The 144,179-nt window shown below is 40.9% G+C and overlaps 1 protein-coding gene and 1 pseudogene across 8 annotated transcripts; one reads left to right on the forward strand and one right to left on the reverse strand.

Moving 5' to 3' along the window:
* Positions 1–1,380: 1,380 nt before the first annotated feature.
* On the forward strand, positions 1,381–110,674 carry LOC105499377 (chondroitin sulfate proteoglycan 4-like). Of its 8 annotated transcripts, XR_011625026.1 has the most exons (6): positions 1,381–12,263; positions 20,486–20,659; positions 21,640–21,707; positions 24,346–31,204; positions 60,336–60,486; positions 60,817–62,090. XR_011625026.1 is itself a non-coding variant. In XM_071098927.1 (4 exons), the coding sequence occupies exons 2-4, from the start codon at positions 11,850–11,852 to the stop codon at positions 60,847–60,849; spliced, it is 621 nt and encodes a 206-aa protein (XP_070955028.1). In that variant the 5' UTR covers positions 1,381–10,402; positions 11,771–11,849; the 3' UTR covers positions 60,850–62,090. The 8 variants fall into 8 exon arrangements, 6 of the variants coding, with proteins under 6 accessions (XP_070955028.1, XP_070955026.1, XP_011770226.2 ...); XR_011625027.1 differs by lacking the exons at positions 60,336–60,486; positions 60,817–62,090 and adding an exon at positions 110,587–110,674 and having other exon boundaries at positions 24,346–24,465; XM_071098927.1 differs by lacking the exons at positions 21,640–21,707; positions 24,346–31,204; positions 60,336–60,486 and having other exon boundaries at positions 1,381–10,402; positions 11,771–12,263.
* LOC105499378 (zinc finger protein 561-like) lies at positions 18,488–19,972 on the reverse strand (annotated as a pseudogene).
* Positions 110,675–144,179: the final 33,505 nt, after the last annotated feature.

The raw sequence follows: 144,179 nt of genomic DNA on the forward strand, positions 1-144,179 counted from the left end.
AACAGGTTTATTTTGCCACCAGTACATTAGCACACTAACAAGTATAGGACTTAATATTCCAAAGGAATATACCCATGCTAGTGGGAGTCATTTACATTTAAATGTATATACCTATGTATCCATACCTCAGTCAAGATACAGAACATTTCCATCACCCTAGAAAGTTCTTTCCTTGCCTTTTTTTTTTCTCAATTTTTTTTTTTTGTTGTTGTTGTTGTTCTGAGACAGGGTCTCACTCTGTCACCCAGGCTGGAGTGCAGTGGCGTGATCTTGGCTCACTGCTGCACCCTCGACCTCCTGGCCTCAAGTGATCTTCCAGTGCTCAAGTGATCATCCCAGTTCTCCCCGTAAGGAGCTGGGACTATAGGCACGTGCCACCATGGCTGGCTAATTTTTTGTATTTTTTTTGTACAGACTGGATTTTACCATGCACAGGCTGGTCTCAAACTCCTGAGCTCAAGCGATCTGCCTGCCTCGGCATCCCAAAGTACTGGGATTACAGGCCTGAGCCACCGTGCCCAGCTCCTCCTTGCCTTTTCCAGTTAATCTTCTTCCCTCTAGAACAGCAACTACTGTCCTGATTATCTATTCCCATATAATCATATTAATTTTAATTTTTTAAATTATGAATTTCATCACTACCATGCTGGTCATAACACTGCTATAAATCAATAGAAGCTGTTAATGTATTTTCATTGTTCAAATTTCATCTACTTCTCTGGATCCCAGATTAATTGATTTTTTTAAAGGTTACATCTGCTTGTTAATCTGCAGGTCTAGCTCATAGCCTCTTTGACAAATAGAAGGTATACTAACACGAATGTCACACATGATTAGGTAATATAAGTAACCTCGTCTTTCAGAATACTATTGAATGATATTAAGCTACTTAAAAATTAATTCCTAGAATCCCAACCCTTATATTTCCATGGCGAGTAACATGCATTATCTCAGGGGAGAGTGGCATTTTCAGTTCACAGATGAGAAAATGATTCAACAACTAACTGACTTATACAAAATTCCCCTTACCATAATCAGTGGTGCCAGTACTAGATTTTTATTATTTTGCTCATTCCACTATCCTAAGCTGCATGTACGCAAGGAAAGAGGCAACTTGTATTCCAGAAATTCAAATTCCTTATCTCTTCTCTGAAAATTCATAGGTTACCCATTCTTTCCATCGTCAGCATAGTGTTGAGCACTGTGAAACCCTGTGATATTGCAGTGTCCAGAGCCTTCTTGCTTCTCACTCCAGCTAAACAAGAAAACACCAAATTGTCAGATTTGGATGGCTTTACTTCATTGTACTTCTCTTTGAAGTCTCTTGGGTTCATCTGTACTTCTCTTTGAAGTCTCTTGGGTTCATCTCTTGGGTTCACCTACCTCATCCAATGGTATATTGATAGACCTCGGGATTTTTCCATAGTCCAGAATTTCCCATGTCTCTCTAACATCAATTAATGTAATATTTTTAGAATTCAATAGGTTTTTAAAGTTCCTTATAAGTGATGTCTTTATAAATAGCAGTATAAAAATTGTGGTAATTTCCATTTATTAACCTCAGACCGCAGAGTGCAGCCTCCAGAGTCCAGAGGACAGCCCTGTGCATGGTCCCAAGCAGCAGCCAGGACACCACCATGCCCTGCTAATTTTTTATATTTTTGGTAGAGATGGGGTTTCACCATGTTGGCCAGGCTGGTCTTGAACTCCTGACCTCAGGTGATCTGCCTGCCTTGGCCTCCCAAAGTGCTGGTATTACAGGCATGAGCCATCACGTCCTGCTGAGATTCTTAAGGATAAATTTGTAACGCAAAGTGTGGTGTTTGTTTCCAAGTGAAGTCACTAATCTCAGATGACACAACATAAGTAAGAGTTGCTTTATTAATGCAAGACCTCCTCTTAAGACCTCATCTTAGGACTTTGTGTAATGCAAATAATTTATCACAGAAGTTTTTTTTTAATTTTAATTTTGAAAATAAGTTATAATTATGATATCTGCAGAATATATTTGGAAGAATAGCAGTACATAAAGAGGCACAATTATAAAATTAGTGAAAATACAATATGAAAAGGTAATTCTAATTTTCCGTAAAAGGAGATCTAAAATCTTTTTTGAAATACTTTCTAATCAGTTTCCATCCTACGCTAGTTTTGAACTCGCATAGCTATGAGACTGATTGATCTTTCTAAAACCCCAAACTGATCTGTCTCTCTTCAACTGAAAATAATTTAATGCTTGCCTATTGTTTTCAGAATAAGGTTCAACCTCCTTAACATGTTCATAAGGCCCTCCCTGTCCATGGGGATCCAGTTGGTGAGTCATTCACTTGCTCCCCAGAAGTTCATTGAGAATTTCTTGTCACACATGCATCAACAAAACAATACAGAATGAAACCAAAGCTTCTCCTCCCAGGTTCCCTGTCTCCACTTAGTAAGTGGATACTAAGCCCAAAACCTAGAAATCAATCTGAATTGTCCCTTTGTCCTCTCCCTTCTCCCTACCCTGACAGTCCTATCTAAATATTTCTTGAACCCACCCTTTCTCCTCCCTTTCCCTAGACCCAGCTACTTGCTGAGAGTCTGCGTTTCAGCCAATCATCTCCTAAACTGCAATCTGATCATGCATTTCCCTATTTGTTCCCTATCTAGCCCTCTTTGCAGATGTAGTCTGACTTTTTTAACTTGCTTTCCAAGACCATCATTTATTTAGTGAGTACTGTTTGCCAGGCACTTGTTCTAGGCACTGAGAATTAGGCAGTGATCAAGACTAACAAAAGCTTCTGGCCTCAGAATCTTACATTTTATTTGGGGTGGTGTGGTCTTGGGGCTGGATAATAACCAAGAAAGCAAATACAGAAGGTAATTAGAGATTACGATAAGGGCCTTGAAAGGAGTAGCCAGTCACTGACCTGTTTGCATTTGCATGTATGTGTGTGAGGGCACTTTAAACAGAGTGGCCAGAGAAGGCCTTTCAGAAGGACAAGGTGGGGTTTGTTCTCTGACGTTTGCCCCGTGACCCCTCACGTCTCTCAACCTCCACCCTGGCTGTCCTCGCCTCACATTGCCCTCAGCCAGACTGGACCTTCAGGTGCTTGTGTTCACCTCTCTCCCTTCTCTCCTGTCTTCCTGTCTGCTCCATCACTCAGGTCTTTCCAAAAGCCATTGCCTGAAATCCCCTGACTCCACACCTCCCTTGATTAGGCCCCTGTGCTTTTGTTGTGTGTTTCTCAATTAATAAGCAACTGTAATAACTTGATTAGCAGTCTCTCATGCTCACCATTGAATCCTCAGTACTAAATAAGATGCTTGGTATCACTTGTGGACAGAATAACCCATGCATAGGATCAGCCACTTCAATCTGCCCCTTTCCAAGTGAAGTCACTAATCTCACTTTATGGATTAGGGATAGAGGGAGACACTTTATAGTTGGATTGCTCCCTCCCTCATATCGCAGGTGACCCCGGAGGTACTTCTGATGGACCAACTTTCTAATATCACTTGGGTGCACACTCTTCTTCCCAAGTGGCTTTCTTCTCTGGTAGGCTACAGGCCTCTTTGTTTTATTGATTCTGCATCTTCAACTCCTGGCAATACCTGGCACATAGTAGGCACTCTATAAATAGTAAGCCAAACAACAAAAGCACAAAACCAAAATAAAACAAAAAACCAGAGAGATGTAGTTTGGAAGAAGGAATGGGAATCACTTCTAAGGAGGATATAATGAATAAAATAATCATCCTCCTGGGAGAAATTGCAGAGCAAACTACATGTTTTATATATTTTACCAGTGGAAGACTCTGGCTCCCTCTCAGCCATTTCATCATTTCTTTAAGCACGCAAAACCAGGAGGTTATCTGATTATTGCTCAACTTTGTTTCGCTAATGCTGAAATCACACTTTTTCTTCGCTGAAGGTAGGGATCACGTTTCTTTTTCCAGGGGCCAATTTCACTCATGTTTCTATTTGCTCTTTATTATTATTTTGAGACACTTATTAGGGGCTGCAAAAGATAGGATCTACTTAGAGGTATGTGAGGACATGAACTGGCTTCAGGCTGTCAAACCAGGTTTTAACCTAGTTCCTTGCTTTTCTCCAGAGGCAATGGAAATTTCTGGCCACCAGCTGGGACTAGGATTGATTTAGTGCCAGGGAGGTGAAACGTGGGAAAATATATGGATATTGTTTATTAATGTTACTTAGTCATTCTCAGCGGTAGCTTTTATAATTTAGAAAATATTTCCTGGTTTTGAAAACTTAACAATACAGCCTCTGAGTCTGTCAGAAATTGAGGTGGGGGCATTCAGTAATGGGGAGGCCTGGAGGATAAACTCAGCTAGCCAGTGGGTATGTAACTGCCATCTGTCAACTTTAATGACCTAGCTCTACATTCTAGTTCTATTACGTTTAATTATTAATGCATATTTTAATGAGAGAAAAGGGTGCTTATGCATATTTGGGAGAGTCTGTAGGGATCATATTCATCTCTGTATTAACTTCCTGTCTTCATAAAAACACTGGATTGATAGTGGGGAAAGCTTGGTTTGTGTCCTAGCTCTGTTTCTAACCAACTGATGACTTTATGCAAGTCCCTAAGCTTTTCTAAGTCTGAGTTTACTCAACTATAGAGTAAGGGGTCTACTAGGTCAGTATAGTTTGGTTCAATAAATGCTTGTTTACTGCTTGCCTGTTTTAGGTCAGTTTCCTTAGTGAGAAAGCCTGAGTGAGGGATTGTGGTGCTAGTGAATCACTGAATGATTTTTTCCCAGTAGAGAATGTAAGGAAGTGAGGGAAGCAGGATAAGGCAGGAGAAGATGCCAAGCGAAGATGTGGTTTCAGCTGATGTAATCTCAGCCTGATCCCAGAAGGGAATCTGGAATATGAATGGCAATGCAGAGTTCTACATATTTTATAGCTCAGTTCCAATCAATCTTTGGCTGTGGATTGCTCTCCAGGGTAGGGGATGTGATTTCACTGGAGTTTTTGGATAAGGCAGTTCAGCAACTGAAGGATGGGTGCACCAGCCTGTTAAAAGGGATCGAAATGGGACACCGACAGAAACTATGACACTACCTGTGTGCCAGGCACTGTGCTAGGTACTGAAGAGATGAGATATAAAAGGTATGGTCCCTGATCTTAGAAAACTTACAGAATAGTGCAGGAGATAGATGCATAAATAAGAAATTTCAATGCAACTTGATAGGTTCTAGGATAAAGACATGCACAGAGGAGCAAAGCGGGGAGTAGATATTGCAGGCTAGATTCCCCAAAAATTTGCTTGGAGCTTGACTACTCTGATGATTAATTCCTGGGTCTGAGTCTCAGCTTATTTGCCCTCCTGCTGTAGGAGATGAGAAGGACTTTGCTAAAAGGAAGGTCTTCTGGCTTTCATACTTAGTTTGTAATTGTCAACTAATCTTTCCCAGCTTTTCCTTATCTTTTCCAAAGCTTCATTCAAGCTTGGCAATAGGCACCCAATTCCATTGTCTTCACACTTACTCTGTATTTGCCTTGTTTTTAATACCTCAGTATTTCAGAGCCAGGCCTAATGTATTCCTTTCTGCTCTTACACCAAGACAGCTCACCACCAGTGAAGTCTGCAGTCATTGCCAGGGCTCTCTGTGGTTCACCTACCACCAGTGACAGCGTCGTAATTACCATTTGAGTAGTGGTGGTCCAGCTCCAAATCTTATCTTAGCATCTGCTTTTTCAGACCACTTCCAGTACCAGTTGTCACAAGCTGGCCTTCTGGGGAGGCAGAATCTGAAATGGAACTTAGTAAGCAGGAGGTTTATTAGAGAAAGCTTGTAGGATCAACTCCTGTGGAAGGGAAAGCAGCATTCTGGGGTAGATGGAGGAGTTGAATTGCAATTTCATCTCAGTTTAAGCCTCAGCTACCTCTCTTGAGAGTTGTGAAGAGGGAATGACTGTTCAGAGCTTTCCAGAGTTGGGGTGAGAGAACACTGAGCTTTTTATAACCCATGTCAGATCTCTGGGTCACCCCAGGAAGCAGATATGGCCTTGGGAAAGGCAACTTTCTTCACCAGGATCAGTCCCTGAAAAGAGATAATAATATAAAGTGGAATAGTCATTGCCTAATACATTTACTAACACACTTCTTTTGTTATTTTCCCCTTAGCATCTTTTTATGGTGAAAGCTATGTGGAGTTCAACATCATAGAACTTTCCTCTGAGCTATCTCTTCAATTAAAATTTCATACCAGCAAACCACAGGGTTTACTTTTTCTTGCGGCTCGGACAAATGACTATTGTATAATATAACTTAAATCAGGAACCTTACGGGTATGATTTTAAATCTTTAAAATACATATAAGCATAGAATTACTGGAAAGAAAAGCAGTGAGAGAGAAAGAGAACAAAATAGCTACATATATTGATTGCTGTTATTTCACTAGAATAAAATGATGGGCCATTTGTATAGGTTGGGATCTTCTCCAGTTTTACTAGCATGTCTTAAATATTTCAACTTTAAAATTTTCTGAGTTTAGTATGTAATCTATAAGCATGGGAAGAGTTTTCATGCCCAAATTTCTCTCTTCTTTTTCTTTTGTGAAAGGCCCCATTTTCTCAATAAAACAGTATGAAATGAAAAGTGAGATGGGATTGATTAATTATGATTCTTTCTTTTTCAGGTGAGAGTAAATTTGGGTACAAGTGAACAAATGCTCCTTTCTGAGCAGAGATTTCATATGGATGACTTTATTTGGCATCTCGTGGAACTGCGCTATGTTAAGCATAATATTTCCTTTGTTATTGACAAACATACGAGACAACTGGCCAAATGGCAGCTGGTGGGATGCGTAATTTGAGTTTTCAACATGGAATCTATGTAGGAGGCCACAGGGCACTCGATGTACCTTATCTGGATGGAAAGCTCCCCAATTTTCGAGGATGTATGAAAGATGTGGTATTTAACCAGAGGGAGATCCTTACATCCCTTAGATCTTACCCTGGTTTTAAGAAGGTTTATGAGGTGTCACTAGGATGCAATGATGAGTTTTTTTGCAGGGGAGGATGAAGCCATCAATTTCTTTAGCTCCAGATTCTCTGTTACTTTTCCAGAATGGAGAGTGCAAAGACAAGGGCTATTGGAATTTACTTTGCAAACTGTAACTCAGCAAGCCTTGCTTTCATTTCAGTTGGGTAAGGAAGGAGATTTTCTTGCTTTGGAAATAGATGAACGTCTATTGAAGCCTTATGTAGAAAGGCTTAAAGTAAAACTCAGCTTTCTTCTTTTAGTTTTGTCAGTGACAACAAGAGGCATGTTATTCAATTCAAATTCACAGGGGAGTATCTGGACCTAACAGTAGATGAAAAAAAGGTAAGGAAGTCACTGCCTTTGCAAAGCAAACCATTTGTATCTGAAGGAGCCCTTTTTGTGGGAGGTCTTGATAACCAAATGTGGGAAGAAGTAAAGAGGTTAGAACTCGCCTCTGTGCCTGGGAAATTTGCTCGAGGAACCTCTTTCAAAGGGTGCTTAAGAAGCTTGGAAGCCGATTCAGAAAAGAAAGCATTAAGGGATGCCCTTGTTTTCAAAGGTATTTCTGCTGGTGTAAAACTGAGAGTGTTGACAACACAAATCCTTCCATAACAGCGATAGAAAATCTGCTTCAGTCAGAAGTTTTCCTTTCCACTGTCGTCCGTGAGGTCATCAAGCCTTTTCTTCAAGATGAGAGCAGCGATTTCTTGGTTTTGAGTAACTTGGGGGTCCAAGAAGGTGGACCTTACTGGAACAAAGGCACATGAAGCTGGATGTGAAATTTAAGGATTTGAGTATCCATCATTCTCAAATACTATTTAAAATACAGGAAAGGCCTATACATGGGTTCCTTCCATTAGATGTGCCACCTGAGCAAGAAATGGAGATGGCTTTTTACCATGTTAGACTTATGGCAAGGAAAAGTTTGGTATGTCCACAAAGGTTCAGAAGAACCTATAGGTTATTTTACATTTTTGGTTTCTTCCAATAGCAAGAAAGAAATGCCATTATATCTGCAAGAACGTGTTCCACATATGTTTAACATTATTGTCATTCCAGTCAACGATCCCCTGTACCTTAAGGTACCAGAAGGAAACTTGCTTCTTCTATTTGAGAACTCTAAGAAACAACTGACCCTAAGTATGACAGACATGTCAGACTCTGACACAGATTCTTTGAGTCTTAGTATTTCAGTTCTTGGCAACTTCAATTCAGATGCTGGGTTTTTAGAAAACACATATGTTTAACATTATTGTCATTCCAGTCAACGATCCCCTGTACCTTAAGGTACCAGAAGGAAACTTGCTTCTTCTATTTGAGAACTCTAAGAAACAACTGACCCTAAGTATGACAGACATGTCAGACTCTGACACAGATTCTTTGAGTCTTAGTATTTCAGTTCTTGGCAACTTCAATTCAGATGCTGGGTTTTTAGAAAATGCAAATGATCCCGGGAAAGCCATTAATCATTTTACACATGAAGATTTAAGAGATGGCAACATTTTCTATGTGCACAGGGGTCATCAAAACTCTCAGATTGTTCTGAGAGCAAGTGATGAAGAGCTGGTTAGTAATAGAGCAGTGTTGCGAACCATGGCTGTTCCTTGGGACTTTGCAGTGGCCAATAGAATTGGTGTGGTCATAGAACAGGGTGGCACTCCTCTGATTACACGGAGTAACTTGTCAGTGGAGGTTAATGGTGAATGGCATGAGATGGAGACCTGCTCTGACATCACTCAGTATGGCCAGATCCAGTGGCGAGAGTCAAGTGGGAAATTGAGACAAGTTAGTTCCTTTTCTCAGCGTTCTGTTGATCAGAGTCAGGTCCGGTACTGTAGTACATTCAAAGAATTGCAGCTAGAAAATGTTACGTATCACTTTAAATTTAAAGTTAACATAGAAGGAAAAGTTGGTGAAAAGCTGATATTTCCAGTTACAGCACAATGGCTAAAGTTTATCCTTCTGAAAAATGTTCCTCTAGAGATCAGTCAACTAAACAAGCACATACTGAATTCGGATCATTTGCAGGCTGCAAGAGAGGGTGTGGAAGTAGCTGAGAGGGAACTACTTTTTAAGTTACTGATCCCATCTAAGAAAGGAAAATTGCTACTTGGCAATAACGTTCTAAAAACAAACTCAATCTTCAGCCAAAAAAATATTACAGACTTTAAGATAAGTTGCGAACCTCAGGAAAAGCCAAGGGAAGACTCACAGGATACTTTTAGGTTTTTGGTTGTTGCAAAATAGATAGAATCAAAAGATTATACTTTCAGAATCAGCTTTAAAGCAGATAAGACATACATTATTTTAACAGATTATTTTTAAAAGAAGGAGAAGGGAAATTAATTTAAAAATCAGAACTGTTTGTTCAAATTTTGGGCAATCAGATCTTCCAATATAAAATCTCCAAAGGCCCTCAACATGCGAAGCTGAAACTGCTTAGCTTGTCTGATTCTCTGGAAATAAATAACAATATCACTATGTTCACAAATCAAGACAAAGTGAGTGAACAGCTGATGTATGTTCAAGATGACTCTGAAACTGAAGGTGATGAGTAGTTCTTTGTTGTGGCCTCCACCAAAGGACCAGGGGAACAGTCAGGGATCTTGACTCAGAGCATTCATCTACGGAAATAAAAGTCACCGTTTCTATTTGGTTAAAGAATGATGAGAAACTAGTATGCATGAGAGATAAAGTCTTTCATGTTGTGCGGAATGACCAGCACTTATTGACCCTGGCAGATCTCTGTTGCCATGACCCTGACTTAGATTTTGATGATGGGCAGTTGCTGTACACCCGGCGGGGCATCCCAAATGGGGATTTGGTGTGAGCCAGCGACCCCACTCATAAACTCTACCAGTTCAGGCAAGAGGACCTGTGGGAAGGGCACGTGCTTTTCGGGCATCAGGGTGCAGACTCGGCCCGCTTTGTGCTGTTTGTGACAGATGGTGTCCACTACACATCGTCTGTTCCTGAGGTCAGTGTGTCAGACCCTTATGTCCAGATAGCCAACAACACGGGGCTGTTCATACAGAGAAGAAAAGATGGCAGCCTCACAGCGGCCAACCTAAGTATCACCACAAACCAAGATGTCAGAACAGACCACAAGATTGAATTCTACATTGTGCAGGCCCCAAAGCACGGCAGGATCCTGGTCAATCATTCTGTTTCCCACTCACTTTCTCAGGATGACTTGATGACATGTGATTGATAGGTACGATGGTAGTGGCAACTTTGATGTATTCAACCTGACAGTGAAAGTTAAAGCCACATGCTTAGAGGTGGGAGTGGGAGTCTGTGTTCAAGTGTGTGGAAGGTCACCCACATCACACACAGGTTCTGCACATCAAGACTCTTGTAGTTGAAGAAAGAAAAGCAGTAAAACTGAATACCGGAAGGCTCCAGGTAGGTAATTATCCTATCCATAACACCAAGAATTCTCATTCTCACAGGCGCTAATAATCTGTTTGCTTCTGAAGGCTATTTTTGTGATGATTTCTCCCCTGGTATTAAGAGTGAATTTTTAAAAATATAGATGCCGTTGAGAAGAAAACTTGGAAGATTTCATGATTTTGATGCTATCAATTTTCCTACAGTTGGAAATGGAATGTAAGCAATGCTCAGGTTTATTTTAAAGCTGGGCTCACGTGTGCATACGTGTGCATGTATACGTTTAGTACAGTAAAAACTTGGACTAAGGAAGAGAGGTATATATTATGGTAAATTAAGAGATCTTTTATTCATTATTCATAGCAACACTGCCAATACTTCATTTGATTTGAGTTATATTTATGATGTGCTGAAGCACAGTATAAAAACTTGGAGTAATTTAACAAATGTAAGAAACATTCCCAAGTTAGCTGAAAACACTATATTATATAGTTTTTTAGTTCTGAATGTGGCTTTGTTTAGTATCCTGAAAATGATGGTTAAAACTAGCCTAGACCAGTGGAATGTCAGAGGTGAGACCAAAAGTCACCTGGTTTCCCGGGGCTCCTACTGGAAACTTCCAGCAGGCACAGCCGTGCTGATCAGAGTTAGGAAGGGGTGTACTTCTTTTGGGTAATGCTGTATAGGATGTGGGATGTGTAAGCTGTGATTTATAACAACTGGCCACAAATGCAGGCTATTCTGAATCTACCCTCAGGACTGCAAACAAGTTTACTTTTTTGCTAGATGCAGCCAATAAAATTAATTAAAAATGAATTCAAATCAGAATGGGTTAAACAGTGAGTTTTGAATAAGAGTTTGAATAGTGAGTTTCGAATAAGAACTAGCTTTTTTGTTCTTTTTCAAAAGCTTATACTTAAGTTTCACCACAAGGGGGCATATGCAGCCCAATGACTACACATCAGTTATAATCAGATTTGAGATGGAGTTTGCTGAATTAAAAAAAAAGTATTGAAAATGCTGAGCGAGTTAAAATGGGGGATGAAAACTTTCCTCTCAAGGTCTTACAAGTTTACTGACCCAACTGCTGCTTCTTCTACCTTCTTTCACCTCAACCTTCGAGTCCTGGGGTTTTTGCTGCTGTGAATGACACTTGGTTGATACATTAGTAGCTGCTCAAGTGTTGCTGACCATTACTTTTTTTGTGACCAGGGCTGATATTAAAAATATTGGCATGGGCACCAAAATAGACTCAGGTTTAAACTGTGTATCAACCCTAAGTACAACTTAAGCCAATTGTGGACGTTAATATAAGACAATGTGGTTATCAACAGTCTTGACTTTTACATTTATTAGTATTTGTGTGTGTGTGTGTGTGTCTAGATATTGTGTGTGTGAACTCAAGGCTGGGCATGAAGATAATATTCCTTCAGAGGCAGTGTTCACAGTCGAAACTCCACCAATGCGTCGATACCTCCAAAAATTTATACCAGAAGAAGGCAGCTTGGGTGCAGATGAAAAGTCCCCTTTGACTTTTACACAACCGGATGTGGAGGATGGCAATATCCTTTATGTGCAGACAACCCCCAACCAAGAACAGGACTGTTTTTCCCTGAATGTGATGAATGGTTTCCAAGTTGTGAGCAGAGTCGAAATCTTGGTCGATATCACGCCTAAGTGGATTCTTCTGCAGGTGCAGAATTTCACAGTTCAAGAAGGTGGCTCCAGAGCACTTCTAGAAGACTACCTCAAAATTCCAAGCAAATATTTTGAGGGACTTGACTGTGAATTTGTTCTGCTTGAACCACCAAAATACAGTGATGTCAAAAGTTCTAATTTTCCAAGAGGAAAGCTAATGAACTTTATCGGGAAACAGGTAATAACTCTCAGTTTATGTAATTGGGAATGTTGGGTAGGAGAAAAAATGGCTATTTATTATTTAGATTCATGGGAATGATGGGACCTTGCAGGGTGTCTAGTCGACCTCCCAACAGATGCTAGAAGCCCTTCCACAGTATCCCTATAGAGAGGTCATTCAGCCAGTGCTTAAACAACTTCAGTGATGGGGAACTTACTATTTGCTGAGATGAGCCCTTCCAATGTAAACACGCTCCAATTTTTAGATAGTTATTTAGGCTGAGCTGAAATATGCCATTTAAAAACTTTTTCTCCTAGGTCCTGGCTCTAGTGCCCCAGATTTATTCTGTACCAGAGGTACGTCTGGTACAGAATAAAACATTCACCTCCTAGATTCATTCATAGTATGATTCTCTTAGAATGATACTATTCTGGTACAGAGTAAATCATACACATCCTTTCATGAAAGCTTTTTAAGTATTTGAAAGAAAAGGTTATCAGATTTCCTTGAATTTTATCTTTTTGAGGTTAAACATCCCTAGCTTTCTAGCTTTTGCTTCTATGCCATGGGTTTCCTGCACTATCCTGGTTGCCCAGTTCTAGATGAGTGCCACGTTGTCACTGTCCCTCTCAGCAATGTCGGGGTAATGCCCAGGTATTTAACACAAGTATGCTTTAATCATTGGTGGATTTTTTTATTCATTCATTTTCTCACTCAACCAACAGATGCTTACATGGTACATTTTCCATATCACACCCTATAATGAACATAAGCTCTGGATAGTTAAAATGGTCCAGTCCCTGCAATCAGGGATCTGGGCACAATTGCCAACTTGGCATCCAATCAGCATAAAATAACCAAGGACAACTGCAGGCTGCTGTCATGTTTCTTTGCTTTGGGTTAGAATGGTCTTATTGTCAGACTGTACTTTCTTATCATGAATAAAAGAATGATTTCCATTACTTTCTTTTTAAATGCTGAAAAGTAACTTGCAGGTCCCCATCATTTCCTTTATAAGACCCTAGGAATATACACTCTCCAAGTTGGAAAACATTAACAACCACCTACCATTTTAGAGTGTCTTTGTCTAGTCAGCTAAGAACACATGTTTGATGCTTCATTTTGCTTCTAAGAATTTCAACGCATCCATTGATTTGAATCAATTTACTAAACATCCTGTTCGAGTTACTGTGTGCAGTTACCATGGTCAGTGAAACGTATTCCTCACCCTCAAGAAATACTGCTGAGCAATCAAGGGCACCAGGTTTAATATAAGGTGCACTTTTCTTGCCTCTCACATTGCATTTTCACAGTGGTGCGGTGGGAATAAAGATGCTAACTGAAGCGCATAGGGGAACCTTCACAGAGGAAATACTGTTTCAGCTAGACTTTGAGGAGAGAGTGAAAGAGCAGGGAGATAACAGAGGAGGAAACAAAGAAAAGCAGGGCAAGCAAAGGGAACAGCATGGCCAACGGCATTCTAGGTGGGTGGGGAGTTGTCCAGGAGGTGGAGGAGTGGCAGAGTGCACTTGGAGCTAGTCTGTGGAGGAGTCCTCCCCTTTGACCACAGGAGATGTAACCTGAATTACACGTCAAGGAGGCCAGACTTGGGGAGCCCTGGGGAGAAGCAGAGAATACTGAGGGTTGGAAAAGACCTTAGACATCAGTGCTTCTCAGTGGGGGTCCTAGGGAGGGTGACACTTTAGTGACCTCATGCAGGTGGGGTCCCAGGGAAGGTGATGCTTTAGTGACCTTGTGCAGGTGTCTTTCAGTCATGGCTTCTCCCTCAAAGGCTGGACAAACCCATCTAAGACCATTTCAAACCTGCTCTGCTGTGAGTTGAATGGAATACTTCTCTAAAAGTAGTTTGTAAATTGTAGTCCTATCTTCTGAGCACTAAATTTTGGTCCAATCCTGGTCAATTCAATGATTAATTGTGCTTCGTAAGAGGCATGTATTTAAGAATGACTGGTTGAAATGTATGTGTCGAGATGCAGGTGTTCCCTATGCATCTGCTGTGACAACATGCTGTTTATGTTATCATGTAGCCTTGTTCACAGAGAAGAGTCAAAGTCACGGGCCCCTGCTTTTGAGGTGACCCCTTCACATTGTCTCTCCCTAGATGACTCCTGTTTTGAGACACAGTCATTTCACTTACAGTGACTCTAACCTCTAAAAACTAGTGGCTGCAGCTTTTAGTGACTGGGAGAGGGAGATTCCCTGGCCATTCTTGCCCTTCATTCATTCAGCAAATAGTTTTTGAATATCTGTTTTGTGTCAGGGATGCCAGTTCTAGGTACTGGGGATAAATTGGTGAACTAACCAGGTGATAATCCCAGCCCACAGGGAGCATTTTTCCTGATGAGGGAAAGAGAGAGGCAGGAAGAAACAATACATAAAATAAATACATGAAATAAATGGTATGTTGAATGATTTATGCTATGGAGAAAAATAAAGCAGGAAAGGGAGCCAGGAAGTGCTGGCACCTTTACTGAAGTGTGTGTGTGTATTGACATTCAGTTTCTAATAGAGTGGTGAAGGAAGGCACCGTTGAGAAAGCAGCGTCTGAGCAGACCCCGGAGGAGGTGATGGATAGGTAAGCTAAGTGTATATGCGAAAAACATTCAGGCAGAACAAGAGCCAGAGCAACAGCTTTGCGTGAGGAGCACACCTGGTGTGTCCAGGGAGCAGCAAGTCACCCAGTGTGGCTGGCGCTGCAGGCATTGTGGGGAGCACAGCAGATGAGCCAGCAGATCAGGTGTGGGAGGGCCCGAGGCTTCACCTTTGACCCGGAGTAAGGAGTGAGAGGAGAGCACTGGGGGATGAGAAGATGTGAGCAGAGGAGCATCAAGTATGTCCCCGAACAGAGTTGGTGACAGGGGACCAAATACTTTTAAATCTGTCAAGATTTTCCATTAGTTTGTTTTATCCTTTAATTTCAGGCCAGCGGATATTGTTCTGGTTTTAGAAGTCTAGGGAAAGACAAATCCCCAACATACCCTCTCTTTGCCTTCAGATTAATATTATTAAATGGCATGTCATTTTGGGAAGTGCCACTCCATTAAGGAAATGATGTATTTTTCCAGGAGAAATACTCTGAACATGACTGGTATTCAAAGGTTACATTCCTATAGTGCATTAAAACTTCTCCTACCTTCTGCTCAGAGCCATCTTCCATGTTTGTTTTCGAATAGCTTAAGACAGCATGTTCCAGGAGCACACTCACAGGCCATGATCTGGAATTCCTCTGCCCACAGAACTCCAAAGAAATTCTCATAGCACCTGTGTATGAGTGGACACAACTTTCTCTTGAGACACTTCATGAACTTTTCAACTCGTGTCCGAAACACCTCTGAAAGATCAAAAGACTTTGCTCAGAGGAAGTACGCCACAGGAATGGGCGAAGTTGAACTGTTAAAAATTTTGGCTGTATTTTATCAAAATAAACACAATCCCACATACTTTTTCAGAAGTTCTGCTACTCTTGGGGTTTGGAAGTTCTCTGCTGTATGTTTGGGTCACAGACTCACTGCAGCTAAGTTCCCTTTTAGTTTTATAATCCTCTTGGTCTCTGATTTTGATTCTGTGCTCTTCAATATTTCCATCCGAGTTTTAAAGACATGAAAGGCATTTTGATCAAAGTTGTGGTTATGACAAATCCAAGAGGAATAACTAATTCTCTGGAGGATGATTTCAGAGCAAACATTAAAAGGATGAAATCTGACCAGTCTGGGCAATGTGGTGAAACCTCCTCTTTACCAAAAATACAAAAAATTCCCTGGGCATGGTAGTGCGTGCCTGTCTTCCCAACTGCTTGGGAGGCTGAGGTGAGAGGAGCGCTTGAGCCCAGGAGGTGAAGGTTGCAGTGACCTGAGATCATGCCACTGCACTCCAGCCTGGGTGACAGAGTAAGACCCCATCTCAAAAAAAAAAAAAAAAAAAAAAAAATAACAGAAGTAAAAGTAAATGTTTGCATTTGGATTATTATAGAGAGGGAAATCTGTGTTGTTAGAGTAACTTGATTTCGGTGTAATTCATGACAGTCTGTCCACAGCGGGTGTATGTTAGCTAGTTATGCATAGCATCCTTTATTAGTTACACAAAAACCTATTGTATTCTGAAGGAGAAGGAGCAGGATTATAGGAGTATAACCTCAGAAGGAAGTATAACCTCACATACAAAGAACAGTTAAAGGAGCAATGCATATTTAGTTTAGAAAAGAGAAATTTGGGCAAACTTAATAGTTGCTCTGGTCCATATGTCTCTAAAGGAGAAATCCAACCAATGGATGAATAGAAGTTTCAGAGCTGAAATTTAACAGTTTGAATTGTCAAACAAAGCAATTAGCAACCTCAAAAATTAGTTACTCACAACACACTTTCATGTTAGAAGTAGCACTTTTACCTCACATCTTCTGATGATCAGTCCAGCATTCTCTGTGCTACACCACATTGCTCAATCGCTTTGTTCCTCCTTAATCTTTTTCTTTTTTTGAGGATGCACAGGAAACGTTCAATAAATTCAAGAGGAATTCAGCCTCACAAATTATGAAATATTGAGAAATCATTCATCATGTAAAAACTGGCTATAAAAAGAAATCTTTCCTTTGGAGATAGCCTCTTCAAAAAATAAAAAAAATAAAAACCTACAGCCAAGCCAATAAAATGGAGCACATATCTCAGCAGAATTGCAGACAGTTATGCTGGTATTACTACTTTTAGTTGGTGTTGTGCTGGACCTTGAAATCAGTCCAGTAAAGCAAGAAAAAATATATATAGAGAGACAAAACCTAACAACTAAAGTGGAAAAATAAGAGCCATTATTTACAGATTATGTGATTGCCTATGTTAAAAGGGAAAAGAATAATATTAAGTACTTTGGACTGAACAATAACTCCCAAAATTCGTATGTTGAAGTTCCAAATCCCAGTGTGACTGTATGTAAAAATAGGATCTTTAGGAAGTATCATGAATTTATGTTGAGAGATGGCAGGGAGGAGACAGAGAGAGGAGAGAGGAAAGAGGAGAGAGAGAGGAGAGAGAGAAAGAGAGAGAGACAGACTGACCAACCTATTTGTTGGTCTCCATCATGTAAAGACATGAGGAAGTGGGCATTTACATACCGGGAAGAGAGCTCTCACCGGAAGCTGACCATGCTGGCACTCTGATCTCAGACTTCCAGCCTCCAGAAATATGAGCATATAAATTTCTGTTTTTAACCTCATTTATTTAAAATTAAATGAATTTGTAAGCCATTTGGTCTGTGGTATTTTGTTATGGTGGCCTGAGCTCATTAAGGCAGATTTTGGTACTGAGAAGTGAGGTATTGTAATTAAAAACAAAGAAACAAAAAGCTAAAAATGTGAAGCAGCTTTGAAACTGACAAATGAGTAGAGGCTGGAAAAATTCTGATGTGCAAGCTAGAAATAAGTTTGTTAAGGGTGATTCTGGTGAGGTGTCATTGGGGAATGAGGAACATGCTATTGGGAAATGAAGAAAAGACAACCCTTGATATGAAGTGGTGAAGAACTTGGCAGAACAGTATTCTAGCATTTTGTGGAAGGTAGAGCTTGACAGAGATAAAATTAGGTATGTATCACTAAGACCTGTAATTAAAGTGTTAAAGTACACAGGAAATTTCATTCTTCCTGACTGCTTACAGGAAAATGCAAAAGAGGAGACTTGAATTGCAGAAGAAATTGTTGAGGAAAACGGAATCAGAGCTTGGAGATTTGGAAAATTCTCAGCCTCTCCATACTGCAAAAATTAGAAGACTTGTGCTGAAGAGAATCCTGAAAGTGTGGCTGAACAATGATCTGATAAAGAGATCATGAATGAGATTCATAGACTATATCAGCCATCTTAACAGAAATGAGGAGAGAGACTGGATTATACTAGAAGACACACTGCCACTGAGACTGTGCCACCTAAAATAGACATACAAGGCAGAACAAGCAAGGCCGTCACAGTTCTTAGATTTTACAAGAAGGGGACACAGAAATAATCGGCTGTGAAAGTTTACTGGCAGTTATGGATGGTTTCATTCCTGCCATGCTCTGCAGGATCCGAGGGAACAGAAAAGACCTTTGGAGGAGCATCTTTTAACAATCCACCTCTGGGGCTTACATCATCTTGGCTCCTGGTAAATTTTGACATGAATGTGCCACACTGGCAGCTACTAACCAACAGGGGCTGGGACCAGTCTGCGTGATTTATGTCATACAGAACTTGTTAATGCTATGATCTTAGGAATCTAATCACCAAGGTGAGGCAGCCTGCAGTACTGACCTTACCATCCATGACCCTTCTTCACAGATGCCCAGACTCAGGCAACCATGAAGGAGTTGTATTCAGAACCTGTAGGTTTAATTTCAGACCCTCAGGATGGCATCTAAGGCCAATCCATGAGCCGTTAAACCTCAAGGCATTTAGGACAAATCTGATAATCTTTGGTGTTATTGCCAGTAATTAAAGATGGCAACCGATGGGCTAAATGATAACACTCATACCCTTACATTCATAGGGTTTCTCTGCAGTGTGAATTCTTTCATGTCTACTTAGGTGTAAGGAAACAGCAAATGCTTTCCCACATTCTTTACATACGAAGGATTTCTTTCCATTATGAGTTCACAGGTGAACATTAAGGCGTAAGGAATACAGAAATGCTTTGCCACATATCTTGCATACAAAGGGCTTTTCTCCACTATGGATTTTAAAATGTTTACTGTGACGGGAAGAAGTAATGAAGGTCTTCCCACATTCAACACATTCATAAGGCTTCTCTCCTGTGTGAATTCTTGTATGTTGAATAAGGCTTGTGGGCATAGTGAAGGCTTTCCCACATTCCTTATACTGATAGGACTTCTTTCTACTGTGACTTCATATGTGTGTAGAAAGGCCCGAGTACCGAGCGAAGGCTTGGCCACATTCCTTACATTCATAGGGTTTTATTCCAGTGTGGGTTCTTACAGGTTCAATAAAGTTGATTTGATCTAGTGAAGGCTTTCCCACAGTATGTACACTTGTTGGTTTTATTCCAGTGTGAATTTGAATGTGATTATTAAGGCATGAGGAATTTCTAAAGGATCTTCCACATTCTTTACGTTCAAAGGACTTCTTTCCTTTATGAGTTTTCACATGTGTATAAAGTTGAGAAAAATTAGTGAAGGATTTCCCACATTTCTTAGTCTTTTTGGATTTCTTTCCTGTATGAACTGTTACACACTGCTTTAGGTGTGAGGAAGCTGTGATGGCTCTCCCACATCCTGAAATTCACAGTTTCTCACCAGTGTGGATTTCCGTGTGATTATCAAGGCTCACAAAATACTTAAAGCCTTTTCCACATTCCTTGCATTTGTAGGATTGTCTTGCATTGAGAATTTCAAGATGTACAGTAAAGCCTGCAGTTAGAGCAAAGATTTTTCCACACGTATTTAATTTGGAAAGTTCCTGTCCAATAGAAGCTTCCTTGTGCACACTGAGGACATCTTTTCCATAACAATTACCCTGAGAAGTGTTCCCTTCATTCTGAGCTCTCACGTGTGTCTTAAGGCAAAACTGTTCACTGAAGACCTCTCCACAATTCTTACAGTCACAGAGTTTCCATCCACTGTAGGCTCTTGTCATTCATATCCCATTGAATATTTGATTCTTCAAAAAACCCTGCTGAAGTGATGACCATTTGGTTCTAGGATGTATTTCCCCTTCTGACAACCATTTGCCAGATAGTCCACCACCATCCTTTCTACCTTTGTCTTTTCTTCAAAAGGGCAGATTGGTTCCCCAGAAAAAAACCCATGGGACAAATCAGTGGCTGCCATCCTCTGAAGCTGATGGTGCAATGTGCCTCAGTGCTCCCTTCCTTGATGCCAAGATCGCCTCTGGGCAGCCTATGAATCTAGGTGGATAGAGGCAATCTCCATTCCTCTTTGTACAGGGTTATTTGCGGTCCACAGCTGGGGTGGACTCCACCATGATAAAGGCAAAACCACACTGACCAAGTGGAGCCAGTGCTGGAAAAGCTGTTCCTCCTTAATCTTATTTCTAGGATGCAGTATCATTTCAGAAAAACTATACCATCCATCACAGTTTGCACTCTGATTATCAGACTGAAACTTCACAGGATGAGGATGTGCTTTTGTGTTTTAGAGAGACTTTAAAAATTGGGATTTCTTTTATTGCCATTTGTTCGTATTTTTAAGTCACATTTCAGCAAACTGGTGATTTTGTGGTTTGTTACAGGTGGAAAATGAATTGATTTACTATGTTCATGATGACAGCGAGAAGCTTCATGACAATTCACCATCTTTGCAAATAGCTCAGAGCTTGGAAAACAGTCTTCCCCAAACTCTTTTTGTGACTGTTGAATCTGTAAATGATGACGCTCCGGTGGTAACAGCCAATAACATCCTTCAGGTAAGTGCTACCTGCTTTTGACTTATCGTAAGAACCTGAGGGCTACCAATTTGATTTTCATTTATATTATTTCTAATGATAAATAGTAAGACCTATGACTGTGTATATAGTTGACAAGTTCCCACTGGTTTTAAATAAATATTACTTATTACTTGGGTGTTCTGCTGGGTACTGTTGGGAGATGAGAAGGAATCACAATGAGTTACCTTCATATTCTGTTTCATAAGCAGCACCACCCTGAGGCATGGCTGTTTCAAGGCAGGTGAGGGAGGTGCATGCATGTGGGCAGCCTCTGCCAGGCTGGCAGCATCGTGGTTAAGAGAACGGCTCTGTAGTGGATGGATAGATCTGGGGATGAGCCCTGGCTCCCCAGTATTAGCTACGTGACCTTGGGCAAGTTACTTAGTCTGCTAATTTGCTCTCATATGAGTGGGGGGAAATGGAGGCAGAGCTGTGCAGATTAAATGATAAAATGATGTGAAGCTCTCATGCAGTGCTTGATGCATGGTTAAGGCTAAATGATAACTCTTATTACTAAAAAAAACGCTCCAAGGCCATAGCAGTTTTTGGGTAAAATAAGGCCACTACTGAGTCATGGGACAGTATTTTTCTGGTTCTGGGAGCCTCAGTCTCCCTTTGCTGTCAGATGATCCCCCAGGGCTACTTCCCAAGTGCTCACAGTAAGTACCTCTTGGTTGTGCAGAGTGTCTGCCATTTTACACCTCTCCTGAGCAGGAGCCCTGAGGTGATAGCTGCTGCTGTGGCTTTTGTTGCCCACACAGAGAGGATGATGTGCTGGAAGCCTCCTGACACCAGTGGCTCCATTCCCTGCCACAGCAGCACTACCTGCTACACCAGCACCACCAGCATTGAAGCTGGCAAACCCTTCCATGCCAATTTACACTCAAGTATCCAAAAACTTCCATTTAATAGATTTTCGTGGTTTTCATGTACGCTTTCTTTCTGTCTCTTCTTCTAAGAACCTGTGCATGAATCCATAAGACTGGCTTGAAGAAAAACTGTAACTAATACAATAAGTGCTCAAAAAGTAAGTATTTGCTGTAATTATGTGCCAGGTACTTCTCTAAGGGCTTAAGCCAGCTGAGATATGTGCTACCATTTGTCTTGTTGGACAGATGAGGGAACTGCATGACCGCTGAACAACAGGCTGAGGATGGAAGGACAGCATGGAAGCCTGATGGCTCCTACATGCCTTTGTCCATGATCTCCAGCAGTGCCTAACGCAGAGTAAACAGGAAATATTTGTTGAAGGAATGAATGAATGGAGATATAAACCATTAATTCCCCCAGCACTGGTCCATGTTTTCTAGACCAGGTTTTTATCTTGACTCTCTTCCTTTAGTGTGACTGTGTTTCTGGGAGAAGCCTTAGCCTCTCACACAAATGAGCCCATAGTGGGCTCATTCATCAAGTATGTCAAGACATGGGAATCTGAATGTGTTCAACTTGAAATTTGGTTGAGATGAATGTTTCCACATACATATTTGGCAATTTCAGCCTTGTTTATACTGCTTATGAGGGTCAATAGTTAATAATATATTATTTAGAGGGTCAGAGGAAGTTGTATGGTCAGAGGTGCAGAAAAGGTGGATGTAAGAAAGATTCTATGGTTCTGTCTGGCAATGGTGCCTCCCTTTGGGTGATGGAGAGCTTGAATATGTGATGGGGTTTTTTGTTATCACATTGACTGGAAGATGCTACTGTATTTAATGCCTGAGGGCCAAGGATGTATACTATTTTCAATGTATGGGCTAATCCTACAAAATGAAGAAATGACCCACCCGAAGCGTTGATAGTGTCCTGTTGAGAAACAGTCCAGGAAGAACTTGGGAATTATAGTACACAGGCCCCATCAGGCGTGCTGCCTGCTTGTTTGCATGGTCTACAAGCTGAGAATGGTTTTTATAGATGAACATTTGCAATCAATTTAATTATAGGAAACATTAACTTTGAAGCTCATGTAAGCAAAATGTTTTCCCTGAAAAAAGAATTCCATTCTTCTCAGTAGTAGGTGTCTATTACAAAAACAAATTACATTCAATTATTATTATTATTATTTTGAGATGGGGTCTTACTCTGTCAGACAGGCTGGAGTGCAGTGGCATGATCCCAGCTAACTGTAACCTCCACCTTTCAGACTCAAATGATCCTCCCACTTCAGCCTCCTGAGTAGCTGGGACCACAGGCACATGCCACCATGCCTAGCTAATTGTTTTTTATTATTTTTGATAGAGGTGGCCCAGTCTGGTCTCAACTCCTGAGTGCAAGTGATCCTCCTGCCCCAGCCTCCCAAAGTGCTGGAATTACAACTGTGAGCCGCCACACTTGGCTCAATTATTATTATTATTATTTGAATTTTATTGGTAAAAAATTTGTGAAAAAACTTTTTTCTTGTTATGTAAGTACCCATAAAATATCCTCTGTTTTGTCTCATGGCCTCAAAAGCCTAAACTTAGTTCTGGTTTTTCTTTTTTTTTTTTTTTTTTTTTTTTTTTTTGAGACGGAGTCTTGCTCTGTAGCCCGGGCTGGAGTGCAGTGACCGGATCTCAGCTCACTGCAAGCTCCGCCTCCCGGGTTTAGGCCATTCTCCTGCCTCAGCCTCCGGAGTAGCTGGGACTACAGGCGCCCGCCACCTCGCCCGGCTAGTTTTTTGTATTTTTAGTAGAGACGGGGTTTCATAGTTCTGGTTTTTCATAGAAAATATTTGCCAGCCCACATATATACCATGGAATACTATGCATTCATTAAAAAAAATTAGTTAATGTCCTTTGCAGGGACATGGATGAAGCAGGAAGCCATTATTCTCGGAAAACTGACACAGGAACAGAAAACCAAACACTGCATGTTCTCACTCATAAGTGGGAGTTGAACAGTGAGAACACACGGACACAGGGAGGGGAACATCACACAGCAAGGCCTGTCGGGAGGTGGGAGCAAGGGGAAGGAGATCATTAGGACACATATCTAATGCCTGAGGGGCTTAAAACCTAGTCGACAGGTTGATGGGTGCAGCAAACCACCATGGCACTTGTATACCTATGTAACAAACCTGCATGCTCTGCACATGTATCCCAGAACTTAAAGTAAAAAAAAAAAAAAAAAAGAAAATATTTGCCAACCCTTGCTATAGACCAGCACTATCTGGTAGAACTTTGTGTGGTGATAAAATGTGGTATCTGTGCTTCCAATACAGTAGCCACCAGTCACATGCAGTTGGAAAGTAGTTGAAATAAGACTAGTATGATTAAGGAATGAAATTTTAAATTTTATATAATTTAAGTAGTTTACATTAAATTTAAATAGTCTCATCTACCTAGTGGCTACTGTATTGAACAGTAGTATTCTAAACAGTAAGGGATGGGGCAGATTCTGGTAGGCAGAGGCAAGAATGTGTTCAAAACTACATTTACAGGGCAGGGAGAAAACTAACCCACTAGAATCAAAGATCCATGTTTCACAGCATAGGCTGGAAATGAGGGCCTTGGATTCTAGGAAATGATTTGGACGATTTTGTAGCCATGGGAGAACATGCAGATATATTCTATCTGTGTGGAGTGGCTGAGGGAACATAGAGCTTCCAAAGCCACTTTACCCTCATAATGTTTTAAAAAAGAAAAGCATGATACTGTTTTCATCATTTGAGCAATTTTCTCCCTTTCCTTCAGACAGCCTTTCATCCTTTTCAGTGTGATCCCAGATTGACTTTTAAAGTACATCTGCATTTATCCTTCCTCCCTCTGTTTCTGAAGTTCATTACCATCATGGCTAAAGAATAAGAAACCAATGTAAGTCTCTGACTGGCCATGTGGCTGGATTTAGTTTTGACAGTGTTGTCTAATAGCCACTGATGTATCAGGTTGGTGCCAAAGTAATTGCAGTTTTTGTCACTGAAAATAACGGCAAAAACCACAATCACTTTGGCACCAACATAATAGATCAACTGATCTAAAATAAACACATCTATGTATTGTATATTCTATAGTATATACACTATTTTCATATGTATTTATAAATGTGTAATGCATATGCATATACCAATATGATATAATATTTTTTATGTATAATCTCTCAGTTAAAAAGAAGACCAAATGTTATCCCTAACCTTGTTTTACAGGTGAGTAAACTAGAACCCAGGGAGTAGTGTGCAGCCTAAGGTGCTGTAACTGGTTGGTTGTAGGGGTCTCCTGACTTCTAGTCTGAGAATTCTGTGACCCTGCTTTCTTTACTGTGCTTTTCTGGGGGGGGGGGGCTATTGTGGAGGATTTAAAAAATGGACCATTTTAACTAACAAAATAATGGTTAGGGCTAGTATTATTCTAACCCAATAGATCTCAAAGGTTATTTTCTAAGTGGCAAGGATGATCTAGACCACCAAGCTACAGATTGGCACAGCAGATGCACCATCTCTGGGTGGTGGTGATACAAACAGGAAAACAGTCTTTGGTGAGAGTGGTGACCACATAGGTAACAGGGAGAGACAGAATGACAGCAGGGAGAATAGCGAAGAAATACGAAGCAGTAAACCATTGACCTTAATTTATAAAGCACCCTAGGGCCAATTAAATGATTGTGCAGGCATAGCCAGGAACCCCCCAGAGGCTATGTAACTAGTGCACTTTACAGGGTTAAAAATTGTAAGGGTTTTTATTTGTTCAAAACAATTGGATCTAGAAATAGGCTTTTTAGTGCTTTTAGTTATCTTAGAGCTTGATTGATTATTCAGTCTTTATATTTTAAGTGAAAAATTAATAGTGTTTTTACCTTAAGAACTTGTCACATTATCGTTTGACTCCACAGTATGGCTCAGGTAATCTGGGATGGTCTGTTCCAGTTGGTCACAATTTAGGCTGCCCCACTGTTTTCAGCCACATCTCCCCACCCCACAGATTCATGTTGTAGTAATGCCTCCTGAACTCTCTCTGCAAAGTGATCTGGGAAATAGGTTGGCAGCTACAACGAGGAATTTTAGGTGTCCATTGTTATTAAATACAGTTATAGAAGTTTACATTTATTGTGTGCTTCCCAAGTACCAGGCCTCTTCCGTAACTGGTGTCATTTTCACAGCCCTCTAAGGAAACGTCTGTGATTCATAACCTTACTTATACTGCAGGAACACTGAGGCACCGAGAGGTAAAAAGGAGGCGTGGACTTGATGCTAAGTCTGTCTGAACCTGACATTTTGCCCCCACATTCTGACACTTTTCCCTGCTCCTCTCGACTGACTCAAGCTCTTTCAATGCATCCAGTTGTCAGGGGGTGTCTTTATTAGCAAGAAAAAGAAAAGTACCACAGCTGCTGTGCCTCTTGCTTCTACTGAAGTGGCTTTTATGGGATAGAGCTGTAGCAGTTGTTATCAGCATGTATGGGTTTACCCGGGAACCTCAGTAGAGGCTTTGGGCATTTGGCTACATGGTACAGAATTGCAGGATGAGAGAGACGCAAGAGAGGGAATAGGGAGGTTGAGATGTAGAAAGTTACTGGAGAAGTGCTGGAGTTGACCAATGAAGGAGAAAACCGAAGGATAACTAGTAAACTCTTAGGCCTCTTTAGGAATTGAAGCTCCATTTTGGGCTTGGCTTTCAGTTCCTAAGTCTCATATGATGCACCATCAGCTTAATATCAACTTTACGATAGTAAATATACCTGTCAAATTAGGATGTTCAGAAACGTTAAAACGTGAGAGGGAAAATATGTACCCTAGACTTTGTCTCTGTCCTTCCTTGGAATTAGGGAGAAACAGTCTCCATCAGACACTGCTGGGTTGCTTCAAGGGTCTGCCCAGACCACCTCTCTCCAACCTTGATATAAGGGTGTGTTCTCTCACGGAAAAAAGAAAGACTAACTGTGGCCGAGGACTGTTTCCTTTATTCTTACCTTATTCCCTGGATAGTCTGGATCCAGTTCAGGAAGTGCACGACTTCCCAGTTTTTGAAGGATGTGTCATTCAATGCTGGCTCTTTCTGAGTTTATTCGTTTATTTATCAGTATAGAAAGTTGTTCCTTACCTTGAAGGTTTTGGATTAAAATTGGGAGAATGGAGTTTAAGGCTTGTAAACTGCTCATATGAACTTCAGCAAAATATCTCTGGGCATTACTTTCCTTAATAGCAAAACCCCGGGGATGGGGTATTGTTTTACTTGGTGATCTCTCAATCCCTCCCAGTTCTAATGCCCTATGAGTCTATGGTTGTAAAGCTTGTTGATATTCTCTGGTTGAAGCTGGACTTAGACAGATGGAGAAGCAGTAGAGCTGCCATTTTACATTGGATAGACTCACTTTAGTCTAGACTAGGTGGAGGTTTTACATTTCAGATGAACCATTTCCCTTCTCTTTAACAAGCGTACAAATAGTTTTGGTTTTCAAGTCAGTGTGTCTAACGTCTCAAGGTGACTAGGTACTACTGTGGGACATACTAACTAGCCATGTAAAGATGTAGAAGAAGTTTTGGGAGGACTTTCTTGATTTTTTCTTAAATGAAAGAAATCCAAGAATTTGTTTCTCGAATTCTAAGCAATGATCATGGCGTGCTAAATGAAAGTCTTCCCAAACCAAGGTGTTTTAGCTTATTTGCCAAATAATTTTTTGTTTGTTTAAATTATGACTATTGTGAATAATGACTTTTGGGATTTTATTGATTTTTAGTCATGTGGTACACAATTTAGTTAGACGGCTTCCCTTTAAGTGTGGGTGTGTTACCTCCTCTGGGAAGGTAGCCTAGTTAGACTACGGCTCCCCAAGCTTCTAGATGTGATGCTCTCAAAAGAGACCTTCTCTAACCACCCCAGAAGAAATAGCATCATGCCATCCTTTATCCCCGGACTCTTATTTATTATTATTTTTTTAGTGCCAACCACTCTCTGGTATTAAACAAATAAGCAAATCTGTTTTGTGTCTCCTCCCATAAATGTAAGCTCCATTTGGAAGGGGCTTTATCTGTCTTTTCCCTGTGGTGCCCTCAGTGCGTGGCATGGTATCTGGCACATTATGGAGGCTCAACAAATACTGAGTGCCTAATGCCTTCATGGAGCTTATGTTCAGTAGGGAAGACAATACAATTATTTTATAAATGGAATAAGATCTGCTCTACTCTGCAGTAAAGCACTTGAGGAGATAGAGAATGACTGCAATTAAAGAATACTGAGACTACAGAGATGGTAGTCCGGGAAGGTCTGTTCAAGGCGTGGAGGCTTGTGTGTGGGTGGCTTCGAAGATCTCCCCCACTGATTTGCAAGGACTCATAGGATTTAGCATACTCATGGCTAAGATTTATTACCATGAATAATGTGAAGCAAAATCAGCAAAGGGACCCAGCACATGAGGTGAAGTCCAGAGGAAACTGGGTCAAGCTCTAAGAGTCCTTATCCAGGAAAGTCACCTAGGATGCACTTAATCCCTCCAGCAACGAGTTGTCATGACACATGCAAAGTGTTGATACAGGGGAAGCTCATGAGATACTGGGTGCCCAGGATTTTTATTGGGAGCTGGTTAGGTAGACACGCTCTGCTTAGTATGTACCCAAATCCCTGACCCCTAGAAGGAAACAGGTGTCCAGCATAAACCACATGATTTATACAAGCAGTTTAGACACAGCGAGCCTCCCTTATAATTTAGGGAAAGTTTTATATCAGCATGGGAAACTTTTTAATAGCCAAGTTCCCAGACACCAGTGCAGTGCCAACCTTGTGAGCAGGGCTTTCTCAGGACAGGCAGCCTTCAGCCTGTGAGTGAACTCTTTTCTGAGTAAAGATGGGAAGCTGGGGGAGGGTGATTAGACTGGGAAGTGAGGAGTCATAGGAATATTAGAGGGAAGAGCACTTGAGGCAGAAGAATGATCAAGGGCAAAGACAGTGAGTCTGGAGCGTGTTTGATGACATGCAAAGCTCATGTGACTGGAGCAGATGGAGGGAGGAGGAGAGTGAATAGATACCTCTCCATGGTGAGAGTTGATTTCTGGGCATAAGGACCCCCCAACGCCAGACAGTTTTATTCCACAGGCCTTTCAGAGATAATGACAGAGAAGGAGGCCAGCACTTATTGAGTCCCTGCTAGGAGTCAGGATCATTTCTAAAAGTATCACATAAGTGGTTAAATGATTTCTCATGTAATTCTCTCAACGACTCTTGAAATAAAACGAAGACTGCAACAGACTTGGGGCACAGAAAGGTTAAGTCACTTGACCAAAGTCATATGGTTAGAAGAGTGGGTGGGTCTTGTGGCCAGGTTGTCTTTGTCCAGAGCCCCCACTCTGCTATCTACAATGGGAATGCTCTGTAACAGCATTTTAAAACTGCAGGTTGCAACCTGTGGAGTGGGCTGTGAAATTAATTGAGTCAGAACCAATTTTTTAAAAAATTAAATAGAATGGGTAGTATCAGAATGTGTTGTGTATAATGAGGGTAAATATTGTTTTTGTGAAAATTTCACTTGATATATATAGAGTTTTAAACACACACACATACGAATATACATATGTATACTAAGTTGCTTTGTAAAATGTATTCTTTAGCTTTGGTATTAATGAAAAAACATTGTAAGCCACTGACCTAGCAAAGCTAGATTCTTTTATAGATATGAATCACATTTTTTTCATCACTCCTCCTGTTTCTGGGCTAATCTGTCCTTTTATGGGATTGAGTCAAGTCCCAGAAGTTCATCTACTGGAACTACTATCCACCAGGACACTCGAAACTGTACTATAGGGTAATGCTAGAGTTGACACAGCCTATAACAACCCCCAAGTCCCACTTTATCAGGATACGTCACCGCATGTAAGAGGGCTCTGTGTTCTAGGTGGGAGTCAGATTGTTTCCCTCAGCTTTGAAGTCTCCTTGTGACTTCTCAAGGTCCCAGCCCTGCCTGCAGGTTAACCCTGCCTGCCCTTGACCCTGACCCTCTGCCTTGTTCATTTCAGCAGGAAAGGAGATTGGGATGGAAGTACCAGCGACACTGTCTGCAAATCTGGCAGATCCACTTTATATACTGCTGTTGTGGTCCAAAGTTATGAAGGAAGAAAAATAATACATTATGAAATTTTAAATATTCCAAGAAAAAGGGATGTAGATGAGGGTATACAATCACAGTGTTGCTTTCTTTGTGTCTATAGTATAATGTGAATGAAATTGCTGTCAGGATTTTAGAATGATGAAGTCTTGTGCACTGAAATTTTATGATATAATCACAATGGCTATTACCAATGTCAACATAATTTAAACTTGATGAATAAGAGCCAAGAGGCATCCAGGAATTGGCCTCGCTGATTTTGATAGCCTGTGTAGGCAATTGATGACATTTAAGACATCCTTTTAATTTCTGCCCCTCATTTTTTTATTGGAGTGTGGTTTCTCTTTTATCCACTAGAATGTATAATAACAATGGCAAATGAGCATAGAAACTTTCCTGAAAGACTGTGTGTATTGATCAATTGCAGACTGTTCTCATAAGTTGATAACCTTTAACATTATTAAATAATTTTCACACATCAGGTGTGTTTACTTTTTTTGTGAAAGCTAATAGATAAAGCATATGCATTTTATCAAAATAGTAGAGCCACGAGGATGCAGTTTTCAATAACATAGTTTCTCCAAAGTTATGGTTACGAGTTACTTCTTTCCAGGCAAAGTTTTAAACTTAGGAGATTATTTCAGACAGTGACATTTCTTATTTCTATATTTCAGAGCATATCAAACAGTAATAATAACAACCATTTACATGGTCCATTACATGATCCTAACAATAGTTATTACTTACATCATACTTACAATGCCTGGCATTGTTCTATGCACTTTACATTTACCCAGTGAATCTTCAACAACTCTCTGAGACATGATTTTTATTTTAAAGGTGAGAAATTTGTAGGCTTTGACACTTCTCCAAGGTCCAAAGCAGAAGGGCTGCTGGTGGCAGCAAGTGGCAGAGCTAGAACGCGAGTTGGAGCTGGAACCACAGTGTTCTCCCACTTCTTCCTTCATAGTTAGCGAAGAAGCTCAAGGACCTGGTTAAGTACAGAAAGAAAGTATTGCTCTTATTCTAATTTTAAGGTGGAATTAAAGATCAAGAGGTTATTTGCCCAAAATAACAAAATTAGTGGCGGAGTCTGGGGCAAAGGCAGTTATGCAAATGCAAATGTGATCAAGTCTTCAGATTCAATGCTGTTTCTCACTTTTCAAATAGCATGTTCTCAAGACATTCGGATTATCCTGCATGATGACTCACTCTCCCTACTTGTCATCTGGGCCTGGAGGAGGTGGCAAGAAACTCTGTCTGCAGCCTAAGTGGGAGAAGGAGGTGGGAGCGTGGGGGCAGAGTTGCTGATAACATCTCAGACTCTGGGGGGAGTTCATAGCCAGCAATCTGAATGTTAACCTCTGTGTCCCACCATTTCAGACACACTTCTTTCTCCGGACGAAGTAAAACATTTCCTTAAGCCACGGGGCTTTCGGCTGGTCTCCAAGGTCATTCGATGGTACAAGAAATCATTTGTGTCCCAACAAACTGGAACTGGGAATTGGAGTTAGACCATCTTGGGTGAATCCTTTGCATTTTACTCTGAAATATATTCTACTGAGTATTTTTGTATTCAAATATGATCAGTGAATTTTGTGCATACCTGATAAAACATGTTTTGTCCACAAGGGGGCTTCATTTTCCTATTTTTCAAGTTTCTCTTTCAGTAATACTATACATTTTGTTTTGTTGATTTTATACTGAAAATAGAACCATTTGCTTGCTTTTGAGAAATACTTGTCATCACTAAAGGAGCTTTGAGAGCTGGGCAGAGTAGAAGAATTAGGGCAGCAAAGTTTGAAATGCCAACTGAAGCTCTTGGGGGACCAACAGTGGGAGAGTGAATTCATGAGCATTTCACATCCCTCGTATGAAACTCAAAAAAGTCTGGGTTTTTTTTTTTTTTTTTTTGAGACGAAGTCTTGCTCTGTCACCCAGGCTGAAGTGCAGTGGCACGATCTCGGCTCACTGCAGCCTCTGCCTCCAAATGTCTGGGCTTTTAAATATTAAGTTTACAACTAGGATTAAATGGGATCATAATTCGGTTTCTAAATGCCACTAACCTCCTCTTAAAGCTAAAGGTCAATTTAAAAATTATTATTCCAGGGTTGTGTTATTTTCTGATATTTATGCTTTGAACCATTCTTTTTTGGGCTTTGGATCACTTTAAAATCTGAATTCAAGTTGGGGGTCCTTGTTTTCCTTCTCCTCGTCTGCCTGAAGTTTCCGTTACCAAGCACTGGGCACTAAATCAGGCCTTACCTGAAGCAATGGGGTCGTTAATTGAACTAAATTTGGTTTGAGTGGAAATGAGACCTGAGGTTACTAGATCTTGTTTTGAGTGGCAGGTTTTCCATTTGTTTTGGAAGATGGTATATTTCAGAGGTGAGCGGGAGGGAAAGCAGTGTTCCATAGCAGAGTAGCTACAGTGGAAAACCTGCTTCGCCCAGCCTTGGTGTGCATGGCCTTGGAAAAAATGATAGTCTCTACAAGTCACGAGAAGAGAAATGGCAGCACATTTCCAAGTCAGCTGGAGCTCTAGAAGAAATGAGGATGAGATATGCGGATGGATTAAAAAATGTAAAAAGTGAAAAACCAGAATGAGTGGGCTGGGAATTTTGTTAAACGGTCCAACTTGTACATTTTATTATAGCCTTTCTGTGGGCTTAAATGAAGGCCAAAACCTTCTTATTTGAATGTTGTATTGATTTGCATTTCTGGTAGCTATTTAAAAGTTGATGTCCTGGCCGGGCGCGGTGGCTCAAGCCTGTAATCCCAGCACTTTGGGAGGCCGAGACGGGTGGATCACGAGGTCAGGAGATCGAGACCATCCTGGCTAACACGGTGAAACCCCATCTCTACTAAAAAATACAAAAAACTAGCCGGGCGAGGTGGCGGGCGCCTGTAGTCCCAGCTACTCAGGAGGCTGAGGCAGGAGAATGGCATAAACCCGGGAGGTGGAGCTTGCAGTGAGCTGAGATCCGGCCACTGTACCCCAGCCTGGGCGACAGAGCAAGACTCCGTCTCAAAAAAAAAAAAAAAAAAAAAAGTTGATGTCCTTAGAACTTAGTGCTGCAAAATCTTCAGTGGGCATATTCAAATGTCAAGATATAGGCATGTCCATCAACAACACAATTATTAAACAGATACACTATTCACCCCAAATTATGGAGGAATGCTGGGAGATTAAACAAAATCTGCAGTACCTGTTATAGAATAGCCTCAATAACGGCAATAATCACACCCTAAGTGACTTTTTGGAAACAGTAAAAAATCACATCTGTCCTCAAAGCCAAATCTGATGAAGAAGATGGGCCACATAAAGCTAATATTTATTGAATGCTTACTATGTGCCCGGCAAAACAGTTCTAAGCACTTTTCATATATTAAGTCACTCAGTCTATGTAACAGAGCTATAATTTCTAGTTTACTGATGAGGAAATTAAGGCAGAGAGAGGTTAAGAAATGTACCCAAGGTTATATAGCTAGTAAGCAACAAAGCAGTGACCCAAACCTAGGTAGTCTAACTGGACAGAAACTAAACCAAATATTCTTGAACAACCTGAAAATAATTTTAAAAGAATTTCAAGCAGTGATATTGTTATTGGAAAATGTTATTTTTCGACATAACTACTTTGAGGAGTTAAACATTGGTTTGGCGGTGTAAGTTGGTGTGTGTGTGTGTATGCGTGTGCACATGTGTACATATGTGGAGTATGTGGGTATTTATGCACAATTACTTTATGGTCTCAGCTGTTAACTTTTAAGAAATTAAACGATAATTCACAAAATAGTTTTTTTCCTGTGTTATTAGTAGTTGGTGTATTAGAAGGAACCAGAATGGATTGTCTTCCAGCCCCATTATGCCTGATATGAAAACATAGGAATCTTATATATTTTCTGAATTTCCTGTCTCAAATTCTGTTTAGTTATTAGATGATAGGTGGGCTTGGAGTAAGTTATTTCACCAACTGCTCATTCTACTGAGGGAAATGGTTCTCTTTAACTGGAGAGGTCATCTATTAAGTCATTTAGGACTGAATTTTTTTTCTTTTTAATTATATTTTAAGTTCTAGGGTACATGTGCACAACGTGCAGGTTTGTACATGTGCCATGTTGGTGTGCTGCACCCATTAACTCGTCATTTACATTAGGTATATCTCCTAATGCTATCCCTCCCCTCACCCCCTCCCCACAATGGGACCCGGTGTGTGATGCTCCCCTTCCTGTGTCCAAGTGATCTCATTGTTCAATTCCCACCTATGAGTGAGAACATGCGGTATTTGGTTTTCTGTTCTTGCGATAGTTTGCTGAGAATGATGGTTTCCAGCTGCATCCATGACCCTACAAAGGACACGAACTCATCCTTTTATATGGCTGTATAGTATTCCATGGTGTATATGTGCCACATTTTCTTAATCCAGTCTGTCACTGATGGACATTGGATTGATTCCAAGTCTTTGCTATTGTGAATAGTGCCGCAATAAACATACGTGTGCGTGTGTCTTTATAGCAGCATGACTTATAATCCTTTGGGTATATCCTCAGTAATGGGATGGCTGGGTCAAATGATATTTCTAGTTCTAGATCCTTGAGGAATGGCCACACTGTTTTCCACAATGGTTGAACTAGTTTACAGTCCCACCAACGGTGTAAAAGTGTTCCTATTTCTCCACATCCTCTCCAGCACCTGTTGTTCCCTGACTTTTTAATGATGGCCACTCTAACTGGTGTGAGATGGTATCTCGTTGTGGTTTTGATTTGCATTTCTCTGATGGCCAGTGATGACGAGCATTTTTTCATGTGTCTGTTGGCGGTATGCGTGTCTTCTTTTGAGAAATGTCTGTTCATATCCTTTGCCCACTTTTTGATGGGGTTGTTTGTTTTTTTCTTGTAAATTTGTTTGAGTTCTTTGTAGGTTCTGGATATTAGCCCTTTGTCAGGTGAGTAGATTGCAAAAATTTTCTCCCATTCTGTAGGTTGCCTGTTCACTCTGATGGTAGGTTCTTTTGCTGTGCAGAAGCTCTTTAGTTTAATTAGATCCTGTTTGTCAATTTTGGCTTTTGTTGCCGTTGCTTTTGGTGTTTTAGACATGAAGTCCTTGCCTATGCCTATGTTAGGACTGAATTTTTAAACAAGTTAGCAAAAAGCTTAGAAGATGATAAGGTTCTAGCCAGAGAAAAAGAATGACACATATGCTTGGGTATGTGCACATGATGTTTCTGTGGGTAAGAAAAATATATATAAATACAAATACAGATAGAAATGTGAAAATTGAATTAGTGATAAAACTACTTGTCTTTAGTGTTAGTGAAGTATCCTGTGACTACATGATTAGAGAAACTCAAAACAGCTGAATTCCATCAAATGTGATTTGGTGTCCATATAAACATTTTAAACCCATGTTCAAAACTGAACTACTAATCTTACTCCCCAAATCTACTCTACATTCAGCTTTCCTGATCTCAACTGTCCTCTTTTCTGAGGCCCAAGCCATAGAGTCATTGTCACCACCTTTCCTTCTTTCACACCTCACCGCATTGAAATAGTCTGCTGGTTTTGTCTTCAACAGACACCCAGAATTTGGCCACTTCATACCACCTCTGCAACTTCTGGGGCCGCTCTCTTCTGTCATCATCCTTCTCTGGGATGATTGCAGTCACCTCCTAACTGGTCTCTCTGTCCCTCCCACAGTCTGTTCCTGACACAGAAGCTAAAGGATTCTGTGAAAACATGAGTCTGACCAGGTCACTCCTCACCTAAAACTCTATAATGATCCATAATTGCACTCAAGGAAAAGCCAGAGTTTTTACAGTAGTGTTCAAGACCCCAAACCATATGACGACTTCATTATGTTTCAACTCATCTCCTTTTACTCTTCATCTTGCTTATTCTGCTCCTTCCAACTGACTGATTTCCTAGTCCTCCAACAGGTGAGCCCTGCCTTTGGGCTGTTTCCTCTGCCTGGATGGTCCTCCCTTAGATATTTACGTATTCACAGGCTCCCTCTTCACCTCCTTCCAGTCTTTCCTCAAACTGAACCTCATACTTAACATTTGCCCACTCCTGAGGCCTCCCCTTATCTTGCTTTATGTTTTCTTTTTTCATAGTGATATGACTTTTTTTGACACCTTATTTAATTCATTTCTTTATTATGCCATTGCTTCTTCTCTGTGTTCCTTTGTCCCTTCCTGCTGGAATGGAGGCGTTTGAGAACAGGACTCTTTTTTTGGTTACTGATGTACTGCCAACACCCAGAACATTGTCTGGAAGATGGTAAATGCTCGATAAATGCTTGATGAATCATTGAATTAAGATGTTTAGGCAATGTGAATAGATTTTAAATGTAATTGGAAAACAGGGACTATTACTCAGATACAATTGCAGATGTGTGCTATCAGCACAGCAAACATTGCAAGGTCATAAGAACCAGATATCTGTCTTCTTGTAAGACAGGTAGGACAAATAGAATAAAAAAATATGCAATGTGGTTTTTATTTCCCCTCAACTATTTAAAAGCTAGTGAAATAATTTGTGTCTTACAGCAATGAATGGAAATCCTTAAATAAATCCTATGAAGTAGGTTCTGAATTATCTGAGACCCCATATAGAGTATCCAGCATGTGTCATACACACAAAAGGTGCTTAGTCATCATCAATTTTTGGTGTTTTTCTACATTATACAAATGTACATGCACTTTACATAATGAAATTGGATTAATTATGAATATTATTTCTTTATTGAAACCTCATAAACCTCATAAATTAACTAAACAGTACTTCATGCTTTGTATTTCATCTGGCATTTAATTATACATCTGTTTCAAATGAAGAAAGTTCATGCTTTAAAAACTCTGGTGAATTGCTTTGGATTTTACATCTTTGTGCAAGAGGACAGGATGTAATTGTTATCCAGTTTACTAATGTGATGTGATTGACATTGGTCCTCAAAAGATCTGTGATTCACTTCTTTTTAAGGTGTGGATGAATTCTGTTCACTGAGATGACCGGTGGTGACCTCTGTGCAGAAGATGGGGACTCCTCTCCACAGGACCTGGCCTACTGGGTCACTCCACCCAGCAATGGGCATTAGGCTCTTAAGTCCTTTCCCAGCCAAAGCATTCAGAACTTCACCCAGGCACCAATCAATGAGGGCCAGCTAGTTTTTGTACATGCCGGTATGTTACAGAGAAAAACAATGTGAAACTAAAATGCACTTTAATCAGTGGTTAATGTGATGATCATATGACTGAAAACCACAGGCCATCTAGAAACTCTCCAGGCACTAGACTTTTTAAAAAAGTGACAAGTTTTAATAAGGCTAATAATAGCAAACATTAGCATTCCTATAACTCTCATTTGATTTACTCAAATTTTCATGTAAGGTCTGTGCTCAAATATAAGCTTCTCTGAGAGTCTTTTCCTGAACACCACTAAAATAGAATCCCTTCTCTGCCACGTTCCATCCCTTTCCCAGAATACCTGACCTTATAGTATAGATTGAATTGGATATTTGTTTGTTATCTGTCTTTCCCTATAGATTATAAGGGCAAAAACTTTGTTTTGTTCATTGTTGTATCCTTAGCACCTAGCAGTGCTTAATAAAACATGGTAGGTGCTTAATAAACATTTGTTGAAAGAATGAAATAATATTGAACACCTATTACGTATCCAGTTATAAGTTCCAGATGTTAGGAATACATTAGTAAACACCACAAAGAGAAATTTGTTCAATGAATGAATATATGAATGAATGAATGAATATAACTTTAATTCTAAGAGATCCTGACTTTGAAAGGCCTTTTCTTCTTCCTCCTGTTCATCAGTAAATCAGTAGGCCAAATGACTGCTGTAAATCTGCTGAAGGTGACCCAGCCACTCTGCAAGGGTGGCTTGGCTTTGTTTTCAGGCTGCCCTTGTCAGAGGAGAAGCAGGCCATTCCCAGTCTGCAGCACGAATGGGAGGGAGCATGAGCTAGGAGGGTTGGACGAGAAAGTTAAAAAGCCCTGTTTTCAGTTATTTCAAATTATCTTCTTTGAAAATATAGCAAAGAAAATAAAGGTAAAATATCCTCTAAATCCAAATGGAGTAATTTCCTGACTACCTTCACAGTTAATGCAAAGGCTCCCCAAAGAATCGGAAAAGAATTTACTATGCGAATGCTCTCACATAGTGGTTCTAAACCTGTAGCCTGGACTTGTGGAGGTTAGTTTCATTGCAGCAAGGTCCTAAGTCTACCTACATATGTACCAAAGCTTAGTTTCTAGACTAAATGGTATTTTCCACATACAAGTTTCTATTTTTCAAATGTGTGAAGATGTGCTGGTTAAATAAAATACAGTTCCTCTGAAGAGGCACTGAATCGATAGGATGTTTGTGCCACTTATGTATTGTTAGTATTATATAAGTATTGTTAGGTGAGGGCCTAGAAAGTTTTTCATTTTTATGAAAGGATTATAATATTTTCAAAATGGAGACGACTGCTCTAGAGAATTGCACAAAAGAAGTTTTGGTTTTCTAAAACTGTGAAATCCACAGTAGAAAGGAATTATTGACTAACTACCACCTGTCAGGCACCACAAGAGATGCAGTTCTGCAATCCATGTCTTTTCATCACATGAAGTCCTCTGGGCCATAGGGAGGAATGACTCCATTTTCGAGATAAAGAAACTGAGGTGGGTGGATCATGAGGTCAGAAGATCGAGACCATCCTGGCCAACATGGTAAAACCCCATATCTACTAAAATAAAAAAATAAAAATAAATAAATAAAAAATTAACCGTGCATGGTGGTGGTTGCCTGTAGTCCCAGCTACTTGGGAGGCTGAGGCAGGGGAATCACTTGAACGCGGGAGGCAAAGGTTGCAGTGAGCCGAGATCATGCCACTGCACTCCAGCCTAGTGACAGAGCAAGACTCTGTGTCCAAAAAAAAAAAAAAAAAAAAAAAGAAACAAGCTCAGAAAGATTAAGTTTGTCACAGCTTAAAGCTGGGCTTTCTCCACTAGCTGCCACCCACTGAAGGGTAGAGTAGGTAGAAGAACTGAAGTTACTATTTTCAATGAAGGATTAAAACAAAAATTAGCTTGCTGGATTGATTTATTTGTACACTACCAGGTCAATATTTACTTTTGGTGAGTGGAGAAAATAATTTCTCCTAGAAAAGTAGGAAAGAGAGTTAAAGGCAAGCTAAACGTGAGAGCCAATCCATTACATTTTCTAAATGGATATGGAGGCAACTAATAACCCTCAAAGTGGCTGCAGCCCAGCTGCAGATGAGGCTGTTGCTGAAACCAGCTGGTTCTCCCCTGGTGCATCTGTCCGTCATCAGCCCCAAACAAAGACCTGGGCTTAAGTAGTCTCTCTTAGCATTTTATATTTGCAAAGTGTTCCACCAGTAATTGAATTCATTATTCCACAACCTAAGTAGGTTGATAAAACCAATATGTGGGAGGCTAAGTGATTTATATAAGGTCACCCTTCTGGAAGGTCTATCAGGAAAAATCTGAGATTGTACAGTGGAAAATGCACAGGTCAACCTTGCTTTTTGTGTTTCCCTCCTTATATTTATTTGGTCATAGTCTGTCAGAGCACACCCGATACAAAATTCTATATTCGCTTTGATATCATTCTTTTGATTCCATCTCTATTTTGTTTCTGGATTAATGAAGAGTTCAAAGTGCCTAATGGCAGAAAATGTTCTTTCCTTAATTGCATGTTTCATTAAAAACTTTTGAAGTGCTATTTCTAGAAAAACAAGCAAATGAAAAAGAACATTTGGTTGTAGACCCCTGTTATGAATCAGACAGACTCAGACTTCTCTCTCTCTCTTTTTTTAAATGGTGACTTTTGAGTATACTGGGAATTTTTTTAAGTCTGTAACCTTGTGTGTGTGTGTGTGTGTGTGTGTGTGTGTGGAATCAGAACTCTCAGGGTTTGCTTAGATAACAAGGACTTGAGAGCGTGTTATGCCATTGACCTACCTTTTATTAAATCATGTTTCTAGGGAGTACTTGTACAGAATTGCAGAGTCTGACGATGTCTCCTTTGTTCCCTGCCACGTGGTCCCTGAGGGTAACAAAGATACATTTCTACCCATTCCATGATGCAACGACCTGTGGGCCTCCAAATGTACTGCTGGGTGGACATTTTCAAGGGATGATGGGGATATGAACATTAGGCTGTCTGCATAGGAATCTTGCCCGGTGCTTTGTGAGTCCCAGCATTCCTGGGAACTGGATTGATAAGGGATCCATCTCAATTTTAGCTTTGCACATAAGTTAATTTATAACTTTACTGATATCACTAATCCGTTGATAGGAGTGTGGGAGTAGAATTCTCTTCTTGTAGAAATTTCACAAGAGCAGGGCTGGGTCTTTCCCTTTTTTCTTTCCCTTCTTAGCAGAATATAGCCCGCTTGAGATAGTGAAATAATTAGAAGTGCAGGTAATTATTTTGTGTTTTTATAGTGTTTTATATTGTTTATCTATTGCACTGGGTTGCTATAAGGATTTAAATGAGAGTATATATAAAAGCAAATTTTGGTCCTCCCCATTTGGCAGATAAAAAACATGGAGTTAGCAAGATGGGGTGGTGTCTGTAGTCACAGGTACTTGGGAGGCTGAGGCAGGAGGATCACTTGAGCCCAGGAGTTTGAGGCTGCAGTGAGCCATGATGGTGTCACTGCATTCCAGCCTGGATGGCAGCGCAAGACCTTGTCTCTAAAAAAAAAATCAAATAAAAACCATGGAGGCTTGGGAAGACTCAAGGTCATGTAACTAATAGGGATCCTAAGGCTCATGACTAAGTGAAAATTCCGACTCTAAATCCTGTTCTTGCATGGGGCCACTCCTCTGCTGTATGTCTGGGCCAGTGTCCCAGGGCTGTCTCTGCTGGAGAATGTTGGTTTCCTAAGAATGGGGCCATCACGGTAGCTGTTTATTTTATCTCCTTCTCGATATTACTGAAGAATTTTGACATGCACAACCAGGAAAATATGTATAGCAATTTAATAAGCAGCAACGATTACGTAGAAATGTTGTGTTTTGCTCTCCTTCGTTAGGGAAATATTGCAAGCTGGCATTAGTCAACAATTTTTGTTTTGACTCACATTTATCCCCTACTAGTCAAACTTCCTCTACCAGCTTGTCCGAGTTTGGCTATTTCCCTTTTGCTTCCTTCTTGCACCCAGCCTTAAAAAGTGGGCCTAGCTTGAGACTCATAGAATTTGCATGGTAAGCCAAAATAATTATAGTACTTAGTATGGTGAATGTTTTAAGGTTAACCATGACTTCTATGCCCTGACAAATTTGAAAATTATCTTTCAAGTTGGTTATTTTAAAGTAGAAAGGATTATAGTTCTAAATGAACATTTTTTTAATGAACTAAGAAAAAAAATTAGCCAAAGTATATTTTCATTTTGTTATATTTTATACGTATATAAATTGAAACACATTCTATTTATTTCTGTAAACTTTACTCCCCAGAAAGGAGTTTTATAACCAGCTTTTCACCTTGAATGCTGCCATTGATTTCGTTTGTTTATCTTTGGTGGTGGTGTGTTGGAATATACTGTGGCTTTAGGACCTGGTTTTTCTGCTTATCCAAATTGCACTTGGCTTTTTTTCCAAAAAGTACTGGGGAGGGATTGACCTCGAGAGTTTTGTTTAGAATGGTCTAGAATATAGGCTTACATAGACCCAGAATTAAGCAGCCCTTCAGCCAAGGGTTTTCCTGGAAAAGTCTGTGACTTCAGTCTCTGGTCATGAGATAGAAGGAGCTACATCTCACCACCAGCTGTCTGTCCTCCATGGTAAGAACTAAAGGAGAAAAGAAAGGAGAGGGACTCACAGTGTGTTACTAAAGGGTTTAGAGCAGGGATTTGTAAACCTTTTAGTCAGTGGCTCTTGAAACACTGAATTGAATATTGTAAGATTTAGTGGGAGGTAACCAAGAACTATGAGAAAAGATTGTCAATCCTCAAGGAAGTAATTAAAGGCCTATTAATTGGTGAAATGAGAGCTCTACACTCAAGAGTACACTAACCATGTAAAACATATAGTAAGTGTCCAGTGAGTGGTACAGAATGGGTGAGCTGCAGGAATTTGGAGGAGGGAAATGTCCCATAGACTGCAAGGGTCAAAGGGAGCTTGTTGGCCAAGACAAGCCTCGAGCTGCCCCTTTAGAATGAGCAGCATTTTGGTGGGTGGCGTCGAGGAGGGGAGGGCACACCAGGGATGACAGCAAGACCACGAAGTGAAGACTCAGGGAAGGAAGGATGGGTTTGGAATGTGGGGAGGAGAATATGTCAGATTTCTTGAATGGTCAATCGCATTATTTCCTGACTCGGATGTCATTTCCTCCATTGAGTTCTAAGTAGAAGAGTATAGATGAGATAGCGTCAACTTAAAAATAAATACTAACTTCTGAGTCAGCGAGACTTACACTTGACCCTCAAGGAATTTGCTTAACTATGCTAAGCCTTATCATCCCTTCATAGTGATGAGGAAACAAATGCATAGTTCTTAGGGTTATGATATCTAAAAGAGAGGGTAGGGCTGTGTCTGTGCTGTGTCTTGGTATAGCTGTGCTCCTCACTGTAGGGTCTTTCATATATTAGGTACCTGATAGTGTTTACTGAAGAAATATCTAAGGCTTCCAAGCCTAGTGCCCATGAAAATCTGGCTATGTTTTTTCATGAAACAAACATGCTGGGATACAAGGATTTTGAGAAATCCTGTGTTTTTAAGGAGGATAAAACAGATTTCTTTACTCCATGACTTCTCAGAGACTTCAGAATGTAGATTTGCTTTTTCAAATCTCCATGAAGGGCATAGGGAGTGAAGTCTTGCCAGACAGATGTGGTTTCAGAGCCTCTTATGACCATACCCTTTATTGGGCAGTTATTCTATGGATATAGATTTAGGTAGGGCCTTAGAGAAATCATTTCCAAATTAAATGCCTGGAGCTCATTGATGAAAATATGAACTGCTTGGATGAAATATGGTGGGCAGGAGGGAAATGATGCTTGCCTTTCAGAGAGTTGGGCTGGGTCATCAGAGAGGCTTGTCAGGCAATTGCAGGGGTGAGCTAGTCTTGCTTACTGAATATGTTGAGTGACTGCTGAGTAGGAATTAAACCTAGATACCCTTCTGGCTTACATAGCTGGAGAACAGGATGAAGATTGATGTGCTACAGCTGAGAGAAAAGCACTCTTGGCCTGGGACAGCTCTGGTGGCTCCTCTACTCCAAAAGGCTGAGATAAATGAAATAATATATATTTTAAAAAGGAGTCCTACTTGCCAAAGGCAACCCTGGACATGATGGAACAAGTGAATTATGAATTAGAGCCCTTTATAAGAAAGAAGGCACAGTGAGGAAAGGTTTCTAAGAAAAACTGAAGATGGACAAGTTGGATGTGGGGGTGGCCAGAGACTACACACATTAGAGACATAATCCGTCTGAGAGGAAGGGGCATCCTACTTTGACAGGTGACAAAGGAAGGTCCCCGGTATGGCTTCATGTAGCATAGACTGAGGCCACAGAAACACTGCTCTTAGTCTCCCTGGGGTGACCTCTGATTCTAGCCTCCCAGCTCCAGAAGCCAGAAGATGGCAATGACTGCAAAAAATGTCAACAGCAAGAAGTGAAAGGAATGCAGGTGGCAGTTACCAGCATCATATGAGCATGTTGTGTAATAAACAAACTTGTGCCAAGGCAGTCCTGAACTTGGCGCGGAACTGTGTTCCTGTGGCTGACTTGCCCAGGCACTCACCCCCAAGGAGCCCCAGGACCTAGTGTCCACCCCAAAGTTCTCAGACATTTTAAATGGAGCCTCCAAATTGAAGGCTTAGGACAATCCTTGCAAGTTTGGAAATCTTGCAGATACAATGCTGGTGTCTCCTTGGACTTAGCTAGTGCCTAGTGTAGTTTGAGTACTACGGTTCGTGGCCCTTGCTCTCTAAGACTACAATGTCTGAGCAAAGAAAGCAAAACATGATGTCATTCAGGAAGCTTAATAATTGTTAGATAGTTAACTCAACTTCATAAACAATTTAGGAAGTGCCTTTTCAGAGGGCTACCCTGCGAAGGCCTAATGCTAAAACCTTTAGCAAAGGCTCAAACAAACGAGATGAGAGAAGATTCTGGGCTGGAAGAACCACGTGAGTCAATTTCAGACCTGCCATCCTGAAAGGTTGGAGATGTTCCCCAAATCATTGCAAAGTAAAGGGATATATACTCCAACTTTGTGCTCCTCTAAATGTGGTCCACGGGCCTTCCAGTCTGTAAACCGATAAGAATTGAAAGCAACAGGAAGTGTTTAGAAATTTGTATAGCAATTTGATGTTGCTATGACATTTTTATTGTATTTTATAAAATTATTTGTCCATGGTGAATTAGGTAACACTGATCCTTCACCACAGAGCATTTGAACGTTCCCGAGCCTCTCTGGCTCTAACTTGAGTGTCCCCAAGTCTCTCTGGCCTTTGGTTACTAATGAGGTCACATTAGCACACAAACCCATGTGTCACTGGTTCTTTCCCCCATGGCATTCAATGGGCCCTTCACTCCCCACAATGTCCATGCATTTGTCAGGGTCCCCAGGAGATGTCTCACATTTGTTCAAGAGCCACCCTCTGCCCCTAGGTATCAGCAGATGGGCACTCCATTGAGCAACTGCAGCCGCCATCAGGCCAGGACACCTCTACCCACCCTCCAAGGGGAGAGTGCTATCTCCTGTGTTCTCAGCACCTCGCAGTTTGCTTTCCCTTTCATGTACTGGGAGCTGAGCCTGGGGCCACACATGCTGGCATTGCCTTCTTTCTCTAGGGATCAGACACTAAGGCCTGGGCTGGAGGTAAGAAGCCTGTTTCATCTGGGGCCCTAGTAGCAAATTATGTCCACAGATAGATGCCTCAGGGATCACTAGCATCTTATAGCCCAGTTTCAAGTTACAGCTAGCCAGTGCCCCCTATTATAACCAAGTTATAACCAAGTGTTTTCCAGAGAGTTTTCAGGGATCTGTACAGATTATTTTGTTAACTGGCAGCTTTTCTGTGCTTTATACTTACTTATATACATGTTTTAGTCTTCACTTAGCTTCCGTGAAGCCCCTTTCATCTCATGACCTGAAAGCTGTGACCAATGATATGGACAGTGCAGGAAACAGAACTTTAACTTTTCCAGTTTTAAGTTCCCCTAGACTCAGGAATTTGGTGAGACTGAACTCTGACAGCAGCACAGAGGAAGTTTCCGTTTTTACCCAATATCTGGTGAGTCCTGAGGTCTGTGCTGCTGAGCAGGGCTGAGCGTCTCTGCAAGGCGGGCCTCTCATTTGTCTGCATCCTGTTAAACCAAGCAGGTGTGACCCTTTGCCCAGGCAATTACTCATTTCAGCTGTGCAGGTTTTAAAACTGGACAATCTGTAGGGAGCATATGAGACATAATTGTTAGAAAACACTGAGAAAATTTAAACTGTGTATTTAATAAATAAAAAGGGATCCCCTTATCGCTGAAGACTGAGTTAAAATCCAAAGCATAGTTGCAGGAATAAGTCCTGCAGGATATATGTGTTTTCATTTCTATTTAATATGTAATATTATATACGTTATTTAATATAAGTGTGTCTCTATAAATATGTGTTTGTATAATCTGCATTTGAAGCCATTTGTTTTAAACTTCACTGGTGCTTACCACTACCACCACACATACTTTCTTATTTAACTGGCTAAGCCTTCAAACTTTTTTTTTTTTTTTTTTTTTTTTTTTTTTTTTTTTTTGCATTCTAGCCAGGAATCTGACTGACCAGACATGTTTACTTATATGTGATTTTATTTTCTAAAAGTCTATGCTTCCAAATAGTCTTCTTGAATACAACTATTTCACTTGTTTGCCATTCAACTTTCTTTTTCCATTCTGAAACAGTATTTACATGCATCTGAGAACTGATTTGGCTATAGCTTTACACAACTAAGGGATAAAAAAAAAATCCAAAGTTAAGCTTAGAGGAAATAGCAAGTGTAAACCATATGTCTGCCATTAACCTTCGAGCCATTTCTCTCCAGTATGATGTGGCAAAATTGAATTTGGCTTTCGCTTTGCAATTGCCTTTGTCTGGGAATCAGTTTAAGAGAACTGGTCATGATGCTAGTTAAAGCTCTGAATGTGATGCTGAAAAGGGAAGTATGAATTCTCTAGCTCACAGATGCACCCAGAAGAGGAAAAAAAGGATTAGAATTAAAACTCCATTGTGTGGGGGAGCTGAAATGTGCCCAAGGACATCAAAACATGTCCAGAGTCAGTTTGCGTTTAGAATACTTACAAGAATGATAGCAGTCATATAAGGACGCTTTGGCTGTAGCCCTAGTTTTTTTTTTTTTTTTTTTTTAATTGAATACAATCATTGCAAGCATTATTTTCAACTGCTTTTGCAAATATATGGTATTTTAGATCAATATTATCCAAACAGTCGACACAGTAGCCAGGATCCTCTAGGTGATGCTGCAGTGACAAACAAATCTCAGCAGCTTACAATAACAAAAATATATTTCTCACTTACGTTGTCCATTCGTGTGGGCTGGCTATGGGTCTGCTCTATATGTCATCCTTATTCCAGCATCTGGGTTGAAGAAGCAGCCCTTCTCATGGGCATTGCTGTCCTTGCAGCAGGCGGGAGAAAGTGATGGTGGAACCAGAGCAGGCGATGTGTTGTATTAAGGTTCAGGGCCACACAGGGGTGTCTAGGATGAAAGGCCCTTGACTGCTGGTCCATATGGAGATGGGAGAAGGCTTCTGTCTAGAAGCACAACCTGGGAAGTCCCATGAGTGAGGGGTGGAGAGAGAGTTTTGCTCTCCTTCCCGAATAGACTGGGTGTCCAGCTTTTCTCACCACACACCCTTTCCTCTCCCACGTGTGCACCTGTGACACCAGTAGCCTGGTCCAGTGCTTTCACTCAGAGGACAGATGAGAGATTGTTTTATCATGTACAACACATTAGAATGTTTATCAGGCTTTTTATGCAAGGCACACACTCCTGGCTATGACAATTTCTTTCTCCTGAAAGGAACATCTAAGATAAATTTACAGTCTATAGAAATTCAGCACAGCAACCCACACTTTCTGCACCCTTGGTGTGTGATGGGCAGACAGAACTTATAATTTAGGAATCAGGCACCCTGTTGCTGCTCTTTGATCTACGACTGACTGCTTACTGACTGAGCACAAGTTCCTTGGCCTCTAAAGTCTGAAGATCTGGATTAGCTCTGTGACTTAGGGCAAATTACCTGTGCTTTAAACCTTAGTTTCCTCATCTGTAAAATGGGAAAAATAATAGCAATAATAATTGACAGCATTTTGAACATTCATCATGTACCAAGCACTGTTCTAAGCCTTCTATTATATTACTGTTATCTCCACTTACAGATTTAGATCCTAAAGTACAGGAAGGTTAAACAATCCATCCACAGGTGCTCAGCTTATAAATAGCAGAGCCAGGATTCGAACCCAGGGCCTCTGACTCTAGGTCATACTCCTGTCAACTAAGCCATGCCTTCCTTCTAGTGTTTAAATGTGGAATAAGACAGATAATGGATGTATAGATAATAAATGCTTGACACATTTCCCCACATATAGCAAACACTAAATAAATGGTAGCTAAGGTATATGTTATTATCTTTTCATTCCTGGAAATGTGAGAAATTCCTTTCCTAATAGCTGAAAGTCGAGTTTCACAGGCGAAGGGAATTTTCTGGGACACTGTGCTTACCCTAATGTGCTACAGTAATTTAATGAATGGAAATGAGGCCATTAGAGGAGAGTGACTTTTGTTCCACCTTGTAATCCACTTACTGTTTCCCTTTGGGTAGAGCCCCTGGTGTTCTCCAATACATTTCCCTGAGTGACGATGAGAGGGGAGGGCTGAGAAAAATGTAATGGGGTCTCATGTGGGGATTGAACACTTCATTTTCTGGCATAGCAAAGGTTGGAGGAGCAATGAAGCCTGGGGCTGGGGGAGCTCCAGGAACCTCATCCCAGTGGGTCAGAGCAGCTGAGAGTGCTTTAGCTAAACTAAGGTGTTTTTACAAAAGATGTTTGGTTAAATTTCTGTGCATGTCATTGAAATACTCTGTCTCCCCTTCCACTTTAATAGTCATAAAGAACAACAATAATGTGGGGAGAAGAGGGATTGTGCAGAGAGAATTCCGTAAGGATATAAACCGAAATGCCAGCTCTGGCTCTTTCAGGGGAGTAAGTTATCTTGATGTTTCTGTGTGTGTGTGTGTGTGTGTGTGTGTGTGTGTGTTAGTTTCTGAGTATAAAAATAATACATGTATATTATAAGATAAGAAAACATTAAAACATTAGATTTATGTCGAGAAAGCACAGAACATCACCCGTAAGTACAGTACAATGGTTGTTAATCTGAAGGCATTCCAATTCTGGTTAGCTTGTGTGTTCAAAAATGCACATATTTATTTGTGACTTGGGAAGAGTAAAAACTTACTATTAATCTTCCTGGCTCTCCCTTCGCCAGATCCTGTCTCCTTTTTCTCATGTGAATAGAATGTGAATCTTTTCCTAAAGTCTACAGTTTTATGACCTCTGTCAAGCAGGACCCTGGTCAACTCTCCGTCGTTTTATAATGGCTCAGATTTATTACCCAGCACCTCCAGAACATTTTGAGAAGGAAAAGAAACCTGGAGACAGGTTATGGAGTTGGTGAAGATGATCAAAACCTTTTCTCTGAAATGCTTAATGAAGACACTTATTAACACATACTATAATTAGTTCTCTTCAATCTCACTTATGAAAAAAAAAATACCCAGGAAACAATTTCAATTGTAAAATAAGTTCAGAACTATTTAGCTGAGTATAAATGATCAAATGGCTTTGATTACTATTTGGTTTCCTTGATAAGTTTTTCTAATTTCAAGAGTCAATTCCAGTCAATAACCTACTAAGTTGGGAGTGTTTCACGTAGTTGATGGTTGAGTGTGCTTTCACACCTTTACTTGAAAGCAGTAAATGTTCCCAGCTCTCTACTGCCCTTCACTGGGAGGTAAAACCACCATATTGTTTACAAGTAAAACTCGTGCTTGGTCACGCACGGTGGTTCAGGCCTATAATTCCAGTACTTTGGGAGACTGAGGCAGGAGGATTGCTTGAAGCCAGGAGTTTGAGACCAGCCTAGCCAAAATAGTGAGACCTCCCCCAACCTCCGCCCCCCAGTCTCCATAAAAAATTTTTAAAAACCCAGTTAGCTGGGTGTGGTGGGGCATGTCTGTAGTCCCAGCTACTGGGGAGGCAGAGGCAGGAGGATTGTTTGAGTCCAGGTGTTCTAGGTTATAGTAAGCTATGATCATGCCACTGTGCTCCAGCCCAGGCAATATATGCATGGATATAGCTTCCGAAAGAAATCTCTACTCTCTATTATACTTAAGATCATACTTTGGCAAAATAATTGTGAGGAAAATTGTTATGGCACAGTCCAAAAATACTTTCATATCCCAGAATAAATTTACTATTTTTCCAAACCAAACCATGTCAGCCTACCCAAGATAAGCAAGTAATATTTTTGCTCTTCACCATAAATTATATCTGCCTAAATGGGAAAAGCTAAACCACAAAAACTTTTGCCAAAATCTTGTATCCTGAAGAATTAAGTGTGCAAGTACACAGAGAAGGTAAATCATCAGATTTTAAAATTAAATAAAGCTTTTTACAAATTTAGAAAAATTATTGTTCATTTCAAAGAATGTATAAACAAAATAAAAATTAAATTCTGTGAGGCACTAATTTCTTCCAAATATAGCATGAAGCTAGCTGAATGATTTTATTTCCAGTGCTCGTTGAAATAATTTAGATTCATTAAAAAGCAAAGCGTTCCAGTTTGAGATGTGCGGTCCTGGCCCTTTTTCTTTTCCATAAAGCCAGCAATTTCATTTCAGCCATTGTACTGTTGTGGGTGGGAGATCATCCGTCTTTGTCTCTGCTTGCTGCTGCAGTATGGACACAGGTGTCCGGGGCCACATTTAGAAAATGATACAATCAATTCTGGGTTATGACTTTTGTCTAATTACCTCTTCTCCCAGAATCTATATTTATTGCCCAAGAGAACACATTTTAAGAAATTGTGAGCACACTTCCCATAGGATAGAAATTAATTTATTACAACTTAATGGAGAGTACAATCAACTGAATGGATTATTAAACTTTGGTCCCTGAATATTCTGAGCAGGGAAGGATCAGGGTCTTGCTGTTAGTGATTACTCCTGCTCCCCACCTCCACTGCCGCTTTCTTGGGGTCTTTTCAGTAATAAACTTAATGATGACTAGACATTGAAGTTATTTCAGATATTTACCACTAGTTTTTGTTCTTTTGGGCTAATCTTGGCTTTGTCGTTACACTTCACTGAATTATGTGCTAGCATATTTTCCCATATATAAACTGTATATTTAATAAATAAAAAGGGATCCCCTTATCACTGAAGACTGACTTAAAATCCAAAGCATAGTTGCAGAAATAAGTCCTGCAGGATATATGTGTTTTCATTTACATTTAACATGTAATATTATATATGTTATTTAATATAAGTGTGTCTTTATAAGTATGTGTGTGTATAATCTGTATTTGAAGCCATTTGTTTTAAACTTCACTGATGCTTTTGTATTATTGTATTATCATTTAATCACCTGTTCATTGTTCAAGCTGGAAATTGGCTGATGGGTCCTGGCCCAATGGCTTTGAATAACCAAAAGTGTTTCTTTCTTTTAGAACTGTTGGCTCTTTCTTTCAAAAAGCAGATAGAACAAACTCCCATTTCTGTGAAAGTGATTTATCCTTTTTTCTTCCGTTCATTTCCTATGGTTGCTGTGATAAATCACTACACATTTGGTGGCTTAAAAGAGCAGAAATTTATTCCCTCCCAGTTCCTGAGAACAGTCTGAACTTCATTTCACTGGACCAAAATCAAGATGTCAGCAGTGCTGTGCAACCTCTGAAGGCTCTGAGGGGGAGTTTTTTCCTTGCCTCTTTCCCAGCTTCTGATGGCTGCAGGCATTCCTTGGTGCATGGCCGCATCCCTCCCATCTCTGCCTTCGTGGTCACACTGCCTTCTCCTTTTTTGTCTAAGTCTCCCTCTGCCTCCCTCTTGTAAAGATTCATTTGACTGCAATTAGGGACCACCTGGATAATCTAGGATGATCTTCCAATCTCAGGATCATTAACTTAATCACATTTGCAAGGTCTTTGCCATATAAGGGAACATTCATAGGTAGCTTTCAGAGATTAGAGCCTGATATCTTTAAGGGGCAATGTTTAACTTACTACACTCACATATAACAAAAGTAAGACATCTCATACTGCCTTCTGCTGTTTCCTAATAGCAGTCTTTTATATGATCTCATTTGGTAGTTTTATTACAGGTTATACACATATAATGGTACAAGGCATATGAGAATCTATGTTTAGGTCTATATAAATGTGAATTTGGACTTCTCTGCCAGGTAGGGCTATAGATGGCTATCTTGCTGTGCTCCTCAAAAAGATTTTTATTCTAGTTGGTTTCTGGAGAGACTGACCCAGTTATGGAAGGGCATGAGCCACAACTCCAGGACAGTTATTTGGGTTAGGTTTCAGTTGCCCATTTCCAGCTGCAGATTTCCAAGTACCACCATGTCGGAACCTAGGTTTTCTGAAATGCCTCTTCTACCCACTCCCACTAAGGGAAATTATTCCTGGGACTTAACTCAGCCCCACTTTATTTAGCCTGATTCCTGGGCCCTCTCTAAGCCTTGGCATCCTGGGCTGCCTGGGCTTCTGATCTCTTCTGGGAACCTTGAACCCTCTCTATCTGGCTGCTCTCTGTAGCCCTGGTCATGTCAGTCCTGGTGGAAAAGAGAAAGGGTAAACAGAGAGGAGCTCTTCCTTGGTGCTCATCTTTCAGAAGTACAGCATCTTGGTGTCTTCAGAATGTTAGCTTTTAGGACTTTTTGGTTAATTTTCATGGACCCTTGCAGACTTTACCCTCTTGAATGGTTTGACTTTCTGTAGTCTCTTTCCCCATGAATATCTGGCATAGAGATTTCTTTCTCCTTCTTCTTTTTTTGTGGCCAGTTCTCTTTCTCTTCTTCCTTCTGGCCAACTGCTGTCCTGTCCGGAGACCTGAACCTTGGACAAAACCATTGTGTTGTGGAGAATTAAGCAAGTGGATTCCTGTCTCCATCTCTTCTTTGTCCTTCTCCCAGCTGACCTGGAGATAATTTAGTTACTCTCTTCTCCAGTGGGAATTTCAAAGCTACTTTTAAGCCCCACTGTGGGAAGGATCAATGGAAAGGACTCATGGTCTGGTTTTCTTATCAGATTCATGGGGAGCTGTATTTAGAGACACCCTTAGAATGAAGATATTCTCCAAAGTGTTCTAGCCTTGCCTTTTGGTCAAGTTTGACAGTTTTGATCTCATTACCCCAGTTCTGTCCCCGTGTACTTCTGTGGACCTGTAGAATACCTTCAGGGAAAAAAATTATATTCCACAGTTGACCCCCCTCCACCCAAGCATAGTATATCTGAGCTCCTGCTTCATCCCTGGGTTCATCCAAGGGCACTCACAGTGATCCTTAGCTCTCTGGCTCCAGGTTTTAAAAGCTTAGCCTTGAATAGGCAGGTATCTGTCAGTCACCTTGGGGCCCAAACAGGAATTGCCCTCAGGAAACCTCCTCTTTCTTTAATCCCGATGTCTTTACTCTTTAATAGAGTAATGAGAGTCTCTCCCTGATCAAAAATGGCAGTTGTGCCTGTAATCCCAGCATTTTGGGAGGCTAAGGTGGGTGGATTGCTTGAGTTTAGGAGTTCAAAACCAGCCTGGTCAATGTGGTGAAGTCCTGTCTTTATCAAAAAATAAAAAAATTAGCTGGGTATAGTGGCACACACCTATAGTCCCAGCTACTCAGGATGCTGAGGTGGGAGGATGGCTTGAGTCTGGGAGGTGGAGGTTGCAGTGAGCTAAGGTCACGCCACTGCGCTCCAGCCTGGGTGACAGAGTGAGACCCTGTCTCAGGGAAAAAAAAAAAATAAAAAGGCAGTAGTATAGAAGAATGGTAATACAGCCTTTCTTTACCTTGCCATTTGTAATAAGTACAATACGTAAAGTGAGCTATTTAGCTATTTATTTGAGTCATTACAAGTCTGGACAAGCCCTTGTCAATAGTGACTGTGTTTTTCCCAGGCCAGACCAAAAAATGGCACCTATCTGCCCTACTCATACTTGCAACTGACTTTCCACATTGCCAGGGTTCTTGGAGTTGGAGAGCTCTTACGAATTTCTTTGCTGCCTAGAATTTCATTGAATTTTCCATACTGTAGGCATGGCTCCTAGGTAGCCAAAAAAGCATGAGCTCTGGAGTCATGCAGGGCTAGGTTCAAAACTAGGCTCTCCAACTTATTGTCTATGCATGAATTATAAATTATATAAAGTGACTCATAGAGCACCTGGAATTTGTGTTTAGGACTCAATAAAAGTTAGGTGTTGTCTATGTGTTTTTGTTAAATAAATAAGAAATATCCTTGATGGCCTTAATTCTGCTTCATGGTAAAAAATGTACATACTTTAGATTTGTATGACACTTTTAAAGTAGTTTATTTGTCCGTTTGGCAAACATTTTTAGAACAGTGAACAAATATCTATTTACAAAGCAACCAGAAGTAAGCTTTTGCAATGTGCCAAGATTTTAGCCTATAAATTCCTTCATTTTTATGGGAAAATATTTTATTAAGCATATTTTAGAACTTTCTGATTGCTTAATATTCACATCCACGATTCAGTATAAAAAAGAGTATACTTAACCAGAATCCTCTGATGTTCTAGTAAGGAATTGGTTGGTGAGAACTTAGCTTTCTTGAAAAACCTAGAAATGCCCAGAGCCTGCATTTTTTTGAACACTGATATGCAATAGGCCAATTTAGTCAAATGCATATCTACAAGTGAGGTATTATTCCATATTTTAATGCACAAATTGAGGCTCGGAGAGATTAAGTGACTTGCACAAAGGCCACAGAGCTGAAAATTGGTGGCATTTATACTTGAATTTAGGTCTGATCAATCCATGATTCAAAATCTACTCTACTCTTTGGCTTGCATTCTCATATTAACAAGTGCCCTTTTCTTCCTTGGAGGAAGAAAAGCAATAATTCAAGCCATTGGAGCCAGAGGCCCCAGTTATTGCTACTGGAGAAAGCACTGATCGACTAATCTGCAGATCTGGCTTCAGGTCCCAGCTCTGCTACCAACTAGTGTGCAATGAGGGTATGGGGGTAGATGTGGGGAGTCTTTCCTTAAATTTCCAATTTCTCTGAGCTTCTCAGCTGTAAACGTTAAAGCATCACAGAAAAGTCTGGCCTTCTTAGAACCAAATATCTCTCTTTAGTATCTAACAAATGGGTTTCTTTGTGGTTCCCTAGAAATCAAGGATATGAGATCCAGAAAGTTTAAATCTCAGAGATCTGAGGGATATTATAATATTGCCCCTTCAAATGAAAGCACTGTTAGCAGTGGAAGAGATCTGAGTCACCCCAAATTACTGGTGGTAAATCTATACGCATCTGCGGCCACTTTAGGCCTTGCCTCCTCAGAAGAAAGAATTTGACTGAGGGGCATAAACCAGAAAAAGAGACTGAGCCAAGTTCCAGAGCAGGAGTGGAAGTTTATTAAAAACGTTTTAGAACAGACAGGAAAGAACCTTTGAAAGAGATTGAAGTGGGCACCTGAAGGTCAAAGAGAAAAAAGGGACATCTGCCTTGATTCTAGGGTTCTATAGGCTCGCCTCTTTCCCATGATTCTTCCCTTAGGGTGGGCTTCCTGAATGCACAGTACCTTTGTTACCCTTGGGAATTGAACACATGCGTTGTGCTTAGGAAGTTGTATGCATATCCTTCTGAGTCTTTCTTCCTTTTTCTGGTGGAGTGTGCCCTGAAGACCATACTTTGCCATTTTTGTCTCTTAATATGCATGCCCAGGAAGTTCCTTCTCCCTGGGATCTGCCTTTCATTAACGCTTTAACATTAACAGGTGTGGACCATCAGGAAATGGCCTCTCCCTGGTGCCAGCTGCCAATTTATCACTTTTAGAGAGGCAATGAAATAATTGCCGAGCCATCACCTGGCATTTCTAGTGGGTTGGGGGGGAAAGCCCTCTCCTGTCCCACTAATGCCTAACTACCTGTAACAGCACTAGTCTGGGAAGTTGTAGGATTTGGAACCACATATCCACCTTTTCATAGGCAAGGCAGGATTACAGCCTTGTTAAAGTCCTAGAGAAATGGCCCAGGTTAGAGGTGGCAGCTGGGTGGTGGTGGTGAGATGGGGCAGGTATGGCGACCAACTAGACCCTATATCTTGATCTTAAAATTACTTATTGATTTTCAAGTGCCCAAGGCATTTGTGAGTGGGTCTCCCTCCCGCATTCTGCATACTCTGAGTCATCAGAGAAGAGGGATTACTTGTCCCTTCTTGAAGTTGATGTAGTAAAACACCATGAAGTTTACTTTTTAAATTATCATGTTTTAACTTTTTATTTTGAAATAGCTTCAGACTTACAGAATAATTGTAATAGAGTACAAAGAATTCCCATATACTATTCATCCATATTCCCCAAATGTTAGCATTTAACCACATTTGCTTTATCATTTTTCTCTTTACACACACAAACACATTTCGGAGATCTGAGAGCCAGTTGCTGCCATGCCCCTTTACTTCTAAATATTTCAGTGTGTTTTTCCTAAAACTAAGTCCATTCTCTTACAGAATCACGGTATAATTTTCAAACCCACGAAATTCACATTGCCACAGTACTATCATAATTTATAGACCTTATTCAAATTTCACAAGTGGTTTCAGTACATTTTTTTTAGCAAAAGAAAAAGGGCACAGCATAAAACATAGCATTTAATTGTCCCATATCTTTATGTTACCAGAAAGGGATCACAATCCAGAGCAGTGGCAATGGCTGCTTGACTGAATATACATATAGTTATTTCTTGATCATATGCTAAATAAGGGGTGGATTATTCATGAGTTTTCTGGGAAAGGGGTGGAGAGTTCTCAGAACTGAGGGCCCCTCCCCTTTTTAGACTACATATAGTAACTTCAGACATTTCTGTGGCACTCGTAAACTGTCATGGCACATGCATTATAATTAGCATAAAATGAGCAGAGGTCACTTTCATTGCCATCTTGGTTTTGGTGGGTTTTGGCCAGCTTCTTTACTGCATCCTGTTTTATCAGCAAGGACTTTGTGACCTGTCTTGTGTCTTGTGCTGACCTCCTATCTCATCCTGTGGCTAAGAATGCCTGACCTCCTGGGAATGCAGCCCAGCGGGTCTCAGCTGTATTTTATACCCAATCCCTATTCAAGATGGAGTTACTCTGGTTTGAATGCCTCTGACATTTGGTCTCCTTCAATCTGGAATCATTCCTCAGTCACATTGCCTTTCATGACCTTGCCATTTCTTGCCAGGTACAGGACAGTTCTCTGTAGAATATCCCTTAGCCTGGTGTTTTACCCTGTTTCCTTATGATCAAATCTTTTTAGGTTGTGCATTTAGGGCAGGAATACTGGAAGAGCTGCTGGGTTCTCAGAGCTTCCCATCAGAGGCCCTAAGGCTCACTTTGCCCAGGACTGAGGATGTTTACCTCTGTCACTTGGTCAGGTGTTGCTTTCATGTTTATCCCCTTGAAGGTACCGTTTTCCCCTTTGTAATTAATAAATATCATGTGAAGAGACACTTTGGAAAGATTTAAATAGCCTGTTTCTCATCACATTTTCACCCACTAGTTTTAGGATTCTTGCCTGAAATGTTTATTGCTGTAGAGGTTGCCAAATGGCGATTTTTCTCATTTTGTTTTTCCTACTATGTTTATTAGTTGAAATTCAACACCATTGGTTTTCTAACAACATTCCAGAAAGATTTCATCTGTTAAGGAGAAAATATCTGGGCTAAACTAAATCCATAAGAAATAAAAACCTCTCTTCTCTCCTCTCCCTAACCCCAGAGCCCAGGTATTCAGCTAAATAGCTTACCTATCCATATTTAATACCGTGGAAATATGCAGAGCTGTTGGAAATTGTTTCCAAGGCCATTTTCTATTTTAAGTGACAAAATTCCTAATCCTCTCTTAGATCCTTCTCTCCTCAGGTTTACCCCACACATTTTCTCCTGAAGTCTTGGTCTCATTCTGCTTTTCCTGGCCTTCTCCTTAATACACACACACCCCTTGGAACCTGGCTCTTAAAGCTGCAGAAGGAAAAACTCTCTTCTGAACATCAAAGAGTCTATTCACCTGCAAACTTCTTTCAGGCCATGGCTGGCAAGTGCACATTCCACAGGCACCTTACTCCCTTTTATTTCTAGGTCAGCACTTTCAGTAACACCCTATCCAGTCTTAAAGTCCAGACACTCAAGATGCATCTAGTTAAATCCTCTCTGTCACTCTCCAGGGTAAAATTAGGCAATTAGTTATTCACACTTAATTTCATACTCTTGAAATGCCTTTTCAAAAATAGAACCTATGACAGACCTCTCCTCCACTAGGTTCCTGAAATACAAAGCTATGTCTAGGACTCTTCCCCAGTCTCTTCCCTCAGAACATTTCTGACTTTCATCTCAATTGTCTGTGAGCACCATTCCTTTCCTGGGACAACCACTCTCTGCACTGCGGACATCAGAAGATCCTTAGATTATTCTAACAACTTCTCATATATTTTTCAGGGAAGCTAATTTTCACTTATACCAAAGGACAAGATTGACCAGCTTCCAAGAAAATCTTTCCTCCTGGTTAATAGACAATGTTACTTTTCATCTTAGGGAATTGGATCTTTTTTGCTTTATAATATGATGCCTCTCTCAAGTAGACTAAAAAGCATCCTCTGGTCCAAAATTCATGGCACAGTCACCTGTTTCTGGGAGGGGAAATGCATTTATGACTAACCATAAATCTTAAGCTAGGAATTGAAATGCTAGGGCTGCCAAATAAAGCAGACTTTCTTTCCCAGGAACTGCTGAGGAACTGAGTCACTCATTAGTACCAGAAATTGCTATTTTTGGAGAAACTCCAGTTTCTCCTGAGTAACCTTGTTTCTCTATAAGGTAATGTTTAGAGATATTTTTCTTTCTTCTCCCAGCTTAAAATCCTCCAAAGACAGCATTTCCTTGCCTCAACCTTGAATGGGCTAAGAAAGAAAAAAGTCCTCACCAACAGTTTTTTGCTACTTTGGGACAGGGAGCTTATCTTCCATGGAAACTCACCAGACCAAAAGCCTTTCTAGAACTCGAGTTCAAGATATAGCCTCTGTATCAGCATTGAGCCACAGCAACATATATTCAACAGACCCAAACTTCTGTTAGTTACTCTTGAAATGCCTTTTAAAAAATAGAACCTATAACAGACCTCTGGAAATATAGCATTTCCAGATATTGATTGATGAGGTGGACTCAACTGCTCTGTAACTTACATGATAGTTTATCCTAGGCATATTTGAACTGGACATAGAATACCTTGGCAAAACACACCTGTAAACTCAGAGTATTATAATAGCTAGCAGGTCAGAAAAAGAAGTGACCCATAGGAACTAAGGGCTGAATATTTTATCTGTAGCCTTCCCTTCTGTGATTAAAGTTTGGTACATAAAGGGAAAGAATCAAGCATTTATCCTGTCTTTCCTGTACCTCACTACAACCAAATAGCAGGCAAAGGAAAGTTCTTTCTTATAAAAGACTTCCAGATAATAAAGAAGAAATGATAAAAGAGTATCAGTGTTTTGCCACTGCAACAATAATGGATTTAGGCAATGGTATCAATGACTCTTTAAATCTATTAGGTGACAGGCTAATGGGGAACCTTAAAATAGAAGGACTAACCTGCCAACATTTGAATCTGCCTGTCAATCTTAACATATCCAAGAGAGAGGCAACCTATTATTTTGCTTTGCAATGAGAAGCAAGAGAAAATATAAAATACAACCTGTAAAATATTCTTATCCAAAAGCTGAATCTGATTCCTATTAAGTCTCTAGATTTAACTACCAGTACATAGGAAATACAGAGGTGAGAGGAAATGCGAAACAACATCCCAGGAATGCAGTCAGCAAAATCCAGAATGTGGGAAACTCTCAAGACAGACAGCCCAATTTCTTCAATAAACAAATTGCAGAAAAAAATCAGAGGAACCCATAGATGAAAAGACACCTATGAGAAGCATCAAACAAATGTGATGTGGACTTAAGATCCTGACTCAACAGTGCAACTGGTGAAAAAAAAAAAAGACATGTACTAGATTACCAGATACATTTGAACATTTGGATATTTGAAAATACTAAGTTATTATTTGTAATATTTTGATGTGATCGTGGTATTATGGTTATGTTTTTAAGAGTCATCATTAACCAATACTTACTAAAGCATTTACAGATGTGTCTTAGTTCATTTCCATTGCTTATAACAAAATATCTGAAACTGGGTAATTTATAAAGAAAAAGAATTTATTAGTTATGGAGGCTGAGAGGTTTAATGTTGAGGGCCCACATCTGGTGAGAGCCTTCTTGCTGGTGGGGACTCTGCAGAGTTCCAAGGAAGTGCAGGGCATCACATGATGAGGGAGCTGAGTGTGCTAGCTCAGGTCTTTCTTCCTCTTATAAAGCCACCAGTCCGACTTACATGACAATCCATTAACCCATTAACCCATTAATCTATGAACGGGTTAATCCATTCATGAGAGCAGAGCCTTCATGACCAATCACCTCTTACAGGCCCACCTCTCAATATTGCCACAATGGGGACTAAGTTTCAACATGAGTTTTGGAGGGGACCAACATTCAGACATTTCATAGTAAGATGAAATTATATGATGTCTGTGATTTGATTAAAAATAATCTATGGGACAGAAAAGTGGGTAGGAGTATATATGCAACAAGACTGGTTCTGAGTTGATTATTGTTGAAGCTTCTGGAAAGTTAAGTAGAAGTTTCTTATAAACTTTCTGTAATATTATACAAATACCTTAGACATTAGTTGTCTTAAAATCAATGTGCTTTTCTTTCTCTGGTGAATAGATCATTTTTATAATAGAATCCCCTAGGTTGGAAAAATAAGTTACTACATTTTTAATGTTCCTGCATTTAGATGGGTATGTGCAATAATTTGAGCATGAGTAAAGTGAACGCTCAAAGGACACGTATCGCTTCCAGTTAGGATATATATCAATCCTTGTATCACCCCTGAAACCAGGGGCTAATTTATCTTACTGTTTGGTCAGGTCAGTGAAGGGCTGATATTATATCAGCACATAGACCGTGAGAACACTGGCTGGACTGTGGAAGACTCCTTTACATTCTCGGCCTCCTCCCCACCAGCAGCCCTGGGACCTGAGGAGTTCTGTATTACTATTTCATATGATATCACTAAGCCTGGTAAGCAGAGTTGTCTGCTTGCAAACACAGGTAATGCCGCCAAGATATGAGCAGTGCCTCATCTATAATTATTAAAGTAGGGAGAGTTTGTAAATAAATCTTTCCCCTTTTAATTGTCAATGCCATGATATAAACCTTTGAAATAAAGCTTAAAGAGTTATAAAACGTTATTATTTCTTTACATGCCCTCTTTCTCCAGGTCTCTTCTATTTTATCTCAGAAGCTTAAATAGTTGTACTGGGAGAAGGATGGCAACTTAGCTTTAAAGAATTTTATCTGCACCTCCAACTGAAGGCCTCACTGTGCCCATGACAGAAAACTGTTCATAGAAAATTAAAATGACAAATAGGGTAAGTTCTTAAAAGGAAAGGGGTATTGAAAACTGCATGTTTCCATGGCAAGAGAAAGTCCAGTAGTAGATAAGTTAGGAAATTAATGTTTTATAAATGAATATAAAGATTTTAAAGCTCAGTTGCCTGAAATGTTGACTTAATTGTGTGTGAGTGTGTGTATTTAAAATGTATTTATTTAATATGCCTTGAGTAGCAATGCTAATTCAAGTACTTGAGCAACCAAAGTGTTACAAATAATCCATTAGACAAATTTGAGGAAAAAAGAGCTTTACAGCTGTCATCTAAAAGTTCTAATGAAATGCCAATTTATTCTTTATTTTTTAACAGGAGCTTTTGTCAAGGAGGGAGACAAGGTTCTAATTGACCAATTTAAGTTAGATGCCTCCAACCTCTTATTCAAATTGCCTGAATCTCAGCGCTCTTCCTACGAAATTTGGTTCCAAGCGACATCTCTTCCTTACCACGGAACAATTATGGTTGGAGAAAGAAATATTACCAAAGGAAAACCCAGTTCGTCTCAGTATATAATTAATAAATTTGGAATTACATACATTCATGATGACTCTGAATCACTGGCTGATAATTTTACCTTTGTGGTTTGGCCAAACCAAAAGAGCAAGTTCAATACCAAGCCGGAAGCTGACTTTGTTGAAGAAATGTTTAATAGCACCATCTCTCCAGGTGATATTATTATAATGACCAGGCACCAGAATTAAAGACAAAGGGGCTTTGGTTGAAAGTTCTGCAGGGCAGTAGGTTGCCTGTGGGACCTGAACATCTGAAAGTGGAAGATCTGGACAGTCCTCCAGATGAAATCAGATCTATGATCATCTGTAATCCTAATAATGGCTTTTTGGCAATGGCTTACCTTCTGGACACACCTGTTCGCCATTTTGCATAAGCTGACATTGATAACTCTAAGGTGTGGTTCACACAGGATGGAAGCCCTTCCTCTGGAGTGTTCTACTTTAGTGTGGCAGATGGTGCACACCGTCCCTATATAAGCTCTTGACCTGGATGTCATTCCCGTCTGCATCAGCATTGTGAACCTTACTGACCTACTTCTCCCACAAGGCCAGACAACCATCACCATCACCAATGCTTACCTGTCAGCTACGACCAGTGGGAGGACCCCCCAAATCTCTTACAAGATAACATGGCCCCTCCAACATGGGCACCTGCTGATTGAAGACCAGGTGGCCGGCAATTTTGGACAGGAAGATTTGGATTCAGGAAGACTCTCTTATCACATGACAAATCTCACTGCCACACAGGACCAGCTACAGTTCTCACTGTTTACATCAGAAAGCAACCTGACAGGACAAACACTGAACATCAGAGAGCAGCCTTTACTGCAGGTTATGTCAGGCCTGAAAATTGCTGACAAAGTGGCTCATCAGCTGAGAAGAAGAGACCTAGATGCTACCGAGCTTGCTAATATGACTAACAGTTATCCCAAATTTGAAGTGATAGAGCCCCCTGTACATAGAAGACTGGGACGAAGAGGGTTCGCAGCAGTGTGATGGAAGAGGCTACTGTATTCACTCAGAGGGACATTGACCAAGGGCAGCTGGTATTCCACCAACAGGCGTGGGGATGCTGAACGACTCCTTCACTTTCTTGCTCAGGGTAGATCATGTACAGTCAGTGATAGGTTATCTCCCCTTCACCATAGTGCCACCTGACCCCTCACTTTTGCAAACATTTACACCAGATGTTCCTTTATTTGTCACTGGAGACAACCTTGTAACCTCAGTTCTCTCTCAGGAGAAGCCTGTGTTTTCCTCAGGACTCACGGCACAGACAGAAACTTTAGTGAAACTGACCCAGACCAGATGGCAGAAAGCAGATCCCTGGGGACAGCACAGTGGTGAAGAGCTCAGTGTGGATGGAGAGTCTCTGCCATCAAGGTCATTTGGCCACCAGCCACCACTAATAGTCAGCCGTTGGGCACCCACGCAGCCCAGAGAAAGCAGGTACCCTCTGATGGTCATCGTACCCTTGGCTGCCATGGTCTTCCTGCTGATAGTGGCTGCAGTGGTTTTGTCTGTCTGGCTGTTGAGCCACAGGTAGAAAAGGCAAAACCCCTTATCAAGCCCCAGACCAGCCTGGAACACACAACCGCAAGTCATAGGCCAGAAAGGAGCATAACGGTTCCCACTGTCACAGTGACACCCCTTCTACAAAGCTCCAGCAGCCCGCCAGTCTGTCTTTTCAGGGCCCCGCGGTGTGAACAAATGTATTCTCCAGTGGCTGAGCCAGTGGACAAATGTGCTGCTTGGGAGACGTGAATGAACCTGGACCCCGACATGGTCAAACTCTGCCAACAAACCAACCCAACGCTGAAGCACAACCAGTACTGGGTGTAGATTGAGGGCTCACATTTCTTACTGACTACCTACCGTGTTCCAGGCACTGGGATAGGCATTGGGATATAAAGCAAATAAATGCTGATTGGATCAACTGAGAAAAGCCAGGCCCTGCTAGTGATTCAATGTTCAATCCTAGCTCCATGGTTAGATGTTTGCTGGCTTGTTGATTGTGACTTGTACAACACTCATGGGCTTTCCACAACGGGCTCTTTGTGTCATCTTCTGGACCTGATTTTCTCAGTATCCATCAGTTGGTCAATATTTAAACCCTTTACTAAGGTGGTACACAACGTGTTAGCTCCACTGAGAATGCCAGTATTAACTTGGGGCATAGAGTTAAAGGAGGAAAGCTTTGAATACTTTACACTGATAATTCCCTCTGAGTGAGTCAGCAGGAAGTGCAAGAACTATTTCAGCATGTAGAAGAAGTAATTTATCACATCAATGAGTATGTTTACGTAATGTTTTTCTGTAATGTCTTTTCCTCCTTGGAGTCTCTAGGTTTGATTTCCTAGTGCAGGAAATGCCTCAGTGCTCTAGGTAGTGCTGGGACAGTCTGGCCCCTTTTGAAATTATCTACTGAATACATTGTGTTTCATCAGGAGGCTTTGTCTATTCTAATTTATAAAATCAAGCCTAGAATAGAAATATTGTTTGAAGCCTTATGGGACAGAAAAGTTTGTTGAATATTTTTGTGATGCCTCAATTTGGCTTAACTTTACAATGAATTAAAATAATGGTCCAGGCCCAGTGGCTCATGCCTATAATCTCATCACTTTGGGAGGCCAAGGCGGGCAGATCGCTTAAACCCAGGAGTTTCAGACCAGCCTGGGCAACATGGTGAAACTCTATCTCTACAAAATAAGCAAGCAAACAAGCAAACAAAAAAATTAGCCAGGCATGGGGGCATGTGCCTGTAGTCCCAGCTACTCTGGAAGCTGAGGTGGATGGATCACTTGAGCCTGGGAAATTTGGGCTGAAGTGAGCTGCGATATATGATACTGTCTCAAAAAGAAAATAAATAAATAATGTAGGCAGGGCGCGGTGGCTCACGCCTGTAATTCCAGCACTTTGCGGGGGCGAGGTGGATGCATCACGAGGTCAGGAGATCGAGACCATCCTGGCTAACACGGTGAAACCCCATCTCTACTAAAAATACAAAAAATTAGCTGGGCATGGTGGCCGGCACCTGTAGTCCCAGCTACAAGCAGGAGGCTGAGGCAGGAGAATGGCGTGAACCCAGGAGGCGGGGCTTGCAGTGAGCCCAGATCGCACCACTGCACTCCAGCCTGGGCCACGGAGCAAGACTCCATCTCAAACAAACAAACAAAAAAGTAATAATAACAAATTTGTATTTGCATTGTCTAATTGAACCTACCATTGGCCAACTGAAGCTTCAGTTTCTGTAACTGTAAAATGAAGATACTAGTACTTGTATTAGGAATGCTTTGGGCTGCAAAGTTGCAAGACATCTTCTATCAGTGGTTTAGGTTGGAGACTGGCAAGCTTTTTCTGTAAAGAGTCACGTAGTAAATATTTTAGGCTTTGTAGGCCATATATATATGTGTGTATATATATATATATATACACATACACACATATATATATTCTCTCACACATTCTTCTTGCTTTGTTTCTTTTTAACAACCTTTTAAAAATGTAAAAGTAATTCTTAGTTATTGGATTTGGCCCACATACCATAGTTTGCCAATCACTGATGTAGGTAATAGATGTGCTGAATTATCTCAAGTAATGAACATGCTAGGGGTGGGCATTCTAAGACTGGTTTGGTAGTTCAAGAATGGCACCAAGGGCTGAACTCTTCTGTGACTTCTGCTCTACCTTCCTTAGGCTGTTGACATTTCATTCTTTTATTTAATTTCTTGCAATTGTAAGATGTTTGCTGAGGAAGATTTTGATCTTTCAAATCAGTGTTTTATATCTCCTTTTCAAGTTTAATGATTCTTCTTGAAGCCAGAGGCCAGTTTTTCTCAATAGAGGTGGGAAGGCTGTGATGGGAGTGTGTGTAAGGGGAGACATGCCACCCAGAGGACATTTGGCAACGGCTAGGGACATTTGTGGTTTTCAAAGCTGATGGGGGAAGGATACTTCTTGCATCTAGTGGGTGGAAGCCAAGGAGGCTGCCGAACATACAAAAATGCACAGAACAGCTCTCACAACAAAGAATTATCAGGTTGAAAATGCCAACAGTGCAGAGATTGAGAAACCCTGTTTAAGTCACAATGAAGAGTTTTCCTGTATACCCAATGAAGGATATACTTATTACCAAGTCTAGCAAAAAGTGTATTCTAAAAACTTCATGATAGAGTGGAAATCTCACAGTATATTTGAAACTCTGATTGGCTAGTGGTGTACATGAACATTTAAAAAAGAGGATGTATTAAAAACCAAGCAAAACTTGGCAGCAAGCTCATTTCTTCATATTACTTGTCTAAGGAAAATATTTTGCCTTGTGTTAACAGGTGGAACACATCAGGAGAGTAAAAATGAGACAGAAAATTCACAAAGGTAAAGATGAGGTCAAAGTGTCCCCAAAAGTCTGATGCCTCTAATATGTTTCATATGGAAAAGGTTTTGTTCTCACTCCATCTCTTTTCTGTTCTTCTGAGTCGCACTTTCCTCCCAACTCAGTTTTAACTGCTCTTTAGGAAAACACACTTCACAATCTACAGAATAAATGAAATCATAGCATGTTTGGGCCTAGAGATGACTACCCATGCCTTAGATACTTGGATCTAATGTCATGGACAACTGTTGCTGAAGAACATTTCTCTACTCTTCTTCCAAAAGTGTTTTTATCCAGTGTGTCTGTACTTCCAAATTGTGTAGTCCTTTTCAAGTGTTTTGTTTAAAAGGAGGAGGAATGAGAGGCTTAACCAAGCTTGGCTTGGTCATTATACAACTCAGAATCGTTCTTAGGCCTGTTTTAATCCAGGCACTTAGAAGGAGTAGGATGGGCTGGGCGCGGTGGCTCACGCCTGTAATCCCAGCACTTTGGGAGGCCGAGGCGGGCGGATCACAAGGTCAGGAGATCGAGACCACGGTGAAACCCCGTCTCTACTAAAAATACAAAAAATTAGCCGGGCGCGGTTGTGGGCGCCTGTAGTCCCAGCTACTCGGGAGGCTGAGGCAGGAGAATGGCGTGAACCCGGGAGGCGGAGCTTGCAGTGAGCCGAGATGGCGCCACTGCACTCCAGCCTGGGCCACAGAGCGAGACTCCGTCTCAAAAAAAAAAAAAAAAAAAAAAAAAAAAAAAAGAAGGAGTAGGATGGCAGTGTGTACCTGAATCTGCACATGCAAGGGAGGCCGAGGAGCATCTCTGAATCCAGTAAGTGGGTTTTGTTCCCCATCGGCTGGGCAGGGAGAATGCCTGCTCTTTGTGGAGAAGCCAGACATACTTGATTCAGTGAGCATGTGGGCCTCTTCCTTACTTCAGCCACAATGTCTCTAGAGCTAGGATTACCAGCCTGGTGAAACAAAACAGTCTGGCTTCCTCTCCTCTTTTTCCTCTTAATTTTGCAACTGCACACATAAAATTGGCGTCCATGTTGGAAGGAGATACACACAGATATTTAAAAATAATAATCCATGTTATTGTTTGTGAGTATGCCTGCTGGAGCCAGAATATCAGTGTGAGATCCAGATGTCAAACCTCAGTGATTAATCAGGTAATTAACAGAGTTTGGAAAGTTTTCTTCTAGAGGCTCTGGAATATTCTACTGATTTACAGATGGGTTCAATTAAAAGGAAATAATGCTTACCATTTGGTGCTGGCTCAAAGTGTGAAAGAAATATTTTTGGCAAAACTTAATTTAACATTGAAAATTGAAGTTTTAGAAAATTGAAAAGTCAGACCGAAATGGCTTCTCCCATATGCAGAGGCATAACGGAATAGTTTCGACTCTTTATCATAATGGAGTCACTGCTAAGAAATGACTGGTGAATAAATAAGTGTATAGCAGAGATTAATATCAGAAGACTGGCAGGATTTTGCTTAAGAGAGGGTATACTCTGGGCTAGGCTGGGAGTGGACAGTCTCTCTCTCTCTCTTTTTTTTAACCTCCTGCAAACATTTTTTTCGTATTAAGAGGTCTTGGCAGATTCCAACCTTTAGTGGTTCCTTCTCAAACATCTAGGTACCTTTCCTTATAGTCCTGCATTAATTAGGTGAGGTGAGGGTGAAACAGAAGCTGGCTTTACTCTCTGGTTCTTCAGATTTCTGGAGCTGAAGTGGACACATTTGGAGTGTAGATGGAAGGTGATGGTACATATCAGGTGATGGTACATATCAGGTGATGGATCCTGAATTTTAGATGGGACTGAGCTATCCACTCCTGCATCTTTCAGAGGCATCATAATTAATAATGAAGTTAGCCCTGCGTGAGGAGAGGCACGAGGATCAGAGTGGGCTGGGAGCCCACTGTTTGGCCTGCTGAATGATGGATCTTTTGCTTATGATACACAAAAACACCATTGACTATTTCATAGAGACCAGGATGAGGCTGCCTTCTCATAGAGATCTACAAACATTTATTAGGCACCTCATGTATGTGAAATGCTAGATCCTCTGCTTGGTCTGAAGATGCAAGATGCTATCTTGCAAGGGTCTTTTTGGTCTGCTTCTTCTGGTACACCCTTCTAGAGTGACACAAAAAGTGCCAGGACAGATGAGGGTATGGGAGAAAGAGGACAAAGACAGGCAGAGCTTAGGACAGGGCTTTGTGTTTTCACTTGGAATGCTCATGAGTGAGTGTTGCCCATCCCGAGGGGAGGCAAGAGTTGGAGCACAATGGCCCACTGTGGTGTGTCCCCCACCCTCCATGTTTCTCAGCCCAGCTTTGCACTCCCTGTCCCTTGGTGTGCCCCAGGCCTAGTGACGTTCCAGAGTGGTTAAATAATCGACTCTTGGTCTGTTTTGGATCCTGGCCCTCTATTTCCTAGCAATGTGACTTATTCAATTTCTCTGAACTTAGTTTCATCAGCCAAAAACATGGGGATAACGATATTAGTACCTACCTCTCTGGGTTTTGTTAGAATTTAGTGACATAATCACCTGAAGTTAGTAGAATAATAATAATCATGCAGTATTTTCAATGCATCAGGCACTATACTAACTACTATAAAAGAATTTTCCTAGGGTTTTAATGCGCTGTAAAAGAACGAATCTATGAAGTCTCTGAATAAACCAGAGGCTCATATTCTACGCAAAGTAGTATATTACTGGTAGTGGAATTTCAGGTGAACGATTTAGGATAGATGAGGTGTGTTTAGGAAGGGAACTTCCCAAATGCTCAAACTCTACCTGGCATGCAGGGCCGTTTCCTTGGAGACTGGTAAGAAAATGGATGGAGGAAACAGCATGACAGGAACATTTGCAAGGGGCAGATTCAAGCCAAGAGAGATTGAGAGTTCTTTACCTTGCAGAGGGGGTTGAACCACTGATAAAATGCCCTGCCCCATTCGCTTCCTGTTCAAGCAGGTATCACATCTGCACAACCCTGTCCTGGATGGGAAACCGTTACCTGCTCTTCCCTCCTCCCAACCTGGTTGTTCTCAGGCTTTCGTCAATTGATAATTTCTTTTTTAATTCCAGAATTAACAAACGACTGTTACTTAAAAAAATTAATATCCCTAGCAAAATTTAAAGTATCCAACTATCACCATAAGTCCATGTTTAAAGTAAGGGCAGAATCTTAGAACAAAGAACTTTATGGTGGGAAGAACAGATTTTTATGAAAAATTCTCTTTGTCCAGATTTGACTTTGGCCTGGGAAAACCTCAGGACACACCAGAAGGGTCAGGAATTCACCTCTGGAGGCCATGCTTATGGGTGCTTTGATTAGAGCAGAGGCAGAAGCTGGGGCAGAGGGGAACTCAGGCTCCTCAATGTTGGTGCTCTTTAGAAGGTATGGCCAGGTGTCCCTGGTACATGTGTACATATGCGGTAGGGGAGGAGTGGCAGTGGGAGTGAGGGGCAAATTTGCTACTTAAGAGTCCAGAGAATAGCAGTTCCATGGATGTGCAACCTGTGCAGCCATAGAGGGCCCGTCCTTAGAGGGCTTTGGTTTTGGTCGAATGCTCTGTGTCACATCTTGAAATTAGAATAATTTTTTAACAAGAGGCCTCACATTTTCATTTCTCACTGGGCCCCACACATTATGCAGATGTTTCTGAGTCCTCATAGAATTTAGTTGATAGTTGCATCAGACACCTCTTCAGCACAGTTTAGAATTCTCTCAACTTTGCATCTGGCTCCAACCGTAGTCATGGCTACAAGTTCCAAGCATGTTTGCAGCCATGAGTGTGCACTGTGCCCTGTGCTACCCACCCGAGGGCTCCTCTCTCTCCACTACATGACGGTGGGAACTTATGCTTGCACCACCCAGAAGTATGGCTCTGGTCCAGTGGAAAACTGGAGCCTATGGATAAATGCTTCCTCGTTTCATCTCCTAAGTGAACGGTTCTGAAATTCATTCTCTGAGACTTCTCAGAACATCCTGAAGATTGAGCACAATACACTGGTGTGTGGACTGTTTTCCCTCCCTGTTTATCATCCCTGTCCCTCACTCCTGCTCCCACTCACAGATGAATCTTTGCTTTTGGGGAAACCCACGCTAAGACAATAGTTCACATTCTCCCTGATTGTGACCCCTACGATTACAGACTCTGGGGCCAGGGATCCATTGCCTATTGACTCTTCCATGACCGTTAGGCACACAGTTACGTCTGGGTCACTTGACTCCAGGACCCCCTTTCTGCTGGGCCCCTTGCCTGTGGCAGCTCAGGTCTGTGGAGACACTGCTTTTTGCCTTCAGTTGGGATCCAGGGACCCTTGTGCCCGTGAGAGACTATGGCCCAAAGCTCTCTTTTGGAATCACGTTGAGGGGACAGGCGTTCACTGAACCATCTTCTAGCTGAACATCTCCTTACTCTTCAGTGCACTTTCTCTGCTGGTCATATTGGGTCTCAGAAACAATAACCCTTTTACCCCAACTTTTAGCAAGACCAAGATTTACTGTATTTTGTAATATTTTAGAAAGGCTTCTTTTCATGCTTTTCATTTCAACATGGTTCCTGCCTCTGCAAAGACTACATCAGCTCTCTTCTTTAAAGTAATAGCTTTATTGAGATATTTACATACCATACAATTTACCCAATTATACAATTCAATAGTTTTCAGTACTTTCAGAGTTATGCAATCATTACACAATCAATTTTAGAACATTTTTATTACCCCCTAAGAATTCTTGTACCCATAGCAGTCACTTACCATTTACTCCCAGTTCCTCCAGTGCTAAACAGCGACTAATCTACTTTCTGTTTCTATAGATTTGCTTATTCTGGATGTTTCATATACAGTCATGCACTGCCTAACAGCATTTCAGTCAATAGCAGACCACATGTATGGTGGTGGCCCCATGAGATTATAATGAAGCTGAAAAATTTTTATTGCACAAATACCTACCATTGTGTTGCAATTGCCTACAGCATTCAGTACAGTAATATTCTGGACAGGGCTGTAGCCCAGGAGCAATAGGCTATACAATATAACCTGGATATGTAGTAGGTTATACCATCTAGGTTTGTGTAAGCACAATCTATGATGTTTGTACAACACTGAAATGGCCTAACAATGCATTTCTCAGCACTATCCTTAAATGACTCATGACTGTGTGTAGAATCATACAATATGTAGTCCTTTGTGATCACCTTTTTCAAATAGCATAATGTTTTCAAGGTTCATCTGTGTTGTAGCGTGTAACAGTTCCTTTTTATGGCTGAATAATATTTTGTTGCATGGGTATACCACATTTTATTTATTGTTCATCAGTTAATGAACATTAGGGTTGTTTCCATTTTTTGGTTATTATGAATAATTCTGTGTGAAATATTCATGTGCCTGTTTTTGTGTGGATATGTATTTTCATTTCTCTTATACCCAGAAATGAAATTGATTGACTCATATGGTAACACTATGTTTAATCATCTGAGCAACTGCCAGACTGTTTTCCAAAGTGACTACCATATTTTCCATTCCCACAAGCAGTGTATGAGGGCTCCAATTTCTTCACATCCTCACTATACCACTTTTTTATTTTAGCCATCCTAGTGCATGTGAAGTGGTATCTTATTGCGGCTTTGCATTTCCCTACTAGGTGACAATGTTTAACTTCTCGTGTTCTTACTGGCTATTCGTACGTCTTCTTTAGAGAACTGCCTATTCAGATCATTTGGCCATTTAAAAAATTGGGTTATTTGTCTCTTTGTTATTGAGTTGTAGGCATTATTTATATATTTTGGATACTAACCTTTATCGTATATATATAATATACAAAAATTTTCTTCCATTCTGTGGGTTGTCTTCTCACTTTCTTGATGGTGTTCTTTGAAGCACAGAAGTTTTAAAATTTGGTGATGTCCAATTTACCTATTTTTTGTTTCTTGTACTTTTGATATTGTATCTAAGAACCCATTTCCTATTCCAAAGTCATGAAGATTTATGTTTATGCTTTCTTCTGAGAGTTTTGTAATTTTAGCTCTTACAATGAGATGCTTGACCCATTTTGAATTAATTTTTATATATATCGTATATAGTGTGAGGTAGTAATACAACTTCATTGTATTGCATGTAGATATCTAGTTGCCTCAGCATCACTTCTTAGTAAAACTATTTTTTCCCATTTAATTGTCTTTGTCACCTTTCAAAAAGGGATTGATCATAAATGTGAGGGATTATTTGTGTACTCCCAATTCTATTCCATTGATCTATATGTCTATCTTTATGCCAGTAGCAATCTGTCTTGATTACTATAAGTTTTGAAACCAAGTAGTATGAGTTATCCAACTTTGTTTTGCTCATTTTCAAGATTATTTAGGCTTTTCTGGGTTTCTTTAATTTCCATACTAACTTAAGAATCAACTTGTCAATTTCTGCAAAGAAGGTAACTGAGATTTTGTTTGGGATTGCATTGACACTGTAGATAAATTTGGAGACTATTGAATTTTAACAATATTAAGTCTTTTCATCCCTGAACAAGGAATTTATTTCCATTTATTTAGGTCTTTAATTTCTTTCAATAATGTTTTTGTCATTTGAATGTATAAGACCTGCACTTCCTTGGTTAAATTTATTCCTAAGTATTTTATTCTTCTTGATGCTATTACAATGAAATGTTTTCTTAATTTAATTTTGGGTTACTTATATCTTTGCAGAAATACAACTGATCTTTGTAATATTGAGCATCCCTAATCCAAAATACTCCAAAATTCACAACTTTTTGAGTGCCAACGTGATGCTCAAAAGTCATGCTCAAAGGAAATGCCCACTGTAGTACTTTGAATTTTGAGATTAGGGATGCTCAACTGGCATGTATGTGCAAATATTCCAAAGTTCAAACAAATTTGCAATCCCAAACAATTCTGATCCCAAGCATTTTGGATAATGGATACCCAACCTGTGTATCAATCTTGTAACCTGCCACTTAGTTTAAATCTTTTATTAGTTTTAATTGTTTCTTAGTGGATTATTCAGAATTTTGTATATGCAAGGTCATGTCCTCTGCAAATAAAGATACTTTCATTTCTTCCCTGCTAGTCGGAGTACTTTTATTTATCTTCTTGCCTAATTACCCTTGCTAGAACCCACAGTATGGTGTTGAATAGAAGTGGTGAGAGTGGGCCTTTGTGTCTTGTTCTTCATCTTAGGAGAAACTTTTCTTTCCCTCTCCATTAAGTATACTCCTAGCTGTGGATTTTTTTATAGGTATCTTTTATCAGATTGAAGAAGTTCTCTTCCATTCCTAGTTTGTCGAGTGTTTTTTTTTTTTTAATCATAAGAGGTGTTGGGTTTTGTCAAATGCTTTTTCTGCATCCACTGAGATGATCATGTGTTTTTTTGTCCTTTATTCTGTTGACGTAGTGTATTACATTCATTGATTTTTAGATATTAAACCCACCAATCCCACTTGGTCATGGTGTATAATCCTTTGTATATACTGCTGGATTTTGGTTTGCTAGTATTTTTTGTGGGTTTTCCCCCACTATTTTATCACTCTTGCTATAAACCTCTGACTTTAGGGACATGAACTAAAGCAGAAGAATGTGCATTGAATGGACATCAAAGATTTTTAATCTAGGAAGGTTGTTGTGAAACAGAAGTAGAATGGATTGGGGCTTAAAATGTTTGAGTCTATAAAGAGGAAGCTGAGATATTTTGTCTTGGTTTAGTGCACACATCTACCATTTAGAATGGTAGCTGGCATTTAGAACCATTTAGTGCACACATTCTACTATTTAGAATGGTAGCTGGCATTTGAGTAGGTCTCTGGGGCAGAAGTATATACCACAACTATGATGGAGGAGTTGCCCATATGCTGTTCTACACTATTTGGCTGTGTCAGCTGCTGCCCCTACCGCAGCCCATCCCAGGTGAGAGTCAAAGGTTAAGTTGTTCTAGCAAGTTGGGAGAGCCAGGAGGGATCATACAAGCTTTGTTTGCTTTGAGGATGGAACATGCAAGCACTGCAGGATGTTAACATGGAAGAGTGTGCTGAAATAGCAAGACAATAGATATCACAGTTCAAAGCAAAGGTCTTCAGTACAATGTACTATTTCTAAAAGAAATGATAGAAAACAGGCTACATGACCCTTAAGCCCCTCATTGACATTTTGAATGGAGAAAACTCAGGAATTAGAAGCTGGTGAAGAAAAGTTTAGAGAAAACTGCTCTTTTACCTGTGTGTTACCCCACCTCTGCCCTCAAGGGAAGAGATGGGAGTGCTTAGACTTTAACTTAAGCTTAGGAAAAGAGGTTTCAAGGGGCCTACATGGAGACCTTAGTGTATGTCCCCTGCATCTGAGGAACACAGAATAATCTAAGGGCAAAAGATAGACTGACTAGTTGCTTGATAGTGGCACAATGAAGAAGTGTTCATGGTAGGAGGCCAGATCTTTTGGGGTCTGTCAGGCCGATGAAAGAATATGTGGATGTTTTATTTAAACCAGAAATCCAGAATCCAGAGTATAAGCTGGCATGGAGTCATCTTAGATCCCATTGAAGAGGGTGGTCTAGAGGGGGATAGAGACCTAAGACCTAAGCAGAGAGAAGCCAGGTGACTGCTGGATTTCTAGGGGATGAGTACGAAGAAAGCAACCAGCCAGAGAACAGTTGCCTTTGCCCTGCCAAGGGGATTTTGGATGAGAGAGCTCCAAAATCTCAGAGGAACTATGTTAGAGCTCACAAGAAAGTCAGCTTTCAACATCTGCAAAAATGGAGATCCAAAATTCTAAACCTTATGGAAGCACCAGTTGAGCAGAATCTTCTGCTCCCCTGACCTACTCATCCTTACTGAGCTTGAACCCTGAAGTGGTTGAAACTGTGATAAGCCAAAAGAGGAAGGTCAAATAGGAGGGAAGAGAGAGTCTTTCCTCCCTTGACAGACCCAAATTATAAGAGGGGGAAAAGCCTCAAGCTGAAAGCAAATTTGAAATTTTGACTATTACATGAGGCTGGACATTTTAATGCTAATCTGAAGTTGTAATTTATGACTTGAAGTAACCCTAGAACTGTGGGTATTGGATCAGAAAATTATTGAGGATTTACCCTGTCCCTGTCTGAAACAGTAGGCTTGGTCCTGCAAAGCTGACTGAAAGGGGCATTAGGAGGCAAAAAATTGTTTCCTGCTTACCTTCTGTTCTGCTTGTTCAGCATGATGTTTACATGAGAATGATTCATTTCTATTTAGTAAAATCTTACCTCTCCTACAGGGCTGAGTGCCAGATGCTATTGACTTTCATTTCAAAATTTGGTTTCTCTAAAATAATACCCTATCAACATTTTACTTCCTCCAGAGGGCCTTGTCTGACCACTTCAGTTGATGTGATCTCAACCACCATAATGAATATTTGCCCTTTTTGGCCACTGAGCATCAGAACCGCCTCCCTATGTCTAAGAAATGTCTTCTTTATGAGGGGGAGCCAGTATCCAGGAATAGAAACTGAAATGCCAGGTACTCCCATTCCAGCCTCCCTGCAGCTCATGTGCAAACATGTTGCCTAAATCAGAAGCCAGCAGTAGAAAGAAGCAGGGGCTGTCCACAATCTGTATTCTGGTGACAGGTGGCAGTAGCAGAAGCTACATCCAATTTCCAGAGGCAACAATGACAGAGAATAGTGCCCAGTGTTGTTGGTGGTGTTGAAGCCTGCAATATTTGCACCCAGTGGTGGCTACAGAGTCTTTGTCAGGCCAGTTCTGTGGTATGAATTTGACAATAGTTACTGGATCTGTAGCCACCAAGATCATGGCCATCAAATAATTTTAGATTTACAAAAAAGTTGCAAAGATAGTATGGAGAATCCCCATGTACCCTCACCCAGCTTCTTCTGATGTTAACATCTTGTGGAACAAAGGTACAGTTATCAGAACTAAGAATCTACTATTTGTATAACAGTACTATCTAAACTGCACACTCTATTTGGATTTCCACCAAAACCACAATCTTGAACACCAGGGCTAGCAAAAGTAGGAAGCTGTCACCACCCCTCATTCAGAAAGGATAAAAGGAAGGATTGGTTCCTGGATCACGGAGAGTATGGCTGCTGGGAGCTGTGACCTTCAGCAGATAGAGGCAGCCAGCCTTGCTAGAACAGGGGAGGGAGGGAGCTGGGGCACAGGTACTCCCATGTCACCCTCAGGCCTTTTTCTGATCTCCTGCCTGTGACTTTTATTGACTGAACCCAATGAGAAGCCATAGGGCCAGCTTGCTCTTGATTAAGCCCACAGAGAGCAGCTTCCCAGGGTAGACAGTGGATCTGGAGGTGCACATGGAAGGCGTCCAGTAGAGGACAGACAGCTGACGTGTGGCCAAGCCACCCTAGAAGCCCGCTTTCCTCACTTGAAACATCATACTCCTTCTACCTCTCCACAGAGATGCCTTCTCATTTTCTCCTACTCTAGACTGCTTCAAGGTTCTTTTTGTTACAGACGAAAGGAAAAGCTTAGAGTTTTGCAAACTGAAAGGGGCTCATTTTGGCCTACATTCCACACACTCTACAATACAGAAAGCCCTGGGCCTTGTCTCCTGCTTTTCTCGGGTTTCCTCCCAGCTCTGGAAGCCAGAAGCCTATCTTGAGTGCCCTCCATCCTGACTCCCGGTGGCTCTACTTCTAGATAGAGGGCTTTGCTGAGCGGTTCCTCCTAATGAGCACAGGAAAGCCCCCAATAATTTTTGTGCATGTGTGCAATGGAAAAATAAGCCTCGTGTTGCTTTCTGAGTAAGTGAGGTTTGCTTTCTTCCTGGAAAGAGTTTTATTCTCTGAGACTGTTATTGCCATGGTCAATTGCAATCTAGGAAGCTGCTTTCAGAAATCCTCTCCTATGCTTTGGAATGTAATTGAAAACAACTGTTCTGCTTCTACTAAAACATATTCTGCTTCTACTGGAACCAATATTGCCAACCAATCAAGGAGAGGGTGAGGGAGAAATGGTTTGGGCAAGGGGAGGGGGAGATGGTGGTTGGGCCAGAGCAGGGAAAAAACAAGGTTTGCAGGTTAGAAGAAAAAAGTATAATTTGAGGTTTCCATGTAGAGTACATTTCCATCTGAGCTGCCTGGATGGCAAAATAGGTTATGAAGTAGAAAATCCGGGTGACTTTTTAGAGTGACAACGTAGCATCAGATCCAGGCAGCAATAAGGCGAGTCCAGAGCAGGACCGGAACCCTAGCCTTCTAGAAGCAAGTGAGTTACGGAGAGGTGTTTACCCCACCTGCTCTAAAGAGGAGGAGACAGGGGGGACTATTTCACAGAGCTGTGAGGAAGATGCAGGGGATGTGCCCTGAGCTTTCAGAAGGAACCCTGCCATTGACTTTCTAGTCATCAGTTCACTTCAACAAGGCAGATTAGAATACTCTTCCTAACGTAGGCTTTGCCTTTTGTTTCCTACAGGCCTCATATTCTCTAGCCTTAACCTTTCTGTACGAGTCATAATTTTCTTCCTAGGAAAATGATCCATACCAAGTGCAGATGCCCACTGAGTCTTTGCCAGGTAGGTCTACACTTGGAACATGTCCCCGTGTAAGCAAAGTACTTCCAACCCTGCAGGCAGCGTGGCTGGAGAGTCTCCCAGTAGATCTGACACACATTCTCCAGTGCCTTGAAGAATATAGAGGATTTGGGGGCCAATTTGAGAAGACAGGGCTCTTACATGCCTTTCCTTATAAGAGGTAGAACATATTCCTCATTCCATTGGAGAGATATCAGAGTTGATCACATTCAGGAGCATTAAAAAGGACATTGGAGGTAAAATTACAACTGTTTCTTCCTAGAGCTTTTTATAGTTGTAACATTAGGCACGAGTGTGAACTGATGCCAAGCCCTTTGGGTCAATATTTTAGTTGGGAATCTGGGCCTCTGAGGAGTCAACAACAGGCTGGATCTTAGATAAGTAGATGAGGGGCATCTCTCCCTTTCGGGGGCTCTCATAAGAATCTGTAGTCCCCATTAATCTCCAGATGTAAACATTCCTGTTGTTGTGGAACTTATGAGAGGCACCTAATAACTAACACTTACGGGGCCAGATGCAGTGGCTCACACCTGAAATCCCAGCACTTTGGGAGGCTGAAGCAGATGGATCACTTGAGTCCAGGAGTTCGAGACCAGCCTGGGCAACATGATAAAAACCCTGTCTCTTCAAGAAGTACAAAAATTAGCTGGGTGTGGTGGCACACGTTGGTAGTCCCAGCTACTCGGGAGGCTGAGAAGTAGGAAGATAACTTGAGCCCAGGAGGTGGAGGCTGTCGTGAGCCCTGATCACGCCACTGTACTCCAGCCTGGGTGACAGAGTGAGACCTTGTCTCAAGAAAACAAAACAAGCTAACACTTAGGACAGTGCCAAGCATTTAATAAGCACTCAATATTTCACATGTTTTAACTTGTTTAATTGTCACAAACACTATAAAGTACAGACTGCTGTATAGTACCTCAGTTTTCTCACTAATAAAATTTAGAGAAAGAGGCCAAGTAACGTGTTCAAGGACATATAACTAGTAAGCTTATAGCGATGTTGTGAATTGGTCTGTTTCTGGAATGAAGGATTCATACGTCCAGCTGGTGGGAGTGAGGCTGACAGAACGCAACCAGCTCTCTTTGGCATTGGCCTTGGCTGAAGACAGCCACGAGGCTGAGGACCATGCTCATTTCCCAGGGCAGCCCACATCAGTGGTTGATTGACACAGGGGTACAAAGGCTCATCCCCTTATTCCACATCAAGATAATTCTGATGGTCTACCTCAGCTTCAGAGTCCCTCAAGTGTTGGCTCAGGTCTTTGCTGGGGCTGCATTGTGGCTCAACTTCCCCCTCTTCCCAATTCTGCTTCTCTCTTTTTCTTTCCATAGCAGTTGATCCAAGGAGCACTCCCTAATAAACCTCCTACCCTCTAAACATCAACTCAGAGTCTGCTTTCCCAGGAACCCAAGCCTTGACAGTGCTTGAGCTGCAGTTCAAGCTTGGGCCACTAGCTCCATAGGCCAGGCTCTGCAATGCCTTCTACTGACTCGTAAGAAAGGTATCATTGTTAAAGTTGGGAGGGACCTTAAAAGTCTGGTAGTACAACCCCATATTAGTGCATAAAATCAAAATTCTTTTTACAGAGAGAATTCTTGCCAATATCAGATCCTCTGTGTTTGTTCATTGAGAAGGGACGTATGCATGTGTGTAATGGTGAAGAAAGTAGGAGGTTTCCTCCGCACTCACATCTGTTTCCGTACAAGGAGTGATTTGTTGCTGCTGTTACTTAGCAGAATCGAGGTTCCCTATTGTTTTCTGATTATCTTCGAAGAGTGTAAGCTCAGTGAAAGTTGGGCTCCTAAGAATTGATAGCCCTTAAGTGATACTGCAAGGGGTGGGCACTAGAAGAAGGGCAGAAGCCACCACTGTTTTCTCCAATAGGTTGTGGAGTCCTTGGTGAAATGGTGAGACATCATCTGCATTCTGTCTTCACAAGCCACAAGCTCATAGAATTGTGTCTTTTTCACCCGGAAAGAACACTGTGGGTCATGCAACCGCTTGTCTTCTATAGATGAGGACATGGAAGTACAAAGGAGCAGAGAGTTTACCCAGCTAGTCAGTGACAGAAGTGGCTCTGGAGCCCTGAGCCTGGACTACCACTCAAGGGCTCTTTCTATTGCTCTGCTCTTCTATTTGAAAAATTTTTTGAAACAGTTGAAATATTATGAGTGTATCACAGCAATTATTCCATGTGCTCCTCTAACACTTCCTGGCTTCCTTTGCATTTAAGTTGTAATCGTGTGAGCATCCTGCCATTGCAGTGTGAGCAGGAGTGGAGTGCATATGTTCTTCAGGCCAGTGAGTTCAGATTGGTGTTCCTCCTCTACTCTTTATGTGCCCTGAAACAGAGACCTTAGGCACCAGATGGAACTTGTGGCAAAGCTACAAGACATAGAAAGGTATCCCAACCCATATGAGACTTTATGTGAACAAGAAATAAATGATTGCTGTTTTAAGCCATTGGGACTTCAGGAGTTTGACCTTTATGGCAACTAGGATTCACTACCCCAGGCCAATAGGCTTCTACTTCTGGGCCAACTTGCCTGAACCGGACATAATGAACAAGGATTGGCAATGGCAGCTTGCCGTCTAGAAAAAAACAACAGAAATGTGACACTCAGTGGTTGGACACTCATTTCTCAACTAAAAAGCAGAAGGGCTGAGAGAAGGCAAGAGTTTAAAGTTAAGATGAGAATGGTAGTTGCTGGTTAAGTGTACCTTCCCACTCTTCTTCAGGAAGTCACATTACCATGGACACAGAGAAGGCTGGGTCAGGCAACACTCATGTGTTCTATCTCAGTTCTCTCTCTGCTTCCAGGGGTGGGTCATGGCCATATGCCTTTTCAGCCTGAGCCCAGCTGCATGCCCCCTCCTTGCCAGAGTGCTGGGAACTGATAAGAGGAACTGACCCAATGCCACTTCTCTATGAAACCTCTGCTCCAGGCCCCACTTCATGTTCCCACCTGCCATGGGCCTGGAGGACCTGGTTCTGAACTGAGAACTTACACCACTTTCCCCTGATGGGCAGAGCTGTGACTCTAGAGAGAAGCCCAAAAACAGACGGAGGAAAGGCAGGGCATCCTCTCTACTGGGCTATTGGTTTTGTGGCTATCACTGGGTGACTTTTGGCTCTGGGACCTCAAGTTAATATGTGGATTGCTGTCCCCAGTGCTGAATTCTAGTCAGCTGGCCTTGTCATCCTTGCATTTCCTGGCACTGAGCCTGGCATGCCTATAGCAGCGTGGCCCATTGATGGAGTGCTGGGTTGTCTGTGCCAGGCCTCTTCCGTTGCTGGTGTCTGTTTCAGAGAGACTCCCTGGTGGACATTCAGTGAGACAAGTCCCAGTGTCAGCAAGTCCAAGGCCCAACTCTCATACCCACACTTGACATGACTTGAGATAAGGCTGGCTGTTTACGGTTGTGGTTAGTGGTTTCATTGCATGCAGACGTGGCAGAAGACAGGATGTGATACAGCTGGAGGGGACAGTCAGTGGTAGCTGATGAGGTAGATAACAGGAGAAATTCCGATAAAGGGGCTGACCTTTTCCATTTTCACTAGTAATGACACAGTCTTTGCTGGGTTCTGCAAGTATCACAATGCAGGATGAGATTAGCAAATACAGCGATTTGTGTGTAAAACCAAGGGAATATTGTGACAAATACTTGGTTTTCTTGACGTTTCTGTTTTTGAAAAATCTAATGTATCTTAGTTACAAAAGTTAAAACATTAGAATAGAAAGAATAAGGTATTTTCTAATCCTAAGTCTCTCTAACAGATAAATTAACAGTTTGACATATATTTTTTCTATATTTTAATGTTTACCTATATCCATATAATTTTTAAATGGCAAATGGGGTAATACTAAATATATTATAGTCTGTAACTTTCATTTTTATTATATTTTAATGTATTTGGACATTTTCCATGTCAATAGGATCTACTTTATCTTAAAAAAAACCTACACAAGGTTTAAACTCTCAGGATGGCCCATGACTTATTTCTTAGTTCTTCATTGATAGCTTATTTTGTCCATTTTTTATTATGATAAATGCTACAATAAGCATCATTATACAGTACATTTTTGCTAGGGGTGTTGGTGGTATAGTGGTGAGTATCTTTGTATATCTGTCCTATAATTTCTTTAGGCTAAATAACTAGAATTAGAACTATTAGCTCGAAGCATATGTAAAGTTACATTTTGCAAATTGTGAGCAGATCAATGAAATAAAAGAGGACACAAACAAATGGAAGAACATTCCATGCTCATGGATAGGAAGAATCAATATCATGAAAATGGCCATACTGCCCAAGGTAATTTATAGATTCAATGCCATCCCCATCAAGCTACCAATTACTTTCTTCACAGAGTTGGAAAAAACTGCTTTAAAGTTCATATGGAATCAAAAAAGAGCCCGCATTGCCAAGACAATCCTAAGTCAAAAGAACAATGCTGGAGGCATCACGCTACCTGACTTCAGACTATACTACAAGGCTACAGTAACCAAAACAGCATGGTACTGGTACCAAAACAGAGATATAGACCAATGGAACAGAACAGAGCCCCCAGAAATAATACCACACACCTACAGCCATCTGATCTTTGACCAACCTGAGAAAAACAAGAAATGGGGAAAGGATTCCCTATTTAATAAATAGTGCTGGGAAAATTGGCCAGCCATAAGTGGAAAGCTGAAACTGGATCCTTTCCTTACTCCTTATACAAAAATTAATTCAAGATGGATTAGAGACTTAAATGTTAGACCTAATACCATAAAAACCCTAGAAGAAAACCTAGGTAATACCATTCAGGACATAGACATGGGCAAGGACTTCATGTCTAAAACACCAAAAGCAACGGCAACAAAAGCCAAAATTGACAAATGGGATCTAATTAAACTAAAAAGCTTCTGCACAGCAAAAGAAACTACCATCAGAGTGAACAGGCAACCTACAGAATGGGAGAAAATTTTTGCAATCTACTCATCTGACAAAGGGCTAATATCTAGAACCTACAAAGAACTCAAACAAATTTACAAGAAAAAAACAAACAACCCCATCAAAAAGTGGGCCAAGGATATGAACAGGCATTTCTCAAAAGAAGACATGCATACCGCCAACAGACACATGAAAAAATGCTCATCATCATTGGCCATCAGAGAAATGCAAATCAAAACCACAATGAGATACCATCTCACACCACTTAGAATGGCAATCATTAAAAAGTCAGGAAACAACAGGTGCTAGAGAGGATGTGGAGATATAGGAACACTTTTACACTGTTGGTGGGATTGTAAACTAGTTCAACCATTATGGAAAACAGTATGGCGATTCCTCAAGGATCTAGAACTAGAAGTACCATTAGACCCAGCCATCTCATTACTGGGTATATACCCAAAGGATTATAAATCATGCTGCTATAAAGACACATGCACATGTATGTTTATTGCAGCACTGTTCACAATAGCAAAGACTTAGAATCAACCCAAATGTCCATCAATGATAGACTGGATTAAGAAAATGTGGCACATATACACCATGGAATACTATGCATCCATAAAAAAGGATGAGTTCATGTCCTTTGTAGGGACATGGATGCAGCTGGAAACCATCATTCTCAGCAAACTATCAAAAACAGAAAACCAAACACCGCATATTCTCACTCATAGGTGGGAATTGAACAATGAGAACACTTGGGCACAGGAAGGGGAACATCACACACCAGGGCCTGTTGTGGGGTGTGGGGAGAGATAGCATTAGGAGATATACCTAATGTAAATGACGAGTTGATGGGTGCAGCACACCAACATGGCACAGGTATACATATGTAACAAACCTGCACATTGTGCACATGTACCCTAGAACATAAAGTTTAATAATAATAATAAAAAAAACAAATTGTGAGCAGATTACCTTCCAGAAATGTTGTAAGAGTTTATATTGCTACCAACTATTAGGAGATTGCTTGTTTTGTCACACCCTTATTACTAACACCATTCCTATTTCTTTGGTAGGTTAAAATAAATTTTGCTCTTGAAAGTTTGTAATTTTTAAAAATTTAGCTTTTTAAAAAAATTCAGGGGTACATGTGCATGATTGTTATATAGGTTAATTTGTGTCATAGGGGCTTGTTGTACAGATTATTTCATCACCCAGGTGTTAAGCCTAGTACCCGGTAGTTATAATATTTTTCTGATTTTCTCCCTCCTTCTACCCTCCACCTTCTGATCGGCTCCAGTGTGTGTTGTTCCCCTCTATGTGTGCATGAATTCTCATCATTTAGCTTCCACTTATAAGTGAGAACATGCAGTATTTGGTTTTCTGTTCCTGCATTAGTTTGCTAAGAATAATGGCCTCTACTTCCATCCATGTTCCTGCAAAGAACATGATCTTATTGTTTTTATGGCTGCATAGTAATCTACGGTGTATATGTATGACATTTTATTTATCCAGTCTATGATTGGTGGGCATTTAGGTTGATTCCATGTCTCTGCTGTTGTGAATAGTGCTGCAATGAACATGTGCATGCATGTATCTTTATAACAGAATGATTTATATTTTTGGGGGTGAATACTCAGTAATGGGATTGCTGGGTCAAACGGTATTTCTGTTTGTAGGTCTTTGGAGGAATCACCACACTGTCTTCCACAATTGTTGAACTAATTTACACTTCGACCAACAGTGTATAAACATTCCTTTTTCTCTACAACCTCATCAGCATCTGTTATTTTTTTACTTTTTAAAATTGTATTATTATTACTTTAAAAATGTTTATTTAGGTTTTGGGGTATATGTGAAGGTTTGTTACAAACACGTGTCACGGGAGTTGGTTGTACATATTGTTACATCACCCAGATACAGGCTCAGTACCCAATAGTTATCTTTTCTGCTCCTTCCCCCCTCCCACTCTCCCTCATCAAGTAGAACCCAGTGTTTGTTTTTTCCCTCTTGTTGCATTCATAAGTTCTTATCATTTAGTTCCCACTTGTAAGTGAGAACCTGTGGTATTTGATTTTCTGTTCCTGCATTAGTTTGCTAAGGATGATAGCCTCCAGCTCCATCCATGTCCCTGCGAAAGACATGACTTCATTCTTTTTTATGGCTGCATAATATTTCATGGTGTATAATGCACCACATTTTCTTTATCCAGTCTGTCATTGATGGGCATTTAGATTGATTCCATGTCTTTACTACTGTGAACAGTGCTGCAGTGAGCATTTTTGTGCATGTGTCTTTATGGTAGAATGCTTTATATTCCTCTGGGTATATACCCAGTAATGGGATTGCTGGGTCGAATGGGAGTTCTGCTTTTAGCTCTTTGAGGAACTGCCATACTGCTTTCCACAATGGTTGAACTAATTTACATTCCCACCAATAGTTTAAAAGCATTCCCTTTTCTCCAAAACCTCGCCAGCATCTGTTATTTTTTTCCTTTTTAGTAATAGTCATTCTGTCTGGTGTAAGATGGTATCCCATCATGATTTTGATTTGCATTTCTCTAATAATCAGCGATATTGAGCTTTTTTTTAATATGCTTTTCGGCCGCATGTATGTCTTCTTTTGAAAAGTGTCTGTTCATGCCCTTTGCCCACTTTTTAATGGGGTTGTTTTTCTCTTGTAAATTTGTTTAAGTTTCTTATAGATGCTGGGTATTAGACCTCTGTCAGATGCAGTTTGCAAACATTTCTCTCCCATTCTCTAGGTTGTCTGTTTACTCTGTTGATGGTTTCTTTTGCTGTGCAGAAGCTCTTTAATTAGATCCCATTTGTCAATTTTCACTTTGGTTGTGATTGCTTTTGGTGTTTCCATCATAAAACTTTTGCCCATTCCTGTGTCCAGAATGGTATTGCCTAGGTTGTCTTCCAGGTTTTTTATAGTTTTGGGTTTTACATTAATGTCTTTAATCCATCTTGAGTTGATTTTTGTATGTGGTACAAGGAAGGGGTCCAGCTTCAATCTTCTGCATATGGTTCTCCAGTTATCCCAGCACCATTTATTGAATAGGAAGTATTTTCCCCATTGCTTGTTTTTGTCAGCTTTGATTTTTGACTTTTTAATAATAGCCATTCTGACTGCTGTGAGATGGCATCTGATTGTGGTTTTGATTTGTATTTATCTAACGATCAGTGATACTGAGCTTTTTAAATATGCTTGTTGCTCACATGTCTGTCTTCTTTTGAAAAGTGTCTGTTCATGTCCTTCACCCACTTTTTAATGAGATTGTTTGTTTTTCTCTTGTACATTTGTTTAAGTTCCTTATAGATGCTGAATATTAGACCTTTGTCAGATGCATAGTTTGCAAAAATTTTCTCCCATTCTGTAGGTTTTCTGTTTACGCTGATGGTAGCTTATTTTGCTGTGCAGAAACACTTTAATTAGATCCCATTTGTCAATTTTTGCTTTTGTTGCAATTACTTTTGGTGTCTTTGTCATTAAATCTTTGCCCATTCCTATGTCCAGAATGGTATTGCCTAGGTTGTCTTCCAGAGTTTTTATAGTTTTGGGTTTCACTTTTAAGTCTTTAATCCATCTTGAGTTAATTTTTGTGTATTGTATAAGGAAGGAGTCCATTGTCAATCTTTTGCATGTGGCTAGCCAGTTATCTCATTTATTAAATAGTGAATCCTTTCCCCATCGCTTGTTTTTGTCAGGTTTGTTGAAGATCAGATAATTGTAGGTGTGCAGCCTTATTTCTGGGTTTTCTATTCTGTTTCATAGGTCTGCGTGTCTGTTTTTGTACCAGTACCATGCTGTTTTGGTTACTGTAGCCCTGTAGTATGGTTTGAAGTTGGGTAGCATGATGCCTCCAGCTTTGTTCTTTTTGCTTAGGATTGCCTTAGTTATTTGGGCTCTTTTTTGGTTCCATGTGAATTTTAAAATAGTTTTTTTCTAGTTCTGTGAAGAATGTCAATGGTAGTTTAATAGGAATATAATTGAATCTATAAATTACTTTGGGCAGTATGGCCATTTTAATATTGATTCTTCTTATCCCTGAGCATGTTTGAGTCATCTCTGATTTCTTTAAAATTTGTTTCTTTGACTGACATTGAATTTGAGCAACAACTTTTCAGATAGTAATACTCATTTGTATGTAAATTTGCCAATTTCTTAATTTTTCTCAAATTTTCTTTTATATTTTCTGATATATTAAAAACTCTTTATATATCACTCTTTATATAGCACATTTATAATATATGCTGAAAATATTTATAACACCTTTTTGTTAGTCACTCATACTGAAAGATTTGATTTAAAGTACCATATGCTTCTGTAAAAACAAAAGTCATAAAGTTAGTGTTTTCCTTTACTGCTTTCAGTTTTGTGGCCAGCTTAGAAAAACCTTCTCCACCTTAGGTATAAAAAACTAGTCTACATTTTATCCTAATATTTGTAAATGTAAAAAGAAAAATAAACTATGAATATCTTTCATCCTACACAAAAATAAATTCCACCTAAATGAATTTAACTTATTCTTAACAATTTGACAGCCAATTGTTGCTATGCTACCTATTGAAATATGAAAAATTCATATTGCTACATATTGTAATATTCCAGGTATTTTAAAATTCCATCTTTATGTTTTATATTTAAAATGAATGACACATATTGAAAATGAATTACACATATGTGAATTTTAATCTAGATCCTATATTATGTTTCACTGACTTTTTTTCTATGCTTATGTCGAATTAAATTGTTTCAATTATGTAAGGTAGCTTTAAAGTAGGTTTGGATATCTGGTAGGTCAAGTCTCCACTCTCATTAACCTTCTCATGTGTTTATTTTTCCAAAGAAAAGTTAGAATCAATAGAATAGAAAAAAAAAAAAGAATAAAAGCAATTAGGATTTGTATAAATCAGGGTTCTCCAGAGAAACTTAACCAATAGGATATTGGAGAGAAAGAGACAGAGAGAATGAGAGAGATAGAGAAGAGGAAATTTACTATGGGAATTGACTCACTTGATTTTAGAAGTTAAGAAGTCCCCTGATCTGCCATCTGCTAGCTGGATAACCAAGAAAGCCAGTAATGTAATTCAGTCTGAGTTCAAAGGCCTGAGAATCAGGAGCACCAATGTCCAAGAACAGAAGAAAATAGATATCCTGGTTCAAACAGAGAGAGCAAATGTGCCCTTTCTCTGCCTTTTTGTTCTAATCAGGCCCACAAAGGATTGGATGATGCCTGCCCACATTGGTGAGGGTCATCTTCTTTACTCAGTCTATTGATTGAAATGCTAATCTCTTCCCAAGACACCCTCACAGACACACCCAGAAATAATGTTTTACTAGCTATCTGGGCATCTCTTAGCCCAATCAAGTTGACATATAACGTTGACCATCACAGGACTTTCAGTAGGATTGTGTTAAGTTCATAAATTAATTTGGGAGAAAGTAGAATTTATATAAGATTGAATCTTTCTAAATTGAAATACAATATGTAAATCCATTTATTTAAGTTCTTTACGTTTTTTAATAAAGTGTTTTTTCACGAAAGTCTTAGAAAAATATAATTTTAAAAAGACCCCATTTATAATAGCATAGAAACTATTGTTGGAACTTTATAAAGTATCTAGGTGTCTCTAAACTATTGCTGGGTATGCTGGTATATAAACAAACGTTTAATAATCATTTTTTCTTTTATATGAACATCTTCCTAAACTCCCTGTTGTTAGTTCTAATTGTTCTTGAGATTACGATCATATTGCACATAACAGTCATCTGTCTCTTCCTTTAACAGTATTTACACCTGTCTTATTGAATTTGTTAGGATCTTCAGGAAAATGTTAGGTAGTGTATATATCATGATTTATATAACATAAATGTGACAGCATAGAATTGATCATATTTGCCTTTTTTAGTATAATGTAAAAACACCAGAGCTATCCTGAATTTAAGTATATGTGTTATTCATTTGACAAATATTTTTCTCAAAATAAGTAAATTTCCTTGTTGACTTGTTTTTAAATTTTAAGACGTATGTATGGGTGTATGTGTTTTATTAGAATGGATGTTGGATATTCATTGACTACCTTTTGACATCTATCCAGACAATCATATAGCTTTTTTTAGTAATAATATAATACATTCTATTAATCAATTTTTCAAAAATATGCTGGATGAATAAATGGCCACATTAAAACATCTTTGCATTCCTAAAGCAAACCTTAATTGATTATGAGTTTTCATATATTACTGTATTTTCTCGTATATTTATGATATTTGCCTATATGTTCTTAAAGTGACATTTGTACTTTTCCGTGTGCTATTTTTGTCAGATTTTAGAATAAGTGTTATGTTAGCTTATCAATAACTTATCAAATCATTTTTCTTTTTAAAAGATATTTTAATATTACCCCGATCACATCCCTAACACAGAATGAGATTTCTCCCTGCCTGTCCAGGAAACCCCTCTGTGTTAGTTCATTTTCTGTGTAACAAATCACACCAAATCTTAGTGACTTAAAACTACTAACATTTATTACCCCAGTTTAGGTGAGTTAAGAATTGAGGAGCAGCTTAGCTAGATGTTCAGGATCATAGTCTTTGATGAGATTACAATCAAGATGTTGTCCAGGGTTGCAGTCATCTAGGTTGCAGCTCACCCATGTGGCTTTTAGCTGGAGGCTTCAGTTTCTTACCACGTTAATCTCTCCAGAGTGCTGCTTGTGTGTCCTCATGACGTGGCAGTTGCCTTCTCCCAGGGTAAGTGATCTTAAAGAGAGTGAAACCACATTGTCTATTGTGGCCTTGTCTCAGAAGTCACAAGCTATCACTTCTGACCTATTCTGTTAGTCACAAATGCAAATCCTAATTCAGTGTGGGAGGTGACTACACAAGGATGTGAATACCAGTAGGGACAAATCATTGAGGGACCCTCTGGGAGGCTGGCTACCTCACCTCCGTCTCTATTCTCTATATTTTGGGTTCCCTTCTCTGAAAAACTGCTCTTGGTACTCAGAAAAATATTATTTGTGAGGCTATTACAGGTAAAGCTTTATAAGTAAGAAGGCTTTCAGACTTTCAGCCTTAAGTGTTGCCTTGGGGTGATTATGTGTATATGTTCACAAGTATGCAAAGCTGGTGACTAGAGGCAACTTTCAGGAATTATCTGGAAATACTCTTTTGAAAGGGTAAGGCTTCTGGTGAGTGAGGATTTTTCCCTAGATTATTTCCTACCACCACATTCCCTCTTTAAGAGGAACCTAGGGTTAAACATCAAACTGAGAACTCCTTCAGGGATGCCATTAATTCAGGTCAGGTATGTATAATGCTGACCCATTTTGGAAAAATTGCCCGGTGGACACCCTCATTTGGAACACGAAGGGAAGAAGAGGAGCATTTACTCCCAGGAGGATGGGGGGCGGGAGAGGAAGTCATGTTATTTTATTTGAACTCTTTTCCTCTCTCCACTGGGAATATCACAGTATAAAAATAATTTTTAATGTGATTATAAAAGTTGAGTTAGTTCCTCCTTTTTCCCATTCCCTGTTTTCCTTATATCTATTTTACTTGAAAACAACCTCTCTAAGATAGTGCCTGCAAACATTCTTATATTAGCTTATTTGCCTGAACTGTCTTAAAATATTTTTAAAAAATTGAGGTCAACCTATTTTTCTTTATGTATTTTTAATGGTGCAGAGGAACTTTACTTTCTTCGAATTTTTTGATCAGATACAGTTTTTATTCCTCCATCCTATCCTGAATTCCAGTAACACCTTTGGGAATTTCTTCTCCTTTGTCTATATTCTGAAAACCTCTTCTGAATTATTCTTCCTACTATGAAAAGAGACTTATTTTATATTTGTTATCTTGTCCGGAAGTTTCTTTGTCCTTCTTGGTGTCTAACTTTTTAATCTCACCAACTTTGTGTCCACACCTAACTTTTCAACCTTTTTAACAGTATATCTGAGCATTAATCAGAAATAAAAGAGAAAATTTCTGAAAGGAGAGCATCAAAGAAGAGCTACCAGGCAAGGAGAATTGAGATGTAGGTGAAATTTTCCAATTTCACTAAAATGTCTCCAGTCATTTACAAAGGCCCCTCCCAGTTTAGATATTTATTTTCTTTTTTTTAATTATTATTATACCTTAAGTTCTAGGGTACATGTGCAAAATGTGCAGGTTTGTTACATATGTATACTTGTGCCATGTTGGTGTGCTGCACCCATCACCTCGTCAGCACCCATCAACTAGTCATTTACATCAAGTATAACTCCCAATGCAATCCCTCCCCCCTCTCCTCTCCCCATGTTAGGCCCCGATGTATGATGTTCCCCTTCCCGAGTCCAAGTGATCTCATTGTTCAGTTCCCACCTATGAGTGAGAACATGCGGTGTTTGGTTTTCTGTTCTTGCGATAGTTTGCTGAGAATGATGGTTTCCAGCTGCATCCATGTCCCTACAAAGGACACAAACTCATCCTTTTTCATGGATGCATAGTAATCCATGGTGTATATGTGCCACATTTTCTTAATCCAGTCTGTCACTGATGGACATTTGGGTTGATTCCAAGTCTTTGCTATTGTGAATAGTGCTGCAATAAACATACGTGTGCATGTGTCTTTATAGCAGCATGATTTATAATCCTTTGGGTATATATCCAGTAATGGGATGGCTGGGTCATATGGTACTTCTAGTTCTAGATCCTTGAGGAATCGCCATACTGTTTTCCATAATGGTTGAACTAGTTTACAATCCCACCAACAGTGTAAAAGTGTTCCTATATCTCCACATCCTCTCTAGCACCTGTTGTTTCCTGACTTTTTAATGATTGCCATTCTAACTGGTGTGAGATGGTATCTCATTGTGGTTTTGATTTGCATTTCTCTGATGGCCAGTGATGACAAGCATTTTTTCATGTGTCTGTTGGCGGTATGTGTGTCTTCTTTTGAGAAGTGTCTGTTCATATCCTTGGCCCACTTTTTGATGGGGTTGTTTGTTTTTTTCTTGTAAATTTGTTTGAGTTCTTTGTAGGTTCTGGATATTAGCCCTTTGTCAGATGAGTAGATTGCAAAAATTTTCTCCCATTCTGTAGGTTGCCTGTTCACTCTGATGGTAGTTTCTTTTGCTGCGCAGAAGCTCTTTAGTTTAATTAGATCCCATTTGTCAATTTTGGCTTTTGTTGCCATTGCTCTTGGTGTTTTAGACATGAAGTCCTTGCCCATGTCTATGTCCTGAATGGTATTACCTAGGTTTTCTTCTAGGGTTTTTATGGTATTAGGTCTAACATTTAAGTCTCTAATCCATCTTGAACTAATTTTCCTATAAGGAGTAAAGAAAGGATCCAGTTTCAGCTTTCCACTTATGGCTAGCCAATTTTCCCAGCACTATTTATTAAATAGGGAATCCTTTCCCCATTTCTTGTTTTTCTCAGGTTGGTCAAAGATCAGATGGCTGTAGGTGTGTGGTATTATTTCTGAGGACTCTGTTCTACTCCATTGGTCTATATCTCTGTTTTGGTACCAGTACCATACTCTTTTGGTTACTGTAGCCTTGTAGTATAGTCTGAAGTCAGGTAGCGTGATGCCTCCAGCTTTGTTCTTTTGACTTAGGATTGTCTTGGCAATGCGGGCTCTTTTTTGATTCCATATGAACTTTAAAGCAGTTTTTTCCAACTCTGTGAAGAAACTCATTGGTAGCTTGATGGGGATGGCATTGAACCTACAAATTACCTTGGGCAGTATGGCCATTTTCACAATATTGATTCTTCCTATCCATGAGCATGGTATGTTCTTCCATTTGTTTGTGTCCTCTTTTATTTCACTGAGCAGTGGTTTGTAGTTCTCCTTGAAGAGGTCCTTTACATCCCTTGTAAGTTGGATTCCTAGGTATTTTATTCTCTTTGAAGCCATTGTAATGGAAGTTCATTCATGATTTGGCTCTCTGTTTGTCTGTTACCGGTGTATAGGAATGCTTGTGATTTTTGCACATTAACTTTGTATCCTGAGACTTTGCTGAAGTTTCTTATCAGCTTAAGGAGATTTAGTGCTGAGATGATGGGGTTTTCTAAATATACAATCATGTCATCTGCAAACAGGGACAATTTGACTTCTTCTTTTCCTAACTGAATACCCTTGATTTCTTTCTCTTGCCTGATTGCCCTAGCCAGAACTTCCAACACTGTTGAATAAGACTGGTGAGAGAGGGCATTCCCGTCTTGTGCCAGTTTTCAAAGGGAATTTTTCCAGTTTTTGCCCATTCAGTATGATATTGGCTGTGGGTTTTTCATAAATAGCTCTTATGATTTTGAGATACATTCCATCAATACCGAATTTATTGAGAGTTTTTAGCATGAAGGGCTGTTGAATTTTTTCAAAGGCCTTTTCTGCATCTATTAGATAATCATGTGGTTTTTGTCTTTGGTTCTGTTTATATGCTGGATTACATTTATTGATATGCGTATGTTGAACCAGCCTTGCATCCCAGGGATGAAGCCCACTTGATCATGGTGGATAAGCTTTTTGATGTGCTGCTGGATCTGGTTTGCCAGTATTTTATTGAGGATTTTTGCATCGATGTTCATCAGGGATATTGGTCTAAAATTCTCTTTTTTTATTGTGTCTCTGCCAGGCTTTGGTATCAGGATGATGTTGGCCTCATAAAATGAGTTAGGGTGGATTCCCTCTTTTTCTATTGATTGGAATAGTTTCAGAAGGAATGGTACCAGCTCCTCCTTGTACCTCTGGTAGAATTCAGCTATGAATCCATCTGGTCCTGAACTTTTTTTGGTTGGTAGGCTATTAATTATTGCCTCAATTTCAGAGCCTGCTATTGGTCTACTCAGGAATTCAGCTTCTTCCTGGTTTAGTCTTGGAAGAGTGTAAGTGTCCAGGAAATTATCCATTTCCTCTAGATTTTCTAGTTTATTTGCATAGAGGTGTTTATAGTATTCTCTGATGGTAGTTTGTATTTCTGTGGGGTCGGTGGTGATATCCCGTTTATCATTTTTTATTGCGTCTATTTGATTCTTCTCTCTTTTCTTCTTTATTAGTCTTGCTAGCGGTCTATCAATTTTGTTGATCTTTTCAAAAAACCAACTCCTGGATTCATTGATTTTTTGGAGGGTTTTTTGTGTCTCTGTCTCCTTCAGTTCTGCTCTGATCTTAGTTATTTCTTGCCTTCTGCTAGCTTTTGAATGTGTTTGCTCTTGCTTCTCTAGTTGTTTTAATTGTGATGTTAGAGTGTCAATTTTAGATCTTTCCTGCTTTCTCTTGTGGGCATTTAATGCTATAAATTTCCCTTTACACACTGCTTTAAATGTGTCCCAGAGATTCTGGTATGTTGTATCTTTGTTCTCATTGGTTTCAAAGAACATCTTTATTTCTGCCTTCATTTTGTTATGTACCTAGTAGTCATTCAGGAGCAGGTTGTTCAGTTTCCATGTAGTTGAGTGGTTTTGATTGAGTTTCTTAGTCCTGGGTTCTAGTTTGATTGCACTGTGGTCTGAGAGACAGTTTGTTATAATTTCTGTTCTTGTACATTTGCTGAGGAGTGCTTTACTTCCAATTATGTGGTCAATTTTGGAATAAGTGTGATGTGGTGCTGAGTAGAATGTATATTCTGTTGATTTGGGGTGGAGAGTTCTGTAGATGTCTACTAGGTCTGCTTGCTGCAGAGATGAGTTCAATTCCTGGATATCCTTGTTAACTTTCTGTCTCATTGATCTGTCTAATGTTGACTGTGGGGTGTTGAAATCTCCCATTATTATTGTATGGGAGTCTAAGTCTCTTTGTAAGTCTTTAAGGACTTGCTTTATGAATCTGGGTGCTCCTGTATTGGGTGCATATATATTTAGGATAGTTAGCTCTTCCTGTTGAATTGATCCCTTTACTGTTATGTAATGGCCTTCTTTGTCTCTTTTGATCTTTGATGGTTTAAAGTCTATTTTATCAGAGACTAGGATTGCAACCCCTGCTTATTTTTGTTCTCCATTTGCTTGGTAGATCTTCCTCCATCCCTTTATTTTGAGCCTATATATGTCTCTGCATGTGATGGGTCTCCTGAATACAGCAAACTGATGGGTCTTGACTCTTTATCCAACTTGCCAATCTGTGTCTTTTAATTGGAGCATTTAGTCCATTTACATTTAAGGTTAATATTGTTATATGTGAACTTGATCCTGCCATTATGATATTAACTGGTTATTTTGCTCGTTAGTTGATACAGTTTCTTCCTAGCCTCGATGGTCTTTACATTTTGGCATGTTTTTGCAATGGCTGGTATTGGTTGTTCCTTTCCATGTTTAGTGCTTCCTTCAGGATCTCTTGTAAGGCAGGCCTGGTGGTGACAAAATCTCTAAGCATTTGCTTATCTGTAAAGGATTTTATTTCTCCTTCACTTATGAAACTTAGTTTGACTGGATATAAAATTCTGGGTTTAAAATTCTTTTCTTTAAGAATGTTGAATATTGTCCTCCACTCTCTTCTGGCTTGTAGAGTTTCTGCCGAAAGATCTGCTGTTAGTCTGATGGGCTTCCCTTTGTGGGTAACCCGTCCTTTCTCTCTGCCTGCCCTTAAGATTTTTTCCTTCATTTCAACTTTGGTGAATCTGACAATTATGTGTCTTGGAGTTGCTCTTCTCGAGGAGTATCTTTGTGGCGTACTCTGTATTTCCTGAATTTGAATGTTGGCCTGCCCTACTAGGTTGGGGAAGTTCTCCTGGATGATACCGTGAAGAGTGTTTTCCAACTTGGTTCCATTTTCCCCCTCACTTTCAGGCACCCCAATCAGACGTAGATTTGGTCTTTTTACATAATCCCATACTTCGTGCAGGCTTTGTTCATTTCTTTTTCTTCTTTTTTCTTTAGATTTCTCTTCTCACTTCATTTCATTCATTTGATCCTCAATCGCTGATACTCTTTCTTCCAGTTGATCGAGTCAGTTACTGAAGCTTGTGCATTTGTCACGTATTTCTCGTGTCATAGTTTTCATCTCTGTCAGTTTGTTTATGGCCTTCTCTGCATTAATTACTCTAGCCATCAATTCTTCCACTCTTTTTTCAAGAATTTTGTTTCTTTGAGCTGGGTATGTTATTCCTCCTTTAGCTCTGAGAAGTTTGATGGACTGGAGGCTTCTTCTCTCATCTCATCAAAGTCATTCTCCATCCAGCTTTGATCCATTGCTGGCGATGAGCTGCGTTCCTTTGCAGGGGGAGATAAGCTCTTATTTTTTGAATTTCCAGCTTTTCTGCCCTGCTTTTTCCCCATCTTTGTGGTTTTATCTGCCTCTGGTCTTTGATGATGGTGACGTACTGATGGGGTTTTGGTGTGGGTGTCCTTCCTGTTTGTTAGTTTTCCTTCTAACGGTCAGGACCCTCAGCTGTAGGTCTGTTGGAGATTGCTTGAGGTCCACTCCAGACCCTGTTTGCCTGGGTATCAGCAGCAGAGGCTGCAGAAGATAGGATATTGCTGAACAGCGAGTGTACCTGTCTTAGATATTTATTTTCTTATAACCTTTGTTTGCTTGTTTGTTTTCAGCTCAAAACCATTTCTTCGGGTTAAATCTTATAAGTAAAGCAGATTTTAAAAAAATAGTTTTTATTGATAACAAATACAGAATCCAGATTCTCATGAACTGGGAATTTCCTTTCCCCCAACTCTCCATTCCTTTTCCCTGATTGGATGGGGGACTCCCTAAAACGCCCAGCAATCTTTAGAAGATCATTTAAAAATCCCGGGATGAGATAAACTCTGACCTCTCTTCCTCTCCTAAAATTCTGTGTGACTGTACAACCATAATTGCCCTGATCTTTCTTCTCCACCAATCAAAAGCATACCCATCTGTTATGGACTGAATGTTTCTGTCTCCCTGCCCCAAATTCATATGTTGAAGTTCTACCTCAAAGTGATGGTATTTGAAGATGGGGCCTTTGGAAGATAATTACAGTTAGATGAGGTCAAAGGATGGGCCCTCTGGATGGTATTAGTGTCCTTAGAAGACATCTTCTTCCTTCACTCTCTCTCTCTCTCTCTCTGGTATGTAAGGACATAGCAGGAAGGCAACTATCTGCAAGCCAAGGAGAGGGCTTCACCAGAATCCCACTGATATGGTTTGGTGCTGTGTCCCCACCCAAATCTCACCTTGAGTTGTAAAATTCCCCATGTGTCAAGGGCAGGGCCAGGTGGAGATAACTGAATCATGGGGGTGGTTTCTCCCATACTATTCTCGTGATAGGGAATAAATCTCACAAGATCTGATGGTTTTATGTAGGGGCGTTCCCCTGCACAAGCGTTCTCGCCTGCTGCCATGTAAGATGCCCCTTTGCTCTTCCTTTGTCTTCTGCCATGACTGTGAGGTTTCCCCAGCCATGTGAAGCTATGAGTCAATTAAACCTCTTTCCTTCATAATTTACCCAGTCTCAGGTATGTCTTTATTAGCAGCATGAGAAGGGACTAATACACCGATCATGCTGGTATCCTGATCTCAGACTTTCAGCCTCCAGAACTGTGGGAAAATAAATTTCTGTTGTTTAAGCCACCTTCTGTTGTTTGAGTCTGTGGTATTTTGTTATGGCAGTGAAATGGACTAGGACAGCATCTTTCAATGCTCAGCTCCTCCAGTTCACATCCCTGACCTCACTTGAATATATTTATATCATCCTCTTCTGTACTCTTAACCATGCTTTTCCCTTTACTTAAGTTGCCCCTCCCATCTTTCTTAATCCTGAAAAAGCATACAATTTCCAAGTAACAGGCTGTATTCCAGTTTGACTGGAGCATGTGAGTGGTAAAGGAAAATGGGATAAAATTACGTATGGATCACAGAAGGCAATAATTATCTGGGGTGGTCATTGATGTCTGGAGTGAGAGAGTTGGCAACATACACAAATCAACCAGCTTATCTGTAAAATGATTTCACAGTTCTCCACCAGTTCTAGCATTCTTGATTTCTATGGTCAGAGTTATTTCTGGTCTAACAGCAGAGAATGGAGTGAATTGAAGTTGGGGAGAACCAGAGGGAGGGACAGAGGGTTATAGTCCTTGGTCTGTGAGTGCTATTAAATAAAAATCATAAAAAAAGTACTGTCCATCCAAACATTTTTTCATTGCTGCTCTGTGACATGTCTAATTGGATCTTCCATTTCTCCACAGGGCTGGGAAGTCTGAAATTCCCTGTAGTGAGTACGTAGCTGGCAGATGGTGCTTTCGAATTCATTGTTTCTCTTGGAATTTTGCTCATAATCTCCATTCCTCTATCCCTGAACATTTTAAAGCTCATGTCTAGCATTTCTAACTTTTTCAAAGCACCTCCACATTCACAATGTTATATTTATAACAATTTGATGATGTAATAGAAATGATTACCTTCCTCTTACAAGTGAAAAAATTGAGTGCCTAACAGGTTAAATGACTTGCCAAGATTAGATACTAGCAACTGATATTAGTGGCAGAGCCATAACAGAAAAGTGATGAAGCAGAAGCTCAAGGTATGCTCACAGTGCTAACACGATTCTGTGGGAATGGTCTCCTTGTCACTGTGCCCATGGCCAAATTAGAATTACACTATCCTGGCAGACTCACAATCTACTCGCTGTGAAAATCTCCACCTGAAAGAAAATGTTTCTGGCCTAATAATCTTTGCTTCTCAAGACATGAATTTTTTTGAAAACTGGACTAGGAATGGGCACAATTCGAACAAAATGGGTTTTCAAAATTGGTTGGGAGCAACTCAGCAAAGAGAATATGGTAGGCAGATTTTGCACATCTAAAATACATTCCTATTTAAGAAAGAGAAACTTTCTAAATCAGCTCAGAGCAAAGATGGAAACAAAGGTTTTATGCCAAAGCTACAGCCACCACAAAGTCTGTTCCATCTCCTCCAAGTCTGCCCTGCAACATGATGGCCTGTGTCTGTCATCCCGGCCCAAATGCTGCACTCCACCCTTCCTTTGCACAGCTTTCTCTTTCACAGACAGAACACTGGCACCTCCCCAAAGGGCCCATGTTGGGAAGAAGCAGCCAGGGTGGGGCAGCAGGGCGGCTCTGTGAATGCTGGGAGAGGGTGTGGGACCTGGTCTCTATGCTCCGAGCCACCACTGACGTCAAGCCCTCACCCGCATTGGAGGAAAGCACACAGAAAACTCCCTTTTGCAGCTGTGCAAACTGTTCTTGCAGAACTACAAACACGCCCACTGCCCCTTACAATTATTCTAAATCCATGCTTTCATTGGCTATATTCAGAGGGAAATAAAAAAGCTATTTCCCAGTTGGCCCTTTTTCAGCCAGACAAAATTAAAATGAAGCCTGACGTTTAAGTGAAATACTCTTCCAATTTATGTTCTGGAGTTTCCATGCTCCTTCCACCCCAGCCTGGTCAGAGCAGAGCTGGCCAGCTAAAGACTTTTCTTCCAGTTTCCTAAGAAATATCCTTGGAAAGTTGGCTCTCAGGCTGTTTCTAATACACATCTGTTTCAGGCTTCAGACGTGCCTTCTCACCTTCCTTGTTGTGGTACATTAAGAGTCTTCTCACCTTAGACTCCTTCTCACCTTGTGGTACATTAGGAGTCTAATCTAATGGCTCCTCCTGTAGAGGGAACAGGAAAGGTGAAAGTTCATCAGATTCACCCCAGGTCTCATTGCCCGCACTGATCAGGCAATACACAGACTTCCTAGGGCACCGTCTCTTAAGGACCCCAGCCCAGACCTGGGGGAGAGAAAGAGGCCATCTTTCCTTGGTGAGCATGTATGGTGGAATCTGCACCTTTCCTTGGAAGTTAAGGTTGGGAAGGTATAAGAGAACTCTTCTACATCCCTGTCAACTGCACTCCTAAGAGTTTGACATCAAGAATGGTGTTAGAGGTTTGAGGGCCAGGAGGACGTGAGCCTACTGGGTTACTTCTAATCCCAAATACTCTGTTAATCCCAGTGGCTCTTAGGTATGTGTTGACATCACCTGTGGAGTTTTCTAGAAATGCAAATGCCATGCTTCAAACCCAAGTATTCTAATCCTGTGGGAAGGGGCTACAGGGCATTAGCTTTGTGTAGTTTCGAAAGTTCTACAGTGATTCTCATGTAAGGTAGTTCACGTATTTGCCAGTTTTCTCAACTGGGGTATGTACAAGAACCACTCCTAAGAGTGAAACTCTAAAATCACTGAAAAAAAATTCTTTTAAGTGTAAATGTGAGGCACAAAGGAAAGATGATAGCCAATTTAAAAAGCCTGGGGGATAGAAAACCAGGAAGAGTTGCAGTATCTAGGAATAAATACCTCATTCATAGAAAAATGGAGTAAGGCAGATATTTCTAGGAAAATGACCTTGGCCTGTAACAATAATAAATAAAATTAACTGTGCTCTAGTTGCAGGGATAGTACCCAGCTGGGTAGGAGAGAACAAGGAGTCATCCCTAGAAATCAGGTAGATGGGGCCGAGCATGGTAGCTCACACCCGTAATCCCAGCACTTTGGGAGGCCAACATGTGTGGATCACTTGAGGTCAGGAGTTCGAGACCAGCCTGGTCAACAGGTGAAACCCTGTCTCTACTAAAAATACAAAAATTAGCATACCTGTAATACCAATTACTCGGGAGGCTGAGGCAGGAGAATTGCTTGAACCTGGGAGGTACAGTCTGCAGTGAGCCCAGATTGTGCCACTGCACTATAGCCTGGGCGACAGAGCAAGACTCCATTGCCACCCCCCCCAAAAAAAAGAAAAAAAAAGAAAGAAATCAGGTATATGGGTAAAATTAGACCGAAGGAGCACACATACATGTAGACAAACACAGCGCACGCAAAGTAAGAAACACAGATTAATAAGGACCACCGATATTTCGAGTTCTTATTCTGAATAGTATTACCCACGTTTGATTGTGTTCCAGTTGTTAAGACTTTCTTCTATTCATTCAGTAGCTATTATTGACCACTTACAACATGCCAATCACTGTGCTGGGTGCGGGAGGGACAACAGCAACACCAGCAGAACTCTTTCTCTATTTATTTTCTCATCTTATTTTTACTCGGTCTCAGTTCTGCATTTAGACACTTTCTGTATATAGAGAAGTTGCTTTCTGCCACCCCCCATTTACACCCTTCACCTTAGAAACTCTAAGAAAATAGAGAACTTCTTTCTCTCAGGGTCTATTGATCATTCTAAGGGAAATATTCGGATCAATTTTGCTTGGGTCACACGCCCAACTTTGGCAGATGTTGTTTTCCAAAGATGGCCCCACCAACATATTTACCCCATTGCATAGGTTCTTCCTGCTGTGTGACTGACGCATCTCCCACTAAGAGCGAAAGGGACCTATATTCCCTCCCCTTGAATCTGGGTGGGAGCTGTGATGGCCCCATCCAGCCATACTACAGAAATGGAATGTAGCTCTCGAAGCTAGGACACAAAAGGGAGACAGTTTATGGCTGGCACACACACTCCTTCTCTAGAGACAGTCGTCTTAGACCCCAGCCTCCATGTTCTGAGGAAGCCCAGGCCACCTGGAGAGGCAACGTGTGGGTGCCCCAGTCAACAGCCGAATGGGCTTTCACATGACTTGAGCCCCCAGTCCCTCCACCTTCCAGCTGTGGCACCAGGCATTGTGTAATTGAGACAAGCCACCCTGCTCTGCCTTGTTTGAATTCCTGACTCACAGTACTCATGAGCAATAATAAATCATGTATGTTTTAGTTCGCAAAATTTTTAGTAACTTCTTATACAGCAGCAGACAAATAATATCCCCATGGAGCAAGGGAACAAGTGTGTTACTGAAGAAGAGAGCTGTGAAATGTTGCCAGGTGGACAACATGGGCAGACACCACAGTCTACTACAAGTTATCCCAGGATATGTTAATTTCCCATGAGAAAATCTTAGATTTTATAAAAATTGGAGCCAGAGTTATTATTATCAACAGTAGATGAAAAAGCGTCCTGATTTTACTATCTAATTCCATTTGCTACCTCCACCGTTTATTATTGTTCAGGAAATATAAGTGCATTTTCTCAGATTCATTGTTTAGGCAATGATTTTCAACTCAGCAAGAATTAAAAAATGAAATTCAGAAGTATTACCAAAAAAAAAAAAAAAAGTTTTAGGCATAGATTGAATTTCAGATACTAACCTTAGGAGGTTCTGAACTCGAAAGCTGCTTTCAGAAAGAGGTTTTATGGTGGTCTTTAAGAAAAGACCATCCATGGAGGTGGGGTGGCAGGCCATTTTCAAGATTTGCTTCCTAGCTGGGTTTTCCTCTATCTGCTGCCATTCTGAGCAATCCAGTAAGTACCTTCACTTGTCTGCTACACTTCATGTTGGATTTGCATAACCCCAGACTGAACCTGAATTCCTCACTAGCAAAAGAAAGTATGTTTTCTGGAAGTTTTCAGAGGAAAATGTTTGATTTGTTTATTTTTAAAAGATGGTCAACCAAACTATATTCTCAAAGTTTATTCTATTTAATGATTTTCATAGATGTCTGATAAAAATTCCTTTACATAGACCCATATTTGAAAGTTCAAAACACAGAAGGGGAAGCTGTAAATTAAGCAGGATTTAAAATATGCTCTTTCTCACAGGAAAAAAGTTTACTTTGTAGTCAATTTAAATGACAGCTACCAGAGAAACCAGAGTCCGAGTTTCAGGATTAGGAGCTGAGATATGAAATAATAACACTGCCTGCGTAAGGACTCATCTACAGAGAAGAAATTAAAAAGCAGACATTGGAATGTTGTGTCTCTGAGAAAGGCAGGCTTTGGGGAAGAGGAAAAAGGTTAAGCTTGCTGGTCCTCAGCTTTATGGTTGCGTGGCAGCCACAGAATTGAAGGCATTCTCTGCCTCCATTTCCCTTCAAACACAGAGGTTACCAATGAAGGAGAATGCATTTTACCCTGTCCCTCTCTTAAGTTAAATTCCTCATCTAAATCCACATGAAAATCTGAGAGACACAGCCCATTTCATAAGTGAGCAGAATTGAATTCTGCTTTCTGAACTTGTGGTGAGAATGTTCAATTAAGTGAATCTTGGCCAGTTTTTAAAAACGTATTTAAAGACTAGATGTTTTTTGTTGTGGTAACATTTACATTAAGTAAAATGGACCATTTTAACCAACTTTATGTGTATATTTCATTGGCAGTAAATACATTCACATTGTTGTGTAACCATCAGTACCATCCACCTCCAGAACTCTTTTCATCTTCCAAAACTGAAGCTCTTTACCCATTAGGTGATAACTGCTCATTCCCCTCCCATCCCCCAGCCCCCTTCTACTTTGTTTCTATGAATTTGATTCCTCTAGGCACCTCATATAAGTGGAATCATACAGTATTTGTCCTTTCATGACTGGCTTATTTCACTTAGCATAGTGTCTTCAACGTTCGTTCTTCTTGTAGCATGTGTCAGAATTTCCTTTTTAAGGCTAAATAATATTTTATTGTGTATGTATTCCATATTGGTGAATTCTTTTAAATGGGCTAAACTCTACTCTCCAACAATAGTTAATCAGGACAGTCTTTCTCTACTGTCTTTTCAATGTTAAACATTTGTTTAAAAATGACATTTTTCTTCTTTATCATTTTTTTCATTTTCTCATTATATCTGGTTTATCTTTTCTCTCTACCTCCCTTCTTTCCTTTCTCCTTTTCTGTCTTCCTTCCTCTTATCTTGGTATCTCCTTTGTGATAGCAGGTGCTACATACTGCAGATGTCCTTACTATATACCCACCTCTTCTGCCAAATTATCAGTTTCTCCAGGGCAGGAACCAAATCTTACCTTATGAGAGGCCCTGAATAAAGCCAAGTAAATGCTCAATAGAGGAGAGCTGAGTTTAACTGAGTGGACTATTATATGAGGTAGCAGCAAAAGAATGATTCCATTCACAAATTTCTCAAAATCAGCTAAGGCAAACACAGACCCATGTCTATTTGTGCATTTATTTTTTATTGCTGCCATCACAAATTTTCACAAACTTTATGGCTTAGAACAACACAAATGTATCATCTTACAGTTCTATGGATAGAAGTTTAGTTCAGGTCTCATTGGATTAAAATCAGTGTCACCAGGCTGCATTCCCTTCGGGAGGCTCTAGGAGAGAATCCCATTCCCTGCTCATCCATGCGTCGGCAGAATTCAGTTCCATGTTGTCATAGGACTGATGGCTCCAAGTCCTTGCTAATCTGTCACCTGGGGTGACCTTAAGTCCAAAGGCTTCTCTTGGTTCTTGCACATAGCTCCCCACACCTTAGAATCAGCAACAGGCACCGAATCCTTCTCCTGCTGCCATCTCTCTGACCCTCCTTGTATAGTTACATCTCTGTCACCGAAGCCTGGAAAGGTTCTGCACTTTTAAGGATGGATGTGATTAAACTAGGCCCACTTAAAAAAACCACCTGAAGGTCCATAACCTTAAGCATATCTGCAAAGTCTCTTTTGCCATGTAAGGCAACATATGCGCAGGTTCCAGGGATAGGGGATAGGCATTGTAGGGGGTCCTCATTCTGCCTACCACAATCTGCAGGCATCTACTCCAGATCTCCTAGTTCCTGTCTTCCTATCATTTTCTTCCTAGGGCCCTGCCTACTGGCCAAATGATTCACCATTCTTTAGGGATCCATGCATAATCTAACCTCAAGCTATTTCTCCTTCTACATAAAATGGATGACAAGTTGTATTGCTCATTGGGATGATTTCCTTTCCCCAGTGTCTTTCAAGGCCACCCCTGTGTGAACTAAGCCCAGCCTTTTTCTTCCTCCATTATCTGGTCATAAAGAATCCCACATGTGGCCACAGGTGTGAACTGAGGGACAGGTCCTGGTGCAAGAGTAATGGGTAACATAGGAATCTGAACTACCTACTGAGACAACTTGCTACCTGTGCTCAATCTTTATTGTATGATAGCACTTCCATTTTATGATGGATTACTACTGGACCTCCTCAATTGCATGACTTGGTGGGCTGGATATATGGTCCAAGCACTTCATCCTGGAACTTCTACAGAGCGCTCTCCTACTCTGAGCTTAATTTTAGCTTGAAGTCTTTTTTTGTCACCCACTGTATAGGTTCAAGTAGTATTCCCAGGTGGGGAATATTCTGCCTCCAGAATCTGAAGTGGCCTATTAGGTGCTGTACTTCCTTCTTCATGGTTGGAGGTGCTGGAAGCAATAATTTTTCCTTTACTTTGGAAGGGATGTTCCAGCTTGCCTCAGACTAATGGGCACCTGAAACTTTTACTGATGATGTGACACTACTTCAGTCTTTGAACTGTTTAGCTCACATTTTCTGTAATGCGTGTGTCTTAACAAGGCCTCCAATCAACTAGCGATTTTGTGCTCATCTGATCTGATTAATATGATGCCATCAAAAGAGTAGAACAATGTGAGCTTCTGTGGGATGTCCAGGTCTCTTCAGACTACATTTTAATAGAGAATAGAAGAGTTCACCCAGACCTTGAGCAAAACAATGAACATATACCATTGTACATTTCAAATGAATGTGAAACATCTAATCTTCTTTCCTGATAGAAATAGAAAATGCCAGCTTCATGGCCCCACACCATGAGGCTGAGGCCATGTTAATATCACTGTCACAGCAGCTGCAAGTGGGGCTACCACTTGGCTGAGTTTACAATAAAGAGTCCACTACCGATATTCTCCTGTGTCTGTCTGGTTTCTACAAGGTGCAGATTAGCGCATTAAATGGAGATATGATAACCACCACCTCTTCCAGGATGAATATAACAGCGAATGAGGGAGACTTTACTGATTTGGGAATTCTCTTCAATAGCACAGGACTAAGTAGTCTGGAGAGGGCCCCAGGAGATGGTGTAACCTAGGATGATCCCTATAAGGATGGTAGAGGAAACAGTCCATCCAAATGAGGTGCAAAGCCCAGAAATTGTCATAGCATGCAGTGAAAGGGAAATTAAAACATCTAGAGAAAGCAGCATGGTAGAGTAGCTATGCTATGTAAAGCTAGAAAGCCCAATTATATTATAACTTAACCCTATTTATTGGTATAGTAGCAAGGAGGAGAGTAGCACAGATTCTGAGGCAAGGAGGATGTATGTTGTCTTATGGAAGAAAGACCTCTGCATCTTCTTCAAGTAAAGTTAGCATGTTATCCCTCAGTAGGGAGGGATGGGCCACTTTTGCAGGCTCAGAAGGTTAAGAGAAATCTGGGAAGTAAACATTTTGGGGGACATCAATCTAGATTTTCCTGTCTCATGTGTCCAAGTCCCATTCTTTCCTAACCAGAGCCCTAACCTTGGAATAGTCCACTGCCATGGTTGGGAGTTTAACCTTCCCTTGAACTCAAATACTATGTCAAATAATTCTTGGGGCTACTTCTCAGCTTCCTTAGCCCTCCCATTGTAGGAGACGATACCTCTGTATATGCTACCAAGAAAATACTCTCTGGTCTTCACTCCTAGCTTATAATTGCCAGTTAATCACTCTGAGCTTCTTATCTTTTTCCAGATCATCAGTTGAACTTACTCAGAGCCATTTCCATTGTCCTTATAGTTAGTTTCCCTCATACTTCTCAAATACCTGATACGTTGCAGCACCTAATGAATTCCCTTCCATCACTGTATCAATGATTGGTTGAAAGTTTGAACAATTGCATTGCTACCTAGTGCCAGTGCTATCTGTTGCTCACCTACCACCAGCAATGACGTCCTCTTTGCCAGGTGTTGGTTAGACAATTTGCTCCCAAAATCCCATCTCAGTGTTGGCTTTCTCAAACCACTCCTGGTACCAACTGTTACAATTTGGGCTCCCTAGGAAGCATACTCTGGAATGGAAATTGTTGTGCAGAAAATGTCTTAGAGAATGCACCTTGAGATCAACCTTTGTGAAAAGGATGGAAATAAGTTTGGGTAGAGGAATAAGTTAGCTGTGATATCCTCTGAATGGAGGACTTAGCTAATTCTAAAGTTGGAATGACTTTTCAGAGTTGTTCTGAATTGAGGGCAAGGGGCTGACCTTTATAAATCCAAGTTGATCAGTCACTGATTATAGACTATCTGATGAAGGAGGTGTAACCTTGGGCAAGGCTGCTGTCATCAGTTACAGCAGTGTGACTGATTGTAGGAGGCTGACCCTGAGGGCTCTGCCTGCAGCGCTCCCAGTGGCTGGGAGAGTAAGTCCTGTATTCCTAAAGACTAAGTGATACATCACAGTGTCTATCACGCAATCTTAAAACCTTATTACAAATCAGAGCATTTTAACCCACCTTGAGAAAGAGCCTGTTTCAAGCTAAAAATGATTATCCAAGTCATCAACAAAAGTATTGAATAAGACAAAGATCTCTCTATTCCTACCCCCACCTACCTGTTTTCTAGTACTATTAGTGCATTTTTCTTGACCAGTACATAAAGTACTTTAAGGAAATACACAAATTCTAGCCCTAAAGTTACAAATGGAGGAGCTTTAAATGAAGAAAAGAATGACCCCATCTGCTCTTTGATTATTTGGAATAGCCTTTGAATAAAATGAGTTAATACTTGAAAATACACTTAAATAGCCCTTATTGAATGCCTGCTCTATGTTAGAAATTGTTTTATTTATTATTACTTTATGTATTGAAACTATGGCAATTGGAATTTATTATTTCTATCTTAAGTATACTAAAATATGTTGAAATTTACGAAGTAATGGTTTGCGTTTATGTTTCAGTTAATTATAACACATGATTTTATTTATGTAGATGCTAATTTAATATTTCAGGTTGTTGCTACCTGAATAGAATGATACTAAATTATGTAACTTTTAAAAGTCTAGAAAAATGATGATGATACACATTTACCTAGAAAATGTGTGAATGCCTAGCCACAATGTCCATCGCTTGGAGTTTTCCAATTCTGTTAAAGGAATGCATTACTTCTTGCCCCAGGGGTATTTGGAGCTTGAAGCTAACGTCCATTTCCCAAAAGACTAACTTATGTGCAAAAGTGACTTTCGTCAGACCAGCTATACAAAAGGGTCCAGAAGTGGACCAAAAATCTGGATGGAGCCATCTGAGCTCTACCATGTATGTTCTGTGGGATCATGGCCATGTTACTTGAACTTGGAGCCTTTGTTTATTCATCCATGAAATGGAGACAGAAATACTACCTCTTAGGGGTTTTTGTGAGGACTGAGTGGGAAAACTGTATGTGAAGCATGCAATAATTGGCAGATATTTTTATTGCTCTTTCTATTATTAGCTGGTATTACTAGAAGTGTCTACAGAAATGAATTCTCTCCTAGTAAACCAGCCCCTCTCTGTGTCTTCATTTCCTCTTCCATAAAATGTGGATAATAATGGTATCAATTCTGTTGGCTCTTATGAGGATTAAATTGATTAACATATGTAAACCCCTTAGAAGAGTGGTTAGCACACAATAAGTCCACTAAAAAAGTTCTTGTGCTTTCAATTTAAACTAAATTTCTTTGACCAAATTATAAAGACATAACTACTTTTTCTCCAAAGGAAGATATGATGTAGTCAAAGTATTATATCATCTTTTCTCACTCCTTGGTCACAGATTTCACTCTTTATAAGGCCTTTCCTGACTAACTGGAAGAGACAAGGTAAGCTGGTTCTGCAGAAAAAAATCACAAGGCATGTCTAATGAGTAGTGAAGGCTGGAGCCCATGTGGCCTTGGGCAAATCATGCTCCGAGCCTTGGTTTTCCCAGCTTTCTGAGGGGAATAACATCTCTACCCTGGGCACCTCCCTGGGTGGTTTAGAGATCATATGGGAGACTCTGTCTTCTTGCATATGGCATAATTAATGTGCATTAAGAAGGCTTGGCTCCACTCAGTCTGCATCAGTGACCCTCAGGCCTCTCCTCCTTGACTGTTGCATTGGATGTGAATGAAATAGTTATTTGGGGTGCTGTTGGGGTCCACTAAAGGTGATGACTTCTGGAGGATAGCATTCAAGCCACTTAATCTAACACACAAATACTTAAGAATATACCATTGAAGAATGATTGAGCACTTAATATAAAACCATTGGACACTAAATCTTAGTGATACAAAGGATGTTCGAAATTGTGTCTGTAATGGGCTAAATTGTCTCTCCTCCCCAGATTCATATGTTCAAGTCCTGATCCCCAATACCTCAGAATGTTACTGTATTTGGAAATAGGACTTTTAAAGAGGTAATTGGGTCAAAGTGAGGTCATCAGAGTAGGCCCTGATCCATTATGACTGGTGTCCTTGTAAGAAAAGGAAATGTGGGCGCAGACGCACAGAGGGAAGACAATGTGAGCACGCAGGGAGCAGCTGGCCACAAACAAGCCAAGAAATTCCAAGAATTCCCAGCAACACCAGAAGCTGGAAGAGACAGGGAAGAATTTTCCCCTTAAAGTCTTCAAAGAGAGAGCATGGCCCTGTTGATTTTAGACTTCCAGCCTCCAGAACCGTGAAAGAATAAATTTCTGTTGTGAAAGCCACCGAGGTGTGGTACTTGGTATGGCAGCCCCAGTAGGCTAATGCAGTGGCCCAATATGTGTCTTCCAAGAAGCTCTAAGTCTATGGAGGAGAGTCTCTTAAGTCAAGGGAGGAGGAACTGAGGAGGAGGAGACAGACTTCACCCTTCTCTTCTTTAACCAGCATAAGTCTTTTTAGCAGTTCTGTATACTGAACTTCCAGGAAGAATATTCTGTCTACTAAAGATTTGTAGTGAAAAAGCAGCAGTGGAAAACTACTGCTCCTGTGTAGCTGAGCCTATCAATACTCTGCCTTAGGTTAGGAATCTCCCCATTTTCGTCTCACAGCTCCCTGGGTGCCTTTACTCACAATAGCCTGTACCTGGGACTTTGGCTGAGGTGGTCCCCAAAGAGGTGCCAGAGCCTGCTTTGCCTGCACTTATAAAACTGAAATAGGGAGCAGTCCTCAATCAGTGACTGACCTACACAGGGGTATAAATACCTCAGCTCTCTTGCTGCTCATTAGGACAACTTTGGTGAGAACTGCACTGTCTCCAGAGCCTCCCTATAGGACTTAGTGTGACACCTTCCCTTGATTAGCCTCCTGTCCTTCCTTTTCCTTCTCCCTTGTGGATTCTACCTGGGAACACTTCCTAACAAATCACTTTTATGTGGTGTTTCTCAGCCTCTGCACTGTTGACAAGTTGATTGGGATAATCCTTTGATGTGGGGAACTGCCCTGTGCATGGTAGGATGTTTAGCAGCATTCCTGGGCTTTACCCATTAGATGCCAGTATCACCTCCCTTCCTCGCCCATGGTCATGACAATCAAAAATGTCTTCTGACAAGGCCCGGTTTGGGCCCTGGGAACCAAAATTGCCCCATTCAAGAACCACTGCTTAAGTATTACAAATGTAGATCCCTAAGTTCTGAGAGGTGATGAAGTAGAAGACCTGGGATTAGAAGCTAAACTTCTTCATTCCCTGGACACTGGCTATTTTTTTTATTTTTTATTTTTTACTACACCTGTGTTTCCCAAACTTGTCTCATTATAAGACTTATGTAAATGCCTTTACATACAGAGTCCCAGATGCCTCTCCTAAAGAATCTGATTCAGTAGGCCTGGTAGGGGGCACCTGGTCTGCAAGCCTCAGTGGTTCTCTTGAATAGGCAAGCTTGGGAAATTACACTAGAATCCTGATTCTCAGATTGTACTGTGGAAAGGACTCATTGTGTGAATGGTGTAGGGAGGGGAAGGGAGAGAGCCGTGAGGTAGTTGATATATCAAATATTAATATGTTTCTATAAAATGTAAATTTCTCAGCTTCATATTCTGAAATTTTGATAGTCTTAATAAAATTGCCAAGTTTTTCTGATACAAGTGGTCTGAAACAATTGTTATAATACTTTTCATTAAATTATGTTCTTTTGTTAATGTACATGCAGAATAGTGCACTGTATCTATAGATATTTATTAAACACTTTCCCCCTCAGCTGACATCAAGATTTCTAATGAATGCATTTATAATACTCTATATTTCTCCTTTTTAGTACTTGATAATTTGTGTGATGATGGTCTTCTTCAGTAACGTATTCTGTAACTCAGGGCCTATCTCAGCCTTTATCCAGTTATATTCCTTAAGCCTAGAACTCTCTGTGTGTGGAGTGAGTGTTCAATAAATGTTGCTGAGTAAATGACATCAGATAAGAGGTAAACAGAATAATGACCCCCTCCCTAAAGATGTTTACATCTGAATCCCCATGAATTTGAATATGCTTAATAGGAATATGTTACATTACATAGCAAGGGAGAATTAATGTTACAGATGAAATTAAGGTCGCTAATCTGCTGACCTTAATATAAGGGAATTCTCCTAGATTATATTCTGGTGGACTTTATAATGACAAAGGTCCATTGAAGTGGAAGAGGGAAGAAGAGGAGGTGAGAGGCAAAGACAGATTTAAAGATGCTATGCCGACGGCTTTGGAGATGGAGGAAGGAGCCACAAGCCAAGGAATGAAGGTAGTTTCTAAAAGGTGGAAAAGGCAAGGAAATGGATTCTCCACTAGAGCCTCCAGGAAGAACACAGCCTCAGAGATACGTTGATTTTAGCTGAGTGAAACCAATTTAAGACTTCTAATGTCTAGAACTATAAGAGAATACATTTGTGTTAAGCCTTTAAATTTGTAGTAATTCGTTTCAGCAGCAATAAGAAACTAATATAGATGGTAATGGAAACAACAGCTGAGCTTTGCCGCTATCCTTCCTTATCCTGATAAAAATGTATTATACCAATTTTTTTTTTTTGCAGATGAAACATCAGAGACTTAGAAAGGCTTACGTGGCCAATGGCACACCATTAGCAAGTATGGATGGGCTGCAAACCTCTCAGATCCACACTCTGTCACACGAGTGCTATTGAATGTGGGCTGCACAGACTGTTCCTGATCCGTGTTGAAATAAACGCAGATATTGAGACTACATGTTGAGAAACGTCTCATGGTAATTCTTTTCTTTTTTCTCACGTTCATTCTGATTTTGAAAGGTAATTTTATGTCTGTTAATCTACTAATTTTAAAATGGGGCTTCTTTTATACATTATTTTATTTTTTTTAGAGTAATTCATTCTTATTATATTTTATAAAAATCTTGGTCCACATGAATTGGAAGAAAAGAACAAACTGGTTCCTAATCACAGACTCTTGGAGAAGCTCTGCACAGACCATTATGCCAAGATTTGGGGTTGCGATGGGTCCTTGCCACTGGCTTTACTAATTCCCCCAAGTGGGCAGAAGTGAGGGCCCAATCCACAGTTGCTCAGGGCCTTGCTGGGGATGGGATGGGGACAGAGGGCAGCTGGGTCCTAGGACCCTTCTTCCCCCTGAAGACACAGCTTTCCTAGTTCTGCTTCCCAGTCATACTCCAAAGCCTCACCATTTCCACCTTCTCCCCGTTCTTTCAATAAAGGATACTTAAGGTTTATATTAACTTTTTCTTCTCTTTGGTCAATTTTTTTCTCTATGAGAGTGCATGCCCCCCACATATTTCACATGGCCTGCATTTTTATGAATCCAAGAATAAATGCATTTTTGGCTAACAGCTAAGAAGTATTTTTAGACTCATGGAGCTGTATTTTTGTCTTCTGGAGAACATAATTTGAAGCAGATGCAGTGGCATGTGGCACTCTTTAACTCTGCACCCAGTTTCAGATGTCCTGCTGGCAAACTGTGTCTCTTCAAAAATATGTTAACACTTTAATGAAAACTGATGATCTCTCAATCTAGAAGGCAGAGCCATCCCAAGAACAATGACCGAGATCTTGCCTATTTATTCAAACTGCTTCAGGTCAGCTGTGTTGACCTTTGCTCTGCCTGAGATGGGGCTTTTGCAACAGAGATGTTTGTTTAGCATGCATGTATGAATCACTGTCATTTCCCTACCATTCCCAGTTCCATGATGGAGCAAAACCACATCCCAGGGGAGCTCATATGATAGAAAGAGAAAGAACTCTACTAACCTATTCCACATATGGAACCTTCTACTTATCAACATTAAGATTTGGAAGCAACTTCTGTCATCATCTATTTCAACATCCTTATTCTAGAGCTGTGCTCAATGATACCATTTGAGTCTAATTCTGCTTTGGACTTTTATTGCCTGAATAGGTGTTGAAGTTTTCTTGAACAAGTGAGTGAGTGAATGATGGATGAAATCAAGACCCAGAGAAGATAAATCTCTTGTCCAACATAGCAGAATTCAGAACATAACAGATTCATTTCCAAGCAGTCCAGCAAGACTGCTTTCAGTACCAATTCGGAACTCCTAGAATTGTTCTGGTATGAGTCCAGACTCACCACGGGTTTTCTCCCAGATAGCTGAGGCTTAAACCTTAAAATGTCCAGGCTGGGTTTAACCTGCTCTGCCAGCAGGGATTCTATGCGTTTTAAATCAAGAGGTTCCAGATTACAGCAGATGAAAAAAGTTTCATATGGGCAGAATGGCAGAGCCTGTGTGATCATTGTGAAACATCGCATTTCACCACAGGAAGCAAAAGCTAGGTGGTGGGTGGCTGGTCATGGAAAACGCTCCAAGGCGAGGGTTATTTCAACTCTGCTGTGATTGGAGCTAGGCTAGTGTACTTACTCTTTCACAGTAAAATAAAGAGTAAAGTTAAGACCAATTTAAAAGAAATCTTGCAAGTGTTGCAGATTTGAGTACCTATTAGGATCAAAATTAAAGAAATGCCAATAGTGGCTAAACCCAAGCTTTCCTTTCTCTAACAATCATTTAGAGCTTAGGAAAAACTCCAGGCAGACTAACTGGAATGTAATTGAGATGTTGGCCTGTCAATATCTAACTGGGAAAATGACAGGCCTGGAAAGGTGATCATCAGTTTCACCAGGTAGATGGTAGATGTGATGTTCACATCACATTCGTGCTGAACAGAATGTGATGTGAACAGAATGTGAATGAACAGAAGCTGTGATATGGCCCCAAGAGGCCGGCCACCGTCCAAGGAACTGTGCTGGCCAGCAGGTGACCTGCCTTCTCAGAGCATTGTTTTCTTCATATGCAAAGTGATGATGACAATATTTCCCTCAAAGAATTGTTATGACTAGGATTAGTAACTGTGTAGATATACATTAATAATCATGGCTAAAATTTTTCTAGCACTTACTAACTGCTAAGATGCTGTCCTGATTTTTTTTTAAAAAATTTAACTTAGAAGCCACTGTGGACACATTATTTATCCTTCTGGCCTCTCTTTATTCTTACTTTATTAAAAACAAGCCCTTGGAAATTAATACTTTATCTGCATCACAGAGTTGTTATGAAGATTACATAAGTTAATCTGTGAACATGTTTTCTCAAGTGCATGACCCATGTTAAATCTTCAATGAATGTTAGCTATTATAATCCATTATATTATACTGCCCAGAGATAATTAAAAGTATAAAATTAGACTTCCAATGAATATTATGTGCATGAGGAAGGGGAAGAAGAGGCTGTGTTGACTGTGGGACATTTCACAGAAACAAATGTGTTGGTGACTTCTTAGTGTGTCCCATCATGTACACTCTCCCTGCTTCTCCCTTTTCCCTGCTCTGTGTCCAGGAAGGTTACCTGAATGGGCTATATCAAGAGGCTCCCTTTCCCTCTGTCTTCCTCTGTGCTCAGTGGATGCAGAGCCTGAGCAAAGAGGAAAGGAGGAAGGAGGGTGGAGTTAAGGCACTTATTCCCCTGCTTCCCCACTATAGGGCTCCTGCATGGTGGTTGATGCAGTTAGTATGGTGAGTGGTTATTACGATTTGGTGACTGAGGGTGGCTTCAAGTTTGGGCATCTGGAAAATAGTGGCAAATCCAGGGTGTATTGCTTTGGGAAAAAAGATAGTAAATGACAAAATATTTCAGGACAATGGGAGCCTGGGGCTAGATATGAAGGACTATCACTTGGGACTGAAAGAGATCATGGCAAACAAATGTTTATTTAAAAGTTTACCCAATAAATATCTAAAAATCTTCAAATACCCCCCCAAACACAATTTTTTTTTTTTTTTGAGACAGAGTCACACTCTGTCACCCAGGCTAGAGTGCAGTGGCATGATCTTGGCTCACTGCAACCTCTGCCTCCCAGATTCAAGCAATTCTCGTGCCTCAGCCTCACGAGTAGCTGGGACTATAGGCACCACCATGGTCTGACAATTTCCCTCTCACAATTTTACCTTCTCAATAGAAATATTTTTATACCCATTTTTCGAGCATTTGTGTACACATGCCCTCACCTTCCTTTACTTGTAGTTTTGCAAGAATTTCTTAGTTTAGCAACTATGATTCAGTTCTTTAACAAATACGTTCTGCAAATCACACAACCCATTTCTCATAGTTTCCCTGAAAAAATAAAAAGATATAAAACAAAATAAGATAAAGTATATGATATTAGCTTTTATTTAATTTACTCTAAAATGTAGACTGCCATTTCATTTTGTGTAGTTCTAAAATCAATTTTAAACTTTTTTCAAAGGAAGGATTGAAAATAAAAGAAATACTTAAGCAACACAAGTAAATTCCTTGAGGTCAGCATAAGGTCTTCTTGGTTACCCTTTCAGGACCCATTCAGTTGTTGGTCTCCAGCTGCTGAGATTTTGCATCTGACAGAGTAGCCCAAAGTCACTTTCTTAGAGCTGACCACAGGACAGTCATGAGCCCGGAACTTAGGGAAGGGAAAATCCTGGGTAGGTTGTATGGCAGGATGGCTATTTCTCTAATTATTCACTTATCTTCTTTTTATTGCTCCTGGATTTTTAGCTGGACTCCTGGTCACCTAAAATAAAGATTACATTTCACAGCCTTACTTGAAGCTAGGTTGGATGTGTAACTAAATTCCAGTCCATACGATGTAAGCAGAAGTGCTGTGTGCAACTTCTGAGAAGCGTGGTCACACAAGGGAGCATGCTATTCTCTTTTCTTTGTCATCTTCTTGCTGTCCGGAATGTTGACATACAATGGAGGCTTAAGCGTCTATCTTGTGGACGCTTACAGATACAGAAGCTATGCCAAGGATGATGGAACAACAAGGTAGAAGAAGCCTGGGTCCCTGAGGTTCACGACTCTGCCCTGTCAATTTTGGAACACTTACCTCGACTTGCTTAAGCCACTGCTATTTTGGAGTTTTTTGTTCTCTCAGCTCAATCTAATCGTAATTAATGTATGATGCCCAAGTTCCACTGGTTTCCTCTCTAACCAGTTCTGGAAGCCCCCAAGGAGAACCTGATCACCTTTCACCTACCTCATGGCATCTTTGCTCTGCTTCTGCTCTAGGCATTGATGCCTCTGGTTAGAAAACAACTACCTCTATCAAGTGAGTTCCTCATGATGATATCACCAGCAATTGATGCTGCTGATGAACAAAGTTCACTGTTCAGGCTGCTCTCAGTTCCAGGGAACACTGCCTGGTGGATGAGAGCAAGGGATCAGCATCCAGCTCTGTCACATATCAGCTGGTATCACTGTGGGAGGGTGGGTGGCCTAACCCCTCTCTGCCATCTGTAAAATGAAAATTATAACAGTGCCCACCTAATGGGAAAGAAGCAATGATAATAAAAGAAAATATTTAAATGGGTACTTTCCTCGTACCAGGATCTGTGCAAGCCTATTCCATACTGAACATTTAATAAATGCCTGAATTTGTGCTACCTGTGGGCGTGATTGCAGTGTTACCCAGGACTGCTCAATGCTGCCACAACCCACAGGCATCTTGGCCCCAGGGCTCTCCTCTGTGGGACACAGGCTTGATTCACAGGACATTAGTCTTGTGGGATGACTTCTTACAGCAATGCTCCTGTGCTCAAAATATTCTTTCCCTACCCCGACCCCAACATATTTTCCTTAAACCAAATAACATGAATCATGCCCAAGTGTCCTTGTCCCTCATGCAAAGGAAGAGAGAAGAAAGTATGCCAGATAGTCTCTGCAAGCCTCAGTCCTCTAAATATGCTGAGGCATGTCTGATTCCCAGGATGAACACAGCTCAGAATTTCCATTTGAAACCATCCTCCTACTCACTACTCCACCTCACCCATTCCATACCCACCAGCAACCATTGCACACATCATTACTGAGGAAATGAGGGGTTGGGATCCTAACAGAACCTGACATTTTTCCATGGGATGATGGCAAGATGGTCTCTGAACTCCAGGAGCTTCTCTCTCTCCAGATGTGCACAGGTATGTTTCTCTGTGTACTGCCTGGATACTGCCATGGGCCCTGCCTCCCGTCTTCCTAGGCTCTGAGTGCATTCGCCGACCTGTTTTTCTTACCCACTGTAGCTCTGGGGTTTCTGAGCTTTGCATACTTGTCAGCTGTGCTTCTAATTCAATACGGTGACTAGAGACATGGGGAGCACTGGCAGGAAAGAGGAGGGGCTGGGAGGCTGAGCTAGACAGGAGCATCCTTCTTGTCAGGGAGTTCCTTCTAGTTTTTGATATAGACTCTTTTCTTCTCATAACCATTAATGTGGAAACGTTCTCTAATACATCCAAAATTAAACTCGTTATCTTTTTCTGTTTCTCTTAATAAGTGCTTCTGCCCACACGTACTTCCTCCAGGGATTATTCCTCTTCCTGTCAGCTCTGATCTCCATTTCTGGTGCTACCTTCCTCAAGTCAGCCAGGTTCACAAACTCTGGCTGCCCAATGGCTGGGGGCAGGTGCCATTTGTACTGTAGCTGTGTGCATGATGTTCCCCAGAGGTGGGAAGTGCATAAACTGGTTGGTGGTGCAGGACCAGCCCTGCCCAGGCCTGCCACCTTGCAGTCAATGTTTACTCCCTGCCCCTCTTCACATACCCCCATCCAACCAGTCCCCAAGTGGCATCTACCTAGTCCATCCTTTACCTCCTGTCCATTCCCAATGTCATCTTCTCAACTCCAGCCCCCATCATGCCCCACTTAGCTTTCTAATTGGTGTTTCTTCTCTCAGTTCCCACCAAGTCCTTCCTAAAAGACAGCACCAAATGAGTCCTCCCAAAGCCGCATGCGTAATGTCACTGCAGTGTAGACCCATGTCATCAAATGTCCTTGTTTGGCACCCAGACCTTCTGGCCACCACATACTTCCCCCATCTTTATATCCTTCACATACATACACTCCAGCTAGAGTGAACTATGTGCCATTCCCTAGGCAGCCCCTGATTATCTGGCAACTGGCCTTACTTGGGCCTCTCTTCTAGGAATGCCAGGTGACTTCCTGTGCACTTAAGGCCCCATTCATTGGGTTTCAGTCGTGTCTAATCTGAATTATCTCCAACTAGCTGGTATCACTCCTTTTTCTGAAATCTCATTAACAATTCTTAGGCTGTTTAGATTGAAAACATTTGTATTTGTATCTTAACTATGCCATCAAGTAGTTTACAATCCAGTAAAGGAAATATGTCTTGGGAGTCTCATAAGGCCTAGTACTCATCTTTGCCCTGTGGTAGATGTGTGTGGAGTGAAGGAGGGAGAGGAGGGAAAAAACGAAGGGAAGGAGGGAGGAAGTGCTAGCTTTCTAAATACAAACAAACTCTAAAACAGGTTTCTGTGATTTAGAAGTAGGTGTTTCAGAATCCATATGGATGTTTTCCCTCACTGATGCCACAAGGAAATTCTTAATGTTAGATCAAATCAAAAACCTGAATCAACAATCAGAAACTGGGAAGAGAATCATCCTCTTCTCCTTAGAATTAAAGACAACAATTAAAGAAGCACATCCAAAGACTAGGGGATGCTGCCCCTGTACCATGGGCCCAGGGTAATTTAACCTTGTCAGTTAGACCCATTTTTATTATTGAACAGGTGACAAAACTCGGGGGGTCTGTTTGTAATCTCAACATGAGGGCTCCTGCTGGGAAGAACAGGTGACTGACACTCCTATCTGTCCTGATGTGCCTGGAATTGGTGGGTTCTTGGTCTCACTGACTTCAAGAATGAAGCCGTGGACCCTCACGGTGAGTGTTACAGTTCTTAAAGATGGTGTGTCCGGAGTTTGTTCCTTCTAACGTTTGGATACGTTCCGAGTTTCTTCCTTCTGGTGGGTTCGTGGTCTTGCTGGCTTCAGAAGTGAAGCTGCAGACCTTCGTGGTGAGTGTTACAGCTCATAAAGACAGTTTGGACCCAAAGAGTGAGCAGCAGCAAGATTTATTGCAAAGAGCGAAAGAACAAAGATCCCACGGTGCGGAAGGGACCCGAGCTGGTTGCCACTGCTGACTGGCCAACCCGCTTTTATTCCCTTATCTGACCCCACCCACATCCTGCTGATTGGTCCATTTTGACAGAGTACTGATTGGTGCATTTACAATCCCTGAGCTAGACACAGAGTGCTGATTGGTGCATTTACAACCCTGTAGCTAGACACAAAAGTTCTGCAAGTCCCCATCAGATTAGCTAGATACAGAATGCTGATTGGTGCATCCACAAATCCCCAGGTAGGCACAGAGCACTGACTGGTGTGTTTACAAACCTTGAGCTAGACACAGAGTGCTAATTGGGGGTGGGGGGTGGAGCCTCCCGTATGGCAGGCTGTAGGTGCCCAGCCCTGACCCTGGGGAGGCAGCTGAGGCCTGGCTAGAATTCAAGTTCCCTGAAGGCCGGTAGGCAGTGCTGGGGGACCCGGTGCTCCCTCTTTACCTGCTGATCCAGGTGCTAAGCCCCTCACTGCCTGGAGCTGGTGGCCCTGGCTGGCTGCTCCGAGTGTGGGCCGGCAGAGCCGGGGCCCACCCCCAGTGCCATTCGCAGCCCCGGGTTCCTGCCTGCGCCTCTCTCCCTCCACACCTCCCCACAAGCCGAGGGAGCCGGCTCCAGCCTCGACCAGCCCAGAGAGGGGCTCCCACAGTGCAGCAGTGGGTTGAAGGTCTCCTCAAGCACGACTAGAGTGGAGCCCCAGGCGGAGGAGGCACCTAGAGCGAGTGAGGGCTTAGAGGCTAGCACGTTGTCACCTCTCACTGACACTGAACAGAGGTTGCTCTGATGGAAGATTGGGAATATCCCTGGCCTGGGAGCCCTAAGAGCAAGGCTGTCTCAATGGCCCACTGAAACCTTTGGAGGAAAAAAAGGTGGAACCCCACTGCTTGCCTTTTCATGATGCTCTGCTTCAAGGGGAAGCTGGCAGGCTTCTGTGTGGGCTTCTGTGCATTGGAGCCTGACCCCTGTTCAAGACTCTTAAGTCTGTTGGGGAACAGCAACCAAAGTGAGGCCTATCACAGCGCATGGGGTCACTTGGAGTGGGCAGGAGAGGAGGTAACTAACAGAGGCTTAATGAGTTTGTGCGGAAGGAAGTGAGGCTTCTATTAAAGAACATTGCGTGGTTATTTTTTTTTAGTTCCTTGCCAGTTAAAAAAGATAGTGTGTGTGTAGCATATGGTGTATGTGTGTATAATACATATGTACATGTGTGAGTATACATGTATGTGTGCAAGTATGCAGTCTATGTATTTTTCCCCACACTGCTGCTGGGAAGAAGAGTGACAATTGCTATAAAATCAACATCACAGAGACCTTTTGCTATGAATTTTCTGAGACAATCGCTATTTCAACTGTTTTGTCTCAAAACATATTTTCTGAACTGGTCAACAGGATATGTGGTCTCAGTGTTTAATGTTCACGTTTCATTAAGATATTTCACCATCTACTCAGTTTTCTCTAAAACGTTCATCAGTCCCCATGCCCACCCTCCACAATCACCCATTTAAAGTTCATCAAGAGATATATTTTTGTCCTCCCCTAAATATATTTCTGAAGGCTCTCTCAAGCATTCAGCTTTGGTTCTGGTGGCACTGCCATTTTTTTTTTTCTCTTTGATGCAGATATTGTGAAATGAATAAAAGAAAAACAAAAGGATGGCATTGAGGTTAGAGAGGATAGGGGGCAACCAGAGAGGGGAGAGATGGGCCATTCTTTTTCAAAAATAGAGAAACATTGCAGCTTTATGGCTCTTAGACATAGAGCTCAACTAAAAAGTGATTTCTAGCTTTGTAGGGCAGGTCCTCAGCATAAGACGGGTGTCTATTCACAACAGATAATTTGTAACCATAGTGTGGCAGACCATAGAATTGTCTCCACTTATTAAGCGTGGTCCAGAGAGTTGAAACAATTGAGAGTTTGCTGGAAATACAGAATCCCAGGCATTGCATTATCCCCACTAAAGAGAAGCTGCATTTTAACAAGATTCCTAGCTGATTTCTATGCATAATAACATTTGAGAAGCATTGGTCTAGAGAACATCCCATTTCACAGATGTGGAAACTGAGACCCAGACAGGCTAAGGAATGTTATCTTGATGCCTTCCTTCATGGTGGATATGCAAGCTGTGCTTTATAGAGAACCTTGCTTTTGAGACCCGATTTGTGCTCTCTAGAGAATCTTAATCTTGCCCAATCAGAGTAATTTGGCAGTTCTGGATTTTCTCAGTCTCTTTTGAGTAAACAGTTAATTCAGGATTATCCCTCTCTCTTTTCTCCTTCCCTTCTATGCAGGGGTTGCTAGAGACTGGGGGTCTTATCCTTAGTTCTGAAATCAAAGAGGTGGGGCAGAGCTGTTTATACTGTTTGCAGTTGTACTATTTGCCTCTCAAAAGGTGCCTGGAGGCCAGGCACAATAGCTCACCCCTGTAATCCCAATACTTTGGGAAACTGAAGTGGGAGGATTGCTTGAGTCCAGGAATTTAAGACCAGCCTGGGCAACATAGCCAGAGCTCATCTCTTTAAAAAAAAAAAAAAAAAAAAAAAAAAAAAAAAAAGGTGCCTGGATCTGGAGGCAAGCAAAGGCTGCAGTTCTTCCCTTCTGCTCACCTCTCCAAGTAGGAGCCCTGCGTGAGGTGGTTTCAGCTTGGAGGAAGAGGCATCTCTCAGTGATTCACACAAAGGCTCCAGGACAGTATAGCAGAGTCCTGGGCAGAGCCGTTTGGTCTATGGTGGTCATCAGTAGAGGCCAGCATAGATAGAGGTAAAATTCATCTCAGTGTGTGCCAGCTGAATGACTCCCTGATTGGAGAAGGCATGAGGGCTGCACACAGTTCTGCCACAGAGCATGTTACTATTCTTAGGGCCAAAGGATGGACAGATCTGAAAGAATGCAAGTTCCTCTTTAGATTTTCCATTTCTCTGCTTCTTAAAATACATCAATATCTTTTTCAAGAGGCTTTAATGAACACTAATCCTGATACGAGTCTCAATCTCTTTGAGCAGACAGTAGAATTAGGACATTCATAACTTGACCTTAGCAGGCAGAGGTCATCTCCTTAAAGCTCTGTTGTCCACTGCATAAACCCACCAGGGTCTTCTGGCCCTTGCCAGGCCTCCCAGGCCCTTGTTTGATCTAATGCAAGAACAAGAAAGTTGAAAAGGTTAGCCGTAAGTATTGTGTGGAGTTATATAGTAGTTTCCTTGGTGGAACTGGAAAGATTCGAAATTACATATAAAAATATTTGAGGACTTCAAGCAATAATATTAATATTTTATATTAATTTTATATTAGGGTATATAAAATATTTTTTATTCCATTTGTTTATAATGTTTGAGAGAACTGGACTTAGAATAAATGACCACTCGGGGCCAGGCGTGGTGGCTTACGCCTATAATCCCAGCACTTTAGAAGGCCGAGGTGAGCGGATCACGAGGTCAAAAGATCAAGACCAACATGGTGAGACTCCATCTCTACTAAATATAGAAAAATTAGCTAGGTGTGGTGGCGCATGCCTGTAGTCCCAGCTACTTGGGAGACTGAGGCAGGAGAATTGCTTGAACCCGGGTGGTGGAGGTTGCATTGAGCCGAGCTGAGATGGTGCCACTGCACTGCAGCCTGGCAACAGAGCGAGACTCCATCTCCAAAAAAAAAAAATAAAATAAATTGCCACTCTTATAAGTCCAATTTAAAATGCGTAATTGAGTAATTGATTTTACCTTGTTATTTTTAAGCAAAAGTCTTACTGTTTTATATAGCACTGGAACAGTTAAGATAACTTAGGTTCACCATATTTAAGTTTAAGTAGTCCTTCTAATTCTAATAAATTTCTAACTCCGGAAGTTAGAAATTTGAAGTGGACATGAAGTGGAAAGCCTTTAAGTGGAAATAAATATATTGAAAGTATGAATGTCTTTTGAAATATTTGAATGTATTTAACTTTGTAAATGGATCAAATATTAAGCAAAAATCCTCTAAAAAGTTATTGCTCAAATATAAATGTTTGCAAGACTAGCAAACTTTATTTACAAGCTTCACTTAAAAGCAACAGGTAGAAGTAGGTTTTAAAATTTGTAATGTTAATCAGTCAAATGTTAATTTAAAAATAACAAAGCAAACCTCAGAATAATGTCGCTGAAAAAACACAATTAAAGGCACTAAAAATGCAGAATTATCAAGGAGATGACCCCCATTGCCAATGTCCTTGGTTCTACATCCACACACCACGTCCCCAGGGGACTCTTCCCAGGAGAACTCTTGTGTGCTGTCTCCAACCAGTGCTAGAGTGGTAGGGGGTTTTCTGTGGCTGCCCTCAAGCACGTCTTCCTAAGTGCCTCGTTCAGCCTTTCTCATTCTACCACACTGGCGCTGTGGCGGTCAGGAGCTTATCTGTGGGACCAGCATCTCCTGAACTGTATCTGGGCAGCAAGGTTCAGGTCCCCATCCCTGGCATCCTCCTAGATGTGTCCTGGGTCTCGTCCCCTCACTGTCACTGCCAGGGCTTCAACTCAGCAGAGAGTGAGTTCTCACACGTTTTTCGGAGAACTGTACGTGTAACTAACTCTCTACCTGTCTCCATGCAAGGAAGGCATAGGTCTAGCTCTTCATCTAGTCTCTTTCTATCTGTTGTTGAATGCTTTATGCTCTCTTCTTCAAGTTCTGGGTAGTGACAGATTGCATTTTCCAAAGTGGCCACAACAATATCTCTCATTTCACATGGTCGTCTACAATGAGATCTTCCCAGTCCCTCATGAAGAGATGGAAACTAATCCTCCTCCTTTCGAATCTGAGTGAGTTAGTGGGGTGCTTTGATAATAGAGTATGGTGGAAGTGACAGTGAATAAATTCCAAAACTCAGCCATAAATCGTGATGCAAATTCTGCCTTGTTCACTGGAACACACACATGGTTGGAATCCTGAGCTGTTATGGAAGAAGTCCGACCACCCTGAAGCCAGAAATGTCCATGGAAAGTTACGCAGAAAGTCCATGGATAGGTGTGCTGGTCCGAAGTCTTCCCGATTGTGTTCTGTCTCTAGGGCTGCTGTAACGAAGTACTGCAAACAGAGTGGCTTACGCAACACTTAGACAAATAGAAATGTATTGTCTCATAGTTTTGGAGGCTGGAAGTGTGTGATCAAGATGTTGGCAGAGTTGGTTTCTTCTAAGGACTGCAAGGAAAAATCGATTTCATGCCTCTCTCAGCTCTTGGTGGTTTGCTGACAATATTTGGCGTTCATTGGCCTCTGCTGCATCACCCAGTGTCTGGTTTAATTTTTTTTAATTTTATTTTTGAGACAAAGTCTCACTCTTTCACCAAGGCTAGAGTGCAGTGTCATGATCTCAGTTCACTGCAACCTCTGCCTCCCAGGTTCAAATGATTCTCCTGCCTCAGCCTTCCGAGTAGCTGGGATTACAGGCACTTATCACCAAGCCCTGCTAATTTTGTATTTTTAGTGGAGACAGGGTTTCACCATGTTGGTCCAGGCTGGTCTCAAACTCCTGACCTCAGGTGATCCGCCCACCTTGGCCTCCAAAAGTGTTGGGATTACAGGCATGAGCCACTGCACCCCGTCTCTGCTTTCACCTTTACATGAAGTTCTCCCTGTGTATAGTGTGCCTGTGTGCGACTCTCCCCTTTTCATAAGGAGAGTGGTCATGGTGGACTAGAGGCCATCCTACTTTAGTATGACCTTAATCCTAACTTAACTAATTAAATCTGCAACAATCCTATTTACATTAACGTCACATTCTAAGATACTGGGATTTTGGACTTCAACATATGAATGACGGTGAGTGGGGGGGACACAAATTCACCCCATGCCAGCAAGTCGGGTACCACATGTGTGAGTAAACAAGCTTGCATGTGACCGCAGCCCTCCAGTCATGGGATCACCCCCTTCCTATGAGTTCTCCCAGTTGGGGCTCCAGGCATCACAGAGCAGAGATCGGCTGTCACTATGGAGCCCTTTCCTAATTTCTGACTGATGAGATCTGCATCAGTTTGCTAGAACTTCCACAACAAAGTATCACAAACTGGTTGGCTTAAGCAACAGAAATTTATTTTCTCACAGTTCTGTAGGCTAGAAGTCCAATATCAAGGTATGTCAGGGTTAGTTCCTTCAGAGGCCTCTTCCTTGGCTTGTACAGGGCTGTCTTTCCCCTGAGCCTTCCCTCTGTATGTCTATGTCCATTAAAAAAAAAACAAAAAAACAAAAAAACAAAAAAAACCCCAAAAAACACCAGCAGTCTTATTGGAGTAAGGCCCACCCTGGTGACCTCATTTTAACATAATTACCACTCTAAAGACTTTACCTCTAATTATGGTCACATTCTAAGGTACCCCTAGTGTTAGGACTTTAACATATGAATTTTGATGGAGGGGGCACAATTTCACCTATAACAGGATCTGTGAGCATGGTAAAATAGCTATGGCTTTATGTCGTTAGGTTTGCAGATGATTTATCATGTGACTATAATAACCAGAACGTGGACTTCACTGTTCAAAGCTAAGATTTTAAAAATGTTTGTTTTTTTCAAGCACCCTTTTAACATGTGTTTGGTATGGGTCTAAAACATTCACTGAGGTACCTAATTGACTCTTTTTTTTTTTTCTTTGAGACAGTGTCTGCCGCTGTCACCTAGGCTGGAGTGCAGTGGCATGATCTCGGCTCACTGCAACCACCACCTCCTGGGTTCAAGAGCCTCTCATGCCTCAGCCTTCCAAGTAGCTGGAATTACAGGCATGTGCCATCGTGCCCTGCTAATGTTTGTATTTTTAGTAGAGATGGGGTTTTGCCATGTTTCCCAAGCTGGTCTCCCCAGTTGACTCTCTTGTTCTAAGCTGTATCCACTATCGTTGACTCAATCAGGCAACAGGAAAAAGAAAAGAAAAGAAAGAAAGAAAAACATAGTTATTATCTCAAAATACTATCTGGCTAAACATTTACTCAACGATATTCATGGAGTTTCTACTATTAGATAGATATTGCAAAGTGGTCATGAAAACACATGAGGTTCCTGCTCCAGGAAATTTACCGTCCAGTGGAAAAGGAAAACGTTAGTTAATTGCTACATTACTATAAAAGTGCCAAGGACAGGTATGTGATATGGAAACATGTAATAGGGATGTGACCTTGCCTGGTGATCAGGGAAGACTGACACTGTGATGGGAGGGAGCATGACCCAAATGCAGGATTGGAGCAATGCCTCTGTGGTTGGAGCCCAGAGAGAATGGCAGAGAGCCTGCAGTAAAGGTGAGCAGGACTCAGGCCCCTGCAGGAACCTGCAGGCCATCCAAAGAAGCCATCCATTAGAGGATATTCAATTGCGTGAATGGGTGATGCAAAGTCGGGGTGCACCCCATGCATTGTGGCTCCCTTTGGAGGAATATAGAGACTGAATAGGAGAAAGGGAAAGTGGAGTAAACAATTCAGTTAAGAGGTTTTTTTTTTTTTTTTTTTTTTTTTTTTTTTTTTTTTTTTTGAGACGGAGTCTCACTCTGTCCCCCTTGCTGGAGTGCAGTGGCCGGATCTCAGCTCACTGCAAGCTCCGCCTCCCGGGTTCAGGCCATTCTCCTGCCTCAGCCTCCGGAGTAGCTGGGACTACAGGCGCCCGCCACCTCGCCCGGCTAGTTTTTTTTTTTGTATTTTTTAGTAGAGACGGGGTTTCACCGTGTTAGCCAGGATGGTCTCGATCTCCTGACCTCGTGATCCACCCGTCTCGGCCTCCCAAAGTGCTGGGATTACAGGCTTGAGCCACCGCGCCCGGCCCAGTTAAGAGGTTTTAATCAAGATGAAAGATGACGTATTTTCCTCTGGGGTGGTGTCAGTAGTGGGATGAATGGAAATACATATATATATGAGGCAAAATCAATAGGACTTGGTGATGGATTGACTCACAGGAAAGACAGCTGGTTGAAAATGACTCCTGGCTGTCGGCTTTCTCATCTGGGTGGATAGTGGTGCCATTTGTTAAGTCGAGACCTCTGGACCAGGTATGGGCAGAGGATGATCAGTTCAGATAAGAACTACACAGCTCCGTATGGCAGCCCCTGGCTACATATGGTTCTTTAATTTTAGGTTTAATTAAAAATAAATGGAATTAAAAATTCAGCTCATCAGTCACACTTGCCACATCTCAGGTGCTCCAGTCAAATGTGACTAGTGGCTACCCCATGGCTAGTGCAGATACAGGCTATTTCCATTGTCATAGAAAGTTCTGTTGGTCTAGAGAGACTGAGTTTGAGATGTCGCTGAGACATCCAGGAGAAGCTGTCAAGCTGGCAATTGACTGTATTGCTCTGGAGCTCGGAGGAATGCTCTAGCTAAAATTTCATTTCCTTCCTTTCATTCATTTATTCATTGAGAACTTAACATTTTTGCTTGCTGCTATGTCTCTGGCACCTAGACTAGCATTTGCTGCAAATTCTCCCAGAGCTTACCCTCTTGTAGGGATGAATAGATAATAAACAAATATAGAGTATTTCAGGCAGTAACAGGGAAGAAAGAAAACTAAACCAGGGTTAACGGGATAGACGGTGACAAGGAGTAAGGGCTACTCTAGTTCTGGTGACCAGGGATGTTCTGTCTGACAAGGTGATGTTTGAACAGAGACCGAGAAGTAAGATACATTCCAGGCAGAAGGAAGAGCAGGTGTAAGGAGGGAGGTTGCTTATCATCTGTCTGCCTGTAGCTGGTTTTTGGAGCCACAGGGATGCCGGATGTCCTGGCAGAGGGCAGGAAGAGAGAGAAGGAAGAGTCTGTGAATTTACTGGCTGAGTAAGAAAGGGCAGACCTGCAAAGGAGACAGAGAACCGGTGGGAGGAAAACCAGGAGAACGCTGGACCCTGGAATCCAAGGAGGGAGTGTCCTGATGGGGAAGGGGACCCAGCAACTCTGATGCTCCTGGGAGGCGTTGAGGAACTGCAGACTGAAAATGTCCTGGGCCTGCATGGCACAGAGGCCACTGGTGATCTTAGCTCCTGTTGTTTTGTGGATGACAGTGTGAGAGTGTGTGTAAGTGTGGGCGTAAGTGTGCATGAGTGTGCATATGAGAGTGCATCAGAAAGTGTGTGTGTGTATATGTACATGGGAGAGACAAAGAGAAAGCATGAGGCAGAGTATGAACATGTGTGAGTGTGCCTATGACAGTGTGTGTGCATGAGAAAGTGTGCATGTGTATGCTTGTAAGAGTCTGTGAGTGACTGTGAATGTTCATGTGGGAGTGTGAGTGCATCAGAAAGTGTGTGTGTGTATGTGTACATGGGAGAGACGAAGAGAAAGTATGAGAGTATGAATGCACGTACATGTGAATGTCCATGAGAAAGTGTGTGCATGTGTGGGTGTAAGTATGTGAGAACGTAAATGTGCACGTGAGAGTGTGTGTTTGTGACTGTGTATGTGTGAACGATGAAGACAGTATGAGACAGTGTGAGAATGAGTGTGTGTGTGTGAGTGTGCATGAGTGTGTATGAGAATGTGTGTGAGTGTAAGAATATACGCGTGAGAGTGTGCATGTGAGAGTGTGAGTGTGCCTGTGAGGATGTGTGTGTGAGGGTGTAAGTGATAGAGAGATGGAGAGAGAGTGTGAGAGAGTTTGTGGGGAGGGTCCAGGTTGGAACGGGCAGGGAAGGAAAGCTGCACCTAAGTGCAGGCAATTCTGGGGGAAACAGAAATGCTAGAGCAGGGAGGGAAGCTGCTGAGGCGGAGGCAGTGTCCTGGCCAGATACAGCTCTGCCCTTCAGCTTCCATGACTCCACGTGGCACCTGCCCCATGTCAGAACACCAGGCAGCCAGACTTAGGTGGGTAGTAAGGCAATGAGTCTCTCAAAGTCATTCCTCTCGGTTAGAAAACAGAAGCAGTAAAGACCAGTGCTCTGTTGGGTGTTTATTCACTCAACGAATGAAGTTCCAGTCATTTGGCAGAGTAGCTGATGGCCTCCTTGGAACACACAATGGTAATAATAGTAATAGTAATACCGAGGATTCCTTGTGCCAGGCTGTCTTCCAAGCAGGTACACATACAACGACTTTAACCCTTACAGCCGCTGGTGAGATGGAGATCATCATCTACCCTCCTGACAGTTGAGATAACTAAGGCACAGAGGGGTGAAGCACCTTGCCCAAGGTCATACAGCAAGTAATTGGAAAAGCTGGGATTCAAACCCAGAACCTGTGTTCCCAATCATTATGAACAGGGTCCTGAGACGAGGCATCAAAGGACGGGTACCACCCATCCACTCCTCAGCAAGCACTTAGTAAGCACCTGCTGATTGAATTGCACCTAGTCCCTGCTCTCCTATGGCTTAGAGTTTAGTGGGGGAAACCGATGCTTAACTATGCTCTAAAATACAGTGCAATAAATGCTCCAAGAGAGAAGAGCTTGGTGTTGTGGGAATGCCAAACCTTGGAGTTTGGAGCTCAGGGAAGGCTTTCACAGGAAGAGATGAAGAACCGAATTCCAAAGGCGATGTGGAGCTGGCTTACAAGGGGGTGTGAAAGGAGGGGCAGATGGAGCAGCGTGTGCTGGGGCCAGGGGAGGGGAGGCCAGAAAGTCCAGAACTCCCAGGTTCTTCAAGAACATCAGTCATTTGAAGTTCCAGCCCACCTGGCAGCTACAGGCCATGGGAGCTGACAAGGGGACTGGTAGGCGAGGTCAGGAAGCAGTAGCACCAAAGTGAGTGAAGTGAAAAGACAGACCCTGGGCTGCCTCCCAGTGACAAAGACTCTGACCTTCAGCAGACTCTAGCCAGGCTCTTCTGAGCCCTCTTCTCAGCCAGGCCTCAGCCTTGCCCTAAAACACTTGCACAATTGCTAACAAAGTTTCCAATACTTCAAGGCCACATCCCTAGGATGCTCCTACCCCCTTCAGGACAACTGTCTGAGAAAGCTCAAGGCTGCCAGGGGAATTTACTGCTTGCTCCAGCCCACCCCTGGAGCTAGCCTGACCACTCTTTCTTAGAGCACCTACTTAAAAGGGCAATTTTGAGTTCCTGCTCTGTAACCTTTGAGATGTATATGTATCTCTTATAACCCAGGAGTGTGTTTCTCAAGGCCCTGGAAGCTATTCCTTTAAATGCAATCATCAGGACAGGTAAGGACCTCTGTCTCCCAGTCTCACAGAGGATAGAATCCTAATTTTCCTAATTGCCAGCTAGCAGGCACAACTGGTCTGACTGCATTTATACTGAACAACACTTTGTAATTTTTCACTTCCCTGACCCTACTGGTTCTCTGCCCTCCTTCCTATTCCCTCATTCTTCCTTAAAAATGCCTGGTCAGGCTGGGTGTGGTGGCTCACGCCTGTAATCTCAGCATTTTGGGAGGCCCAGGCGGGTGGATCACCTGAGGTCAGGAGTTCAAGACCAGCCTGGCCAACATGGCGAAACCCATCTCTACTAAAAACACAAAAAATTAGCCGGGCGTGGTGGCAGTTGCCTGTAATCCCAGCTACTCAGGAGGCTGAGGCAGGAGAATCACTTGAACCTGGGAGACGGAGGTTGCAGTGAGCCGAGATTGTGACATTGCACTCCAGCCTGGGTGACAAGAGCCAAACTCCATTTCAAAAAAAAAAAAAAAGTCCAGTCACCTCTGCACAAATCAAAGCTGAGTTCAGTTTACATTGGACTCTTCCCCACTGCAGTAGTTATTACTGGTTAATATCTGTCCTTAACACTTTAGTGTCTGGCTTTGTTGCACTTGGACAAAATCAGATGAGAAACCACCAAACTCACTGGGCTGAATTATTTTAGCTTATGGACAGCCGCAGACAGTGTGAGTACCTGTTCACACAAACCATGAGACCCAGCACACACTGGGCCATTCACAAAGCTCATTCAACCCCCCACGGCCCTGACATGGCCAGTTTTACCTCTCTGTAGAACAAGAAACTGCTGACTCACTGAAAACAGAGCGCGTTTATAAACAGGAAGCTGAGTATGTGACCACAGACATTCAGCATCTGATAGCAATTGCTGAATGTGGCAAAAAAAGAAAAAAGTTTGAACAAAAAAAAAAAATCTGTGCCGCTAAATAAGAACTCTCTAGCTCATGGAAATACAATCCTGCCATTTGATCATTTCATAAATACTTAAATAAGGGGAGTTCCCGTTTGGTCAAACCTAGGCACGCTTCAAATATTTACTGAGGACTTCGAAGGGTATGGTTTTCCCTTTTTTGCTTTCCATTCCCTCCCAAGCAGAGCAAAAAGTCTCCTTGGTGAGGCCTTTGTGGCCTATACAGAAGAGATTTGTTTTCTCTTTGAGCTCTGCAGCCTGCCTGCCCCACATCAGACCTCTGTGCTGGTGCAGAGGAGGGCTCTGCCAGGAGGGCTCCCAGAGAGATACACAAACACTGGCATGTTAACACCCTGACATGCAGCTCTTCCTACAAAACATTGACTGGATGGTGCTGAAGCTAAAAAATGGAGACTTGTATCAACCATAGTAAAGAGCCTGTAAGAGGACGGGGCTCCCCCTGCTTTCAGCAGCAATGAAGAGGCTCATTTTCCTTGATGTTTCTTTGTTGTGGTGCGGGTTAATTTCTAGCAAATTGACCCAAGGAGGCTAATGGCCGAGGAAAAAAAACCACATGATTATCTTCTAAAAGATTATCTTCTGGGAGTTGGTGCCATTGCTGCCTTTGTCGTCAGGGTAAAGGTATCCCAGTAATGTTTGGAATCTCTCCCCGTCTCTTCCGGGGAATAGGGCATGGATAATAATAGCACAGTGCCGGAGACATAGTAAGTTCCTAATAAAGAGTAGCTAAGTGCTTTTTATGCACAGTTTTGTCTAATCTTCACAATAACCTTAGGAGGTAAGTATTGGCAGTCTGATTGGGTAAATCAATGCTAATGTCTCTACAGAAGCAGCATATTTGGGAGTATGGTCCAGGTATGCCTGGTTTCAGAATGCAGCCATTTGTCTAACTTACTGCTGACATTTTCAAGCAGGATGTGTCCTTTACTTTATATTTATACTGTAATTAATTGGACATACTGATATTCGAATATACCTACAAAAGTAGAAAATCTTATTTGGTAATTCATCATCAGCTTCTCACAGAGCAGCAGATAGCACTTGTTTTTCTATTATGTACCAAGAAAATGCTGTGTTGGAATTTACAAGTAGCAGTGGTTGTGTCAAAATGCCTCAGACAACATATTAATGATGCTCATAGTAACTAACTTTTATGGAGTGTTTCTTTTATGGAGTGCTGGACGGGATGTGTAAGTGCGGTGATATTTAACATAGCCTCAACACAACCCCTGTGCCGTCATTGTCATTAGCTCCATTTTACAGATGAAGAATCTTGAGGCTCTGAAAGACTGTTTATAAACAGGCTGACTCTGGAACCCCTGCTCTTACCCATTATGCTGCTCTGTAAAAAGGGCTTTAGCTAGAACACTCCTTTTTATTTCTATAAAGAGGAGACTGCTGTTTCTTCTGTTTTATTGGAGTCTGGAGAAAAATCTTCTTGAGCAAAGACGATTACTATGGCTTAGATTGAAGATGCCAGAAGTAGACATTGACAAGGGCTGTGTACACATGAATTATGAAGGAAGCGCTCCCATAGGAAGTCCAGGAAAGAGCAGGAGAAACAGGACAGGAGCTGGGAGCAAACCAAACAAAGGTGTGATGTCAGGCAAAGTCCTGAGGAGGGAGGCTTCTGCCTGATTCTACAGGGGAACTCCAGGGTATAAATTCTGTCTGAGTTCATCCAGATGCAAAAGTCAGTGAGGCTTTGAGGTTCTTTAGGGAAGGGCTGCCCAGAGGGTGTGTAAATTCTCAGGTACTTCCAACTTTCCAGCCGCAGGTGCCAGTGGACCTAAGGTTATCTTAAAAGAGAGTTGCAAGTTTGAGCCTTGGAAGCAAACCACAGAAACCCAGAAAGGTGCACAGAGCTGGAAAAGAATTGATATGGGTTGTGTGTGGGTGGAGCACCCCCAGGGGCTGCTACATCTACTAACCATGAGTCAGGAATTCATTTTGCTGAATCGGAGTGAACTCCATCTAGCAGAAGCAACACCGAAGTGTCCCTGTCCTGTAGGTAAAGCCTAAAGATCCGCAATTTGGGGCTGCAGGGTGATCTATTTCAGGGGTGGACAAAACATGCCCCGTGCCAAATTTGGCCCCATGGTCTTTGTATAGCCTTGGAGCTAGGAATTATTATTACATCTCTAAATGGCTGAGAATGACGAGAGATTCTACTGTCTCTTTGCATAGAATTTTAAAAAAGAAGAAAATTATAAGGGATTCAGACTTCAATGTTCGTAAATAAAGTTTTATCGAAAAACAAATTGGAACGTTAGAAACTCATTTATTCTATATTATCCATGGATATTTTCACTCTCAAATGGCAAAATTGACTAGTTGTGACAGAGACCTGTAGGGTCTACGAAACTGAAGATTTGGCCCTTTAGAGAAAAAGTTTGCTGGCCCTTGTTCTGTAGGATTAGGAAGTGGGGCTTCTTTATTTTGCTGTGCCACATCCTCAACATGTGCTTTTACCTCATGGCCCAATATAGTTACTGAAGCACCAGCCACCATGTCTGCCTTCAAGCCAGTGCAAAAGAGAACAAAGAATTCACTTCCTTCCTTTAGGAAAACTTCTGAGAATCACATTCCTCACTTCTGCTATATTAGGCCAGAACTTAGTCTCCTTATCATACCTGTAAAACCTTACTCCAAAAGCTATGAGGCCAGCAAAAATTTGGAATTCCATTGTTCGGGAAAAGTACGCCAGGAGACAGTTCCTAGTTCTGCCTCACCTAGTTAAGGGTTTCAAAACAAGGAAGAATAGTACATAATAATATGGACAGGAATAAAAACTAAATTGTTCTAATGCCTCACATTTAAATTACGATGTAATTTGTTATAAACAAATTATGTTTCTTTTCTCCATCCAATTTCATTTACCTTAGCTTTTAAGGTAGCCTAGGAAATTAGTTAAGTACCCTATTTTCCTTTCTTGTAGCCAGCTCTTTGTTCCTATCAAGAAGAAACAAATTACCAAATAAAAAGGTTAAAAAGTATACTTATCCAAGCATTACCACAAATAATAAGAGGGAGAAGGTGGCATAACTGCTGCCTCAGTTGAAGCTCTCACATTCTCATTCACACCACTGTGACAGCCTGTCTTTCAGCCCTCTAATGGAGAGTCCAGACTTCTTGTCTTAAACCTCCACCCTTTGCACATCTGCTCACATTGCTGCCTCCATCTGTCTACATTGCAAATGTCACCATGTTGCTTTCTGTCTGCATCCAACATGTGAGGAGGAGAAAGCCCGACTCTCCTGCATGGCCTCCACGACCTGCCTAACGCTTGGGCATCAGCTCCTGCTGGTTGCACCTTGCTCTTCGTAGTCCACAGACGTCACCCTCCAGGCAGATGCCATTTGCAGAGCTGTTTCAGCCCCTATGTCAAGATTCTGGGGAACATAGGAAGGTCCCTTGCTGGAATCCCTAACGACATCAGCCCCTGGTTCTCATCAGTATCCCTGTGACAAACACCCCTGTTAGCCTAAACCAGTGGTTCTCAACCAGGAACAATTTTGGCAACACTTTGGCAACACTTGGCAACATCTGGAGACTTTTTTTTTTCTTCTTACTGAGGGAGGGGAGAGTGTAACTGGCATCTAGTGGGTAGAGGCCAACAGTGCTGTGTAGCATCCTGTGATGCACACAAGACAGCTCTCCCGCAAAAGAATGATTCAGCCCAAAACATCAGTAGTACTGAGGTTGACACTGGCCTGTACTAGCTCAAGGGTTCCTGTGATTTTTAACAAACACACCTTACCAAGCTCAGCTGTGTTCCGCAGATGCTTCCAGCTTTTCAGCTCAGTGAGGGGCATGGAAGAATAGATGGAAATGCCACACAGTTTGCGTGCATGATGTGGGAAACATTGGGTGCCGGGGGGCCCAAACCCAGAATAATAAACTCAGACTTGTGGCTGGGGATGGAGTAGAGGTGAGCAGGAAGACTTCCAAAAGGAAGTGGACGTGCGCTACAATGTACTGGAGGAGCTGGAGTTAGCCAAGTGGAAAGGGAGGTGGCTTTTTCCAGGAAGAGGAAAGGAGCCATGCCCAGGGTCTGGAGGCCAGCATGCTGGAGGCCTGCAAGGATTTGGAGAAAGCTGGTGTGGTTGGCACCTAGAAAGTGACTGAGTGAGCAGAGAGATGAGGAGGAAAGCAGAGACCAGACTACAGATAGGTAACTGAGCTTGCACTTCCTTCGAGGGCAAGCATAGGGAACCCAGGGGAAGTCTCTGGGTGTTTCTCCCCTAGAATCTGCTGAAAAAATGGAGAGCAGGTGGCATGGGGGAGGGGTGTGGAGAAAGTTGGGCTTTGTTCTCCAGTCTTCCATCCCTCATTTGTGCCCTGTGTGATTCTTGCTATTTAGAGCAGTCAAGTAACCCTGATTCCACCCAATAAACCCCCTTTCATGCATACTATTTTGAGTGGGTTTCTTTTTCCATCAAACAAATGAGCTCTGATCACAAAGGAGTCTGAAATCTGGGAGAAAAATCTAAATGAGATTCTGATGACAGATGATGCTTAAAGCCAACAGGGATGGATAAGAGTCCTCAAGAATAGGCTAACCTGGCAAGCTAAGAGGACTTGAACTAGAACCCCGAGGAACATTTCCACTTAAGGAAGGGGCAATGGGAGGGGAAATCCAAAGGGCACTAAGGCAAACCAGAGAAGCAGCAGAAAGATTCGGCAGTGCAGTGCCATGAAAGACAAGAGAAAGAAGGGACAGAGAAACAAGGTAAAATGTTGCAGAGGGGTTGGGAAAGAGCTGAAGAATGTTCCATCAGTATTAGCAACAAGAAGGTCATTGGTGGCTTAGATGAGAAAATTAAAGCAGAATGGTGAGCACAGAGGTCTAGTATCGATGAGTGGATGCATGCGTGGGAGATGAGGCGGTGGAGAGAGATGGATGGAGGACACCATTGAAATTTGGGAATGGAGATTCAGAGACAATATCAGTGTCCTGGGGCCGCCAAAACGAAGTACAAAATACTGAATGGCTTAAATAACAGAAACTTGCTGTCTCACAGTTTTGAGGCTAGAAGTCTGAGGTCAAATCAGACTTGATCTCAGAGTTTTGAGGGAGAAATTTGTTCTAAGCTTCCCCCCTTGCTTCTAGTGATTTGCTGATGATTTGGGGTGTAGCTTGGTTTATGGAAGCATCATCCCAATCTCTGCCTTCATCTTCACATGATGTTCTCCCTATGCCAACATCTGTGTCCACATCTCCCCTTTTTTTAAAGACGACAGCCCTATTGGATTAGAGCCCATCACAATGACCTCATTAACCTGATTATCCTGTCTCTAAATGGGATCACACTGTGCAGTACTGGGGTTAGGACCTGAACTTTTCTTTTTTGAGAGACATAATTCAACCCATCGTGGAGACTATGATTTTTTTTAGTTATAAATTAAAATTCACTGTAAACATTAAATAATACTGATGTGTCTGCAGTTAACATTGGTAAAATTTTAAAATCAGGTTAAAAGAAAAAAATATGTCTGTGAAGGATGAAAGAGAGTTGGGGCAGTAGAGAGGAGGCGGGTCTATGGAAGGTCTAAGTTGTTTGTTTAGTTCAGGATGAAAGAGACTTGAACACCTGGAAACACAGGAAGGAGCCGTGGGAAGGAGCCAGGAGAGAGAGAGAGCTGTTGAAGACTGAAGATACTGATAGTATGTTTGGTGTGGTGTGGGGTATGTCAACTGTGTGTGCGTTGTGTGTTGTATCTGTGGGCAGGGATCTTGGCTGTACCCAAAGAGAAATCTAGACCTGACCTATCAGGTTATGTGGGACTGGCTCTCTCGGAAGTGTATTTGCATGAGTATTTGCGTAGAGAATGGGGCTGCCAAGAGGGAGTTGTATGCAGGGATGCCTGTGAAGTACATTGGTAGAGAAAGGACAGTGAAGAGAATAAGGACAATGGTCACCATTGGCTGCTCCCCAACCTAGCCTCGTGGAGAGAGGGGCTAGACCCATAAGCCTAGCAGGCTGGTTTTGAGAGGCTTTGTCATATTTTGTGGGGTTTAGGCATAACGAGTACCACATCCAGGCCCAAGTGATGCTGAGTTGGGAAGCGGAATGTTTCCTCCACTTCTCCCTGGAACTCAGCACAACTTAGTCACAGTGAGGGCTCAGGGCTGGCTCCTCTCCAGCGTAAGTTGAGAGGACAGTAGATCCGGGAAGCAGGACTCTAGACCGGGGCATCTACAGCTGCAGAGGCCATGGTGCTCTGAGACAAGGATGAGATGAAACCTCACAGGCTTGGGGAAAGCAGACACTGAGGAGGAGGCCAGACACAGACACCATGAGAGGACTGTGCAGCAGCTCACTGGAGCATCTCAGGCACCCAAGGAACTCATGGAAACAACTGTGCAAGGCCCAGGTGGAGGAATAGAGAACCTGCAGTTATTCTGGAAGTAAGCTAGCCATCAGCAAACATTGGGTGTATTAATGTTTTAATTTAACTTAATCTTAAGTTCTGGGATACATGTGCAGGGCATACAGGTTTGTTAACATAGGTAGATGTGTGAGGTATATTAATGTTAAATGCCCTGTTTCTACCCACATTTTATTTTAAATGTCAGTGGTATCAACATTTATATATTAAAACAGATTACATAAATTCATTTGAAGAATTTTGGGTAATAGTATTTATTTATCAGGGAACTTGCATTTCATGTTCCCATAAGAAAGAAAAATTAACTTTTTAATGTTATTAGAAGAATCATGAAAGGAAGATTTGTTAAAACAACAACAACAACAAAAGTATTTATCTAAGCTGAGCCATCAAAAACGAATGTTTTTCCATCTATCAAATGTAGGGCTAATGCCTACAGAGGCTATTACATTATGTGCCCGTGGAGACGTGGACAAAATCTTCCTTGCAGCACAGATTGTTTCTATTGTATCTCCTGTTGCTTCAGAAACAAACAAAAAACAAACACCACTGTTCTCAGTAAGCCAGTGAGTAAATAAACTCATTTATTCATGTAATAAAATACTACAGAAAGTTAAAATGAACAAACTTGATCTAAATATATTAACACAGATAAATGTCAAAACATGTTGGTGAGAAAAGCAAGTTACAAAAGAAAATGTACCATATGGTTTCTAGTATTTGTATAAATATTTAAAGAACACAAAATAACAGTATATATCATTTATGGACATGTCTATATAATATTAACAAAAGTTGAAATGTACGTACATGAAAAGAAACATACTAACTTCAGGGTGATGGTTACCTCTGGAGAGAGAGGTAGAGGATGAGATGGGGGTGCTTTATCTATGCTTAATGCTTTCTGTTTTTTAAAACAGAGAAAATTGATTCTAAGGCAAGTAAAGCAAAATGTTGATATCTGTTAATATGGTAGGTTGGTACATGAGTGTCTATTAATAATTTTGGTACTTGGCTGTATATTTGAAATGCCATCATTTAACATTTAAAACTTTAATAAAAAACCAAGACAGTATCACTGAACAGAAAAGAACAACAAAAGTGTTTTCGCTTAATTTTATTGTTTTAAATGTATTCAGTATGTAAATATAGTAAACATTATAATGTCAATTTTATTATAAGATAGCATATTGCATATCCGTTTTTGTGTGTATCTCTAATTATAACTGTTCTTAATACATTTTCCCCAAATTCTTGTCCGTAAACAGCTGCAGATGACTTTCTTGTCACCTTGTATTTTCATTAAGTGTGATTACTGGGCTTCTATTCTTCTAAGTTATAGTCACAGTGACTGACAAGGCTAATTGACTGTGTTATCTTGTCTTGGTAAATGTAAGTGGGCCTGCCTAAGGTGAGGGGAGCTCGTGGGGAGTCACAGTCGTCTGTCTGAACAGTCACAAAAACCTTTGCTGGAGACAGGGCAGTCACCAGCTGCAGGCTGCCAAGGAGGGCCCCTTGACTTTAGATCTATAGTTTCTGAACAAGAAGGAAGGCTAGGAATGGCCTCAACAATGCTTTTAGCACTCCTAATTCTGTCTAAGACTTTCCTTTATTGTGTGACTTACGAGCAGGGGTAAAAGGTGATGGACAATAGAAGTTATGGGAGATGTGCCTCCTGGTCCAAATCAGTAAGTGTCTTTATATGATGTTGATTGTGGTGTAAAGCTTAAAATTACAATGGTGTGCTACTTTGACATCTAAACTGGGAGGGCCTCTGATGTCCTAACTGTATCATCCTGCCCACTTTGCTCCTACTGATAAGGTCTCCTAGCCAAACAACCCTCCTTGTTACAGGGACAAGGCACAGTGCCTGCTTATCCCTGAGTAGTAGACTTCAGTTCCCTGCCAGCCCACTGAATTATTCAAACAAGCCTATCATATCCATCTGTAGAAACAAGAAGTTACTCCATGCTCTTGCTACTATAAAGCCTGCTCTCCACAAGGTCTGCTTATTCACTCTGTTCCTGAGCACACCCCCATTCAGCCCTGCGTGGTGCAGTATCTTCCTCTCCTCCCCTGGACTGTACACTACTATCAATCTCATCAGTCCGGTATTAGGTGTCATGTGTTGGGCCATCTCCATAAACATAGCGTAGAATCCCTCCCTCACCAATGGGATGAAGAGGAGGCAATCAAGGTATCAACATCTTTTACGTTTTTCCTCAGATCAATTATTACAACTGCTTGAGATTTTTTACATGTCTTTATTTCCAGCCAATTTGCTGTAGTCAGGAGAATGGGAATCAAAAAAAGTACATGCAAAATGTGTTTTATGATCTATTGCTAGTTGAAGATTAATCAATAGGTTTTTGCTTTGAACTTCCTGTTAGTCATAGCTAAAGTGATTGAAAAGTGAGGGAATAGGGTGGCTTGACAAAGGATAGAAACCCTCAATCAGAAGCCAGGGCTCCCTGAAGATCATTCACCAAGAATATTCAGAAACTGAATAATGGTGACAAGAATGTCTTATCACATGATATAGATGTGAACAATACCAAATAAATACTTTATAACCAGCCCAGCATATAAATGATAAAGAGCTGTCACATTATGAGCACTTTCAGTGATCCTGCCATGATGTCACTGTGATTGCCTGCTCTTTGGTACCTCATTGGCCACAATGATGTCACTGAACAGCACACCACAGACCACAAGATGTGGCAGATCATCCCTCAGTTATTACTTTTATGTGACTTTTAAAAACGATCAATCATTAAGAAAATTAGTTAGAATGTTATATTTTGGGGATGTTTCTTGTGTTTTGAATCCTTGATATATAACATTTCCTTTGAGTTATTTTAGTAATTTCTTTTGTGGCCTTGGGCATTTGCAATCGCAATTTATGTTTCAAAAGTGCTTCCATATTGCTTAATTCATTCTCACATCATAGGTGAGTCTAGACTTATAATTTATTCACTCCCCCCAATAGTGATAGTAATAGAACCTAGAGAGGTTAAAATGATTTATGCCCCAAGTTTACAGTCAGATGTACACATTTTTGACTGAAAGAGATTTTCTGATTCTTAAATTCAGTGTTCTTTCTACTACTCGGATTATTTTACATTTTACCTCTTTATATTTCAGTTCTTAATTAATTGACTAGACTAGCAAATGTCTGGGAAAAACGGAATGTTGAAGCTTGAAAGGGGCTTTAGTGATGATCCCAAGTGTCAAAATGTACAAAAGAAGGAAGAAATCAGGTTTCTTGGATAATGACTGGGATTGAGGAATATTAATAAAAGTACATTGTTGATTTCACAGTGTTCTGTCTAATCCATTCCTATATGATTGATAACATTCTCAAACTGTACTTTGTTCCATCCAATATGCTTAAAATACTTTTCACGCTGAAGTTCTAATTTGCAAAGTGCTAATTAAACAAAAGTTAGTGCTTGGAATGGCTTTATGGTTAAGAAAGTTGGTATGGATGAACTCTGCATTAAAAATAGAAAAATTAAAATAGGATGGAGTTTTAGAACATACTTGTTGCAATTCAGCTGGCTGATGAGGCTTCATCCTTGTCCCATGCAGTGCTGGAGACAGCATCTTTGGAATGTATTCTCAGTTGGTACTCTTCCCCTAATGTCTTTCTTGGGCACTGTCTTAGTCCATTTGGATTCCTATAACAAAATACCATGAACTGGGTAGCTTATAAACAATGTAAGTGTATTAATTACAGTTATAGAGGATGGGAAGTCTATAATCAAGGCACTAGCAGATTAAGTGTTTGGTGAGGGTTCACTATCTGGCTCATAGATGGTCCCTTCTTGCTGTGTCCTCACATGGTAGAAGAGGCAAATAGGCTTGCTCAGGCCTCTTTTATAGAGGGCACTAATCCCGTGTATGAAGGCTCCACCCTTATGAACTAATGATCTCCAAAAGGTCCCACCTCTTAATATTATCACACTGGAAATTAGATTTCAACATATGAATTTTGAGGGAACACAAATATTCAGACCATCGCAGGCATGAAGGGATATCAGATGCCTGTGGGTATCCTTCTAGGACTAGAATGAAACTCCTTAATAACACTACACACAAATCTAATTCACAGCTCTTGGGATATTATAATTCCAGCTGTTCATTTAAGGTGGTTGATGGCACTCAACTGCTCAAGTAAGACAAGCTTAGAGGAGGAGAAGAGTTAGCTTCCTTTGCCTTGGGTAGTCTATAATGTTGCTTAGTATAATGAAGTCAAGTTTTCTGTCTTCTAATTCCATGACAAGGCTTACCATCATGACTGCTTCTATTCAAGTAATTATAATCTGTCCTAAAAAGACTTATGTTTCTGAGTAAACCAGAATAAAAGGAACTAGATTTACCCTCCCACTTGAGACAGCTTAAACGCTGAACAAAAATATAGAAAACAATGTCACTTAAGATATTGGACATCAAGCAATGAAGGACAATGATCACTGAAAGATGGGAAACAAATCAGATGAACCAGACAATTGCCCAAGAAACTTTCTCTGTTGCATGTGAGAAGTTTCCAGGTTGCAGCGCAGGGAGAGAGAACCCAGAAAGAGTCCAATTGTCTCACTGAGTTTAGAAGACAGAGCTCAGAATCCAGGAAGCCAAAGTGGCTAGAATTTACAAGGCAGAATACTGGAAAGAAGAGAGCTCCCTAGAGACACAACTCCAGAGATGTGAAAAGAGTCCTTCTAGAGTATTCACTTGAGTGCATGCATGTGAGGATACTACCCAAGGCCAGGGAAAGACTCATCTGAAAGGAATAAACAGACCAGTCCTTAGACTTCACACAAGCCTGAGAAAAGTGCCTGTTCCCAACAGCCTGAGGGGGAAAATCTAGCAATTTGGATAGAATTAGAGTATTATAAAGGATGTTGCATCAGTAATGGGGAAAAACTGACCCTAAGTTAGATGCAGCTCTGGTTGAGCCTAATGATAGTTAAAAGCAAGGCCTGAAAGATAAAATAACTGCATTCAAAAGAAAACTCAAGAATATTTACACAAATAAAAAATATCCAGCACCCAACATAGCCAAATTCACAATGTCTGTCACTCAATCAAAAATTACTAGGATTTAAAAAAAAAAAAAACTAGGAAAATAAGACCCATGATGTGGAGAAAAATGAAGTAATCAAAACACCCAGAAATGCCACAACTGATAGAATCAGTAGACAAAAACATTAAAAGTTATTATTAATATATTCCATATTTTCCAGAAGCTAGAAGACAGATTTAACATGTTAAATGGAGACATGGAAAATATATAATAGACCGAAGTTAAAAATTCAGAGATGAAAACTATAATGTCTGAAATAAAAAATGAGCCGAATGGGATTACTAGCAGATTTGACATTGTAGAAGACATCAGAGGGGATTAATAGACTTCAAGACAAAACAAGCTATCCAAAATGAAAGATGGGGAAAAAATAACTTAAAAAAAAAAAACCAAAACAATAATTGAACTGTGGGGCAAATTTAAGCAACCAAATACTGTGTAATTCAAGACCCTAAAGAAGTGGTGGCGGGGAGGCTAAATAACCGTTTAAAGGAATAATGGTCAATATTTTTCCAAATTTGATGAAAGCTAAACCCACATATTCAGAAATCTCAACAAACCTCATACACATGAAATATGTGATGAAAACTAAACTTAGGCACAGTATAATTAAATTGCTTAACTCCACTGATAGAGATAAAACCATAAAAGCAACCAGAGAAAAAGATGTTACATACAGCACAAAGGTGACCTCAGATTTACCTTTGGAAACAGTGCAAGCTAGAAGACAGAGGAACAACATCTTTAAAGTGCTGAAAGAAAAACAAATACTATCAACCTATAATATTTTTATTCAGTGAAAATAACTTTCAAAAATGATGGCAAAAATAAAGGCTTTTCCACACATACAAAAGCTGAAAGAATACATATTGGCAGACCTATCCTATAAGAAATTTGAAAGAAAGTTTTAATGATACCATATGGAAACCTAGATTTACATAAAGGAAGGAAGATCACCAGAAATGATCACTACATGAGTAAATATAAAAACTTTTTCTTATTATTTTAAAGAGATTTAAATCTCTTTAAGAGGTAATCTACTTTTTAAAGCAAAAATAATAATAATGTATTATGAAGTTTCATTTTTGCTTTAAATAATAACAACACATTGTGACGTTTGTAACATACGTATAAGAAAAATGCATGACTACCCTGACACAAAGCTTGGAGGGGAAAAATGGAAGTATAATTTTGTTAGGCTCTGGCATGTGAATAAGTATAATATTACAAGAAGTTAAAATGCATAATAAAAATGTATAATAAAAGCTCTAAAGGAACCACAGCAAAGAATTTCATTTGATAAACCAACAAATAAGAAAAAATAAAATTATTAAGAATATTCAATTGAAGAGAAGGTAGAAAAGAAGGAAAAGAGACACAAAAAAATCAATGGGTCTAAAAGAAAACAAATAGTAAAATGGTAGACTTCAATTGTATTAGTAATCACATTAATTGTAAATGGTCTAAACATTCCAATTAAAATGTAGATTGCTAAATTGGATTACAAAGCAAGAGCTAGCTGCTGGTGATCTCCTTATAGGCAAGAATTCATGTCTTCTTTAACTTGGTATTTCTTGAATATAGAAGAGTGCTAGACACATAAAGCTAAATAAATGTTTGTAATATTAGTACTGTGATAACATTTACTTATTCAGGCAAGGCTTTGCAAATATAATGCATTATTCAAGGCTTACATCAATTCTGTAAGATAAATAAGGTATATGTTTTCCCCATATTACAGATGAGGCACTGAGATAGAATAAATAATTGCCTACATATTAGGCTACTGAGTTATTCTATTTCTGCACTAAATTCTGATCATAATTTAGGGATGATTCAGTTTCCAATCAGTAAGGTACTCCATGAGGCAGATGGTGCTTCTTATCTATAACTTCCATTTTTAGGTATTTGAGATCTGAATAAGCTTCTAGGTGAATTTCTAGAAGTGTCAATTTAAGAGTTACAAAAAAAAAATGAGACATATATTGATACAAATTCTTGGTTCCAAAGATGATTAAGTATTTTTAAATTTTTCTCCCTATTTCATATGACCAAGCTTTTGAGTCTCATGTTGCTCCAAATAATAGATTTTCAAAATCCCTGAGCTATGAATTCTTCTACCATCAAATGTAATGGTGAGAAAACTACAATAGCATCTACAAAATGTAATCTACCGTATTAGGCCTAAGCACTGTAAACAACATATAATTTCTTTCCTCTGACATGTATATTTTTCTTCTGAAAGTTTCCATTCTAAAATATAAGATTTCCACTTCTTTTTTTTTTTTTTCAGTAGAGATGGGGTTTCATTGTGTTAGCCAGGATGGTCTCGATCTCCTGACCTCGTGATCCGCCTGCCTTGGCCTCTCAAAGTGCTGGGATTACAGGCGTGAGCCACTGCGCCTGGCCCTCTCTGGGTAATCTTTTTTTAAAATTTTAATTATTATACTTTAAGTTCTAGGGTACATGAGCACAACGTGCAGGTTTGTTACATATGTATACACATGCCATGTTGGTGTGCTGCACCCATTAACTCGTCATTTACGTTAGGTATTTCTCTTAATGCTATTCCTCCCTCCCCCCACGCCACCACAGGCCCCAGTGTGTGATGTTCCCCACCCTGTGTCCAAGTGTTATCATTGTTCAGTTTCCACCTATGAGTGAGAACATGCAGTCTAC

The sequence above is a fragment of the Macaca nemestrina genome, chromosome 6 (genome assembly GCF_043159975.1).
Source record: "Macaca nemestrina isolate mMacNem1 chromosome 6, mMacNem.hap1, whole genome shotgun sequence".
Classification (NCBI taxonomy): domain Eukaryota; kingdom Metazoa; phylum Chordata; class Mammalia; order Primates; family Cercopithecidae; genus Macaca; species Macaca nemestrina.

Coding starts and splice junctions, on each gene's coding strand:
- LOC105499377 (XM_071098925.1), top strand. CDS start 11,706: ATGTGGTTATCAACAGTCTTGACTTTTACATTTATTAGTATTTGTGTG. Junction 12,264..20,485: donor TGAACTTTATCGGGAAACAG/GTAATAACTCTC, acceptor GGTTTGTTACAG/GTGGAAAATGAATTGATTTA. Junction 20,660..60,816: donor CAGCCAATAACATCCTTCAG/GTAAGTGCTACC, acceptor ATTTTTTAACAG/GAGCTTTTGTCAAGGAGGGA.